This window comes from Crocodylus siamensis, chromosome 9, assembly GCF_052110815.1.
Source record: "Crocodylus siamensis isolate JL-2025a chromosome 9, ASM5211081v1, whole genome shotgun sequence".
In the NCBI taxonomy this organism is placed as follows: Eukaryota; Metazoa; Chordata; order Crocodylia; family Crocodylidae; genus Crocodylus; species Crocodylus siamensis.
The window spans coordinates 7,793,051-7,936,611 of NC_143403.1; the positions used below are offsets into that span (position 1 = coordinate 7,793,051).

General features: G+C 42.6%; 5 protein-coding genes across 11 annotated transcripts; 2 read left to right on the forward strand and 3 right to left on the reverse strand.

Annotated features, from left to right (window-relative positions):
• Window positions 1–7,434: 7,434 nt before the first annotated feature.
• On the reverse strand, window positions 7,435–16,066 carry LOC149857098 (protein phosphatase 1 regulatory subunit 3E-like). The gene has a single exon (XM_090063273.1). It carries the CDS (start codon window positions 15,964–15,966, stop codon window positions 14,869–14,871), a length of 1,098 nt encoding a protein of 365 aa, XP_089919399.1. The 5' UTR covers window positions 15,967–16,066; the 3' UTR covers window positions 7,435–14,868.
• Window positions 16,067–23,498: 7,432 nt separating this feature from the next.
• On the forward strand, window positions 23,499–28,090 carry C9H16orf46 (chromosome 9 C16orf46 homolog). Its single transcript, XM_090062274.1, has 2 exons — window positions 23,499–23,677; window positions 26,868–28,090. Exons 1-2 carry the CDS (start codon window positions 23,549–23,551, stop codon window positions 27,894–27,896), a joined length of 1,158 nt encoding a protein of 385 aa, XP_089918400.1. The 5' UTR covers window positions 23,499–23,548; the 3' UTR covers window positions 27,897–28,090.
• Window positions 28,091–34,658: 6,568 nt separating this feature from the next.
• On the reverse strand, window positions 34,659–52,540 carry ATMIN (ATM interactor). Of its 5 annotated transcripts, none has more exons than XM_090062273.1 (5): window positions 52,288–52,421; window positions 51,584–52,082; window positions 47,028–47,153; window positions 45,256–45,455; window positions 34,659–44,216 (listed from the first exon to the last, which is right to left on the reverse strand). In XM_090062273.1, the coding sequence occupies exons 3-5, from the start codon at window positions 47,142–47,144 to the stop codon at window positions 42,380–42,382; spliced, it is 2,154 nt and encodes a 717-aa protein (XP_089918399.1). In that variant the 5' UTR covers window positions 47,145–47,153; window positions 51,584–52,082; window positions 52,288–52,421; the 3' UTR covers window positions 34,659–42,379. The 5 variants fall into 5 exon arrangements, with proteins under 5 accessions (XP_089918399.1, XP_089918395.1, XP_089918396.1 ...); XM_090062269.1 differs by having other exon boundaries at window positions 50,035–52,082; XM_090062270.1 differs by having other exon boundaries at window positions 48,601–52,082.
• Window positions 52,541–54,085: 1,545 nt separating this feature from the next.
• Window positions 54,086–68,937, reverse strand: CENPN (centromere protein N). The gene is made up of 11 exons (XM_090062478.1): window positions 68,827–68,937; window positions 68,565–68,739; window positions 66,600–66,645; window positions 65,791–65,850; window positions 63,862–63,938; window positions 60,950–61,126; window positions 59,381–59,482; window positions 58,732–58,789; window positions 56,582–56,694; window positions 55,567–55,690; window positions 54,086–54,880 (listed from the first exon to the last, which is right to left on the reverse strand). Exons 1-11 carry the CDS (start codon window positions 68,865–68,867, stop codon window positions 54,765–54,767), a joined length of 1,089 nt encoding a protein of 362 aa, XP_089918604.1. The 5' UTR covers window positions 68,868–68,937; the 3' UTR covers window positions 54,086–54,764.
• CMC2 (C-X9-C motif containing 2) lies at window positions 68,936–102,726 on the forward strand. 3 transcript variants are annotated; one of them, XM_090062479.1, is made up of 4 exons: window positions 68,936–69,026; window positions 86,175–86,314; window positions 96,641–96,712; window positions 101,717–102,726. In XM_090062479.1, the coding sequence occupies exons 2-4, from the start codon at window positions 86,234–86,236 to the stop codon at window positions 101,798–101,800; spliced, it is 237 nt and encodes a 78-aa protein (XP_089918605.1). In that variant the 5' UTR covers window positions 68,936–69,026; window positions 86,175–86,233; the 3' UTR covers window positions 101,801–102,726. The 3 variants fall into 3 exon arrangements, with proteins under 3 accessions (XP_089918605.1, XP_089918607.1, XP_089918606.1); XM_090062481.1 differs by having other exon boundaries at window positions 69,002–69,021; XM_090062480.1 differs by lacking the exon at window positions 68,936–69,026 and adding an exon at window positions 69,250–69,399.
• Window positions 102,727–143,561: the final 40,835 nt, after the last annotated feature.

Here is a 143,561-nt window from a genome sequence, read left to right on the forward strand (position 1 = left end):
TGGAAGTTCGGCAGAGCTTTTAGGCAGGACTGATGTGGAAAGTTAAACGTGGGGTTTTACATTATAGATGGTTGGAGAGTATAGGCTTCAGGGCTGTCTTATGGTTGACTCCTCCTATTAGCATAGACAAGCTTTAACAAGCAGTATACAGCCTACCTATTTAACGTAGGGCTGGATGATGCCACCCTTGCTCCCGCTGAAGAGTCAAGTACAGTAAATTCAGTGATGTTCCAGTGGCATCAGTGGGCAGCACGTGTTGCTAAAATGACAGCTAAACCCCCCTCGGAATAGCATTTTTGTGGTGTTTTACCCCATGGTTGCCAAAAGGATGCAAAAGGATAAGAGTGAATAAGACATAAGGGTTCAATATGCATTGGCAAAAGGAAAAAATATGCCCTTGACAGAAAGAGATGGAGACAAACTGTGAGAATAGCCAGTGACCTCTTGGGTCTATCGAATGAGTGAGTCGCACTGAGCAATAGCACCTCACTGCACAAGTCGTTCCATCGAAGCATGTGTGTAGACACACGCAGCTCAGCATAGTGGTGGTGTGAGCTAGACCAGAGGCATTTCCCAGCAGTTAGGACAGTTAGTCCCAAATGCCGACTTGGGAATTTCCTGCCAGAATTTAATCATATTAAGATGGCAGCTTTGGCAGAGGGAGGGGTGGTATATCCTCCCATTTAGGAGAATAATCTCTTACATTTCTGTACGACACCAGATAACAGTGAAGGTCACTATGGGTGTATTAAAAAGTAGAACAGACAGACTGCTGCAAACAATGAGTTAATTATATTCCCAATTTTTTTTCTGACCTTTATTTAATCAAACAAAAGATGAACATAAGACATAAGATGCAAAATGCATGTACACGCACCATCCGAACATCTGAGCATGTAGCTGTTACCTGCTTTTCTTATGCTGCTGTTTATCACCCTCCCTTGGTTCTTCATATCTAAAATGCAGACTGTTTGCTTTCGGGGATGACGACTGCTCCTCTCTGAACGAAGCAACTCTCATGCTTCGGGAAGCTTGGAACATAACCTTCAAGTAATAATCGTCCCCAAGACAAACAGCTACAGTATGTAGCCTGCAGCTGAGACTACAATACTGCATAATGCACCAGAGACCATCATCAATCTCCAGCAATTGGATTTGTGCCTTTCCCAAAGAAAAAATCTTACCAACCTCCAACTTCAGCTTGGTGCATCAGTCTGAGAGTCTGTCCCTGCCTTGAGAGACTCTGAACTGTCATCTTTACCAGGGTCCTCTCCTCCGTGACCCCTGAGGAGCAGGTACTTGTCTGTTCCCGAAGCAGCTGTTGAACAGTCCTGGCTGCCGCATGTTTTGTAACATTGCCGAGCAGCTTTCCTTGAATGTCACCCACCACACACACGTGATCAGTGAATGTGCCTGACAGCAGAGCAGCTCTCAGATCAGACAGGAATATGACCTGATTCTGGCTTTTTCGGAGATCAGACTTAAGAGAAAATAATCAAATCCCCTCTACTCCATTTTTCTCCTAAGGTTCATTCCTTCTCTCAACTGCTACACTCAACATACACATATATACACTGAGCCCATCCTCTTTCCAGTGATATCTGGGCTAAATTATTTGGGGTTAGATTGCACCCTGTGCCCACAGCCATGTGCAAAGATGTTTTACGTGGGCAATCAGCCACAACCCAGCTCGGTCCACTTATAGCCTGTCACCCGCTGTCTGGGCAGAGGAGAGGGGAGCATTAAGTAAGCCAGATGTTGTGAGGAGTGAGAGATACAAACTCTTCCTTTTCTAGTGCTGCAGAACTTACCTAGGGAAGGAAATCATGCCTGGGGTCAAGCTGGCAAGGGGACAGTCTCTTTTAGCATGGCTGCTACCAAAGAGCTGTGGGAGGCCCCAGCGGTGCACTGAACAACAAAGTGGTCTTGTACTCCCAGTGCTGTGGCCAATGACACGACCATTGCTTGTGTAAGGAATAGAATAGGCTGAAAGGTAGATGTACAAAACAGAAGGCGATACACTTGGGAACTAATAACAGATACTTCTGCTATACGCTGGGAGCTCACGGTCAGGAAATGACCGAGAAGGAGAAGGGCCTGATCGCAGGAGGATTGTGAGAGGCCAATGAGATGTAACTATGAAAAAGCCACATGTGATCCACGCTGCTGCATGAGATGAAATACTGCCAGTAAAAACAAGGAAATACTAATGCCATTTTACCAGGCAGTGGTGAGAAAGGAACACTGTGAACATCGCTCTTGAGCATAGGTAACTGGAACTGACCTCAAACTGAAGGGATAGGGAGAATAATGGGTCTCTCATAAAAGAGGAGACTAGCATTTCTTGGCTGGTTTATTAAGGCAAAATGAAAGCTGAGAAGTGATATGATTGCTGTCTATAAATACAGAAAGGGAATAAGCACCAGGGAAAGTGATTTGAGCTAAAGGACAATGTTGGCACAGGAACAAATGGGTATACACTGACTGCAAATAAATTTAGACTGGAAATTAGAAGAGGGCTCCTAACCATTACAGCAGTGAGGTCCTGAAACAGCCTTCTACCCAGTGTACTCGTGTCAAAAAACCTATTTCCTTTTATGTCAGAGTCCAGTAAGTGATTCTTTGGCAAGAGGGGCAATTTTACCTGTGCATACAGCAGCGGGTGAGAGCAGTAATTGAATATGGCATCTAGTTCTGGGGCAGACCTTTACAAAGGATGTTGAAAATTTGGAAAATGTGAAGAACGTAGCTTCAAAAATTATTTGAAGGCTGGGGGGAAAAAACAGCGTTTCAGCATGAGACTTTAAAGCTGATGAGACTCTCAGCTTTACCAGCATGAGATTCATCTGTTTAGTTAACCAAAGAGATAACCAATAAATGACCAGCTCACAGTATATTAGCATCTCCGCGGGGAGAAATTATTGGGTACCAAAGGGCCCTTTAAGTTGCAATAAAACAAAATAAAAGAAAATAAAAGAAAGATACAGCAAACCGCTGGTTTCAGCTAAAAGCCAGACACATCTGAGTGCACACATTGTTAACTGGAAGGTGATGAACCTTTGGAACAGTTTCCTAAGGGAAGCAGGGGGCTCTCCATCTCAAATCCAGACTCCGTGCCCTTCTGGCAGATATGCTTTAGTCAAACAAGTCATTAAGGTCATTACAGCGTTAACTGGATAAGACCCAATGGCCTGTGTTACACAGAAGGTCAGACTAGATGATCTAATGGATCTTTCTGGTCTTAAACATCTATAAACAAACTAGCAGTCCCAAGGCAACAAAGGGCTATGCAACCAGTTTGATTAATTCTCAAGACATATTTATGCTCATGTGCCTTCACTTAATGTCCTTGTTCAGATCCAGTCCTCACATTGCTATTACTTGTCATTTCAAATGCAATTCCTTCCTGGCTGCCCCATCATATATACAAGATGTTTATTTTCCCCAACAGAGGCAACATTTTGTTCCTGCAGATGTACCTTATCTTTTGTTTGGCACGTGCTCCCCTACCCTGAAGGATCTGTCCTTGGTGGAAGAATTTAGTCGGTGGTATTTATCCAGGCTAGAATTTTGTTAGCAATATCACTGTCCTCTTTCTCTCCGCGAAAGCAGATTTGATCACTGCAGCTCCGATAGGGCTGGCTGTGTTCAGGCAGTACAAATTTCTGCCCCATCTGTTATCGGACCGTAGTGTCATACATTTGTTTACAGACTTTAAAGTATTCATGTCACAGAACGTGTTTTGCTTAAAAATATGTTTTTCGTGAAAGCATGGAGCTTGATGTAAATGTTCTTCTATCCAGCTCCAAAAAAAATTGCACAAGCGAAGACAAGGATTCTGCTTGACAAGAGTAGTTTGTGCCTGCACAAGAATTCACCACGTGCCAGAAGATCCTTGTGCATGACAGATTGCCACCTTTACAGAGACAGGGCCCTTGGCCTCAATCCCTTTTGCAAACCCCTGGCTTGCACCTTATGACTAGCCCAGCGCAGAGCAGCCTCAGGCTCCAGGCAGCTGGAGACTGGCTTGCTGTCACCTCGCTCAGCTCCTTCCCAGCTGCATCGGGTACTCTTCGGCTGCAGCTTAGAAACTGGGTACTACATCAATTGACTGAAAATGTTGTTGGATCTTCAAGATAACAACACTGAATACCATTGCTCCCAATCATGAGAAACCCAAATGCACAATCTCAAATTCTCTTCACTTGGTCAAGATACATTTCACCTTTCAAATACGAGGCCAAAGGATAAAAAACCCATTTCCAGCAGGTTTTCGCTGCTCTTGGTCTCACCACAGCACAAGAGGTTAGGAGACAGAGCAGCGCTCTGTGGCAGCTGGGAACTCTACAGGCCTCCCTAATGACTGTGCTGCCCTGGAGCGTTACTGATTTCAGATACACTTATGCTGTTTTCATGCAGAAGACGGTCTCATCTGTGCAGTACTGGAAAAGTCTTTTGCACGCTTAGTCTGAGCGATTCCTTTTGCTCCTTGTAGAACCGTATTGATAACTGGGATCTTTTGAAACAAACCAAAGCTACATCCGCCCTAATGTTACCCAAAAAATCAACCCAACGGTGAAAGACCAAGAAACTGGTAACGTGCCTATTGAACAGCAGGTTGACAGGAAAGAAAATGAATGCAGATGCAACTTCCAAGAGAATGCAGAGACTGTGGGTTCAGGACAGCGTGTGGTAATATCATTTAACTGGCAAAAGCTTAAAATCAAAGAGAAAAGAATCCAACCTTTTTTGTTTCCTGGGCAGAGCAAAAAGAATCCAGCTTTATAAACATTTGAATGTACCCAGACCCTGCTCAGACCAAGCAGCAGCCTGATTTCAAATAGGAATACTTGCTCCAGTAGCAAGTTCCAAAAAATGAACTTATGCCCAGAGGGCAGGATGCTATCCTTTTTTTTTTTTTTTCAAATCTGAATGCAAAACAAGATGGTATCCCTTAAAAAGTTAGTACTGTGAACTAAATGGACAATATGCTGTGTTGCAAGGATGACAGTTTTAGAATAATTAAAAATGCCAATTTTTTTTTAACTAAGGCATTGTTAGAATTAATTTTTATTTCCAGATGAATACTGGAAACATTTGGATTTCTCTAGTTCAGGGGTCAGCTACCTATGGCCTGTGGGCCGTCTGGCCTGCAGAGCCAGGATGCTAGTGGCAATTCAGTGACAGGGATGTGGAGGGGGAATTGCAGGCAGCCAGATTGCAAGCAGCAGTTTGCCTTTGGAATGAGCTCTGTTCATTCAGTCTTAAAGCAGATCCTTAATAGTGCTGCCTTAGCACCATTTATATACCCATGCCATTCTTTTGAGGTTGCAATAAGATTTCTATTGCAAATGTGCATTTACTTGCAAAAAAAAAAAATGACAGAATAAATACAAAACTGTGATGTGCCTTGTGTCCTATTAGTTCAGGTTTTATTTAACAGTTAGATTGAGCCAAGTGCTAGACAAAGTTGTTCAAATGATCATCTCTTCTGCAATATTCACTGCTATGTGCGCTTTGTGCTTTAAAGCAGAGACTTAAGACAGCAAATCTACATTCTTTGTAAAAAAGATTCTCCATACTATTTATAATGGTGGCCCTTTAGGAAAACGACTCAAGACTTCGAGAGCTATGCTAACAGTTTGCTTTAAATAGAAATATTAGATCAGAAGATATATCCACTGGAAAAAAGGACTGAGACTAGTGGCTATTGTTCATGTACTCTGCTGTCACAAAGAAACTGTGAAAAAATGATAATGTGAAGACAATTAAGCACCCATTCTTGTAGAAGGCAGAACTGAATCACATCCAACACACTGAAACAACTGCATACACTCACATAAGGGCAAAGTGCTGCAGGTTCTGCCTTCAGCAGGTGCTACTCTTTGAAAGGTGACCAGATGCAAGCTGCTTGCTGAGAGCACCTCTCTTCTTGACTTGTTTCCTGCGTAAAGGCCTGAAATGTTCTTCTTAGAGAGAGTTTCCCCTTTATTTTACCTTCGAAAGTCTCTGCAAGAACTACTGCAGTGACCACAGCACAAAAGACAAAAGCTGGGGGCTCAGTGCTTACAAGCAAAAGATTTGGAGGATTGTTTAAACCTAATTTTTTAGCACCCATAAAAACCCAACACTTAATGTAGAGAAACTGGAGAGGGAGTAGAGACAGAATGAAGTCAATAAGGGAGCTGGAATGCACAATACAGGAGGGAAGGCTGAGGGAACTCTGTTTAGCTTGGGAAAAAGGAGATTAAGGGTGGACACAATAGCAGTTTTCAAATGGTTGAAAGGCTGCCATAAAGACAAAGGAGAAGCATTGTTTTCCCTTGCCACAGGGGGCAGGACGTGTGCCAGTGAGCTTACACTGCTACAAAGAAGGCTTATTAGAAGAAATCTCAGGAAAGACTTCCTAAGTGCAAGAGCCAGAGAACAAAGGCATGAACTACTTAAGGAAGTTGTTCAGTCTCCTTCACTGGAGCTTGTCAAGAAGAAGCTGGAAAAGCACCTCTGTGACCTCTTAGAAATAGCCCGACCTGCACCTGTGTATGGGTTTGGACTACAACAGCCCTCAAAATTCCCTTTCCACTAATCCCTGGTGATTTTATGAACACCCTTGCAGGAAATAGTGTGCGTTAGTTAAACCATCAGTCCCTGTACCACTTCACAGATAGGGGTTATAAAATCAGTATATATAATTGTATAACCCAAGGGATACTACAAAGTCAGAGATTAGACTGGTTATTGAGTGAAACTAAACCACAGAATGCCTTTTACATGCCCTCCCATCTCCCAAGACAAAGTGTGCTTGCACTTCTTAAAAGCCAGAAGTGGCCTTTGGCAGACTGGTTTTGCACCATCATGAACCTCAGCATCAGTTGGAACAGATTCAGAGCCGCCTTCAATTACAAAATCCCCAGGATGAAAAAGCCAGAGACAATAAATTTGCTGCATCCCTTCCTGATCTATGCTCTGAGCTTCTCGAGTGCAGGTGAGAAAATCACTCGGACAGTGAGAGAACACTATATTCCCCACACATTTTACAGACATATGCAACACAAGGGTAGTCACAAAGATTTAGACCACCTGAGATTCTGACTCAAAATTTTCTTGCGCATGGTAGTACTTCCCATTGCTTACAGCAACTCCAAGGGGCAGATTTTCCAGGGCTCAGCATGCAACAGCTGTCAACGAGGATCTTCTTAATGTAAACTAGTCATCATCTCTTTTGAAAGCCTAGCATGGCCCCAAAAGGTATTTTTGAAAAGCTAGCCCAAAGATCACAGGTCTGCCTTAGATGTGCAAATATATTGCCCATTGTCTTAACATAGGTTGTCTGAACAAACCAAAGCACAAACTTAAATTCAGGATGATTTTCAGAAACCTGCAATGGCATGGTCTGTCAGCTAAACAAATATGTTTACAAGCATCACACATGCATAGTTTTGTACCATTCATCTTTAATGACAGCTACGAGTTACATGTATATAAATATAATTTTTCATCATAGTGACACAAGCAACTAGATATGATTTAGGTAGACAAAATAGGAAGTGTTGCTGTAAGGCTACATAAATTATATTTTTATTCACAGGCTCCAGAAGAGCAAAGGCATGAATATAAAGAAGTTGATGGTGAGCTTTTAATGACTTTGGAATTTTTACACAAATTAGAAATGAAGATCAACTTGAGGTACAAATACTGTAGAACAGACTATAATCAGAACTATTACTAGTTCATGTTCAAACTTACTCTTTAAAAGTGACTCAAAACATGATAACAACAAATCGTACAATCCCGTTTTACACAACGAATATCCTCTTTGTTAGTGATTAGTGAGACTGACAAGTAACAGTGTTCAGAGTGCAGCTTATTTGGTTTCAAAAACCGATGTCATTTTATAAAGAGGCTCCAATCCTGCCATTGGATCCATGCAGCCAAGCCTTCACAACCAAAGTGCACCCCATGGATATTAAGAAGTAAACACCCCAACTGAAGTGAATGAATTTCAATGTCTGCATTGAGCAAATTACAGGATCAATGCCAAATCTGTTGTGGTCCAGTTCAGCAAGGCATTTAGCATACATTTCATGTTTTATGCATGAGAAATCTCACTCACCTCAGTTTTGCTACTCATGCTTAACTTGAAGCATAAGTCAAAAAAGCCTTAATGCCATTCTGTTTATTTTTAAGGGTATAAAATTATAACAATCACAGCATCACTGACAACTTCTCTGGGGTAGAAGTATAAGCATTTTAACAGTATGCCAGAAGGCATTTTACTTCTGCCACTAACTGCAATAGGAACTGAATAAGGCCCAAAAAGAGCTAGTACTGTTTAAGACATAGGATTTTCTTTTTGAACCCTTTAACATCTAACTGTAGATAGCAGAGAAATGCAGGAGCTTCTATCAACCTTTCAAAATAGTCTAAAGAAGAAAAAAGGTGTACTACAATATTGCATAGAAAAAGTCCCTGGTACAGGTATGCTTACACTGGAAAAGGAAGCATTTTGCCTACATTTTACTAAAAACAAAGCACAACCATACGTAAGTTACATGATTCACCTATAATAACAGTGACTATGTTCTTTGGAATTGCTAATTTATTTCAAGCATATTTTTTATTCTGCATGCTACGGATAAATATTGAATGACTAGAGTTGAATGTGAAATTGTTGTGGGATGGGAAAAGAATTTTTGACTTGTCAACGTGTTTCCTGTTCTCCATCCTACTGAAACCCAAACTCCTCCACACCACCACAAGACCCCTGCACAGCCATGTGGTTTAGGCCATCGGTTTGGGATGAGAAGACCTACATTCAAGTCCTTGCTCAGCTACCTGTAGAACCGGTCACCCTCCCAACTACCCTATGGAAGGTCTCTCTTATTGGAGTTGCTGCACCTGGTGAAGAGAATTTAGTATTCACGGCAACCAGAGGATGACTTTGCAGTCTAGTGCTTGTGGAATTAAGGAGGGGTGTAAGAGACTCGCATTCAAGAGTCTACTCTAATGAATATTATTGACATGAAATGGAACAGCTCCAGCAGGCAAGACTGAGACAGGGAGTCTCATCTCAGAATAGTTAACCAGTAGTTAGTTAAATACATTCCTGGGTTGTGGCAGACCTAAGTTCAAGTCCCTGTTCTGAATCAAAGGTTGCTCTCTCCAATATTCTGGACCTAAGAAAGCTTCCACTTAAAGCTGCTATTTCCTTGAAAAGTTTTGGCTTTGTTGTTTTGACATTTTCCGCTGTTGATTCCCTGACCAGCTTTACATAAAAGGATGATTGTTCCAAACTTCTACTCCCAACACACACATTCTTTTCCGTTTCCTAAGTTAATTAAATCAATAATTTAATTTAATTAATCTGTAAAGTCTTAGGACAACTTCAGACCTCACTAGTTTTCACTTCACTATATAATTGGTGTTTTAACTAGTAATTTTTTCATATACATCACAAAGGCTGTATGTACCAGTTGCACATGAGATGCAATATTAATGTGTTAAAAAGCCATGCATGTTAATTTGAAGGGAGAAACAATTTAGTCAGAGATAACACATTCTTAACAGTGAGCACTTGAATCTCATGGTACAGACTGTGCAAACCAATTTGATCCATCTATAAATGTCATGATATACATTAGGCAGCATATAACACAACTAAGACACACATTTAAACACACAAATTGGCCTCATAAAAAACTAGAGTTTCTGGATTCCACAGAGAATATATACTTAGAAGTTTATCTGTGTAAAAGGTGCACATATTGAATAAATATACTTTGTCTTATAAAAATATGATCACGATTACTCTTTGATATAATAATAATACGGTTCTATACATGTACCAGGAGGACACATTTCTTATAATCCTTCCTATTATTACAATACTGGAGCGTAATATCAAACCCTTTTGGACGTTTCAGATACTGGACTTCTGGCACAGTCACATTTTGCTAGCAGTCAAAAATGTCAGGACATTAGTACCCATCATTGTGTTTACATTGTAAGTTACATTTTAATGGGAAAGCTTGAAGCAATTATTTTGGAAAAAAAATAAGGAACACATTAATTTTCTTACTAATGATCCTTGCAAGGCACCTAAACATTTTATGTTTCAGTATGTTATAAACCAAATTTGGAATATGACTGCAGATTAAATCTATATAATTCTAGATGAAATCAAACAGGTTTTTGTCTCTTGGCTCTACTGAACATGCTTCAAATATTTGATGAATATCAACATTATGCATGAACAAACATTTCTTCATTCGAGTGATTTAACTGTCTCTATACACAGAACAATTTTGCATTTGTTCTGTTGTTTATGAAGACTACGTATAAGTGCACACATCCATCCTGAACAGAGATGTATTTGCCAGCTCTAACTACAAAAGTAAAAGGTAGCTTATCTTAAATAATGTATCTATATTAAAAACTGACTGTGCCAGCATTTTAGTCATTGTTTTTTTTAAATACTATTGGGCAGTAATATATTTAGCAAATTGAGATTCATTTTACAGATACCTGAGTGTCATATTTCCTGGCATTTTGTTAAATATTTCTAATACTGAACAAAAAATTTGGAAAGATACGTGTATGAAGACAGAATCACATGCAACCAATCCATAGCTAAATGTGAAGCAGCAAACATCAGTGTGCATTGTTCATACAGTACAATTTGACTTACAGTACAAGATACCATTATATTGCACATTACATAACATGTCACATTTCATAAAGATACGGTTTTGCACTGCAAACAGGTACATTTTTACATCTGTGAAGACATAAATGATTTACAAATGAATTTAAAAGTAAAATACGTCATTGAAACATTATTGCCTTGGCAAGGTCATTCTAATACCAGCGGAAAAGGGTGACATTGCATGGATTGATCTCTATAAAGAAGAAAGCTTATACCTGACAACTTTGCCAGAAAATATTGCCTTAAAAAAAATTTAGGTTTTTTGGAAAAAAATATTAATACTTTTTCTTGGCAATGTTCTTGTTCATCTATATCCTGTACAGATTTGGTTAAAAAATGGCCCTCTTCCTGTTCCCATTAAACACCCTTGCAATTGCCTTCAAAATGAAACAGGTTTAGTTCATTCCCCACCCCCCATAAAGCTATGAAATGTACAATATCATTATTATATTTTTTTATTATTATATCATTGCCCACCATTCTTTAGCTAGTTTTTTTCAGCTTTATCTTCCTTTATCACAATGCTCTGGAGCAACCCAGTTGTGTCATCCTGAGCATGAAAACAGATGGCAGCTATACACAAATGCTGCCATTTGGAAAAATGTTCATAATCAGTGAAACTGAAAATCTTGTGTAAAAATTATTGTAACAGAAATTAAACTAATTCAGTGTTCCATTAAACAGTGTACCCTGAACTCATCACCAATATGCTACTGTTTAAATACTGAACGCATTATGAGCCTGTTCCTGCTCCCACCAAACTCAGTGGCTAACTTCTTCAGTGAAAACAGAACTGGGCCCAATACCAGCTTCCCAACATTTGGAAAAATATATACAGCGTAAGCAATTATACCCAACTAGGTTTTAATATATGGTTTTAAAACACTAACGTCTTTATTTGAAATTTGGAGTCCAATCCTGCAAACAGGCATAACCTTTCGGCACAAGTGGGACTGTGATCTACCACCAAGCCAATGTCCAGAAACTTAGAATGAAAGCGTATGCATAACCTAGCATAAGATCAGGGGCCCTATCTTACAACAACATTTCTTCTGGGTCTGCCAGACTTTTGAAAAGGTTTTCTTTCCCAATTTATTAAAACAGGGGAATGAAAACAGGCCAGTAATATAGGTATCTGGACATTATTATATAGCATACAAGAAATATGGCTCAATTCTGCAGGTAAACTTCAAATGGAAAGCAACAGCAGTTTTCCTTGAATATGGGCCGTATTATCAAGCCCCAAAGTCCTCAATATTGTGTGCTAATTGTTAAACAGGATGATACCATGACTTGCTAATGAATAAACAATATGCATCCTTCAGGTTTTCTGAATTAAAACAAAGACATACTTTCTACAAATATTTTTTGAAAACAAAAAGTTAACAGGTATTGCAACAGGTCTAAATGCATTTACAGATGCATTCCCTAAATAAGGCAAGAGTTCTTAATCTCTATAAAGCCATTCACAGCTGAAAATGATTTTACCACAGTTTCCACAGCTCTAAAGCTTTTTAAAAATTGTATTAGGGGAAACCTTTAAAAATATTTCTAAACAAAAACTATTCTAACACATGTAATTAATTACCTGACATTTTTTCCAAATAGCAGCATTAGGAAATTTTTGTGTGTTCAGTTTGAAGAACTGCATATTTTTCAACACATTTAAATGACAAGGGAAAAGACACTGGGAAGCTAACATGCACAAAGAGAAGTTTGACAAGATGTTTGTTTGGTTTTCAAAAAGTGATTTTAAAAGGAAAATGCTTGTGCTCTGTCTCAATTACAGATTTCATAAAAGCAGTGCATAAATTTAGGATGTCCTTATTAAGGAGATACCTCTCAACATACTAACAAAGGAGTTTAATGGATTTAAAAAGGAGCAACAACATGTGTGCCTGGCTTTGCACACAGTATGCAAGGCTAAGCACAAAGTTCAGTGTTTTCTATTAAAATACAGAGATGAGAAAATTGGTTTGAAATGTAAATGAACCCCTCCCCACCAACAAGCAAAGCCACCTTACACACATGACTGCAAAATAGGAAAGGTTATTTCTTGCTAATATTATTCTATATAATATTATAGAAACAACAGCAATTGTAACCAGGTAAGTAATTCTACTCTTGTGAAATGTGCAGCCTAGTCCTTCAGACTCAACAGATTTAGAATCTGTGATTGCTTACCGGAATCAAGCCAATACTGGAAAGCCTGGACATCATCTTACAAGACACCTAATGCCTCCTGAGATGCCTTGTGCTCTTGATTCCCTCTGAAGCTAACAAAACTTGAGAAAGATCAGCATCATATGGGATTAAGTTGCTTGGGAGATTTAACCTTATGATTAAAGAATGCCCAAATAGCATTGCTGTCAAGTACCAAAAGATCCAAAAAAATTGAAGGGCTGGACCTTACAGACCTTGCCATGAATAGTTTCACTGAAGTTAGTCTACCAACTCGTAACTACTATGTGCAGAATCCCTGCTTCCACAAACACGTAAGATGCAAGTATGTGAGAAGTTAAGGTCCAAACTTGCCCCCAAGTAATCTCTGTGCAGCGAACCATACATAAAAATGCATGAAAAAGGGGAAAGATGATGGCCTTATTCACATTTAACACAACATTAAAATCCTTTGCTAATATTTGCATTTTATCATTAAAAAAAAAAAGTAAGTCTGTATTTGGTTTTGTTTCGATGCAAGAGAAAACACATCTTGTCATAAAGAAGGAGAGTTAAGGGAATATAAAAATCAATGACTAACTGATTTTTACTGGTGCATTTTTACTCTTTCCAGCTTTTTTACTCTCTCCAGCATTTTCGGCAATATTTAAAAAGGCTAACTTCTGCACTGATACATCAGCCCAAGAAATTCAATTAAATGACTGATGACTTTAATCGATTACAAAGGAAAGTGACAATGCAGACAAGAACTGTGTGTACCACAACTCCAGTGTACTACAACTACAGCAGCAATTCTTGCAGCTGTTGTTCAGACAAACCCGATTTGCTTCAATGGGATTTAGTACCTCAGTCCTGCAAATGTGCATGCAGTAAACTGCTCGGGTGAGCAGCTCTACTGACACACACAACAGGGTTTGACATGAGAGACTGGAAAAATACATTACGCAGTTTTCAAAGCAAAAATAGTCGTGCATTTAAAAACACAGCCCTCGGCAGACTGCATTTTAAATCACAGATCATGTCACTAGGTTCATTACTTCTCCTGAACTATATAAAATGCAGGTTCAAAATAAAAATATATCTTTTTGTTCTAAATTTGGGACTTGGTTTTTGCTGCATGACAAATCCAAAAGGATTTGCTGGGCTCCCTCACTAAATGCTACTAGAGCTCTGTCTCAAGAATAAGACCCTGGTCCTGCAAGGTCATATTCAGGCATGCATCCTTGTGCCCACAAACCCCTGAGGCTCTAGCAGGACCAACCCACCTGAGCCGGCCACATCCCAGCTTTCCTTCAGCACCACTGATTGCAACAGATCTACCACTACTGCCTACTGGATCCACTGTAACACTTGTTCTCTCTGGCTAAAACAGACATTGGGTTGGGCTGGTTCTTGCCAGCTTTAACTCACACCAGTGGTTTACACAAGCCTTTGGACGCGCCATGGAGAACGTGTGCCAAAGCCCACCCAGCACAGCGACCAGCCCCTTAATATGGGGGGCACTAACGGCATATCAGTGATTGCTTGAGACAAATAAACCACTGTGCAAGGATGGGAGTGAAGGTCAGTGCCCACTGCCCTCCAGGAGCCAGTGACCGCTTGAACAGCGACAAAGTTGGATCAGCCTTGGTTGTCTGGCCAAGGAGCGTGCGTCTATAAGTGGATTGGACTTGGGTGTCCAGCCAAGGGTGGATTGGCCTTAGTTCTCTGGTGAAGGAGCATCTACAAGTGGATCAGACTCGGGTGTCCAGCCAAGGGTGGCTCGGCCTCGGCTGTCTGAAGGAGCATAGTTATCCAGCAAAGGAGCATCCACAAGCGGGTCGAATTCCGGTGGCTGGCCAAGGGTGAGTCGGCCTTGGTTGTTTGGCGAAAGGAGCATCTACAAGGGAATGTACTCGGGTGTCCGGCCAAGGGGGGCTTGGCCTCGGCTGTCCCACTGAGCGTCTGCAGGCAGCTGGGCCTCGGGCGCGGTGGAGGGGTGCTCAGAAGGGCCCGTCGGGCGGGCCCCGCGCGCGCAGGCAGTAGTTGCGGCCCTCGTTGTTGTCCCAGTACTCGGCGCCGGCCACGCGGTAGCGCAGCGCGAACTCGAGGCCGGCGCTGCCGAGGGCGCCGGGCCACAGCGGCAGGTGGAAGGCGAAGCGGTCGGTGAGCGCATCGCCGGGCGCCTGGTAGTCGGCGGGCAGCTCGGCGCAGCTGGCCCAGCGGTCCAGCGTGTAGCGCACCGACACCGCCTTCTCGTAGGCCACGTTGAGCACCCGCGCGGCGCCGCGCAGCCCGCCCGCCTCGGCGCGCGCCCACTCCAGCCGCACCTTGTGCCGCCGCACGCGCTCCGCGAAGCCGGGCCCGGCGCCGGGCTGTGGCGGGAAGAGCGGCTCGAGCGGCGGCGGCGGGCCCAGCTCGCCCAGCGCCGGCGGCCGCCGCGTCTTCAGCCCCGGGCCCGGCCCCAGCCCCAGCCCCAGCCCCGGCAGCTCGGCCTGGCGGAAGAGGCGCACGGCGGCCAGCTCCAGCCCCAGCGAGTCGGCGAAGCGCACGGTCTTGCGGCGGCCCGGGCTTTGCTGCGCGGCGGGCCGCAGGCCGCGCTCCCCGGGCGTCGGCAGCGACTTGGCGCGGCGGCGCAGCGTAGGGCTGGGCGGCACGGGCGGCAGCGCCGGCTCGCGGCCGCGCGGCGGGGCCGGGCCCGGGCCCGGGGCCGGACCCGGCGCCGGGGGGGACGGCGGCGAGCGCGGGAGGGCGGCCGCTGGCTCCGGCTCCGGCTCCGGGCTGCAGCCGCCCGGGCACGGTTCGGCCAGGCGGCCGTACAGGCAGGCGCCGCAGCTGAAGTTGCGCGGCAGGTAGAGCCGCGGCGCCGAGCCGGGCAGCGACCCCGCCTCCTCCATGGGGCTGCCGGCCGCAGCCGCCTGCGGAGCGCGGCACCCGACAGCCCGCCCGAGCCCAGCGCCGCCGCCGCCTCCCGCCCCGCCCCGCCTCCCGCTGTCACGTGCGGGGCCGCCGCCCCTCCTCCCCGCGCCTCGCGCCGGCCGCTCGGTGCGGGCCCTCCACGTCGCGCTCCTGCCGGCTGTCCTCAGCACGACCTCGTACATTTCCCCACTTCGTCAGCACGACCCCGCTTATGGCCACATTTCCTCAGCAGCATTTCCTCGTCCCTAGGCACAACCCCATTACTGTCAGTTTTCCTCAGCACGACCCCATACGTGTTCCCATTTCCTCAGCATAACCCCATTCACGCCGGTTTCCCCCAAGCAGGACCACATTTGGCTCCCAGTTCCTCAGCAGGACCCCATTTATGATCCCATTTTTGTCAGTTTTCCTCAGCACAACCCCATATATGTCCCCCTTTCCTCAGCAGGACCCCACATGTGTCAGTTTTCCTCAGCGGGTCCCATCCATCTTCCCATTTTCTCAGCAGGATGCTCTGTGGCCCTGTTTCCTCAGCACGGCCCCTCCCGGCCCGCAGACCCCAGCTGGGCGCCCCTGGGAACCCGCGGCCTAGAGGCTCCGTCTGCCCTCGGGACAAGGCTCGGCCCCCACGGGCCTGTTTGCGGGCTTGGGGTCCCTGTGGGCTCCCTCGGTTGTGAGGGAGCTGCAGGATACATGGCAGTTGATTTTGGGGATGACTCGAGAGAAAGCGGAGAGGGGAGTGGGGGCCACGGGCTCAAAAGGTGTGGGGGGCACCAGGGCAGCTCTGTTTTTTAAGCCATTGAGAAAGTGGGGCCCAGGCCCCCCAAGTAATGCTCTGAGCTTCCTTAAGGAGGCCACTGAGGAGGTAACGACTGATTCCTTGGGACAAATAAAATGGGGAAGGAGGGAGGGTCATCGGTTCTTCCAGAGTGCATGGAGGGGGGCAGCACTCACTGGCCCTCAGGAGACTGGCCAAGAAAGGCTGACAATCTGCTCTGACGGTCTTAGGATGGCTGTAATTTGAGGGGGTTGAAGCAGTCGCGATGATCTGGGACTGCAGTGGTGCGCGCACGAAGAGCCAAGCTGCAGCTGCCTCCTTTCCTGTTCTCCCTTGTATTTCAGAGAAAAGCCACGAACGGCTTTGATATGTGCTCAGTGCACTTTGATATCACCCCACTGATTCAACAAATCATTTTTAATGATGCATTTTATCTTCCAAACCAGTGGTTTGCAACCTGTGGTCCCCCAGGGGTCCACAGACTGTTGAAGGGGACTGCGAAAGATGACTACGATTAATCAAAAGTGTGTGAACACCCGCACACAATTCAAAGGGGTCCGCACCTTCATTCAAAATTTTTTAGGGGACTGCAAATGAAAAAAAGGTTGAAAACCACTGTTCTAAGCCAGGGGTCTAGGTTGTAGCTGTGTTGGTCTAACCTGACGAAGGGTTTTTGAACCCGAAAGCTTGCTTACTAATTGTTTTCCAACTATTTAAGTTGGTCTAATAAAAGATATCAGATTCACCCAAAGAACCTTGTCTGCCTATGTTCTAAGCCAAACATTTACTTATTTACTAATATTTGTGCGTCATTAAGGGCTGTGACTCCTGGCACTTTGCAAGACTTGCTGTTGGGGGTTGGGGGAACGAGCTGCATGTCTGCAGCTGCTCTGCCCTCCTTCCCTCACCAGCTCTGATGCGGTCTTCAGAATGGGAGGGAGGGAAGGGAGTGAGGGGAGTTGTCTGGGGTTTGGCCAGCCTGCACTGGGGCGGGTGGATTGGAGCCCCCTCCCCACTTTCTACGCACCCACCCCACCCTCCGGCACAGGCTGGGCAAACCCTAGCAGAACTCATTTCTCCCCCTCCCATTTGAAGACAGCATCAGGAGCCGTCAGGCACTGAGAAGTTAGTGAAGACGCTCTGCTTTGGAGTGCCTACATCCAAATCCTCACGTCGTGAGATTGTCCCATGATTGGGCACTTCGAAAGCACTCAGCAGCTGCACACTTCTGTAAGGGCACGGCTGTAGAGAGCTTTCGAGGGGCTGATTGCATGACAAATGTAACTTTTGTCTGCACCCAAAGAGAGTCTCTTCCAAGTCTTGCATTTTTCTAAGTATTTCAAATAGTTTTGCCTTTCAGTCACTTTAAGTTCAAGTGGAACATACTGCCTAGGGAAGTGGTGGACTCTCCATCACTGGAGGTGTTCAGGAAGAGGTTGGACAGGACAGACACTGGTTGGGGATGCTCTAAGCATAGGGATGGCTTTGTTCCACTATGGGGATTTCCCAGGCTTCTGAGCAATACTGCTTGCCCCCACCCCCCCTTTCTGCTGCATGTCAGAGAGTTTTTAAGTCTCTCCCAGCGGCACTGTGTTTTGGCCACAGCCCACTGGGGTGTGCCAATGCTTCTGGTGGGACCGAAGCTGGAGGTTCCTGGCTAGAGGGTCTTGCCCCGCCACTCAGGGTCAGACCAATTGCCATATTTGTCATCAGGAAGGACTTTTACCCCATGTTCAGATTGGTATGGATTGGGGGAGGTTTGCCACCCTCTGCAGTGGGGGACATGGCGACATTTCATAGAAGCAGGACATTGGCTGCTGTGGTTCCCCTGCTTTACCTGTGGCAGGTTAGGGTGTGTTAGGTCTGTGTTGTGTCAGGACTGACAGTAGTCTTTAATGTAGAGTTTAGATTATGGATCGTGTAGGGTGGTTTGGATAGAGATGATCCTGCCTCAGGCAGCGGGCTGGACTAGATGACCTCTGGAGGTCCTCTCCAGCCTGACTTTTCAATGATTCTCTGAATTATTTAATTTAATTATTAAAATACACTCATGAGAGTTGTTAAATACTTTGAAAAATAAATGGCCATGAAGTGTTCCTCTTGTTCACTACTTGCATGGGAAACCCAAAGGGAAAGGTGGAGGAAGCCCTGATTTAGCAAGCGCTCTTTTCTTTGAAACAGTCTCACTATGCTGTGAACTGTTTGACTTTTTTTCTGGGATGCTTTCAGGAGATGTGAAGGCTATGTGGCCATTTGGGGTTGTTAAAAATCCTGCAGTACTTTGCACAACAAGCGTGTATCTGAACTTCTCCCTTTTGGTAATTTGGTTGCCTAACTTCTCTTCTTGTCTTACCATTTTGTAATATTACTGCTCATGGCTGAACTCCCCAAGACCTGCATGTTGGTCCTTAACTGTCAGTGACGCTGCACAGAGCAAGCCACTCTCCTTCATTCCCTACTGTTGGTTGATTTTCACTCACAACTCTGGTCCATCCTTTGTTCAGGGGAAAGTGAAGACTTAAGTCAATAAAAGTCATGGAAAACTAGTGCTTCCAAAGAGAGCAGAAAAACAAAGATAAATACAAACAGCCTTCAGTCAACCAGGTCATAGCAATGTGAGATGCTAACAGACACTTACTGAAACAAAATCCTCTTAGTGGCAACACTGCCAAGGCAAAATGCCTTTAAAATCCTTAGCCCTTTACTTATCTTCAGGTGGAACCTCAGCTGGAACTTCATTTAGAGGGAGCAAAAAGGGCATTACCACTATGGCTATGCAGATGTGGGAGTTACAGCAGCAGAACAAAACACTTGGGATGGAGTGCCATTCTACCTCTTGCAGAAGAACATCAGATTCAGATTATATAGTGCACAGCACACAGGACACAAGCTAAGTCTACAGAAAGACTTAGGTGCCTAGGTCCCACATTGCTACAACCTCTGGTTCCTGTTCCCCTATTACCCTGCCCCCCACTGAATCCACTTTCTGTCTACTTCCTGTCCAGCTCACGTACAGTGCATTTTGTCATGCAACTCTCTGCCCCAACACTGCTTATGCTCAACATGGAGTCACTGCTAGCACAGGAGATATAGTTTCCATTTTCTAAGTTCTTGTTGCCAGGACCCCACAATGGGCTAAGGTTGCGATAGCAGAGAAAGTCCTCGGATCTAGGCTACAGCACGCTCCGTTTGGACAGAATTTTAAGAGACTGCAACTGCTAAAATACAAACTCCATTTTTCAAAGACATCAACTTACCAGAGGTGCAGCAAAATGCATAGCCTTCATTACATTTAAAAACCTTACTCCATGGCATGGGGGGGGGGTGTTAAAGAAAAGGGCATCACAATGTCCAGGTCCAGGGAGGTGATCCTCCCCCTCTATGCGGCACTGGTCAGGCCGCAGCTGGAGTACTGCGTCCAGTTCTGGGCGCCACACTTCAAGAGGGACGTGGACAATATGGAAAGAGTTCAGAGGAGGGCCACTCGTATGATCAGGGGTCAGCAGGGCAGGCCTTATGAGGATAGGCTACGGGACCTGAACCTGTTTAGCCTCCACAAGAGAAGGTTAAGGGGGGACCTTGTGGCCTGCTACAAACTGGTCAGGGGGGATCAGCAGGTATTGGGGGAGTCCCTGTTCCCCCGTGCGCTGCCAGGAGTGACCAGGAATAACGGTCACAAACTGGCGGAGGGTAAGTTTAGATTAGATATTAGGAGGCGCTACTTCACAGTCAGGGTGGCTAGGGCCTGAACCAGCTTCCAGGGGAAGTGGTGCAGGCTCCTAGCCTGGGGATTTTTAAAAGGAAGTTAGATGAGCACCTTGCCGGGGTCATCTGACCCCGGTGCTCTTTCCTGCTAAGGCAGGGGGTCGGACTAGATGATCTACCTAGGTCCCTTCCGACTCTAGCTACTATGAAACTATGAAACTATAATGTTTGTGCCAGCTGTATACCAGATTAATTTTGTTTTGGCCGAAACTTTGGCCCAGGGGGAGGGGAGATGTGTGGAAATCAGCTTGAGAGACACTCTAATGTGGAAAACATCACTCCATACAGGATTGATAAAGTTGTAAGCTACTGAAAATAGGGTTGGATAATGGGAAGTGTCAGGTAATTTTAACCTGAACAGGAAGTTCTGCAGTCTCGACTAGAATAAACATGTACACACAGATACACAATTTCTTTGAAGTGTGCAAGCTCTATTGCACTTACAGAAGCTGCACAATTGCATCCTGCTATAGACAGATTAGTTTGAGTCTGTAAGCATCCATATAGCTGTGTCATCTCTGACTTGTTCATGAACAGAACGGTTGGGTTTGAAAGTCTAACGTTTGTCTGGAGACGTTCGGTCTGTATTACTGTCTGAAGGATGTTATGAAGATCACCTACTGTTGAAAGCGTGGGGTTATTTTTTTTTTCTATGATATCTTTAGGATGTGAACCAGGACACTCTTCTAGGTGACAGTGTCAGCCAGCTCATTATGAAATCATTAGACTAGATCTTGACATCCGCCCCACACATCCCCAAGAGAAATATTCAGTACCTTTTTTATTGGAAAACATCATCTTAACAGAAAATCAATTTGAAAAGGGCTCGACTGAAAGAGGCCACTTGCAAAATTCTGAAAATGGTTTGTTAAGTTGTAGTCTATTTTAATCTATTGTGCTCACTAGGATTTCCAAGAGAACAGACATGTATCCAGTGCTGTGTCACTTTTCATTGGCATTAAAGTAACAATTAAAACCAAAACCCTCTCATTACTCCTTTTCTTGCATTATCTACTAGAGCATTCTCTTTAAAACCTGTTTTACTCTGTTGCTATATTACTGTGTAAATAAGAGGAGCTGAAGTACCTGGATTACTAGTAGGTCTCAGGGGGCTTTAATGTGGCGGCTTTAATGTGCAGTAACATATTCTACTGCGCATTAAAGCGTCATGGCAGAAACAGCGCTAATATACTAATGTACAGTAGAATTAGTCTACTGAGCATTAAGCATCACTGAAAAGGTGTTCACTTTTGCTCCAGTGCATTAAGGCAGCCTAATGTGCCTTTATGTAGTACCTCATATTAGAGGTATAAAACTTAATGTTCAGTAGTAAAAGTGCACTAATGAATGTGTAGATGTGCCTGGGGAGTTCCAGAATTGTAGATGAAACTGGGAGGAAAGTGAGACAGGGATGCCCCTATGCCGGTGCCTAAGAACTCTGTCTAGAACTGTAGGGGCCAAACTTTTTGGCAAGTGTGCCACGCATGCCACTCCAATACCCTTCCCCTGCTTAATCTGTTGCTTTGCTTGCTTCTCCGTGCTCCATGCTCCCTGCCCAATCTGTTGCTCTGCTTTCTAATCCGTGCCCTGCCTGTCCCCACATTCCTTGCTCCTTCCCCAGGCTGCTATTTGCCACGCAGGGGCTGCCTGTGTCAGCTGTGAGACATGTATCACAGGTTGGTCACTCCTGATCAACATGATAGACTTCACCTCTACACATTTCTAAAAATCACTAGATTATTGCAGTTGAAGCTCTTCATCAAATTAGTAAAAAAACCTGAATACCCAATTCAAGGACTGCAATGTCCATCCTTCTCATCCTACGGCATCCTGATCTCACCACTTCATGCAGTCCTATTGATCAACAGATACAGGCTGCATGAGTCATACTGCTGTAGTGAGGACATGTGATCTTAAATGTAGAAGAGTAAGTTTTCCCTGATAGGAGGGATACTATCCTCTAAACATAGATGAGACAGATTTTTTTTAAAAGATCCAAATAAGCCAAGAAGCTTTAGAATTGTCTTTTCTTGTTAGAGTTGACCTCAGCTCATGTCAAGTTGAATTTAACCTACTGCTTCTCATAATGCAGCCTGCACAGTTCAATTAAGCACCAACCATCTTTGTTGCTCTAAGTGATCAGCTTCAGAGTTCAGAAGAGAAAAACAAAAATACAACATTCGTCAAGGGGCCAACAGAGAAAAGAAAAACTGAGAACAAAAAGACTAGGTCCTGTTTTGTGTATCTTTATTCGTGCAAGCATTTCCACTGATTTCACAAGTGCTGTTTGCCTGAGGAAGGACCAAATTGTTTGAAAAAGTGTTAACGGCAGTGAGACCTTTACTGCAAACAGGTACACACAGAGTGAGGGAGCATAGGCAGTGGTGCATTGCAGCCTGCCTTTCCGCCTGCTCGGACACGGGCTTCACATCTGCGAGCGCCTGCACCGTCCTTCCAGCCGTCTTCTGGGAACCAGCCTTATCTCCCCATCTTCAGACCACAGAACAGCAGGGCCACCCAATGTGCCAGGCCTGCTGCAAATTAACCACCCCCTAATGTCACACCAATGCCCTCCCCTCGCCTGACCTGCTGCTCCGCCTTCTGCTCCACACTCCCTGCCCTTTCTGCTGCTCCGCTTCCCGCTCCGTTCCAACCGCTGCTCTGCTTTCCGGTTCCTGCTCAACCTGATGCTCTGCTTTCTGCTGCAATCCACTGGCCTACTTTCTGCTCCCCGCCTGATCCACAGCTCTGCTTTCTGCTCCCTGCCTGATCCACGGCTCTGCTGTCTGCTCCAATCCACTACCCTACTTTCTGCTCCCCGCCTGATCCATAGCTCTGCTTTCTGCTCCAATCCACTGATCTTTCTGTCCCCTGCCTGATCCACAGCTCTGCTGCCTGCTCCAATCCACTGCCTCGCTTTCTGCTCCCTGCCCGACTTGACGCTCTCTTTCCGCTCCAATCCACTGTCCTGCTTTTTCTTCCCCGCCTGATACACAGTTCTGCTTTCTGCTCCGTGCCCTACTCCACCCGTCCCCCAATCTCCCGCTTTTGCTTTCTGCACCCAACCTGCCACTCCGCTTTCCCCGCCCCCTTTCTCCTGGTCCCGCCCCACTTCGTTTGTGTCGCGCGCGCGCGCCGATCGCGCGTCACTTCCACTGCTTGCCCCGCCCCTGGCGGCGGCCCGTTGCCCGGGTGACGGGCCAGGCCGCCCGGGCCGGGCCATGGCGGGGGGCTGCGGCGGCAGCCGCGAGCGGGGCCACGTGCGGGCGCTGCTGGCCGACAGCGAGCGGCGGCGGCAGCAGGACGCGGCGGGCTGGGAGCGGGGGCTCGGCGCCGGCTGGGTCGCGGCGGTGAGTGGCCCCGGGGGGTGGGATCGGGTCCCCGACCCGTGTTACATTCATGGTGGCAACGACAGGGACATGCTGCCATGTCATGCGCCACGCCGTGGGGAACCAGCCACGACAACGTCTCACATGTAACGACCTGACATTCCATGCTGAACGCTGTTGTGGCTGGTTTGCATGCTGCACAGTGGAGCCTTAACTTTGCCCCTGGAAGCAAGGTTAAGGCCCTACAGTGCAGCTTCAAAAATTCCCCCCATTCCATACACACCACTTTTAAGATCCTGGGCACACAACACAGGCAGAGGACTTTTATCTCAGATCCCACAAACTGCAGATCCTGAACATGTGGCATGGCAGATGGTGTGGTTTTTGGGATCAGGGATAACGTTTTTCAAATCCCATTGCATTACCATCTGGCCTGGATGGCCCCTGGCAACAAAAGAAAGATAAAATTTAAGTAAGTGGATCAAGGATACTAATTAAGGGGAAAAGTTTCAGAGATGATGGTTATGATTTACCTTCAGAAAGGGGAGAACAAGAGGAAAACAAAGGACGACAAACCCTTTGTTGAACACTTTTGGTAGCAGAATGAAACATCAAGATCATTCTGTACAAAAGAACCAAAATCTACTAATCAGACAGTAGCTTTTACAATAGAATGACGTAGCAGGTGCTCCTCTGAACCCCTTAAGAATAAAAAGCTTTGGAGAACTGGCCATTTGCCATTTTTGTTTTCGGGACTGATCATTTTCCTTTACGTTTCCAGCTTTGGTAAGGGAGATCTACAGTTACCATTTTTACATTTACTAGTAGTGTAAGGGGTGGGAGGGAGGGGAAGTGGGTGGTGACTGGGGCAGCAGCCCTGGGTGCTGCATTTGTAGCGGGGGGCAAGGGCACAAAAATAGCCACTGCCCCAGCAGTGGCTGATCGCGCTGTCACAGTCAGCATAGCAGCCACCTGAGCTGCCCCAGGCACACGGCTTTCACCTGGCACTGCACCATGGCACAGGTCTGTGTAATACCAAAAATGTCATAAAACTTCAAGATATTTTCTCTCCTGCAGTAACAGTAAAAGCTGAATCAAACTGTACTAATAATAAATAACTAGCAGATATTACAGGGGTTCATGCCTTGCCATTATACAGTGATTTAGAAGCTTCTAAGACAACCATGGTAAATTATTTCTATACATTTTAAAATTGAAAGGCAGATATATTCAAGATTCCTAGTGCTAAATTGCTAGATTTTCTCAGCAGTGCAGTCTTCTAACTGGTGTTAACAGCTGCTTGTAGGATAGACCTTTCCAGATAGAAAAACCCATTTTCATAGTTAAAAACCACTAGGCAACCAGGTTTCACAGATGTTGGAACAAAACACTTTATAGCACAGTAAAGATATAAAATAATCTTTGTCATACAGAACATGTGTTCTTCTCAGTTGTGTTTGTTTTGATTACCTGATTTCAATAGACACCTGCAGTCTAAGTTCTTATGTACCTTGTGATAGTATTGGACACACGTGAGTTGTTGCTTACAAAATTTACGCACCTCTGAATTAGTCTAAGTTGCAACTCTCTGCCCTGCCTTATTCATGACTAACCCCATCTTTGATATAGTTGAGACTGAAATATTTTAAGTCTTTAAAGTGCATCTTTTTGAGTTTATTCTCTCGCCCATCCTTTCAGGATTTTAAACCTTAAGTTTTACTATAGCAATTTTTTCCCATTGGATTCCAGATAAAGCATATGTAGAGTTAACTATAAGAAGTTACCAGTCTGTACCACAGTAGAAATAACAAACTGACCACTTGAAAAATGAATACATTGATAATTATAGGAATAAAAGGCTTATATAGGCAGTAGTGTGAGAATGGGACCTTTATTTCTTCCAGAGGATTGAGGTGGACACAGGAGGGGGAAAAAATGGCATTTAACTGGGATTCATTTACGTTCAGAAATATATTTCCATATGCTTGGGTTTTAGTTCTGGCACAGAATTTTGTATTTAACATTCATTTTTAATAACCACCCCACAGTTCTTAGATTTATAATATAGAGGGAATTTATTCAGGTATAAAATACTGACATAACACACGGGACGCGGGGATCAGATTTTTGTTAGACACCGAGAGCAGGGCTTCGCTGTTGCCCATGGAACAATTTCTTGTGACCAGTTATTGCGATCTTCTATTCTGATGATTTAGTAGCATTTAACTGTATAACAGGACTTTATTTTCCCTCATTCCCTTCCAGTCATTGTTTTTTTGTTTTTGTTTTTAAATGTTTTCCCTTAATAAATGTGGGGAAATCGTTCCCTTTCTTGGGTTCTGGACTGTGGAACAAAGTAGCTTAACTTTTCTCTTCTCCCAGACTGGTTGCATAATCACTTATTTCTGCTGTATTCTGTCCTTTTTTTGTCTTAAGTTTACACCTGTGTTGTATGGTTATTCTTTCAATATTGGTATGAGTCAGTGTGAGTTGTATAAAATTCACTGTGGAGATGTAGGTTGCTTGTATAAAGTTCTGTAGAGAAATCTATTCCACTTAGTCACTTGCCAAATGAGGTTATTACCTTTAAGCATCATTCAGTACCAGGTGAGCAAATGCTCTTCTAGCCTGATGCTGCTGTGATCTACAAGAGATCTACATCCAAATAGATTTTACTTGGCTTTTGCTTTACTTGGTCAGCAGAGTCCATAATTTTTATTTTATTTTATTTTTTTTATAGTGGAGGCAATGCTTTCCATTTTAAACTGGTGTTTTAATTATTTCTCTTAGTTACATAAACTGGTATAGTTCAGTTTTCTTTCATACCTTTGGTTAGAGGAGTTAAGAAAAGGTGATACAACCCAAATCAAATCCACAGTGGAGGGAGAGGACTTTTCTCGTTTAGAGGTAACATAATTTGATTTGTTATTATCTTATGTTTTTTGCTGTCAGGCTTGCAGAGTCAGACTCTGGGTAGACTACCATTGCAAGCAAGACAGTCATGAAAACCTAGCCAATTTAAGACTTCTCGGAGTACAGCTTAAAAGGGACTTCCAAAACCACAAAATAACCTGGGGTTTTTTTTTGTTCTACTGTAAAAACTTGAATAGCTTGAGTGGTGCTACTTACTAGCAATGATTCTTACATCTTTCATTTCCTTTTTTGTGAAGTATCTAACTGCATTAGACTTAATGTACTTCTCTGTTGTCAGGTGCAAGGCTGGGGTAAAGCTGCTCCATTTGCCTGCCTACAGGTGCAAAAGAAAGTCAAGAAATCAAGGGCAAGTGAAGCTGTCAACAACAACTGCCTGATTTGCTCAGATATGATGCAAACCGCTGAAAAAAGTTTGGTCCTAGAAACCAAGCCCGCAAAAGAACAGTCAAAACCTAACAGCAAGTTCAGTACGTGTACTACAGAGGAGACTGCGTCAGAAAAGGAAGAGGTTCCAGTCCATCCAAGCGAGGCCATCTGCTGTTCTACCACAGATGGTGTTAAGAGAGAAGTTTGTAATGGCAAGTTTCACTCCCCTCAGGCCTTCCAAGGTGAAAAGAAAAGTTTGCCAATAAAGGAATTCAGCATATGGCATCTAGAAACATTGAAACATAAAGACAGGAAAAGCTATGAGCCTAGCGTGCCCAACACTGATAATGCCGAGTCTTTGTCAAAGCCATCGCTAGTTTTGCCACCAGTGAGAGATGCTGCTCCCAAGAATAACCCAGATGCTTCTTTAAAGAAGAATAAAGCAGTCTTCTCCCAGACAAAAATGCTCTATGGTACTTCAGAAGAGACTGCTTCTGACAGTCATGAATCTCAAACAGAGCAAAAGGGGGAAACAGGAATCGATGTTGTGAGTACTACAGTGAAGGAGAAAATGAAAATGAATGAATCATCCTATGTCCCAAGCCTGCCAAAGGCCTCCTTTCTGCAAGTGGACCCTGAGCCATTGCACTGGCATTGTGCTCTTTTGCCAGATAAAAAGACAGCAGTCACTTCTAATTCTGTCACTTTAAAAAAAAACTGTAATCTTGCCAGCATGCAATTTCTGCAAACAAGAGGATTACAGTACACAAAACAGGAGGCAATCAGGAGCCCTTTCACCAGTAACATCAGAAGCAGAAATCCAGAGGCCAAGCAAGGAAGTGAATCAAAGATACAGGAGCTCTCTCTGCTTTCTGGACTGTTGCCTTCCTTAACGGTCAGCCACGTTGCACTAACTCCACTGTCTTCTAAACTGACCTAACATTTTTTATATTGTAATTCCATGCCTTCTTTTTTTTTTTCTTTTTGTATTTGTTGGGCTCATTGTATGAGAAAAACAATTGAAGATACACACTAAATTCTGCTTCTGAGCACAACTATTCGTCAATTTTGTAGGTGTTATTGGTGTGTCAGTTTATAACACTATACTTTCAAATAGATTTACTTTTCAGTTAACAGATTAAAAAGTTCTGACTCCTTTGTTCTGGAGGTGGCTGAAATGCAGCTTCCTAATTCGGATGCAGCCCTTGCGCGGTATGATCGTGTGTGGAATTTTGGTACCCAATCCAGCTAAGCATCTAAGCTTAACTTCAAGTATATTCCTGATGCCATGTCTAGGAAGCAAGGCATTTAAGAGTGTTTTTAATTTAAGCACAGGATTAAGTGCTATTGAGTTCCATAGGCCTGAAGTGTTTGTACAAGCACTTTGCTGAGCTGAAGCTGAAAAAAATGCATTAGAAATAGTCCTTCACTGACCTGGAAAACAGCAGCTTTACTATAGGGCCATGACCAAATGATCAGTTATTTACCACTTTTTGTTTTCATTTGGTTTTAAGTATGATTTAAGATTTTCTCCTCATTTCTTTGCTTCCTTCCACATTTGACTAGCTTGTAACCCTTGACTTTTTTTAGTGAACAGGGATTTTTAGATAAAGTTTTGTCTGTCTGTTAAGTGAACAGTGTTTTAGTTTCACTTTAGTTTGCTGCTATAACTTAAAGTAACTTTGCATTCACAAAGTATGGCAGTTTAGATTAAATGCTTTTTCACATGCATACTACTACATCTTCCTCAGTCTACAAACCAGATTTTGTGCCACATAATTTTCTCCCTATTTTGATGCATTTGATACTACCTTAAAAGCAAACCGGGCGGTAGGGCAGCCCCAGGAGGGAGACAGCCAGCTCTGTCCCATTCCTGCTGCCATAGCTGCACCTAGCAAGGCGCTGCCCACACAGCAGGTACTGGGGCCTGCACCAGGGCAGGCCAGGCAGGATCCCCCATCAGGCCTGCCCACGGCTAGGAGTGGGGCCACGCAGGTGGGGAAATACCCACGTGGTGGCTCTGCTGCTTGCTCCCAAGGAAGGTAGTAAAGCCCCAGCTGAGTCCCCACAGGCCACCGCTTTTGTAGCCCCCTCCCCTGCGGTCCCAGTGTCTATGGTTGCAGTGCTCCAACCCACACCCAGGTACAAGTTTAAATATTTACAAATATACATATTTAAATAATTTGCAGTTTAAATATGCAGAGTTAGATTGTTTCTATACCCAGTCCACCAACATTCTTGAGCGAGTTTGCTGGTCCGTAGTATAAAAAAGGTTGGGAACCACTGATCTAATGCAGCTTAATGTCTTCACTCACCTTTATAGCCAGAGGAGAGTAAATAGTTTCAGAAGCCCTTAGTAAACAGAGAATGTGTTTTTTTTATTGCAACATGAAGAAAGCCATCACTGCTTTATAACATGGTTAGGCCTTCAGTTTGACCTCTCAAATCTGCAAGATAGCACTTGAAACAATAAAGCATTGTTAGTTTGGAGAGAAGAGTGCCGCCTACTGAAAGCCCATATTTTTAATCCCTGCTTTGGAGAATTCACTGTGCTACATTTCAGTGATAAGCACTCAGCTCTACCCTGAGATTAATTAATTTTCTTTCTCTGGTTACGTTTTACTCCAGTGATTATGGTAAATAAGCAGAACTGTTTAAAAACTTGGAGCAGTGACTGGTGGCAAATTGCATCCCTTGGTATAAATAAATAAATAGAGAGCGTAGAATTCTGCAGGTAATATTTTTGTATGAGTTCGGGATGGAGTAGTAGGATCACCCCCAAGTAATTGAGAAAGAAAGTGTCATTTCCGATTCAAATCTTGCAAACCTTACTGGGGAAAAAAAATGCATAGTCATGTCTGCTTACAGGATTTGCAAGTTACTTCACTAGGGCTTGCACTTAAACAATGATGATGGAATTTGCCTCATCTTTCCAGTAAAGGCTTCCCACAGTTCATTAAAATTTTAAGTTCTTTTTTATAGCAGTTAGTATCAGGTATTCCGCTGTGTGTGCTTATGACTAAGTGTGGGAATCTGAGAGCAACTGTGAGAGACATTTACATATAAGCCCAGACAGAAGTGTGAAAGTGAGCGCTGCTTTACCTACCTTCTGTTCTGTGAAATAATGGCTATTACAGCATGTCGTTGCATAGAATAACCAAATCATTTGAATTCTAAGGTTGGTTTACAAATACTATAATTTGAATCAGGAACATGGTGCCCATGATATTAGTGTAGGAAGAGGAGAAAAGAGTCATTTATAAAGATATCTGACTATAAGTTACCTCTGCTGTTGTAGAGGAAAGTCAGAGTTGACTGCAGCATTCAGCATTTTGCTCATTTAAATGCCCTTGCCTTTGGAAGTCTCAACCAGTAACCAGCTGAGGTCAGTAGCTCCATTTTATCTTAGTTGTTTCCAGGCATCAAGGCAGTAGAAAGTCAACAAGTCTGTCATAACAGTTTCATAGGCATGATAATATATTGACAGAATAGAGACCTTGGCAAAGTCTGTTTTCTTTTCCCCAGTGCTCATGCTAGAATTGTCCTTCAATCTTCCCAGGTTTGCACTGTTATCCTACATCTTTACTGCTTGGTGATTTAGAAACTTCCTAGATGGGAAGACAAAATGTGATCTGCCTTATTTTTATGGTTCTAATTAAAGCTTTAGGATGAAACTCACTACTGATACATACCATGGGCCACTGCATAAAATGAGGAGATGCGTTTTACTACAGAACAAGGTACCTCCCTGACCAGGAATCTGTCGGGGAACAATCTATCCAGGCATCATCAGCCACGGGCTGGATCTGGCTGCCTGCATGCATGCAGGGGGCTGATCTGAAGCGGCTGCTTTAAAGTGGTGACTTCAAGAAAGCCTCCTGCTCTGTGCCCTTGCCAACTTTGTTTCCAATTGGTGTTCACCATGGTTTTCAGTGGCACCTCTTAAGCAGAGGAGGGCAGAGAGATTGGCAATCCAGACCTCTGAAAGGTTGATGACCCCTGACCTAGGATGTTTCCGAAGCAGCGCTGCAGAGGGAAGTTTTCTCTCTCCTAGTCTCCAACACAATGTTCTAGTTTTAAAACAAAACAAAAAAGCCCTGTTCTGAGGCAAGCAGTAGAAATTAAGAGCAAATAAAATCCTTCACAAACAGTACAAAAGGCGAAACAGTTCAAACATCTGCTTCTGGTCCTCACACAATACTTTATTTGCTCTTCACTAGCTAGCAATATTGAAACGCATGTACAAGGCAGATGTAAATACTAACATTTCCAAGTTTTGAAAGGAAGGATGTTGTTTATTGTTCAGACAAGAGAAAATGCCATGCCCCAGTGAGAATACGGAAAAGTGACCTATTGTATTACTTATGAACTAAGAGGAAGCAAAGCCAAACATCCATGCTCATTAGAGTAATTAAATAAAATAGCATTCACTGGATGTCAAGATGTAACATAGGGTAAACAATTTGACATTAAAGGAAAGTTTGAGGGTAGAGTAAAAAAACAGGTTCGGTTCCAAGTTTTATGGGTGTATTAACAAGTTACTCTTAAAGATTTGTTTTAAAAGAGCCAAATGTCTTGGTTATTCTTTGTACTTTGTTTTCACTATGAGGACTCATTACTTTTCTAGGTCTAACTTGGTTAGGATTTAGGAACAAAAGACTTTTATTGGGCATTTTAAGAGCAGCTTTAGTAAAATGCAAGTAATATTAATGAATACAAGTATTTAAAAAAGTAAAGTAGTAGAAAGAGTAGAAAGGCAAATAGAATAGTAAAAGGAAATAATTATTCTCCAGTACCCAGAGAAAATGACCGTCATCTTTCAGTTTGTAAAGGGAAATGTGTTGCTTGTGTATCCATTGTGCAAATTCAAATGCAGGATAACACCGCAACTCAGTGGAGCTCTAATATACTCAATTACTCCCTTATATAATTATAAACAGCAACATTTTGCACTGTAGTAAGCCGTAGTGTCCCATAGCCCTCATGTTTCAAAGGCAGCAGGCCAGGGTCTGATATCAGTTGCTTCTCAGAAAATAGAAAATTTTGATTTTATAAGCATTATTACTGTCTGGCATCTCAGCACTCAAAACAATAATGAATCGAGGCTTACACTACTCATAAGATAGGGACATATCAATTTTACAGATGCAGAACTTGGGCCATACAGAGGGCAAGAGACTTGAACAAAGTCCCACACTGGAAGTCTGTGACGGGAGTCTAGAACAGAACCCAGATCCATAGTCTTGCACATCCTGTGCGCCAACAATAAGACCCCCCATTTCCTTCTGCCCACTTTCTTCAGTGGAACTGTTCTGGATGTAGGATGGTAAGGCTGAAATCAGAAATTGCCCTGACAAGCAGAATGTGTACATGCTTTATAGCTGCCTGGGTGAATTTGGACTGTCCTAAAGTGTGAGGAGTTACAAGAATCTTCCTCATAAGTGAGCTACAGCTTCCTACAGGTGAGGATTTTATGGTAAAAAAGGGGTGGTCATTGAAGCCTTTGTAAAACTGACAATGTCAAATTCATACAAGAGGTAGAAAGAGGTTTCTACTGGAGTAGGATAGGCATCAGGAGGTGACAGCCATGGAATAGTCATGCTTCTGGCTAACTGCTCCAAAAGACACAAATGAAGCGGGCTATATAACCTGTATTGCAAACTTGGACTCGTCAGAAGAACTGAGAAAAGGATTTTTTTTTAAATGAGGTAGAGAAGAACAAGCCGTCTACATCTGGGATGTTTCGATCCCAAAGAAGATTCAAAAGAATTGTACTCTTTTAATCTCAATACTATAACACACTTAGCAACTACCTGGATAATTATTTTACTATCAGTAATGGAGATTTAATATGCTTTTGTGTTCCAGGTAAAACGTTGGGGTAAAGGTGCTCCTGTCACTTGCCATGAAGTACACAGCAAGTCCAAAAAACCAATGGCAAGCAAAACAGTTACTTACCTATCATGCATAGATCTTGTGCCAGCTACTGACAGAGATGTGGCCCAGACAACTAAGTCTACAGAAACATCAAAAATTAATTTAAAATTGCCTACATGTGCTATAGGAGATACTGTTTTGGGAAGAGAAAAAGTTCCAGTGTGTTGCATTGAGCCTTTTAGTTGTGTTGCTATGACAAATGGCTCCAAGGGAGCAAGGCATATCAACAAATCATGTTCTAGTCAGACTTTCCAAGATGAAAAGAAAAATATGCTGAGAAAAGAACTCAATAAGAGCCAACCAGAAAAGCAAATAAACAAATGCCAGGAACATAAAGATACCAGTCTACTGCGCTTAAGCCTTCATTCTCCTTATGAAAGCCTGACATGTGCGACTCTAAAGACATTACTGGTCCTGTTACCGCAGACAACAGCAGCTCCCTTTTTGCCGCGGGACCCATCTAGACAGAAAAGCAGTGTGGTTTCCATTCAGGGTAATGATCTAAGTCTCAGTGCTGCTTCTACCGAAACAGATTCCTGTGTTCATGGTACTAAACCCAAGCAAACGGGTGAAAAGGAAACAGATGATGACATGAACAACATCATACAGAAAGTAAAACATCATACAGCACTTTTTGATCACTGGCTCTCAGAGGCCTCATTCTTGCATGTCAGCCCCAAGCACTTGCACTGGCTTTATGCTTTTTCATCAGACAAAAATACTGCACCTGTTTCTAGCTCGCTTGCTTGGACAGAGAACAGTCAGCTTGCCAGCATGCAGTTTCCGCAAATGGGGAATACAAAATACCAAACCTAGCTTTGTTAGGGCTGCTTTCAGTAATAGCAGAAGTCACCACACACGTGGTGAAACTAAAGGAAGCAGGTCAAAAATCTCTCTCAGGACAGCTGTTGCCACCCTTAACAGTCAGAGGTATCACAATGCCCATGGTGCCTTCTAGAGTTTCTGGCCCTTTTTGACCATTTTGTACCTGCCCTCTGGTTTAGTCTATGATTTCAGATCATTGGGTCAAATCTGCTCAGCTGGGCCAATATAAAATCTGGAGTAACTCCACCAGTCTAATTGACAGAATTCGACTGAAAGTGGTTCTGTGCAGTTTCTTTTTTGGACATATAGCATTCGAAAACAGCTTCAGATACCTTAACCTAAGACTCAATGCCCAGCTAACTGCTGAACGCCAACTGCCTATCTAAAAGCATTTGTGAAATCTGGTAACCTTCTCACTGCCATCAGGAAAGAGGGGGAACTGACAGACGAGACACTCTGAAGAAGTCTGTAAAACCCAATGCAACATTTCCATCTACACCCTGCATTAAATACAATTCATGTCAATATACACAAGTAACCAAGAGGCAGTCCTCCCAGGCTAGACACTAAACCAGATTGCAAAGCTGTGCATGCATCTATACACAATAAGGATTACTTCAACTTCAACATAATGCCCTCTGGTGATAAATTTAGCACTTGTTCAGTAAGATGCAGCACTCTCAGCACTTTGGTTGCACATTCTTGAGACCAGAGTGTTGTGTCCGTGTTCATAGGGGTGCTACACCTGGAAATGTATCAGTGCACAAGAAGCTGTACAAGTCAGTCTTGCCATGGTTAAAATGCAGCTGAGTTGGACAAATGCAGTACTAAAATGTCTCAGGTTTAATGCTGCTGGTCTTGCGCAGGTGCAAATCCATACTAGAGCACGTCTCTACCCCAGCGTGGCCTGACAATGTTTTGCATACAGCCCAAACATGGCAGACACCCAGTAACAAAACAGCTTCACTCAGTCACTTCTATTTGTTTCTATTCCCTTGAATACTGGGCACCTATGCAGGATATCAGTACAGTGGTACACTGGGGGCAACAAGGGTAAGCTAGTGTTTTGCACGCGGAAGCATCCAGTTTGTTGGGGGGCAGTATTAAGTGCGTGTTGGTAGTGGGAGGGAGAGAAGCAGGGGAGATGTTCAGAGAATGAATAAATGGTTCAAAAGCAGCACAAGCAAGTTACCTTGGCATGTCTTGGTTATAGGTTTTGCTTTGTTTATACCATAATCTCTAGTTCTACCTAAAATTTGGAGACGGGAGTAAAACTTGACTTCCACCTTACCAAATGACTAACATTAAATTTATGGATCTCATACAGCCATGACAAATCCACTTTCTATATGCATTTCAAAAGGTAATTTAGTTACATTTTTGTTCACGTTATCTTTTGCCAATCTGTGTTCCGTCACTGTACGATGCCATAGTGCAGGACTGGCAGTGAATTTGAGGTTTTTCTAGAAAGTTTTTTCTTTGTTTCCTTATTCCCTCTATTTTCTTTGCAATGTCCTGTGACAGTTTATCAGCTTTGTAGTAACTTGCAGCAGCCCAAACTGTAGTCAAGACCCTGCGCTTTACTGCAATCAACTAGCATCTGCATCTGACAGCCGTTTTAGAAACCAGCTGGTAAATCACTGGGAAACCAAACTAGGCATCTTATGTGGCACTGTTCTGTGTACAATATGGATTACTTCAATACCTTACCCAGTACCCTTTGTAGAGGAATGTAGCACTTCTTTATTAATATACCTCAATACTACACAGCAGGCAAGAGAAGGCTATATCCAACTGAAACCAGTAGGAAAAGGCAGGAAAGCAACATATTTTTTTCTATTTTTAGAGTCAATGATGATTAGAAGTTTCTACAGGTTTTTAAACAATAGGCCCTGAGAATTTTGCTGCTTTACACCATGGCTCCTCTAAGAGCACTGGGCTGCAGGCACAGACTGAGCGTTAGTTTGGCCCTGTACACTGCAACGGTTATCATGGAAGTGCCAGGTATAGCTCCATAGTTCCAAGTTTCATTTTGCATTGTGAGCAGCGGTCCAGCGACTTTATTGTATATGGACAACACAGTGCCACTCCTTCGCTGGTCTTCCCTACCCCAATTAAAACACTCTGTAGTGGCATCTTTGACATTCAACAGAGTATCCTTCTATATAGAACTCCAATGAAAAAAAATTCTCATTCAGAAATGATTTCTTATACAGCTAATACAAGTGATTATCTACCTTCCTTTGGAAATTCAAGCATGACCACAATGAAAAAAAAATACTACCAAGGCAAAACACAGATTGAAATAGTTTATTCCAAAATATGCATAATTTAAAGAAGTACTCAAGGACTTCATTGAACAAAAATGTTTCAACACTGTTGTGAAGAAGTTGTAGCTTTATGTAACACTCCAGCTTCCTTCAGAGAATAACGAGACATGAAAAAAAAATCTTTTGGCACAGGGTTCTCTTTGCATGCATTAGCATACGAAACATTTCACAACTATTACTAAGACAACACTCCTTCTTTGGATTGTCACTTGTAAGTTGTATATAAAACAAACAAACAAAAGCTTATTTCTGACTTTCAATGCAAGTTTACTGGCTAAAATAAAGACGACAAACAGAAAACCCCCTTGAAAACAGTCTGTCCATTAGAAGTTGAAGCGTCGTACTGTGATGGAATAAGACATTTCTGATGACATTTGCCAACTGTATTTGAAGCGTGCCTCAACATGCTGCAGGAAAGATGCACTTTTGGGATTTAGTACTTACCCATTTCAAATACTTAACTGGAACATTAATTAGGTGCTGAATTCTAGTAAATGCTCCATAACTAGAATACGCGCCATATTTTCCAGCAGGCTGAGCCCGTTTCCCATATGTGCACTTGCAAATACATGCGTTGAGTAGTCAGCTCTGTGAGTACTTGAAGCATCATGCATGCACTAAGTTGTCAAACTTCACCCACTCTGAAATGAAGGCCACTGCAGAAACGTTAACAACACATGGGAGTCATCTAGTGTTTTCGGTCAGTAGTTAGGCAGCAGATGCTGCCCAGAAGCCAGTATAAAAGGCAATTTTAGAAGACTGTGAATCAGAAGGAGCTAAAAAGCTTCTGATCTCTTAAAAGCAGAAGAAACTCATTTTAGGGATAGCTAGCATTTCAGACAGTCCAATTCAAATTTTCACGAAGCAGTAGTCATGCACGCAGACACCACCATGGTATTAACTTGATAGCAAGGCAATCCCCAGTTGAACCATCTGGCCTTACGATACTATTCATTGCACAGCAATGGCATTTAAATAAGAGTACTCAGTCTAGCTATCGGCTGGCAAATCGTTCCATTGACTTTTGTCACTCAAGCGTCTAAACTAATTCACATCAACTGATATAAAAGTCTTCAGAAGTTTGACAACGATTTACAAAACTCATGTAACTGCACCATGCACTGACAAAAAAATTCCAGATAAGCAAATATATATTAAAAAAAATCATTACCACATAGTGTTTAAAGAGTTCTCAGTAGAAGCCTATTTGCAGTAACTTTGTTGTACCTCAGAAACACAAGCATGGCTGCATTTTAAAACAAAAATCACAAAATGTGAAAAACAAGGCTCACTATCGTAAGTGAAATTTTTGGTGTAAAGTAATTTGGAACAACAAAAGCTGGTAAGTGAAGATTGTGTTGTCAAACACAGCAGCTCAAAACAGATTAAAAGCAAAGAGTAGAGAATGACTTTCCCCATTGTAACAGGCAATTTAAAACATGGTTACAGACTAGTGGTCAATTTTAATCAGATATTTGCTTTTACGCTGAGAACAACATAAACTGAACGAACGTGTAACTGTAGCAACCACAACACTTTATCCAGGTAGTAGGTACATTACCTTTTTAATCCTATTAAGCACCAAGTGGGGGGCCTCCGTCCTGGCAACAGTTCTGTATTTTTTGAAGTTGAAAATATGAACGATATTCTTCACATTCCTTATTTTAAACACAGGCATAAATGCCAGGAACTAGGTCTAAAATATTAAAGAGCTGTCAACTTTATTCCTTTAGAAATCTCCTCTGTTGTCTTTGCTTTTTTGACATACGTATGGTAACAGGACAGAATTTAGCCTTTTGCTTTTAAAGCGACATGGCAAAGGTATACCTGGGAGTAAGCTTCTCAGGGAAGTATGAAAAAAAAAGTGTTGGGAAATCATAGGTGTGGGTCCTGAGTTATTCATAGCTTGAACAGGTTCTCCACAACCAGTTTTACAGACCAAGTTTGTGCACTTCAGATAAATCTTTGTAGAAGTGTTTTTGCTTAAGGATTCAAACACCTGGGAAGAAAGTGTCCACGTTTTCTTCTTAGCCACTAACTGCTTTACTTTAGTGTACACTAATGCACACATAATAGTCTTTTATTCAAAGACACCCAATTTCTACTGGGTTGAACGAGGGGTGTACTTTCTTGCAATGAAAACGGTGCTTTTTATATACTAAAAACTCAAGTATTTACAAGAGTGGAAGTGAAACTGGATGTGGATGCCTGCATCTCTCTGTTTACACTGTGATCAGTACTTGGTATGGAAACATCAGCACTAACAAACACAAGACAGCTGGATGTTAAGTTTTTCACCTCTTCGTGCTTAACTTTTTTATGAACTATAAAATGAGGCTGTCCTCCAAACTTGCTTAGGTGCAGTTATTATTCAAAATGTTCTAGATGGATGTGGAATTTAACTTTTATAGGTGCCAGTATTCTCCCCCGGAAGCAGAGCCCAGGGTTTTGAATTAATGTATGCAATTGCCTGCATTATATTTGCATGCCAACAGCTAGTGTAGAGGCACATTAATCAGTGTGGCACTTCACTGGCTAGGTGTGGGGAAAAATGTCCAATTTTACAGCTTGTGGCTATTACAGATTTGGACACGTCCGTATCTAAGATACTTGGAATTGATTAAGGTTTGATCCACTGAAGTCAAGAGAAGACTCCTATAAATGTCACTGATTTTGATCAGGCTCTGGGAGCATTACAGGTTTTCCCCACTGTTCTCTGAAGGATCAGGCTATGACCGCTGCCAAGAGGCAGGGGCTAGATCCACCACGAGGCAAATCCTAATCCTACATTAACATTTTTCCCACATGGAAGCTGGTCCTGGAGTACAAGATTAGCGTTATCAAGCGAGTGTCCAGGAAAAGGAGAAATAAAAGCTAACACCTGCAGGGAACAAAAATGGGATCATAAAGGTCCAAGCATTAATGCCAAAGACCACTTGGAGAAAAAAAATCAAAAGTCTGTACCAAGACACTACAGGGAATCATTTGTTTTTGAAAATAAAGAAAACAAACAAAAGCCACTCCTATTTGCTTGTTGGCCCATTACTACCGTTTAAATTTCATGATAAAGCCGTGGCAAAGAGACACCACCAACCTGCAACTTGACACCTACAATATGTTGGGGTTGCCTTAAAAGCCAGCAACAAACTGGACCAAAGGACAGTTGTGGTCACTGTTCAAACTACTGGAAAAGTAATGCTAATTTTTTTTTTTTTTTTTAATATATTAAATCACATTGAAAATAGCACAGATTACCTGGGAAGGAAAATGGTAGTTTTATTATTTGAAAACAAGATGTTTAAAAAAAAAATTAGGAAGTATTGGTTATTAATGTTCAGCTCAACATTACAAACCAAGTTTTGATGAGCTTATTCAGTGCATAGTACAATAACCAATCTGGTTATCACCTGCACGTTTCTGCAATACAAATATATCTCTGACTGAATACCAAATGAAAGACACACGATGTGGGATCCACTGATTTAGTGTTCCCCAGCCTCATCTTCATAATTATTTCTGATGCAAGGTTCCTGCACCAGGTTTGAGGGATGTTTGGAACTAAAGCAAGCACTGTTCTTTAAATACAGGGCACATTTAATAAATATTGTAAAATTGCACTTAATTCATTTCACTTGACACCAGTGTATCAGATTTTAAGCCAGGGGAAATTAGAAAGAGGGGTATATATATTTTTTTCTGGTTTGCTGAACTCAGAGCTCCTACCGAAATATTGTGTTCTGCAACTACATATTTTAGAGAAATGCATCGGCTAGCTGTTCACAGTAACAGGCACAGTAAGCTTGTTTCTGCTGAAAAAGGGCGTTGGTTGTTTCCCAAAGGCCACAGTCATTTGTAATCGTGTACAATTCACTCCTTCGTGAAGAGTTTTACAGAGATTCATTCTGAGATCTAAACCAAAAGGTGAAAGCTATTCTGGTTAGGTGACTAGCACTGGACAACCCATTGGTAATGGGCCCACACTGCAAGTGGGCCCACACTGCAAATATGCTCTTTGAATACGTCTGACCGATTCCTACTCTTGGATTCTCAGCCCACAAAACAGCCTGAACTTTTAAAGCAAAGAGGTGCCAGGAATCAGCGCTCCCTCACAATACCCCAACTTCTAAGGTAGGTACATTCCACCTCTAGAAAACAACATAATTTGCCAACTGTAAGTACTTTGCAATAACTTGCACAAACCTAACTGCTTCCTTGGAGATGCCAGTATAGCCAGTTGGGGATAAAGATTCCTCGGGACAAAACAGCCAGCAAGAGGCACTCAATCACAAAGGCGGCCATCCTCAGCACTGCTGTTGATACTACAGGATGAACACCCATCTTGCACATTAGGAAGAGATGGGAAATAGAGATGCGTTTCAATCAACCCCTTACTTGGCACCCAGGTTGTTGGGGAACTGATCTTTAGTGTAAACATGGCAATGCTCAAATTCCCCTCAAACACACTAGATGTGCTACTCAAATACATTAAACCTTCCACTTTAAGCTGACCGAGCACCTTGGGATTCAGGCCCATGACTCGGACGCACGGGTGAAGAACACTGCAGCAATGCCCGAAGGTATTTTGTAAGACTTGTATCATATCAAACTCCAACAGTGCATCAAATTCTGACAGCTGGGATTAGAAATCACTTGCACTTCAATGCCAAGGTTATCCAGGCCCTGCTTTACAAACTCCACTGCGCAGAGCTCTACCACTACCATGGCAACAGATTCTGCCAGGGTATTGAGGCAAACTGATTTCCCAACTATTAGTGAGATCACTTGCATCTACATCCTACAGCTACACTGAACTCAAGCCACAGACCAGCAGCTCTAGAAGGTCCTACCAAAAGAGACAGGAGAATGACAGTTCACCTCTGAAGGTCAACAGCATAAATGACACAAACTGGAGATAGGTGGTGATGGACCAAGGAGGGGTTTTAAGGCAAAACATAGCTGGAATTAGCTTTTCAGACTGATCTCCAGGACAGAACGGGATGCTACCAAATACATTCATGACATCCAGGAAACATCAAAAGAAAATCAGTTCTGAAAAAGTTAGGGGAAAAAGGATGTACAAAATACTCCTGAGAACATGATTTCATTATCAACTGAATTTTCCAGTGAAAGCTGGGGCATACGGAGCTGTTGTGTCCAGTATAGGCAAAAGATTTGTTGCTAAATGGGGAAGCCAACGGACCCAAAAAACTCTTAGCTTTAGGAGCTACAGCTGGTCTTGCTCTAGGAGTACAGGACCCAAGGGTAGGAATCTAGTCCAAAAAGTATCTTTACAGGTTTTAATATTCTCAAGATTACCCAAGATTTTGGGAATGGTTAATGTTAGTCATCATAGGATAAGCACTGTATCTTTCTGCAAATAAGCAAAAAAAGGAGAAACTGGTAAATAAATTTCAGTGTAATTTTAGTGTTCTCATCTTTCACCCTGACATTTGAATGTTAGGCATTTCCTTGCTTTGTGTTTCTTACAAGGCTTATTACTAGTTCAAACAAATGCCTTCCTTTGGAATACCCAAAATACATATTGTTGCAGTAATACACAGCAAAATCATCATGTGGCAACTTTTTAAGTACATTTTCCTCTCCCCACCACATGCATAGCTAATGCCAATTTAGAGACAAAAAAACCCAAACATTCCTTACCCATATTTGTTGCTCTTTCTACAAGTATAGATCCAAAGGTGTACAGGCAACAAATTTGCTGAACAAAGTGCCTGGACAATACCAGCCTATACCAAAAAGGAGTAAATTTTTAAGAGTTTAAAAAGAGAGAGATGTTAGGGATCTGGTAGTGAGGATTGGTAAACCTTGCCAAACAAGTCTTTTTAAAAACAAAACCAAAAAATTATGCCAAAAACCATTTCCAAAAAGAGGTTGGGGTGCAGGGCAGTGTCAAAAATTAGCTTTTGGTCCAAGACTTTGGAAACCTACATTTAAGCCAGAAATAAAGCTGGTATAGACAGAAGTAAAGCCTAAGTTCAGGTTTAAAATGGAAATGGTGACAAAACTTTGTAACAGAGTTAGAGCAAAGGAAGGCACCATGACCAAGTTCATTTTAAAGGTCCAAACTTACATTAACAAGTTACAAACATATACACATTTATGCACACATAGTTTATACTGAAATTACATATACACAGTTAAAGTACCTTGCAAGAGGATGAAAAGGCTTTTAGGCCAACTGCATATGGTCAACTACATTCAGCAGTCTGATGTGGGTAACTTGGTCAGTCCCATCTCTCCTCAACACCCCTCACTCACCCCAATAACTTAAATTTCAAACCACAAGGAAAGGAATTTTAGTAAGTAGCACTCAATGGCTTGGTTTGTCAGACGTTTGAAAAAAGGAACACAATTCTGCACAAGTCTGTGTTTCTACAGAACTGAACTGTGACTCCATTGTATTCCATGCCAAGTCAGCCAGAAGAAAGTCATCCATAGCTGTCTGCGTCTCATTGCTGGTAAGGAATAAGTTCCCAAGAGTCTCAAAGGAGCTATCCATAGTCTGTGTTTCAGCACTATTCAGTTGGACTTTGGATTCTAGGTTTTGACCAGGTATATCTTTAGCAGCAGCAGGTACCTCTGTCTGGGTTTCTGTATCAGAGGAGTCGGTGCTCATGGAAAAGCTGGACTGTTTTAGTATACTTCCCAAAGGCAGATGTGTGCTATTGTCTAAAAAAAAATTTAAGTCCGTTTGTGTCTGTGTATCAAACATCTCCAAGCCTAAGAAGTTAGAATTTCCTCGGCAGCTGTAGGATTGAGTAGCACTATCTGCAAATAAGAAGTCAGTCTGGGTTTCAATATCCAGAGATTCCAAAACTGGCTCAGAATTCAGATTCCCAAGTTCACTCTCCTCAGTCTGAGTTTGGATATTGGATGCCGAAAAGAACTCTTCAATGTCGAAGTCTATCCCTGTGCTCTGTGTTGGGGCTGGTGGCAGGGGCGTGTCAGCGCTAGAACTAGAGTCAGACAACAGACCACGATTATCCAACGTTTGGCCAGACATGCTACCTGACAAGATGTTTTCCAGATCATTTAATAAGTCCATTGTCTGGGTTTGATTATCCATCATATTTTGCTGTGGAAGCATGTTAGCCTGCGTATTGAAGTTGATAATGGGTTCAGATTTTATTGCATCCTGACTCAGGCTCTTGCAGCTACTTCTTTGCAACAAGTTTTGATGTATTGTTGTAGGCATTAGATTGTTTTCCGAGAATCCAATCTGTGTGGAAACATCATACGATGAATGTACATTGTCAAAAATGTCGCTGCACATTACAGCCTGGTCTATATGCACTCTCCCATCAATACAGTCCTGTGTTGTACTGGTTTGAGTCTCTCTAGAAACACCACAGGATGGGAAACAAGCCTGCTCAAAGGCATCTGTCTGAGCAGCTATAGATGAAGTCAGTTTGGAGGTGGGTAGCAGCGTCTGAGTCTGAACGCTAATTGGTAACGAGACCTGGGAACCGAACGACAGGTCTGTCTGAGAGCAAGACGAGACAGAAGAATCAGAAGTCCAGGCTGCAGCTGGCACAAAGTTCTGCGAAATGTAAGATAAGTCTGTCTGCACATTTATTGAAGAGATTTTATTCTTTTGACAGACATTCCCCAGCTCTTGTCCTGAATTATTTGGTGTTACTTTACCCAAGTTGACTTGGACACCCGTGCTAACTGGTTCAACATCACCGGAATTTGCCACCTTCGAAACCGGCACGGCATCTTTAAACACAACCGTTTCTGCCTCCAGTGCCGGAATCAGAATCCCTATGGACTGAGGTAACAAGTGAACAGTGCTCAGAACCGAGCCTTGATTATCCACAGCCACCACAACAGGTTTGACAGAGGAGTCTGCTGCTGACACAAAGATAGGCAAGTGAGCCAGCTGCATTACTGGAAGTTTAACCAAAGCCACTTTGGGCTTTGGCAAAAGCATCTTCGGTGTACATTTTGGCTGGGATAGCGTCTGCTTATTTATATTAGAACTACAGGAGCCTTCAAAAGAAGCCACGGGTTTCACCTCAGACATCTCCAGTTCCGGAGTGCCATTACGACTGGTGTGAGCACTGATAAATGCTTCCTTTGCTTTCTCAGCTAAGTGCTGATTTTGTATTGTAGTTTCCATTTTTCTTTTCTTATTAGGCGGATCCCTGTAAACAGGACAGATCAAGAATTGAAAGTACAATGAAGTCCTCCCTCTCGACTTACTCAATAATGGCAACAGAATGCTGCTGGGGTGGAGGAATTAGTTCAGTTTACAGGCTGGGACACAGCTGTTCATACCAACTGACAGCTTCATTCTTTGCATTTTAAAAGCAGAGAATGAAGAATAAGAACTGCCCTTTCCTTCCCAAATAGTTGGCCAATGCTTATTTTAGGGAAAAAAGTGTCAAAATAAAACAACTGATTTAAACAGGTTTAGTTCATTTGAGAGGTCAGTTAATGGCAATCCTAATCTTTTAAATTATGGCAACAAAGCTCTATTTGTTCTAAAAATTTTCCAAAGCAAATTGCTATAGCCTTAGGGAAACTGTGGGCCTGGACTTTCTTACCAAAGCATACAAGAAAGCATGAAGTATCTTGCAGCAGCTCTGTTTGCAAAATAAAGTACCACAGGATTCAGTTAATAGATTTTGTGCATCGGCACTTTGAATTATATGTCCTTTTCAGAAGATATATTCTCTAATGGCAATTTTTAATAAAAAAAGCTGGCTAACTAAGAGAAAGCATTTATAGGGCTCTATCAGTTTTAAGAGTAAAAATGTAATTAACTCTGCTTATTTCACACTACAGAGCTATATTAACTCAGCACATTCCCAAGCGATCGCTATTATCATGGGATTGCAAGGACCAATTTTAATAAGAACCACTAATAATTATGCTAACAAATGAATACCAGTAGGCATTACCAGTGACATGAGCTCTGCTGGCAGAGCTTCTAGATGTTAAAGGGTAAAAGTCTACAACTGGTGGCAACGAGCAATCAATTACCCTTGCCTTTAGTGGGGCTAGGATCACAGTTAGCGACGATAGGAACTAGTTGCCAACTGTGTACTCATTAAGGGGAATTAATTATATGCAAGGAAGAGACTGGTTCAAGTCCCATCCACAGAAAAGCAGGTAAAGTGTGTAGGAAAACGATGCCCCAGGACTTTATGTTGTATCACCATCACCAAGTTTCACCTTTACCTGTGCTCTGCAGGGATCTCATGGCCAGTTCTGTAAATATGAGACAGTAATGCTGTTCTGCTGGCATAAGGGCACCCACAAGTACACTGGAAAGTCTTTCCACAGTCCTCTGCGTGTCGTTTCAAGTCCCATTCTGTGCCATAGCAGTTGCTACATTTATCACATTTGTGCTTCTTTTCAGCATGCATTTTCATAAAGTGCTAAAATATACAATGAGAATTAGAAGTCAGGCTGTCAAGGAATTGCATAAGAAGTCATGTATTTACAGAACAGACAATGTAAGCGCTCACAACACATTTTAGGTAATATGCAAGCACTGGAGTGGGAAACCCGAGCCTATTTAGAGACTTTTTAATACTCTACTAGAGATGTATTTAGGCCTTTAATTTTTTGCACTAAAATCTTAAAGAGGTTCATGCATTTTCGGGGCCTAACAATGCAGTACTATGCTAGAGACATGACAACTAGAAACTGATGAATGAGTCCAAATTAAGGAAGTGGAAAAAAGTAAACTGAAGTAATTTTTAAAAATCACTTTTGATCATCCAAGATGTGATTTGCACAAATAAAGAGTTAAATACACATTTTACACTGTCATCATCTTTCTAAACACTCTGGGAGGAAGTCTTCAGACAGTATCAGAAAGTGAACCTGCTGGAAATCTCACGATTGGCTACTGACTTATCAGTAGTTTCCACCGTTTTTACCTATACAGAACCCCTATGGGAACGAATCTCACGCTACTGAAATTCATGACAAGTCTGTCATGGACTTAGTGTACACAGAATCAAGTCCACAATGCTCCTCTTTCAAGGGCCTTGATGTTTGATAAATACTAATCTTCAAATCATCTATCCTGAAGAAGGCACCTCCTCTACAATAGAGAAAAAGCAAAGGCTGAGCAGCAGGTAGGCCCCACTGACATTCTTAAAACTGCTGCCAGTTAACTTTGGAGCCACCGCTACCAAGTACCGCAGCTCAGAAAGTTCTGAAGCAGGATTCTCAAAATAAGCATTCGCTTCCCTATCTCGCTTGCAGAGCCCCTTTCCTTCAGCACCCAGCCTCAGCCTTTTCCTCTGCATCTCTGAACTAGCAAGTAAGTCCTAGTGGATCTCCACTCAGTTGGTTTCTGAGGATCCCTTCCTTAAGGACTTAGCTTACCCGAGACGCTGCAGTCTAATTTGGGGCTGAGAATTCCACCAAGTGCCAAAGCTGATCATACAGCAGACTGCTGTTGAAGACAAGCAACTCATATTGGTGGGAGCTATATTGTCAACAGAATAATATTAATTATTCAGAGAAATGTAGAAATTCAGCACATTTTCTGACAAGACATAATGATGGCAAGTGTAAAAAAAAAAAGTCAACTGTGCAAAAGGCGAGTGTTGTTGGAGACAAAAGCTCATTTTAACTTGACCTTAACCCCTTAGAATGAATAATGCTGACTTTCATTATTACCAGACATTTATAGAAATGTTGCCAGACAAGTTTGCTAAGGGTTTTATAATGAATCTTTCTCCATGCTGTTCACTTTAATGCGTTTCCTGGACATGCCAATGTCTGTTTGACACAAAGGGCCAAGACCTCCTAAAGCAGCTATGGAAAAAGTAGTCTGTGTACAAAGTTGGGCGGCTGCCTGCACTGTCTCTAGAACTTACACATATAAAATGGGACTGTTTTGCACATTTGGGCACACTTTCCATGGATTGTTCTATACTACCTCCATATCTCTTATCCTATTATTTCAGATAAAAGGAGTTCAGATAAAATACCTGTTTTACAAGTGAAAACTGGGAAAATGGCCTGTTTGGTCCTCTAGGGCAGCCTTCAATAGGACAGCAGTAGAATTTCTGTGTAGTTTTCAAACCCTTTCTTATTGTTGCATTCATTTTTCCATCCTGAAAAGTACAGTTCTATTAAATTTTGTCAGAGACTTTATGCATCTGGGATACTAATACATTATTCAGAATACAGATTAAACTTCATACCACTTCAGTTTATCCATGTCGGTATTCACACTAGAAGGACCTTTTTAAGTTATTTAAAAGACTATTAAATGCGTTCATCCATTCAGCCACTATTTTATAACTGTACCACCACAAGTATTAAGTGAATCAAAAGAGATTCTGGAGTAGTTATACTACTATTTCAATTCTAAATATTAAATTATCTCAGCTATGACACCAAAAACTTTAAGCAAAGTAATTTACATCTGCATTTTAATAAAATCAAATGGTCTGGACAGCAGTACACCCAAAGCACTGTAAATATTCAGTCTCCCAATGCTGCTTTAATTTTCAATATAAGCTTGATTTATATTGAATGTTGTATTTTTTTATAATGACCACACTGATGTTAGAATCTGATTTTGCTAAAGAAAGCAAAAGTAGTAAAATACTAGATACCACGTCAACAATTTGCTTCGGAGAGAGATTTTTCCAGCGAAAATTAAGCAGATTAATCCCCTTCTTATACCACAAGGAAGACTCCCTTCCACCTCACCACTATTATTACAAGTTATCCAGTTTTCAGTCACATGCATGTGGGTAATTAGGGTAAACTGCAGGCTACTAGTTAAAAGAGGGATCCTGGGGCAAAATACTCAACTGCAGTAGAACAGGCCTGTGCATACTTTGCACAAGTGAAGGAAATTAGTATAGAAAGTCCCCCCCCCCCCAGACCTTACAACAAACTAGGAGCCAAACCAGTCCCCAGCATCAGTTATAGTAGCTTGTAACAATCCTCTTGAGGATACTATGGCAAGAATCAGTAAGTAGTCTGATCTGGCTCCACCCTTTGCACAAAGAGCTCTACCTCCCTACCTGTGCCCAGGGTGGAAAGCAACTGCTGGAAGATTTTCTGTCATGGCTCTATGCTAAAGAACTCCCCAGATATTCCCTTATGGCAGACTGCCAGCAGCTTTGTTTTGAGCAGTGCCAAGATAGCAGATCTGGCCCATTTTCTTGTAGTCTCAGTGGAAAAAAGCAGTTACTTGCTTTAAAAACTGTGGCTCCTTACATTAACTGCCTCCATAGTATTTTTGTTGTAGTAGAAATTTTCAGTAAAAGTTACTAACTAGCCCACCGGAGCTATTCAAGCTCATATTTGTGGTGCTGAACATTCATTGTTAAGATTATAACAGTCAAATGTATCTTCACTGCCACCTCCTACTAGAAACCTTGCCTAGAAGAGTGGACAAGAGTGTGACCACAACTACAGAAATAGTGGTGTAGCTCCTGCATTGACCATGGTGGGAAGAAACCATGACACTTCAGTAACAGCGCCATCAGCAAAACCAGTAAGATTTGTGGTACCAGTGGATCAGAACAGGAAATTCAAAAGCACCTCAGGGCGATGTTTCATCCTCTTTCAGAATGACATCAAGCACTCCTTTCTTGAAGGGCTCATCACTACTTTTCTTCCTGTACTTAGGTGATGCTGCTGCTTGCTGTTATGGACCTGCTTGAAACAAGAGATTAAGCCCTGATGCCCTTGTGCTGCAGCACTAAGGAAGTACCCTGCACTGGACCGTTGCAAGGTGGAAGCATCTCTGAGCACTGAAAGAGCCCCTAACACTAACACCAGTACACGTCTGGATAATGCCAGGTTTCATTAGAAAACATAAATTCCCAATGCAACTAAAGGACCCACAAAACTACAGATCCCCAAGAAGCCAAAGCCTGCCTTAACACTAATAACAAAAGGCCCCTACAGAATTAGACTCCAAAGCCAAAGAATCTTCTCTCTCCGGCACAAATTTCTTCATTGCCAGGATGGGATTGGACTTGCTTGGATGTAAGGCCGTCTCACTGGGCAGGTGGCTAAGATGTCATCATCTTGTTCCTGCCATCTGCCTCTCCCCAGCACTGCCCCCCACAACTCTCCTGTGCTTTCTGTATTCTAATTTCTCTCTCTTTCTTATACACTGCTTGTTGCATGTCTTTTTGCAGCATCTGATGAAATGAATAAATATTGTGTGTATATAGCACAAGCTTTCAAATCTAAGATGATATTCTCCCCATCTAGTACAAGGAAAAAAAGCCCTTCGTCTTGGATTCAAGTCCCAGGCCAAAGCTGCCACTGCTGCGTGACCAGAGCTCATGTGCTGTGTGCCGGGCGTGGAGGAATGGAGCCAGAGGGGTACCTGACAAAGAGCAACAGGGGAGCAGGCAGAGGCACAGCCTGGAGGTTGGGGGGCGTGCAGGAGGAAAGAAGGAAGAAGGTGGCAGCAAGTGCAGGCACTACTGGAGGAGGCAGGGAGGGGCAAAATTTAAGAGGACCCTACAATTATTTGATTGTATACATGGAAAATTAGAACAACCATAATTTTTCTATATCTAGAAAAATTACTGGGGGGGGGTGGATCTTAAATTTGAAGTCATCTTGGATTAGGGTAAATACAATATATCTACCTTCATTAGTGTATAAAGGCACAAATCTACCTTGCCATCTATCCAACTTCAGATTAACACTGCTAACATCTCTCATCACATCAGGAACTCAGACATGTAAAGCCTCCTTGGCAATGAAACACTACTCTGCTGCTTAGCAATAAAAGCTTTAGGTTAAGGTGGGAAGGTTAGATGCACAAAACAGCAATCTAAACAACAGAATTAGTGCCACAGGAAGAACAAATAGCTGCCATACCATGACGGGATAATCACATGTTCCTAAGATGTACCATGATGAAAAGAAAAGGATCTTGGTGTCATTACTGATTCCAAAATGAATATGGGCTGCCAATGTGGGGATGTGGTCAGGAAGGCCAACCGCACGCACCTTGTCATGCATCCGCAGATGCATCTCGAGCAGGTCCAAGGAGGTGATCCTCCCCCTCTATGCGACACTGGTCAGGCTGCAGCTGGAGTACTGTGTCCAGTACTGGGCGCCACACTTCAGGAGGCGCCACACTTCAGGAGGGATGTACACAGCATCAAGATGGTTCAGAGGAGGCCACTCGCATGATCAGGGGGCAACAGGGTAGGCCCTATGAGGAGAGGCTACGGGACCTGAACCTGTTCAGCCTACACCAAAGCAGCCTGAGGGGGGAGCTGGTGGCCATCTACAAACTGGCCAAGGGGGACCAGCAGGCTATGGGAGAGTCCCTGTTCCCCTGAGCACTACTGGGAGTATCAAGGAATAACGGCCATAAATTGACCAAGAGTAGATTCAGGCTAGGTATCAGGAGATACTACTTCAGTCAGGGTGGTTAGGATTTGGAACCAACTTCCAAGGGAAGTGGTGCTCGCTCCTACCCTGGAGGTCTTCAAAAGGAGGCTAGATAATACCTAGCTGGGTTCATTTGACCCCAGCACTCTTTCCTGCCCATGGCAGTGGGCTGGACTTGATGATCTGCTCAGGTCCCTTCCGACCCTACCTACTATGAAACTACTTTTTCTAATCAAAGCCCTGGATATGACATTTGCTGTGACCAAAGTTGTGGATCTAAACCCCAGAAACTACTCTATGCACCAAGTCAGAGATTAATGGACTGAGATAGATGTTATAAAAGCATTGTGCTGTCTCATCTGTTCCAAACACTGGGTGAAGCAAAAGGACATGCATCTGCTCCAGCATCGCTTTCCACAACATGCCTGACAGACAGCAGCAAGAGTAGAAATCCCACAAGTGAAGCCAGCAAAGGTCAGCTTCCGCGGGTCATTTTCATAAAACCCCCCCCCCCCAATCAAACAAAGCAGCTGCCAAACCAAGATAACTTGCATCTTCATTTAATGTATCGATTCTATAAAACGAGTTCCTCTGTCCACACATTCAAGCTTGGTTCTACTAGAAGGGACTGTTGCCAATTAGTTTCACGAAGTATTTTATTAATGTTGCTATGCCCCTGCAAAGATGATTGACTACCTCACCCCCCAAAATGCAAACATGTCTTTGCAAATGGAATATTTTTAACAACACTTTGTGGAGCTTTTACTTCCCCCCCTTTTCCTCCAAGGACTAAAATTCTTGCCATTCAGTCCTTCAAACCCCCAAAGTACACCTGCAAGCGAACTCGACCTACTGGCTTCAGATCTGAAGCACGTCTCCTGGACCTGCAGATCCAGCATTTACCAATGGTGACAAACAAACAAAAACCCTTTACAGTAACTGCTGTGCAAGGGTTTCATGAGCTCAATGACATGTTACAGCGTCTCTGCCCAGAAGAAAAACCCCAAAAGGATATAAAGATACAAAAGGAGTTTGACAGATACCTAATCGCTCCTACTCATTTTTCAGTGCTTATATCCGTTACAGCCATTACCAACAACAGCAGATCATCTGACAGATTACATATTTTGTGCCTTCCCCACCTAGGTGAAAGTATCACCTGTAAACTCCACGATGAGTAAACCAGAGCCGTTTTGCCTTTTAAAGCTCATTCTCTTGAAACACCTCGACCTCCCAACATCAACTGGGTAACTGCCAAATCTTTGAAAGGCGGAAACAGACTGTATTTTCAGCACTAAAATCTGCAGCTGCATTGACATGGTTGTGTTTTTCATCAAAAACAATAAAAGAGGGAAAACATTGCTCCAGTCGGTCAACATTTAAGGTCCCTCTGCCTGATGAACTCCAAACACGAAATAACGGCGTTGCGGCGCTCCAGCGTGCTCTCAGCAACCGCTGCACGTGCAAGAGCACTCCCACAAACACGCCGGGGGGCTCGTCCCTGACAAAACCTGCCATTATCGCAGCTGGCCGCGTTTCCCAACCACGCAGCGATGTACAGCGCGCACCGTGGACTCCGCTCCTTCTCGGGGCTGGGCGGATTGATGCTTGTGAGTAACAACCGCCTGCGCCCATCGGTCTCTGGAGGTCCTTAATTTCTATGAAAGGAAACAGAATATACCCAATGGGGGGGGGGGGGGGGGGGAGGAGAATACCACAAATTACAGCCCCCCCTTTGAGCTGCTACTCTGCTTTCTGCTCCCCTTCCCTAATCAACCTTGTCAGGGCCCAAATGGATCCCACCCTTTCTGTGGGTTATGGAAACCCACCCCCCGCGCTGAGGTGCGGGCGGCGCCGCGGTACCTGGAGGCGGTGCGCCTTGCTGAGGTGCATGCTGAGGGCCGGGCTGTTGGGCAGCACCTTGGCGCAGCCGGGCACGGTGCACAGGATGTTGGTGCGCGCGGCGCGGGACAGCTCGCTCACCGACGGCCGCACCAGCTCGCGGCCCGGCGCCGGCGCCGGCTCCTCAGCGCGGCCCGGGCCCGGCCCCGCGCCGCTCCCGCGCCGCCCGGCCGCCGCCATGTTGCGAACCCGCCCGGCCGCCACTTCCGGGTGCGGGGCGAGGCGGCTCGTGAATAGGCAAGCAAGGCCCCGCCCCCTCGCCGCCGGCGGGGCGGAGCGAGCGGCAGCGGCCGCTGCCCCACTGCCTGCGGGACGTCGGTGCCAGGGGTGCGCGCTGTCCCGCTGGCCCCCCTCGCGTGAGCCTCTGGCCCGGAAACCAGCTTGCTGTGGATGCGGGGAGAGGGCACGTGGGCGTCCGCCGGCCCCCGGCTGAGTGGGGGCGCCGTTACGTGCCCCGCCACGTCCTGGGTGGCTGCGGTTGAGCCGGCCGCGGGCGCATTGCTGCCCGAGCTGGGCAGGGAGAGTGGCTAGCCCCCGTAGGATGGGGCTGGCGCGAGGGTCGTGCCGCCCGGCGGCCCCTGGCACCAGCACCTCCGGGCTGTCTCTCGGTGGCTATCATAGGGGACAGTCCAGTTGTCCTCTACTGATGTGAAACCACATGTCCACTATTTTTCTCATCAAGAGAAAAATAGAGGACAAAAGGCAGCAGGCTTCGTATCAGTAGAGGACAGGCCAGTAGCAGAAAACTGCAATGTCTTCTATGCTGGCCACCCTAGGGAGGGCCTGCTGACTTCCCCTTTCCTTTCCCCATCAATGTTCCCAAAACACTGGGTGGGGGCTGTTCTGGGAGGCCGAGCTATTTAGCCCAGTGTCTGCTACAGATCTCAGATAGAGTGGGGCAAGAAAGATGTAAATGCAGGACCAACAAACTTTAGGGTACTTTACTATAACAGTGGTGGCCAACTTTTTTCAGGTGTGCCAAAAGATAAGCCCCACTTTCTCCTCAAGAGCTGTTCTGATCCCTGCCCCCCGTGGTCTACCTGGTAGTTGATTTATGCCCTGCAATGCTGGAAGGGAAGCAGAGGGCTTAAACCCACAGCTGCATGAAGCAGGGGTAGGAAGCTGCTGTGACAGGTGTCACTAATGTGCTAAGTGTCCCTACTACAGCATGACCTTTCCGGAGAAGTCCGTGTACAGAAATTATTTGATGCAAGTGAACACATTTTTTTACATGGATAAGGAATGTCTACTATTAAATTTTAATGTTTAGCAATTTTAAGACACATACTTTGTACAATGCATGTTAACTGCAAACCAAGTTCTTCAAATTGGTACCCTAAATAAAAAAATCATAAGAGAGTTGCATTAAAAAAGCCTGTACAGTTAAGAATGCTCAGAACTGCACTGGAAACCTATTATTTTCTTTAATTTGTGCTACCAGACTCTGCTTGAGATCTTTATGTCCACAAAGTCAGAAAGAAATGAATTACTCTAGAACACAAGGTGGGTCAGTCCCTAAAAAGGACACATTCAGAAACACCATTTCCTCCAAGTAAAGGTATGCTAACTGTATATTTGGGATCCATCTAATTTCAACTTATTTCAGAAGGCCATTAATAACAATTAGCAATAACATTCATCACAGATGCTTTCCACCAATATTTTGATAAGCAGCAATGCATGTACAATTCCAATGCACTTTGTTATAGCATATGAAAAGCAAATTATAAAACAATGATGCTCTAAAGTCTGACACAGGTTAAAAAGTTTTAGATTCATTTATTTACTAATCTGGGAGAAAACTTAAATACATCTCTGCTTCAATACCTTCTCAGTCACTTGGTAAAATAGAGATTAAAATACAGTGTACATAAAGCATTATATCTCTTTATTAGGTATTTACTAACACTATTTTAAGAACATGAAAAATGTCTGCCAACTGCTTGATACCACCTTTTACTAATAAGAAGCCCCAAACCTCTTTTAATATATAAAAGCATGTTACCATATGTATTACTATAAATGCAGTCATGACAACTGAATGGTGTCATAAGAATCTTCTGCTAGAATGCACCGTCAAGGCAAATTTGAAATGTTCATTTTCCCAGTAGCATAGGTTTGTCTCGTCTCAGAATGTTTCTCATATAGTGAATGACACATTATAGGTTTTTCCATTATATTAAATGATGCTACTACAGTAAGCAAATGCCAGACCTACCACACCATTACTTGACCTACTGTATTCTGATAAAGTCTGTTTTAAGTTGCGTCTTTCCATCACATACTTTATGAACTGTAGAGGAACTCTAATGAAATACCTGGTTTAACTGCCTAAATTCACTGTTTAACTGGCATAAGAATGGCCTGTCACAAGCAATCTCCTTGACTAACCCATATACATATGTACATTTCTGTATGGATCAGACTTTGCAGGAAAGTTAGGGGCTTACAAGGCTTGCTGCAAGTAAACCTTTTTTCTCTTTAATTTTAAAGTAGTTCCTGGCTTTGTGTGGTATACATGTAAGTAATGGTGAAAGTGGTACATCAGCCATACCTGCAGGAAACAAGAGTGAAGAATTACAGCTTGATTCATCCCCAATTTACTTAATAATGTAACTTGTTGTTACAATTGTTGTTACTCAATATATCTTTTAAACTATAAGTTGAGTAGCCAGGTACAATCATTATAATTCCACGAGCAAATTATATTCTTGTGGGGAAAAAAACCCATCCCAGATGCAAGATACATAAACCTTTATTATTATAATTATTTGCTATATTTCTATTCATATATACAGAGGCTCAAATTTACCATCCAAAACAAAACAAAACAGGCCACTTCTTGTTGTCAAGTGCATTAAGTCATCAACAAATCTGATTGTGGGCCAGTTCATTTGATGTGTTCAGGTTGATCTACAGAGGTGCTGCTCCAGTCATTATGGCACTGTGAACTGCCTCTGTGTCAGCTTTCTATTTTTTTTTTTTTTACTTGGGATTGTTTTAGGGAGGCTGTTAACATAATTTGGGATTTATCTGTTATAAAATGTACAGCTATTGATTATTATAACTGCTCCAGCTTCCCAGTTTTTAAAAATTCTACTGATAATTACTTTCAAGTACACAGGCTAAAAGCTGTTTAATTGACCCCAACCCATGTGGAAGCACGCTTAGTAGATTATAACAATGGTAAATTATTTTGCCTACCATTTTTTTGGTTTTTATCAAAGTTGAAATACTTACCTGCTGGTGCCAAGGATTTCAAAGCTTCTAGAAGATGTGGACTAGAGAATTTGACCAGACATCGGAATGATTCCCTTTCAGACACGTTCACCATTTTAGGATTGCTTTTAAACATTGTTTCAAGCTGTGAACAAAGAAAAAGAAGTCCTGGTTATTTGTAAAGAGTATGCCATGTGTTTTATTACAAAACAATGCAAAATGTAAACTAAAGCCTAGCTTTCTTTTGCTGGACACTGTCCTCTTTTCTTCCTACTGTATTAACACATAATAACTAATACTTTTTTGACAATATGCCATTTATTTTAACGGCATACAAAAGCAGTATCATCATGTTTGCATTTGCTGGTATTGTTAGATATGCCACAGAATATAGGTTAGTCAAGGTAGAGTCTGGCTCATAGTCTGTTTGCTAGTATTAAAATGATTTAGATGAAAAAATACTTTGTTAATGAAAATCAGAGACTGCCCCCATGTGGCAAACCATTCTCTATTGAAAGAGATGCAACATGTCTAATCCATGATAAATCATTAAAGGTTATTTCTTGGAATCCCTGATGTACAAAGAAATCTTTTTTCTTGTGAACAAATTCAAATCATACATAGCTATTGGCATTACCTAGCTTTAAAAATACTCTGTGCATCTCTGATGTCCCTGTACTTCAGATCATCACTACTTTAAGTCTCATTCTATGATAATAACAAAACATGCAAAATAATAAATTTGGACATTAGATATATTTCTACTCAAATAGACAAGGATTCAGATTAACCATTTAAATTATTCCTTATGATAAATATTTAAACCAGATGCTCAAATTTAAAGTCTCTACAACCTAAATTTGCATGCAAGAGACATGTGATCCACCATTAGCTACATTTGTATCCTTTTTATGAGGAATTCCACATTTTTGCAAAAACTGGAAGAAACACTGGAAAATTCTTTGTTAGTGTGATATAACATCTATTGTTTTGTTGCTTCAACAAGACTTGAATTTGGCTTAAAAGTCTCTACAACCTTGTATTGTGCAAATTCTAATTTTGGTTGGGGACCATCACCAAAGACTTCCTGATTCACTCGCTGGATTCTCTCTTTTTCACTCTTATCTTCTTGAATTATCCTAGGATCCACTGGGAGAAAAAAAACAAAACACAACAACTTGGTCAGTCAGTGTGGCACTGTTTAGCCATTACATGCACATTCTATTTCTTTGAGGAAGATTTTTGGAAGTGATACATACTCTGAAAACAAAGACAGATACTAATACTAGTGAAGGCACCAAACTGTTCAACAAGCAGTTAGAAGGTGAATATAAAGGCTATCTAGAAGTGCTATTAGATTATAACAGCTTGTATTGAGATCAAAGGCTGCCAGTGAGTCACATTTGTCAATGTCCCCAGTATTAAAGTTTGGCATTGTATACCTTTTAGGAAGACAGTGCAGATTTGCCTACCACCTGCTCCTTACTGCTGGGTCTATCAATCCATCTAAACTGCTCAAGTTTAAAGATCAAATCATTTTTTAACTGTAGAGAAAGCCGGCTTGCTAGGAATTACAATAAAGTATGTGTTATCTGCCATTTTAGTAACCACCACACTCTGCTAACTGAAATTTCCAGCTGACTGGCAGGCCCCAACGGGGGTGGAGGGGTTGGAAGCAGGGGCAGCTGCTGCCACCTACCATCCTGTGCTGCCGCTGCTCTACATCCAAACAAAATGCGCACCTGAGTTGCCGCTGCTCCACACGTGGCCGCTGCCACAGCCACCCTGCCCTACATCCAGTCAAAAACAGCCAGCCTCAGATAACTGGAATTTTTAGATACCCAGCACCCGCCATTCCTCCGTTTGGCTGGAAGCACAGAGCTAGCTTTAAAAGAGCAAGCAGTCAGCTGGAGGCAGGCAAGCTGGGGAAGACCAGCACTGGCAGTCATGCCTTCACACCAGAGAAGATTAATAACTGCCCGAGACCCAACAGGAGGGAAGTAGCTGGCAGAGAAGGCAAAGTTGGTTGGACACAGGCAGTGTACCCCAGAGAGGAGATAGTAGAGCAGTTTAAGTCTGGTCATTTGGAGAAGTGACCAGCAAGAGGTGTGCCGGAGTGAGACCCAGACTGAAGATTTCCTGGAAAGGGATCCATTACAAGGAGTGGAGGTCCTGTACGTGGGAACATCTAACTGTGAGTTCATCAATGATACGGTTTCCTTCCTAAATTGAGATAAAACCTTACTGAATTAACTGATCTATTACGAAGATTGACATCTGAACCTGTATAAAAAGACTTTGAGCTTATTCTGAACTGGTTGATGAAAAGATGGGGTTATAAGGGGAGGTAGAAGCCCCGAAAAAACAGCCATCAATCTCACCTGAAGATCCTAAATTGTGAGAAGCCTTCCAATCTAAATTAATTCAAATCAAGTTGTGGCGGGCGAGACCAAAGGTGCAGCATACAGGCGCAGATATTGAAATAAGCCTCGGCTGTCAAACTAGGCCCCAGAGGGCGAGACCTACATTCTGATGCACCTCATTACACACCACCAATTGGGCACCGTACACAGGTGATGTGAAATCCTATAGGAGGAAATAAAGCTTCGCTGAATTGGAACCTAGAAGGGCCCTTAATGATAGCTGGAATTGCTTGATCCTAGGGCCATTTAGATTGGAGGAGAGTGGGAAGGCAAAGGGAAAAAACAGGACAGGCAGAGAGCACAGGCACAAATCCAATACACCTTATTGACTGAAAGATTCTAAGTCTTCCACACGAGACTTATATGTACCATAAACAGGTTCCACACTCTTAAACAGCTAAAAGCAAACATCTAGAAGTACTGGCACTGAAACAAACTTTAACTCTGCATATATACAGATTCATACATACACATATACAGATTTATGAGGCATGGTCCTCATCCTTGGATCTCTTAAGCATGGAAGGAGGTTGACAGTGCCCTCAACCCCACAAACTAAAGGGTGTTTTTGATGTTTCAGGCATTATGCTTGGGTAGTTGTATGTGAGGACTGTTTCCCAGGTTCAGAAACAGGGTAGACAAACACTTATTTAAGATGGTTTAGATAGGGATGATCCTGTCTTGAATGGATGGTTGGACTAGACGACCTGATGAGGTCCCTTCCAGCCTACTTTTCTATGATTTTATGCCCACACATACATACCGTTTTCTGGAGCAACATTTCTTTCTTGCAGAGGTTTTGGATGATGCGTTTGGAAGGTCTAAGCAAAAAAAAAAGAAGTGATGAGAGGGTTAAACTGATGATAAAACACAACTGTTTATTTCTAGTTCTAGAAGACGTAGATGGAAACACTTCTTCAGACTCCTCTATGCTGCTGTCTGAAAGTCAGTTTTCTCCCTGTTTTTGCCAACGATAAGAAATTAAGCATCCCAAATTGTATTCCGGGATGTTATTCCTCCCATCTCTGATGATACTCAAGAGACAAATACTTATTTGAAAGGACTATTTAGATGAACAAAAGACATACTCAGTTTAAGTTTCCAAGTCAGTACTTTTGGCACAATGAAGCTGTAATACTACAAAATCACAAGATTCAAATCAGTGTAGTTTTAGTCTGGAAAAATATAACCAATTAGAAATGCCTCTAAGAAGCATTAGGTGGGAAACTAAATTTTAGATCACCACTTTAATGTTACCTTATTGAAAGGCTGTCCACCTCAGCACTGCAATACTACTGTAAAATGATGATCTCTTGGAGGAGGTGAATTTTCCCACCTTCTAAGAAGTTTAGAGCTAGGTCTGAAACAAAGAACCAAGACTTATTTTAGAATGAACTTTCAAAGGGGCTCACCTGGCTATACCTCTTAAACACAATATCTTTAAGGGAGTCTAAACAATGGCTTCGTAGCTCCATTTCACGGATGTCACCATAATTGGAAGCAACAATCAGTGCCTTTAAATAAAAATTAAAATATTTTTTATCAGCAGCTCTCAGCTATTTACAACATGATAAAGCTGGCAAGCTTTTTGGGCAAATGCAACATTTTTAGTAAACTGTTAAGCACAACTACTGTCGCTCACCTAGAATGATTTTTGTATCTGAAAGACAATATGAATGGAGAGTCAATGTTTAAAAAACATAAGTGGAACTATTCAGATAATTACAGGCTTCTTAGATTGACAAAATAATGGAATGGCTGATACAGGATAAGAATCTATTAACATTAATCAACGTAAGAGAAAATTTATCATCAAACTTACTCAACGTCTTATTTCTATTAGATTACAAGTATTGGCAATGAAGAGTACACCAATACAAACACTGACATCTAGAACACATCTGACTTGACGCCACAGTGTTCTGATTAAAATAATATAGAGAAATAACAATATTAGCAAACACACAATAAAAAGATTTGAAAAAAATGGTTAACTAAGATCTTTAGATACAATTATATGTGGATTTACTACCAAATATGTTTTTAAGGACGAACATTTAGAGTGCTTCAGAAAAAAGGGGAATTAAGCCACCATAAAAATGGAAGCAAAGCATAAGTTCAGTATTGTGCATATTTAGGAACACCTTGATTGTTGTTACGGTATGACCTTCTAATGAATTATTCAAACGTGGAGATTATGTTATCGGAAAGGTAAGTTTTCAACCTTCCAAGGTCTCAAACTCTCCTAGTGATCTTAACATCCATGTGATTTAGATACACAAAGGTCTATCCATCACCAAAACATTTCAGTTTACAAAACCCCTGATGCTCAGCAGTTGCATCACTGAGAACGGTATAAAATGGTATTTGCAGGTTGCTTTTACCATTTGAAATGTTATGTGTATCCAGAGTAAATCACTGCCACTCTTCAAAAGTCACAGATGTACAGCACAGGTCTTGGGTGAGCTGTCCTAAAATAAGTGATACAAATAGACTCTAATGCTATGATCCTATATTTGTCAGTTACCATCCACCTTCTGCTCTAAATGTTTTGAAGCTATTGACCTGTCTCATGCCTACTAGCAGCAATTCAAGTTCAATATTCAAAACAATAGCAATCTGCAACCATGTACATTCTTCACACTTGCATGTCCGTTTCAGATTTATCAGTAACATAGTGCTATTTTGGTAAAAGCAGATTTTATGAAATAAATGTTCTGTGTAAAGAAACAGCTCAAAGGCAGTTACTGTATATGGTATTTACTAATGTCCAAATGTTGACATTTACTTTCATGTGGTAATGAGATAGTCACCTATGAAAACACTGACAGTAGGAATTTAACCTAAAGATTGTTTCTAAACCAGTTACACTTCCTGTTATGGTATTTCTTCATACCTTTAAATTGCCCATTTTGATAACTACACTATTTAAAAAAGATCAGTAACATGGTCACAGTAACATGGTCAAATTTGCTCCTTACCTGACAAAGCAGAGGCAAGTTGCTCCTATTAACAGATTTTGAAATGAAGGCATAGGGTGTCTGAGAATGATATACAACATAGGTGGCTTTGTATTGGTTTGGTTTTGTATATGAGGTCCCCCAAGCAATTCGAATCCAAATTGCATTATCTTCAAATTCTTTGAAGTTAACAGTCACCTTACAAAAAAAGCAAATTTAGTTTGTCACAAAGTTAGGCACTCAAAAATAACAGGGCATGCCAGTTAAGACATGCATTAACACATCCCCATGACCATCTGATATACCATTGCAGATGAAAGAAAAACAGATCCTGCTGACCTGTCAAGGTTGCACTTATACTCTCAATAAATAGAGTTAAGAGGGTTATCTTCCAAACTGTAGCATCCACCTTTTATTAACACAAGTAAACACCCTTATCAGTAGGACCTACTTAATTTGCAGTTTCGTGGATTTCAGGGAAACCACGAAATCCAGGGTTGTTCCTGAAAAATCAACAACAACAAAAACTTAATAAAAATAAAATGCTGGCTCCACAATGGGAACCGTGGTCTTCACTGCAAAGAAGGGAAAGGACCGACTGGCGTGGTTGCACAAAGGGCAGTAGACAAGATGGCAGCATCCCCCTCATACTTGCTCCTTCTCCTCTCCCCGGGCCTGTCTGCACTGAGGAGTGGGGCTGCATCATCAGCATCCAGCAATTAATGGCAGCCAACAATCAAAACTGAGGGGTAAGACTGCATGAACAGCAGCCAGCAATGAAAATGCTAACCAGCAACCCCTTTACTGCACCCCGCTGCCAGGGCCACTACAAAATGACCTTGGAATTAGAACTTTACGCTATGATCAACCTGTGAAAACTGGTAAATCTGACTGTGATTTAGGTAGACCCTTACTTATCAGAAACATAAGCAGCTCATTACAAAATTCTTGATTCAGAGATAACAGGAAAGGCAACGCCTCCTTCAAATACTGATTAAAGGAGTATCATTTCATAGTTCTGAAAACCACATCTGCCCTTGTTGGCCACAAGTGTCTCCTATATGAGGTTTGGCTACTAAACAGTATGCAGCTTAAGGACCGTCACTTTCTGCTAGGCAATGTATAAGTTGCTTTCAACATACTAGAGAACTTATTAATATAAAGTCACACAGAATCCAAATAGAATTTGGAGTAGATATTTGGTCAGAGGCATGTTTGCTCATGTCTTATTGCTCAACTGATTAGAACATGATAATTAGTGTGTAGGCCACATGCTAATCCTGAAACACTGCACTCTCCTAGTCAAGCAAGGTTCTTTGGGTTGATGTGATTCCTTTTATTAGACCAGCTAAACTAGTTGGAAAAAAGTTCTTTGCAAGCTTTCAGGCACAAACACCCTGCTTCAAATGTCAGGAGACTCTGCTGCTATTATGAGTTCTCCAAGGTAGACAAGAAGCTAAAGTGTAACAAGAAATCTGTGAAAACATAAATGAGTGGAAGTTTGGAAGACAATGGGTAGAGATGGCATGGGAGGGAGGGAGATGTGTGAAGGAATGTAAGTGGTCAGGCAGGTTACCTGGTGATTTAGATATCGAGCAGGTTATATAATGTGTCATAAATCAAATGTCTATATAAAGTCCATTGTCTTCCAAACTTCCACTCATTTACACAGATTTCTTGTTACTTTAGCTTCTTTTCTACCTTGGAGAACTCATAACAGCAGCAGAGTCTCCCAATGTCTGAAGAAGGGTATTTGTGCCTGAAAACTTGAAAAGAACTTTTTTTCCAACTATTTTAGTTGGTCAAATAAAAGATCGCATCTACCCAAAGACCTTTGCTTGCCTATATGCTTAGATCAACAAGGCTACAAGCAACAACTCTCCTAATCTACACAAACAACTTTCCTATTTTGGACCAAGCAAAACTTCTGATGTTTTTGGTTTTTTGAAGTACAGCATAACCTGTAGACAGTGTCACTCTATAGAGAAAACATAAAAAGACTAGAAATGCAATTACAATTCCAAGAACCCTGAAAAGGACAAGGCCCTACCTTAAGGCAGAACCTAGGCACTTTTCACTCACCCAGGACAAGTAAAGGTTACACCTTGGAGAATTATGCAACTATGTGTCCACACAATTTTGCACATAAAACGTATGGCCATGCATAATTGCATAATTTTACCTGGGTGGTGGTGCATGACTGGACAGCTTGTAAGTGGGGAGGGGAATTCCAGCCTCTGGGGTGGGGAGTCCCTCCATCACATGCTCCTCCTCTTCCCCCCCACCCCCCAGTGATGCACAGGAGCCCTCATGGCTGTGGCGGGCGTGCAGCTCCAGCTGCTGAGTCCCAGAAGCCGCACGTAGCTGCACAGAGTTGGCTCGGCCGGCTTGCCGGTGCGTGCCATTGACTCAGACTGAGCTGTCTTCATGTTACTCTATAGAGAACACATAAAAAGACCAGCAATTACAATTCCAAGGATTCTGAAAAGGGCATTCCAGCAGGAAGCTGCATGTGGAGGCATGGAGCCCGCCTGGCTGATGATACATGATTCTGTGCCATGATGTGCGGCTTCCCACTAGTGCTGGAAGCCCCATGTGGAGGCATGGAGCCCACCTGGCCCGATGGTACGTGGCTTCTGCCTGCAGTGCCGTGAGCCACACATGCTGGTCTGGTTCAAAGGTGTGTGCCACCAGGCCAGACTGGGCAGGCTCTGTGCCACCACGTGCAGCACATAATTTTGAATTTTTCTGCACATAATTCCCTGGGGTGTGAAAAGTAAACACCATTATAGAAGCAGACACAAACATAATTTTATTGCATTTCAAACATAGCCACTTGAGAAATCCATAACTTGACCTCAATTTTTGTTTCAGTGATAGGACAAAATAGGAAATACCTTCCCACGTCATATATGGAATTGATGTATTCTTACATTTATCAGAGCTGACTGAATTCTTCTCTTAAATTTGCGTTTGAAAGCTGAGAAGTCAAAAATGTCAGTTTCTCCTCCTATAATGCAAACAAGACACCACTTTTTGTAAGCATAGTATTTTGTATTTAGTATTTAGTATCCTGCGCTAAAGCAAAATGGCATTACAATGATATAGCTTTTAAAGCAAAATTAAAAGCTACATGGCTGTTAGGCAGATCAAAATACATATCATAACAAGTTTTACTTCTAGGTAGAGGTGCACTGAAAAAGATTTTTCTGGCTGATACTGATGGCCGATTATTAACCAGCCATATTGGCTGATACCAATCCAATTGCCAATATCCAGCCCGGCGGCTTAAAGCAGTGCCCAGCTGGTAAGTCTGTGCGGAGAAAAATTGAGGCTGCCATGGTGAGGGAGGGAGTGGGGCTGGGGCAGGGTTACGCACTGCCCAGTCAGAGCGGAGCCGTGCGCAGTCTGTCCCAGGCGTGTGGCTCCCCATGCTGCATGCACCCCCAGGAGTGGCATATGTGCCCCCCAGACTTGTGTGCAGGGTGAGGGCAGGCTGCCTGCTGTGGGCTTGGGGCCAGGGGCTGTGCTTGGGAAGGGCAGCAGATTTTGGTAGGAGCTGCCTCTGTGGCCCAGTGAACAGGACCCAGAACTAGAGGGACCATCATACTGCCATGGCTGCCAAGGTGAGGCACAGCAGTGGCATAAAGTTGTGCTCTATGCTACTGCCAGGTAGGCAGGGGGTGCCTCAACCCTGCTGGCATGGTGCTCCCTGCTGCGCTAGGTCCCACCTGCTGAGCCATAAAGGCAGCTCCTGCCTGGAGTTAGTCTGTCCTGGCTGCAGCCCTACACCCTGCTGTGTGCTTAGAAATCTGGGGTGGGGGGGCCTTGTGCCACCCCCCCCCCCCGACTTTCCTGGTGGGAGCTGCTCTCCACCCCACTGCCTGGCTGTGTTGTTTTAATTTAAGATAATAATATTAAAACAAACAAGTATGACTGGTCATAAACTTTAAATAAGCTTACTAATGGTTAGCCTTGGTGTATCTTTACCACTTTCTGATGCTTTTGTTTCAGACTAGCCTATACTGGTTTCTTGCACTGAAAATATCACCTCAAGGGAAGTCTACTAGTTGATACAAAAAATGCTCCAAAAGTATCATAAAATCCTAGACTGACCAATGAAGGGTAATTGGAACATTCAAAAGCCTACAAAAAGTTAGATTTTGTAGCAGCCTTTCAAAAAACCAAAGTAATCCAACATTCTCATTCTATGCTTCAATTACAAAGACAGAAAAAGTCTGTAAAGCTCAAAACTTCCAGAAGTCACAGTTTCCATTGGCTATGTTGGGAAATTCCTCAATCTCTTGGCACTGTCCTGCCTTAGACCTCTCTCATCCAATGAGGCAGAACTGTTAGCTAATTAGAAAAACATATATAGGCTGGTAGGAAATCACACTTGGCAGACCATAGCGCTGCACTGGTGGTGATGGCTAACATTTCTGCAGTTAACCCTTTCCACTGAATCTGGCAGAAAGGTTTGGGTTGTGTATGCATGGAGAGTGGCGGCCCTTTGTCCTAGTGCTTGGCAGCCTTGCTCACTCAGGGCTGACCGTTCAAGTCCCCTCTTCCATCCCCCAAGGTCTACTCTAGAAGTAAAAATAGAACACTTCAGTGGAGGGCTAGAGGTGCCTTTGACAAATTCCTTAAGCTTATGTTTAACGATACATCATGTATCTCCATGTAGAGCAGCTGACTAGAGGCAGATTATGTAATAAATACTGAGTGACCTTCCTGACACTTTTTTGGAAAAAGTGGTATCTACACACTGAGGGATGAACCTCTTTGGACTGCTATAGATTACTAAGACCTAGAAGAATGAGAATCCTGTAGAGGTAGTTATCATTGAGAAAAATCTTACATACCTGCTGCTTTGGTCATTTGGTAAACTGTCCAAATCCTTTTGTTCTGAAAAGTATGGTTGTCTGGGGAAATAAAAGTTGCCCAATAGAGTGATGGATAAAGACATTTTTTTTGATGAAACTATTCCCACACATTATTTAAAATCAGATTCCTTTCAAAATTTCCCTAACACCAAATATATTCTAATTTAGAAGTAAAAATAGAGATTTTTTTTTATATAAGAGGCATGAAATCCTCTTGTAATTTGACTAAGCAATTAAGGGGAAGATAAACTTCTTCTAATTCACCAAATTGCAGCAAGTGCAACGTATAAATTACTGTAACTCATTCTTAAATCAAATTAAAAATTCAGGATTTGGAAAAGCTTGACAATCCTGGACTATACAGAGCTCTCAAAGTAGTTGAGAATGCAGTTGAAGCCATACACAACAAAATGTGATAAGAGAAATCCCTGGACCAGCTATTATCTACATAAAATTAATATTAAAGTTTGTAGTTCCATGTAAATTATTAGGCAATGATGATTGTTCCAGATGTCACTGTCCAAATTAAACTTCAAAAACCACCACTGGGGAGAATTTGAAATACATTTTATTTGACCCATGACCTTGATGTTCTACATGATTTGTCACTTCTGTTTAGAAAACACATGACATATTCAATCTAGAAATGACAAGATAAGAACAACCAGCTTTGTTGTACAAAAAATACTTTTAAAACACTAAATGCACTTAAAAGACAAACCAACTGCTTATACAACAACCATAAAATAACTTGAAGCAAAATAAAAAGAAACAATACTTTTACTTACAAATAATGTCTAGAGCTCCTGCTTCCTTCATACTCGCAGGCTTTTCCTGAAAAAATGTTGATAGTACAAGGTAAATCATAGGGCCGTAAGTTCTCATAGAGCCTGCATTAAAATTGCAATTCAAAGAAACTTACAATTTAGTCCCAGGAGTAGATAGCATTTAAAAGAAAACATAAATTAAAGTCCACAGCATGCAAGGCCTTTTCCAAAGTAAAACGGCAAGATCCCAGTCTCAGATAGCATCCAGAATAACGATACCTTAAGCTAACACTCTCCTACCAAAACAAGGTATTAAATACATATTTAAAAAAAAGAAAAACAGTGAGGTGCAGTCTATTTGGGATTAAATAACTCAGCAACAGAAGTGTCTTTCTAGAGATACAGAGGTATAAGTTAAAATCTCCCTTTTGATTTGCACCAGATGCTGCCCTCAAGACAGCCAGCAGTAATAGGATACCCAATGACAGCCTAGGAGTCAAATTCTGCTGGACGTGATGCTAGACGAGGGGTGGGCAAAATGTGGCCTGTGGGCCAGATGCGGCCTGCCAGGCTATTCTATCCGGCCCGCAGGTTCCCTAAAAATTTAGAAAATTAATGTTTATCTGCCCCTGGCTGCCTGTCATGTAAGCTTTCAATGGCTTGCCAAGACTCAGTAAGTAGCCCTCCGCCCAAAATAATTGCCCACCCCTGTACTAGACTCCATGTGCCACCACCTACAAAATCTGGCGTGCCTTAACCCTAGCCTGAGGGGTCACGCAGGGTCAGTGGATCTTTAACTTAAGTACTCCTTCTGGAGAGACTGCAATTTAAGTATTTCAGATCCGTGTTAATGTTTAATACAGTAATTCTCAGCCACGCTGAAACCAGCAGGTAGTTAAGTTTAAAATGAACAAAAGGAAATTCTTTTTCACCCAGTGCATTGTTAGCATGAGACTTGTTGCCACCAGACGTGGTGGAAACTGGCAGTTCACAGCCAGATGCAAAATGGGCTTGAATGTGTTCTTAGAGCAGTGGTTGTCAACCAGGGGTACTTTGAAGGCCCCGGGGGGTATGTGGTAACTGCTGTGCACTGTACAGCTGCTGAGGACTCCCTGTTTTTCAACTAGTTGCTGGGGGTACACCCACCAAAAAAAAGGTTGAAGACCCCCGTCTTAGATGAAAGGGGTATCAGCAGCTATTAAGCATGGGATTTAGGGGCATGGCCTCTGACTCAGAGCTTCCTAGACCAGGCAGGCTGCAAGTACAAGAGGAGCAGTGGGAGAAACACACCTCCCTCTCCCTTCCTGCATCTGCTCCCTGCCGCTGCATGACACCTGAAACTGGACCTAGGTATGACCCAACAGCTGGCACCGCACAAGGCTGGCACTGTTGCGGTGCAAACATGACCTGCAAGATACACCTGGAGATTTCCAATAGGAGTCCACAGCCGCAGCTTTGGTTCGATGCAAGAGCAACAACCGCTCTATGATCTTTCTGAGGCCAGAAAAGTGAAGAGCTGGCATTTCCCAGGGCGGGACCAGGCAGGCTGAGAAGGGCCGGGTTCAGTACTGGGTTTCTACGGGAGGCAGCGCTGCCAGGTGTACGATAGCGATTGTATCGATATCACGATTTCAACCTCCGCCCAATCGTTAATGTAAGAGGGTTTGAAATGTAGGATCAATCTTTGAGGCAGCTCCTTGCTGCAGCAGATGCAAAACCCAAGTCGCTCTCAGGGAGTCAGTCGTAACCCACCTGCTCGCCTCCAACAAAAGAAATGTCCCGCTTGGCAATATTGAGGACAGGCTGCAAGTGATACCAAGGAAGCAAGACTTATTTTCATACTTTTCCAGCAGCCGATGGTTTTTCACCTTGTTTGGATGCTTCCCATACAACGGTGTCGTACTTAAGGAGGGCGGGTTTGGAGAGGATGGAGCCCGCCCAACCCAATAAACAGATCCTCCCAATAAGGCCCAGTATCGCGCTCACCTGGCAGAGTTGCACCACGGCGTCGGCGATCGTCTCCTTCAGCGGCCGCATGTCCAGCGCCTGCAGCCGCGCGGCGGGCAGGAAGCCCCAGGCCTGCAGCAGCGCCGGGATGTGCGGGCGTGGCATCTTCAGCACGGTCCGGCGTATGAACTCGGCCACCGTCTCGTCCATAGCGCTGCGGAGCCAACGGACACGCCGTTATCGCGGAGCCGGAGCCCCGGCTCCCGCCCCGCCTCACTCACTCACTCACTCACTCACTCACCCGCCCGCCGAGCCCCAGCAGCGCCGCCCGCGCGCCGCCATCTTCCTCGCGCCAACCGCTGCCGCTCGAACCAGCCAATCCGACGCCCCGGGGTGTTGGAACCGCCCAATCAGCGCGTGGTCCGGCCCCGTTCAGCCATGACCCGTGACGCAAGTTCCGGGCCGCCTGCTGCATCCGGGTTACGTCCCCTGCCCGGTGAGGTGAGAAGGTGTAGTCGTTGGGGGGTGGGTGATGGTATTTTTTTCCCCACCGGGTACTGGGCCCAATCCAGTCCGTCGTGCCATGCGGCTGATCCAGTGCATGGGGGTGGGTACAGCTGCGGCCCTGTCACTGCCTTATTTGGCTGCCTGGCAAAGCCGCGGCCCCAGCCCGGAGCCGATGCTGATGTGTAGTAATAGTCCAGGTTAGCAAATTCAGTAGCTAAGAGCGATAGCAGTGTTAATTTCCTGGACCGTGAGGACCCCTGCGGGCTGGATGCCGTCCACAGGCTGGGGGCTGAGCACCCCTGAGTGAAACTGCTAGCAAGAAAAATCACATCTGTTCTATGTATGCTCTGATGCTAAAGAATTACTAGTGAGTACATACAAAAGCACTAGAACTCTTGGTTCCAAAATGATACCTTTTATCAGACCAATTGGGAAATCACAAGAAAATTGTCCTTTTCTGCAAGCTTTTGGGGTCAAAGTCCTTTTGTCTGGCTTTGGGAAAAGTACAGATGGTACAAGACGATAAAGAGTTCCCATCAGTAGGAAATAAACTTCATTTTTGTACGGAGGGAGCTGAAGATGGAAGGCTGTCCCTCCGGGTCCACGAGAGTGTCTTTGTGAGGTGTGCAGAGTAACTCTTTGATGTGTAGATCAGGTAGGATTACTCCCCTGAAGGTGTCAGATAGCAGGCACAGAAGTAGAAAATCTTCCTTGTTGTTCTGCAGTAATGTTTAAAATCCCAAATGGGCTAAAATGTGGCATCTTCAATGTTTCCACGTAGTGAATAATTAAAACTTGCAAGGAGCATCCACATATAAAATCTGTGATATGCTGGAAGTTGGAGCATGTGCATAGCCTCTGACATGCATGTATCAAACCTATTTCTCTTCCTGTTTCCCGCCAAATTTCAGTACAGAGGAGTTGGGGCCAAACTCTTCCACCTTGACTCCTGTTAAAATCTGATTTTTTTTTTTTTTTACTGTGGAATTAAGGCTGAACTGCAGGATCCTGTGGCTAACTTATCCAAGATTCAGCCTGATTTCCATGGAAACTAGCACAAACAAACTGCTAGGGCTTCTGAATTGGTTACAAAATAGAAATTGAATTGTCATTTTATTTTATGAGCTTTTAAGAAGCATTTCTTTCTATTTTTTTAAAAAAAGAACTATAAATGTAAAGTCAGTAGTGAATGAGGTCCTGCAGTGGGATACTACTGAGACCTGTTGACATGCTAGTATGTGGAGGGAAAAATGTGTGTGTGTGTGTGTGTGTGTGTATGTATATATGTATATGGATCTGCTTAAATTGAAGTGAGACAGAATTTTTCACGGCATGCAGAGCTGCTTTTACAGATGTCTTGCGGTTTCCCCACCCCTCAGCGGTGATTGTGGAGGGGTGTTGGTGAAAGGGAGGACAGGCAAGGGGGCAGCCACCATCTTGTCTGCTGCTGTTCATGCTGATCCGTCAGCCAGCGCCTTCTCTTCCTGGGAGTTGAGGCTAAAATTTTTTTCTTAATCAACTATAACATTCATATTTTTGGGGAAGTTTCCAGGATGGAAATGATTTATTTTGGTGATATCCTGTTCTGCTGCTTCTAGACATATAGTATTTAAGAAGATTGGCTCCTTCTGTGCATCTAGATTGCAGTCTTCTCTGCAGAAACTTATCTCTCATCTCAGCGCTAGCATTTTCTTCTTTGGCCTTGGTTGTGCTGCTGGAACGGACTTTGCAGAAAAAATGTTAGAATTATCTTCCCGGTTGCTTATTCTCTCCATGTCTTTCATGAAGTAACTGCTGGAGAGCCAGCATTTTATTAAGTTTTTTTTGTTGATTTTTGCATACAATCCCAGATTGTGTAGTTTCTGTGAAAGCACAAATTAAGTAGATTCCTATTTGTATAGGGTGGGATAGGAGTGGTACTGAATATAGACTGCTGGTCAAGACCAATTAGCAAGGATGCAGAATTGAGAGACATTTAGCTAACATGAATAGTGTAGGTTCAGAATAGTGTAGGTTCAGAATATAATTCTTCTTGTGTCAGACTTTTGTATAACATAATATAATCATTTAAAAGCACATTTAATTTTGTTTCGTGTTTAAAGAAAAATTTTTCAGTAATAAATGTGACAGGACTGTTATTGGAGAATTTCAAAAAACAACTGATGGTACAAATGATAAACTATATCAGTGGAGAAAGTAAAAACAGGGTATAGTTATTTCTCTAGTGTTGACAGTAATTCTTGCTTCTCATGGTTACTATGCCACCTTGTGGACATCCTTATTCTTTTTTGCAGCTTACTATAAATCAGTCTAAGATCATTTTATGAAATGTGAACATTTAATACCGTGAAATAGTACCATTCTCTAGTTTAGATTTTACATTTACTGATTTATGCTTTATAAAATACACAATAATTTTATAAAAATAAAAATGTGGGTTTCTGTTTTGATTCCTGTTTGGCTATGGATTGACATATAGGACTCATCTTTCATACAGATGTACCAGGAAAAGTGTTGCTAAGATCATGAATCTATGAATCACTTAATTGTTCTTGTGTTGTGCTAACAAGTGTCATAAGTGAATCGGTAAGTGAGACAAGTTCTTCTTCCAGTCTAACCTGGAGTACACTGTGTTGAAAAAAGCAAGTAGATGAACTCGGGTATTTTCTATTTCTAGCATAAAAGTCTTTCTGCAAAGATTCTTTCTTGTCTCTGCTGCTATTCAACAAATAGCATTCACCCCTTTAGCATTTTAGCATCGTATATCTTCCATACATACTCAGGCAGACGGAATATTCCTCTTCCTCTGTAATACTTATTTGAAAAAAAAAAAGTACTCATGAATGGTGCCAAATTAATAGTCCTGACTTTGTGAAATTGTTCAGAGAACACACATTGCAATGTCAGCTGTGCCTCCTCCTTGCTGCATAGTCAGCATGCCTCAGTTAACTGTGCAAGTTCCTCTACCAGTGAGATGCATGCCTTTATCACAACAACTGGACTGAGGTAACTAATTCACTTTACACAGGGTGCTTATACACAAGCAGCAAGGCTGCTCCAACACGCTGGAATTTCAGTGTGTTAACTGCTGGAGCTTGGCAATTGCTGCATCCCCACAGTCTCCTGCACCTTGTGTATCAGCATCCCTGCGCTTAAAAACAGCGGCAAGGGTGCTTAAACTAAAGTTTGTTTGACAAGCTTTAGTTCAAGTGCCCCTGCTTCCATTTTTAAGCACAGGGATATTGATACATGAGGCATGGCAGCACCTTAATTAGATTGGCTCTCGGAGCTGCCCTAATTAAAGTGCCGTTTCGGAGCATGTGTAAAAGTGCCCACAGACCTCTGAAGAGGTGCCCTGCACTAATGACTTCTGGTTGCTAGTGGATTTGATGTGGCAACTTCAGGTGAGAGACTGTTTCCTCTTATTAGTTCCCTACTGTGAGATCTTTATTCTACTCTTTAGGTGACCCACCTGTGAATGAGTGTTGGGAATGTTAGAAGATGCATGTTGGAGAAGTAGTTACCACAAATAAAAAATGTATTGGAGGCATGCTCCCAGTAATACATATAGCAGCATGGCAGTCTCATAGAAACAAAGTAGCTGTTATTTGTGGCTTTGATAGGTGAAATCCTTTCCATGATACAATTATAATTAGGTCTTTTTTTAATCTTTGTTACTTATTCTTTGCTATCATGTCTTGATTATACTTTCAAGTCAAGTCCTATAATGGAAAAAAATCTTGTTTTAAAAAGGATTAATTACCTCTTGTGTTGAAAGGGAGAAGTCACTGGCAAAAATGTTCTAGCCTTGTGGAAGTGTGTGTAGACTGTCTCTCTAGGATAGTATAAAAAAGCTTAAACTGTGGCCTTACAAAGGGCCACAGCTGTGAGGGCCACTGGCAAAGGCAGGGAGTGGAGACAGCTTCCTTTTCTGTGGTAGAAAAAGTCTTTCTGCATTTGGCCTTCAGATACCATGAGGATGTGTCCTATATAAGAGTAGAGTGTTTGGGTTTTTTAGCCCCTTTCCTTATCTCTAAGTACTTAATTACTTTATGGGGTATGCCAACTAGGGGAAGGTATTGTCAATTCTTCTATTTAGTATTCAGCTAAGTTCTCTCTGTTTAGGTTTCCTTATTTTTTATCAGTTTGGATCATGTTTTGTAATCACTACCTCATAACTCTAAACCCTAACGGTTTGCAGCTTGGGGAAAAACGGCCAAAGTAATGAAGCTAAAGTAATTATAATTAATATTAAAGTACAAGCCACTGTAGAATGAATGGTTTCTTGTTATTTAATACGACTTTATTAATAGTTCTTCCCAGGCACTTTGTTTTTCTGAAACAGCTAGAGCTAAAACAGTATCTTTTTTCTTAATTAAGTATAAAGATTCATATTCTTTTGGAAGTTTCCAGGTTGGAAATAAATTATTTCAGTGATATCACATTCTGTTGCTTCTAGCTATATAGCATTTAAAAAGATTGGCTCCTTCTCTGTATCTAGATTGCAGTCTTCTCTGCAGACACTTATCTTTCATCTCGGTGCTAGCAGTTTCTTCTTTGGCCTTGACGGTAGTTGTGCTGCTGCAATGGACTTTGCTGAAAAATGCAAGAATCCTCTTCCTGGTTGCTTATTCTCTCCATGTCTTTCATGAAGTACCTTTACAGGCAAGGTCAGTCCCCAGACTGCTACACTTGGCATCACAGTTTAGGGAGGAGGTAAGCAGCCAACAGTGTGGGGAGTAAGGGTATGTGTGTGGGGGGGACAGGTTAGGGACTATTTGGATGTATACAAGTCCATACAGCCAGATGTGATGCACTCAAGGATGCTGAGGGAGTTGGCCGATGTGATTGCAGAGCTGCTGGCCATTATTTTTGAAAACTTGTGGTGATTGGAAAAGGGCAAATGTAGTGCCCATCTTTAAGAAAGAGAAGAAGGAGGATCTGGGGAACTACGGACTGGTCAGCCTCACTTCAGTCCCTGAAAAAATTATGGAGCAGATCCTCAAGGATTTCATTTGTAAACACTTGGGGGAGGAGAATGATTAGGTCCAGTCAGCGCAGATTCACCAGGGGCAAGTCATGCCTGACCAACCAGATTGCCTTCTATGATGAGATGGCTGGCTCTGTGGATGCGGGAAAAGCAGTCGGCATGATATATCTTGACTTTAGCAAGCCTTTTGATATGGTCTCCACAATAGTCTCTCAAGCAAGCTGAGGAAGTATGGGTTGGATGAATGGACTGTAAGGTACATAGAACACTGGCTAGGGTCATCAGGCACAAAGGGTAGTTATCAGTGGCTCAATGTCTAGTCGGCAGCTGGTATCAAGTGGAGCGTCCCAGGGGTCGGTCCTGGGGCCAGTTTTGTTCAATATTTTCATTGGTGACATGGAATATGGGATGGGAGTGCAAACTATAATTTGCAGATGATACCAAGCTGTGGGGAGTAGTTGTTGCACTGGAGAGTAGGGCTTGAATTTAGAGACCTAGAAAAAAATGGAGGATTGGATCAAAAGAAATCTCAAATATCATGGGGTTCAAAAAGGACAAGTACAAAGTCCTGCATTTAGGATGGAACAGTCCCATACACTGGTGCAGGCTGGGAGCTGACTGGCTGGGCTGCAGCTCTGCAAAAAAGGACCTGGGGGTTACAGTGGACAATAAGATGAATATGAGCTAGCAGTATGCCCAGGTTGCCAAGAAGTCTAACAGCAGACTGGGCTGCATCAGTAGGAGTCAGCAAAGCAAGAGAAGTGATGGTTCCTCTTTATTCAGCACTGGTGAGGCCACATTTGGAGTCCTGTCTCCAGTTTTGCACTCCCCACCCTTACTACAGAAAAGATGTGGAAAAGTTGGAGAGAGTCCAATGGAGGCAACTAAAATTGTGAGGGGGCTGGGGAACATGACTTCTGAGGAGAGGCTGAGGAAATTGGGCTTACTTAATTTAGAGAAGAGAAGGCTGAGAGGGGATTTAATAGCGGCCTTCAACTATCTGAAGCGAGGTTTGAAAGAGGATGGAACTGGACTGTTTTCAGTGATGGCAGATGCCAGAATAAGGAGCAATGGTTTCAAGTTGCAGCAAGGGAAGTTTAGGTTAGATATTGGGAAAAACTTCCTCATGAGGAAGACAGTAAAGCACTAGAACAGGTTAACCCTGGAGGTTGTGGAGTCTTCTTGCTCGGAGGTTCTTAGGACCTGGTTAGACAGAGTCTTGGCTGGGATAATCTAATTGGGCGTGGTCCTTGTTTGAGCAGGGGTTTGGACTAGATGACCTCCTGAGATGCATTCCAAAGGATTCATCATTTCCTCTTGCTTCCACTGCAACAAATGAAATGTTGGAAGTGCCTTTGCTTTTAATACATTTCAACTTTTTGCCCAGTTAATCAACTTCAGGTTTTCACCATTGCTCTGCTGACATTTGTGGCCTTGTGTACTCACTTGCCTGCTGCTCTCAATGCAAGGGAAAAGCAACGTGACAATCTACAGAGCCATCACCTTGTGCTTTTGTAAATCCTTCCTTAAAATCTTTCTGCTGTGATGCTTGCAAATTACTGCTTCCTGGCATTGGATAGGCAAGTGATGAATTGAAACTTCTAGTTTGCTTTCAGATTCTCGTCTCAATATTACCTCCTATCCATGCTTTTATTCTCTTTCCATTTAGTCTACCGGTCTCATCTTTTTCTGACACAGATTTTTAAGATTTTGAAGGCAGGGCATGTCTGCATGTGTCTGACAGCACTCCAAGCAAGGGGCCTTGCACCTTGCTTGAGATTCCTGGGAACTGCTATTATACAGGCAATCTTTTTAAAAATATTAATATTTCATAACCCTTTTTTCCTGTAAATAGTCTGTTTCTAATGACAGTAGAAGCTGGCTCATTTGTATTCAGGTTCTCAGCCTACTTAGTTTTCAGTGAGTTGCCAAATTAAGGGTGAGCCATTCAGCTATTTGTTGCGGGTTTTGCTTCAAAGGGCACCACTTCTTCACTCAGATGGAGCTCATCATCAGTGGTCCCGCCTAGCTGACTCGGGAAGTGGCGCCCTTTGTAATAAAAGTCCTGCACAGTGGCTTGCTGCAGCTCTTTCTACCCCCGGTTACTTCTTGAAGCCTAATCTTTGTAGGGGAGGAGGAACCTGATCCTGTAAAGCAGTGGGGGGCCAGCCTGTTTGGCAGGCTTGTGACATATTAGCCTCACATGCAAGTGCTACTCTGATCGCCTTCCCCTTCCCCTTCCCCTGCTCTGTTTTCTGCTCCCTGCCCTATCTGCTGCTGTGTTCTCTTATCCCTCCCTGATCTGCCTCTTGTCACACACACAGACTGCCTGTGCTACAGGTTGGCCATCCCTGCTGCAGAGTATATGGGGATGCTGTAATCTGCCATATGGGTCTGGAAAGCTGTGTGTGTATTTTCCTTTTTTGTAGCAGTCCTTGTCTTCCTGACAATCAGAAGCTACAGCTTTTGATGCTCAGTCTTGTTTGCCTTTGCTTTTTTCATTATTTCTGTTCAGTAACTGCTCAGCTGAGCCATCATCCTGAATGAGTTCTTTTCATGTGATACTGAATGTGCTGGAAAACACATGGATTCATAGATGTTAGGGTCGGAAGGGACCTCTGTAGATCATTGAGTCTGACCCCCTGCATAGGCAGGAAAGAGTGCTGGGTTCAGATGACCCCACCCAGATGCCTATCCAATCTCCGCTTGAAGACCCCCAGGGTAGGGGAGAACACCACCTCCCTTGGGAGCCCATTCCAGATTTTGGCCACCCTAACTGTGAAGAAGTTAATGTCCAGTCTAAATCTGCTCTCTGCTAGCTTATGGCCATTATTTCTTGTGGCCCCCAGGGGCGCCTTGTTGAGTAGGGCCTTACCAATTCCCTTCTGCGCCCCCGTGATGAATTTATAGGCAGCCACAAGGTTGCACCTCAACCACCCACATGTATGGATGCGTATGGTGTAGAATTGCGTAGGCATGTTTAGGATATGCTTTTACTTTGTAGAGCTAAGCTTGTGTATTAGGGATGTGCTTCTTAATTGGTGCTATGGATGGGCTCTGAGGGCACACATGGGGAGGGTGTGAGGAATTAGACTGACTACATCTTTCCTTCCTCTTCTCCCAAAGTTGCCATTGTGTCAGGCTGCCACATGCTAAAGTGCCATACTACTCTACATGGGAAGGAAGCATCTTTGTGCAGCACTCTGGGGGAGCTAATTGTCTGCTAGAGGCAATGGTAAGGAGTTAGCCCAAGGTGCCATGCTATCCTGATTTCAGTTGGACAGGTGGAGCTGTCCACAGTGCACTACAGCAAGCAGGCCACACTAGATAACAACACAGCCTCCACCACCAGAAGTTCACTTTGCAGGTATTAAGCTGGCTTCAGGATCAGTAAGGCTGAGAACTGCAGTTCTGGGGCAAAAGTAGTTTTTAGAAAAAGGCTTGCAACCTAATTTAGTTGGGTGTTTCCCTTGCTTCCTGGGCGATCCTGTTTCTTAATTGAGACTTGTGTTTTCCCTTCTCCTCCCTCCATCCCTTCAAGTCCTCTTGTCATTAAGTCCAAATGTTTTTTCTCTAAACCCCTTGGACAATGTGCAGCGCTAAAATTTAATATCCTAAATGCTCAAATCTGATTCCATCCTTTCACTTGGTTCCTCTTGGTAGGTCCATATTAGTAGTATTTGCTTGAAACCCGTTTTCCAATTTGGTAAGTGAAGGCAAAAAAAGACACTGTAGGCCAGGGGTCAGCAACCCCCCGCACATGTGCCAAGCACAGCACACAGGGCCATTTTGCTTGGCACACCACCACCAGCCTGGGCTCTAAGCAGCTGCTGCCTGCCACGGAGTCTGTGCTGCTCCCAGCAGGCAGCTGGGAGGCTGCAAGCAGACCAGGCTCCATAGGCTGTCTGCAACCTGGAGACTGCAAACAGCTGCTCCAGGCATGTCGGCACTCTGGCACCTTCCAAGTTAGACATTGTGGTTTTTTCAGCACTCCAGCCAAAAAACGTTGCCTACCCTTGCTGTAGGCCTTAGTAAAATTACAGTTCAGATTCTGGAGATGCCCTTCATCTTGGATGCTGGACAGTAGTCAACATGGGTTAAAGGTGATAGTTTCTCTGCATACCTGCTCTGGCTTTGAAGTTCCTAATAGGCAAGATGTCTCTTCTACTTGTTTCACTTTAATTAACAGAGCACACAGGAAACGATGTTCCTGCCTGCATGGTGCTCAGTTTTGATTTGGTCTGTTCAGAGTTGTATAGGACTGGAAACTGGTTCAAGAAGTCAGAAATAAAATGTTCTCCTTCTCTCTGCTTTGTGTTACAGTGAAACGCCTAGTGTATATTTTTAGCTTCGGTTGATATTTTCAACCAAATTTGTCACATGCCTGTAACGTGCATTGTGCTTTGCCAAATGTGTAGAGGAAAAATATGCAAAATTAACATCTTTTAGATAAGATTGTTTAAAAAGAGATCTCAGGAGCTGCCTGTGTGTTCTGCCTCCTCAGCAGTTAGCACAGTCCCTTGAAATATACCAGCGCCTTTAAATAAATATGGGGAGTTAATCTTTAATACTTCTCTCCAAATAATCACTTCATATATTAATGGTGTTTGCCTAGCATTTTACAGCCCATTTTTCTCCCAGAGCAATTGCTCTACTTTCCTAATATTATTCTTGTACTCTAGTACTAATATTTCTTTCAAAGCAATTGCTTGTTTCCCTTGGTATTCTTTATCCAGTATTTGTTAATAGTTCTCTTAAAGCAGTTTATATTCCAGAAATTGCTTTCCAAATATTTACAGCTAACTTTTTTGAAGATTATTTCAATTTTGATATCCTTATAAGCTACCATCTATGTTAGAAGTTTTTCTACATGGATTTGTTAAATACTAGTAAGATGCTTACTATGTGAGAACTTAAACATTCCTGACAACACAGACCCTTTTCCCAGTTTTCGTTCTTGACATTTCACCTGTCATAGTACTCACTTTTTCTTTCTTTTTTAAATAGTATGTGTTGTCTTTATCTACTTTTGGGTCACAAAGTTAATACTGCGTACTTAATACAACTTTTAGTCATGGATGTCATAGTATTTTACAGACCTTCAGCCCTTCACCATCTGGGGTAAGTGACTTATAATATCCATCTAGTAAAGAAGCCAACTGAGACGCACAGCCCATAGTGTGTTTTAAGATTGACTAAGCTTTGAAGACTATAATAATAAATTGTAGTATTTTTCTTTAATTCAGTAGGATTTTATTTTCTGTAGTTGAGGATTATATAATAAGTTATTGCAAGAGCACTGTTGCCATGAAATTAATTGTTTTTAAAGTATTTTATAATTTGGGGGGGAGGGGGCTATATAAATCACAGGTACAGTCCTGTAACGGATGTCAGTTGGAAAGCTCACTTGAGTAAGAGTGATCCATGAAAAGATTCCTAATTGGTGAAACGTATGGTTGATCATATGTGTTTAAACCATCAGTATCTTTTCATATAAAGTGAAAACAGAAAACGGAAATAAGTTTCTTTATATGACTCACACCAGTGAACCATTTTAAATGAGGCAGGGCTGTGGCTTTTCTATTGTCAAACTTCTCCCATATCTTTTGCTTTACTGGAGCATGTCAGTGCTTTATACTTTTGAGAGAACCAATTAAAATGACATTTTTTAGCAGTGGAGGATTTGAGACTGGAATGCCTGTAAAAGTAGCTGGTGATATGGCTAGCAGTCTATCATTGATTTAATAATCAGCTGGCGAAGGTCATTGACTGGCTAGCCTCTCAAAAGACTGTCTGTGCTTATGCTATAAGGAAAATCTACAGAGAAATTAAACATAGATTTGCTGAACTGCTCAAGCAAAAGTTCTTACTGAATCATTCAACTTGTTGCTCAAACTAGGGCTGCCCTTTGCTCATTATTTTGCCAAGTGGAACATTTATCAGCTTGCATCGTTTGTAGGTTTTGCTTTGCTCTGATTTATAATGCAGTATTAGACTTCCACATAGTGACTTGGGGGACAAACCTGAAAGAAAATGCCACAACAATTATGTTTATGTAGGTGTGAGTTTAGAACATGCCAGTGAGAGTGCATTTTTACTGGCAACTAGGAGACAGCTGAGCTGAAAGTGAGCATTGATTTAAGAGGCTTTCATGTCTGCTTGGATTTCTCTATTTAAATCACTTTTCTTCTGTGAGTATCAGACTCTTGTAAGACAGTGCATTGCTTGATTGAGGAGGTGCATACATTTAATTATTTGCTCAAAATTTCCCGTCCCCATTTTATCTGTACCATTGATAATGAGTGGTGCATTAGCGTAGCCAGAGCTTTAGTTTGAATGTTGGCATCTTAAGCATTACTGTCTGACCTAACCAGTGTTTTGTCTGTACAGGAGGGATCTTGTTGACAAAAAGGGCGGGGGTGTAGCTCTCTATGTGAAGGAAAGCTACATGTCCCTGCAAGCTGATGTTGGTGACCAGCATGGACAGCTAGAGACCCTCTGGGTAAAAATTCGTGGGGAATACGGCACGGGACACAACGGCGGGAGTCTACTACAGACCTCCCACTCAAAGTCCTGAGCTTGACCAGGAGTTCGCCCGGGAACTGACTGAGGCCGCTTGCTCCAGGACCTTGGTTGTCATGGGGGACTTCAATTACCCGGACATCTCGTGGGAAGATCACTCAGCAAAATCCGAGCAGTCGCAAAGCTTTCTCTTGTGCGTGGATGACCTCTACCTGACTCAAGAAGTCTATGGGCCAACGAGAGGCAAAGCGCTGCTCGACCTGGTACTGGCTACGGGGGACGACCTAATCGGCGACCTAGTGATCAATGGGAAGCTGGGTGACAGCGACCACGAGCTGATCACCTTCACCATCCGCCGTAAAGCTGGCAAGTCAGTCAGCAACACAGAAGTCCTTGATTCAGAAAAGCCGACTTTGACAAGCTCAAGAGGCTTGTCGGTCAGGCCCTTAGGGACCGTGACCCCAGGGAGATGGGAGTTCAAGAAGAGTGGTTGCTTCTCAAGGAAGTGATCCTCAATGCACAAGCTAAATCTATTCCAGCACGGAGGAAAGGCAGCAAGAAGGCACAGCAGCCCCCCTGGCTCTCCAGGGACCTAGCGGACCTCCTGCGGCTAAAAAGGAAAGCCTACAAAGGATGGAGGATGGGATTCACCTCCAAGGAGGATTACTCTGCACTGGTCGGGTCCTGCAGGGAGCAAACCAGGAAAGCCAAGGCTGCAACTGAACTCCAACTAGCTTCAGGCATCAAGGACAACAAAAAGTCCTTTTTCAGATATGTGGGGAGCCGGAGGAAAAGCAAGGGCAACGTTGGACCCCTGCAAAACCAGATGGGGCAGCTGGCAACTGACGCCAAGGAAAAAGCCGACCTATTAAATAGGTACTTTGCGTCAGTCTTTCATCAGTCCCATGGGATGCCCATGCCTGCTATGGGACAGGGAGATCCGAGTGATGAGGATCCCCTACCCTCCATAAACGCTGACCTCGTGAAGGAACACCTTGAGAAGCTGGATACCTTCAAGTCAGCCGGCCCTGACAATCTGCACCCCAGGGTACTCAAGGAGCTGGCGAGCGTCATAGCCCAGCCCCTGGCACAGATCTTTGAAAACTCCTGGCACTCTGGTGTAGTGCCCGAAGACTGGAAGAAGGCCAATGTGGTGCCGATCTTCAAGAAAGGGAGGAGAGTGGATCCGGCTCACTACAGGCCCATTAGCCTGACTTCTATCCTGGTGAAGCTCCTAGAAAAGTTTATTAAGGAGGCTATCCTTGATGGACTGGCCCAGGCTAACATCCTAAGGGATAGCCAGCACGGGTTTGTTGCGGGTAGGTCTTGCTTGACGAATCTCATTTCCTTCCATGACCAGGTGACCTATCACCTGGACGAGGGAGAAGAGATTGATGTCATATATCTTGACTTCAAAAAAGCTTTTGATCTGGTATCCCATGATCACCTCTTGGCCAAACTGGCCAGTTGTGGCCTTGGCTCCGCCACGATCCACTGGCTGGGAAACTGGCTCTGTGGTCGGACCCAGAGGGTTGTAATTGATGGCAGTCACTCATCGTGGTGCCCTGTGACCAGTGGAGTCCCTCAAGGCTCTGTCCTGGGACCCATACTGTTCAACATCTTCATTAATGATGTGGACGTTGGAGTCAGGAGTGGACTGGCCAAGTTCGCAGATAACACCCAACTTTGGGGCAAAGCATCCACGCCAGAAGATAGGCGGGTGATCCAGGCTGACCTGGACAAGCTCAGCAAATGGGCAGACGAGAACCTGATGGTGTTTAACACCAAAAAATGCAAGGTTCTCCACCTTGGGAGGAAAAACCTGCAGCATCCTTATAGGCTCGGCAGTGCTACGTTGGATAGCACTACAGAAGAAAGAGACTTGGGGGTCATCATTGACCACAAGATGAACATGAGCCTGCAATGCGATGCTGCGGCTATTAAAGCGACCAAAACGCTGGCTTGCATCCATAGATGCTTCTCGAGCAAATCCCGGGACGTCATTCTCCCCTTGTACTCGGCCTTGGTGAGGCCGCAGCTGGAGTACTGGGTCCAGTTTTGGGCTCCACAATTCAAAAGGGATGTGGAGAAGCTTGAGAGAGTCCAGAGGAGAGCCACGCGCATGATCAGAGGTCAGGAAAACAGATCTTACGATGACAGGCTGAGAGCCATGGGACTCTTTAGCCTGGAAAAGCGTAGGCTCAGGGGTGATCTGATGGCCACCTAATAAGTTTATCGGGGTGACCACTGGGATCTGGGGGAATGTCTGTTCACCAGAGCGCCCCAAGGGATGATGAGGTCAAACAGTTACAAACTCCTGCAAGACCGTTTCAGGCTGGACATAAGGAAGAATTTCTTTACTGTCCGAGCCCCCAAGGTCTGGAACAGTCTGCCAGCAGAGGTGGTTCAAGCACCTACATTGAACACCTTCAAGAGTAAATTGGATGCTTATCTTGCTGGGATCCTATGACCCCAGCTGACTTCCTGCCCTTTGGGCAGGGGGCTGGACTCGATGATCTCCCGAGGTCCCTTCCAGCCCTAATGTCTATGAAATAGTGATCAAAATGTCAGCCTTGATGGACAGTTCTTTTTAAGGTAGTGGTGGCTGTGTAAAACATAGTCTTCATTAGTAATCTGCTGTAGGTAGTCTTTGGAACTAAAAGGGTAGTATGAATGGTGGGACTTGGAATCATAGAAGATGAGGGTTGGAAGGACCACAGGAGGTCACATCTAGTCCAGCTCCGTGCTCAAACCAGGACCATCCCCAACTAGATCATCCCAGCCAAGGCTTTGTGTAACCAGGTATTAAAAACCTCCAAGGATGGAGCTTCTACCACCTCTCTGGGTGACCTGTTCCAGTGTTTTACTGATCTCCTAGTGAGATGGTTCTTCCTAATATCTAACCTAAACTTTCCTTGCTGCAGCTTGAGACATTGCTCCTTGTTCTGTCATCTGCCACCACTGAGAACAGTCTAGCTCCATCCTCTTTCAAACCACTCTTTAGGTAGTTGAAGGCTGCTGTTAAATCCCCTCTCAGTCTTCTCTTCTCTAGATTAAATAAGCCCAGTTTCCTCAGTCTCTCCACAGAAGTCATGTGTCCCAGCCCCTGAAACCATTTTTGTTGCCCTCGGCTGGACTTTCTCCAACTTGGCCACATCCTTTGGTGGTAGGTCCCTTGGTGGCTGCAGCACTGACAACAGCTCCACCTAGAAGCTGCATGCTGGCTGGGCTGGGCACTTCTGCCCAAGAGGGTGGGAGCGAGGCACGCAGGCTGGGCAGGGTATAATTAGTTGGTGAGCAGCTGTGGGACAGATGAAAGTGCGTGCCTGGTGGGCCGGATCCAGCCTGCAGGCTGTATTTTGCCTGCCCCTGGCTTATATAATGATTGTAAGAGGTGCTGGACTGATCTCATCATAGCTAATTTGTTTCTCACATTTTGTTTCTACTTCTTGAATTTTTTACAACTCTGCTTAGTCCTGTCCCATTTATTACCTCACATTTCTCCACCCCCCACCATCCTCTTTCTTACAGTGTTTTTTATTTCTTTGAACAATTCTTTTCCTCCAGGAGGGTTCCAGCATCTTTAATCTCTGAGACAGTATTGATAGTTAGTCAACTGTTTACTAGTCAATGCTTCTAGCCCTTTATTTAACATACACTTTTCCTATCACGTTTATTTAACTCTGAAAGGTTCTGGTGTCCCAGGGTGTAATTTCTTTGCAGAAGTAAGACAAGGTAAAAAAAATCCATAATCCTTTGGCAACAACACGAACTTGGTGCGCTGAGCACTTCTAAATGAAATAGATGGTGTAGTGTTGGCACTGCTTACACATGAGCCAGTATCATAGGTGTCACCCACTTTGGAGTTAAATGGAAGGAGATCCTAGGGTTTTTGCATATGTTGAAAATAGTAATTTTATTCTGTTGCAGATACCTGAAACAATGGGAAAACCATAAATGACTGTACAAAAAACCGTCTTTTTCTTAGATAATGGTCCCTCTCCCCCTGTAGCGTAGCTCTGGTGTGCTAAAGGAAAACTGCCAACATTTGATATATTTGGCCTAGAGCTAAGTAAATATTTACTAAATACAAATAATTGCATTTCCCAAAGGAGCTTTTATGAAATACCTGCCACTTTATCATTATCATTCAGGGAATGGAGTGGGTGTCTCTTGATGAGAACTTCCATTTTAATCATACTGCATTGTAGTTCTTAGTGGGAGGTTTAGCTTAATGAGTCAGATTAAGATGGAGAAAATCTGCAAGTAGACAGTTCCAAAGTGTTCTTAAGGTACACTCCTAAACTTCTACAAGCTGTTTTCTTTAATGCATTAGTTGGAGTAAAATTAACCTTTTACAGGCCTCTGTTCTTTTTTTAATTGTTTCCTCACCAGAGCCAATTATTTTTCCTATTCTTATCTGCTTCATGAGTTGGTGATGGGGTATCTTTACATATTTAAAAAAAATGTCTAGTGTATTAATTGTAATTATAGTCTCTGTATTTTAATTAGATTTGGTTATTACTTTGCAAGTTTCCTTTAAGCCTTCCCCCCCCCCCTTTTTTTTATAAAGGATTTAAGGAACTAAGACAGAGACACTGATATAATTTACATTCAGCTAGGTAAAGGGTATTATGGAGAATCTAGCAAACTTGCATAAGTCGGGGATATCATCATTAATAATGAAACTATTATTAATGGGCTCCAATATTCCTAGCTATAGTGAATTGGATTAGAGATACTACATGCACCCAAAAGAGCCAGTAAAGCAGTGATTATTGAGAGTGGCTACACAGCCTTCACTTTTTTCTGCTCTTCTGGGTTTGTCAGGCCCTTGGGGTAAACTGAAAAAGCATTACATGAAGATTTTCTTTGTGGTTCCTGTTAGAGCCAGGACTGTTTCATAACTCAAATTCTGAGTGGGGCTTAGGGAAAATGCTATTTTCATAGCATTCCTGATGGATTAGATGTGTTTTATACACATATATAGAGAGCAGCCAGTGGTCTGGAGTAGTGGGAGACACCAGAGTACTAGTGACACTGTTGTACCCATATGGCAAACAGAGGTAGAGTGAAAAAGTACTTTTCTTGGGTTAAAAAAAACAAAGTCCTAATTTTAATTCTTTCCATTTATTATCAAGCTAGACAGTGGAAGAAGAAAAGAACTCCAGCATCAAGGAGAAAGATACTTAAAAGCTTAAAGAAAAATGTCATAACATTTCAAAATTTTTCAAGATAAGGTTGGAAAAGAAGGGGAAGGGTGTGTGTGTGTGTGTGTGTGTGTGTGTGTGTGTGTGTGTGTGTGTGTGTGTGAGACTTTGGTGGATCATAGCCATATATATAATAATTTTTCAATTTTTATATATATAAAAATAAAAAATATGGCTATGACCCATCAAAGTGCTTAAGCATGTAAGCAATCTGTAGTTATAGGACAGAAAAAGCCATATGTTGGGTTTTCATTTTTAATTACTCATTTTTTATGTGGTTGTTTAACATAAATTAAAATAGATTGGGCTATACTCCAGGTTTGGTGACAATTACTTCTATTCAGACAGTAAAGAACAAGTATCTCCTAGGTGGCACTGTGGTAGACTCTAAAATGCAATTTCCAATTTTAATATTGGCAGGTGGAAAGTTTCTCACATTTTTATGTGCTTGAGCTACACAAATTACCCTCAACTTCAAGATGCATCCAGACTTGTCTCCTCATAAGCACACGGAAGAATGTAACCTCATTATCAGTCTGCTCAGAAAGTGTCACAAAGAGGTAAGAGTTCTGAAAAATGAAATGAGTGGGTGGGTTGGGGAAATGAGCGTCAGATGAATTAGCAGGAATATTATGTGATCATAGAGTGAGAGATCTCCCTCAGGCGAATCAGCCCTGGAATACAGATGGTGCTCGAGAGTGAATGGAGTTAGCAGATTCTGCTGCATGCAAAACTGCTGGTGATTCCATTAGTAAATTAAGCATGCTGTAAAACTTCCTGTATTAAGTCATGACAAAATTTGGAGCTAAATCTAAAATTAAAATGTCTTCTGTATTTTTCAGTGTGGTCTTCCCCTTTTATCAAGCCCCCTCCCTTTTGCTGGTTTTTTCTTCTTCATATATCACCACATTTCCATATCCCCACTGTCCAAAGGGAAGATGCTTCAACCTGTTCATAAGTAGGTACTCCAGGTGTATAGAAAAGGATCAGAACATGCAGTGTCAGACAGTGCACATGTGCTTTTTGTGCAGAGTTGAACAGTTTAAACCGTTGTTGGGTTCTCAATGAGTTCTGTTATTTGAAGTCTGTATTTTAATAGGTGCTAATCAGCACCACCAAAAGATGTAAAAATATCAAAGTACCTTCAAGTGCCTTGGGGGTTCTTCATTGCTTCAAGTAGGTGGTAATTTGATATTGCCCACTTGAAAAAGCTCTTTATTTTTATTGGCTCTGCAGTAAATCTTAATTCTCAAAAGGTTGTCCTCTGCATTAAAACCCTAAATAATCCTTCTACTGTATGTTATATCATTGCTACCTTTTTTTCTGATTAGATAATTTATTCTACATTAGTGTTCTTTGTAGAATCATTTTTATATCGGTGCATAAAAAGTCCATTTAATTTTAATTGTTTTCTCTGGAACAAAGAATAAATTATTTAAGTATTGAGGGTTAATGAACAGAATAGTGGTTTGCCCTATTGCGTGTTGTCTCAAATACCTCTCTTTTAGATTGTTCAGACATGATGGTATTTAAATTTTTGCATGAAATGTATTGCTTTGGAATTTACAGAAACTAATAAATGCATTCATCTCCTTGCCTTTAATATTCCCAGTCGGCTATTGAAATGGCTTTAGGGAAAAAATTAAAAAACCTGAAGGGAAATTGTAAAACTGTATAAAATAAGAAAAAATAATGTCAAATATGGGAAGTAAACATTTACTAAACAAACAACATTTGTAGTCTGTAGTCAGCAGGGCAGGCCTTATGAGGAGAGGCTACGGGACCTGAACCTGTTCAGCCTCCACAAGAGAAGGTTAAGGGGGGATCTTGTGGCCTGCTACAAACTGGTCAGGGGGGATCAGCAGGTATTGAGGGAGTCCCTGTTCCCCCGTGCGCTGCCAGGAGTGACCAGGAATAACGGTCACAAGCTGGCGGAGGGTAAGTTTAGATTAGATATTAGGAGGCGCTACTTCACAGTCAGGGCGGCTAGGGCCTGGAACCAGCTTCCAGGGGAAGTGGTGCAGGCTCCTAGCCTGGGGATTTTTAAAAGGCAGTTAGATGAGCACCTTGCCGGGGTCATCTGACCCCGGTGCTCTTTCCTGCCAAGGCAGGGGGTTGGACTAGATGATCTACCTAGGTCCCTTCCGACTCTAGCTACTATGAAACTATGTTAAGCATAGAGTTGCCACTTTAAGCCAGAAGATCATCCGTAGTGTTGCTGTGTCTACATCCACACTTCATGAGCCCATTGTATTGCTTATGCCCTGCAAAACCTGTTTGCACATCATTACTTGAATTAAAATGGTGTGAAGAGGCATAAAAGATTTCAAGTATTCATGTATTTCCACTGCACTTACATGGTTGAGGACCACTTCTATAAAGTGGTATCGTGAAGCTATAGCCATGAGTGAAATATTCAAACAATTTGACAATCACATTGGATCTTTTTGTCCTTTAGGCTATCACTTCTGATGCCTAGTGCAGTCTCAATAGAAGTCAGTGGAACTCTTTTTAGAAGTATTGTTTGGGTGCCATAAAATCATTATGACAGTGGTGACAGTTAAAATTAAGGAGCTAAAATCCTTGCTAAGTTTCAGAGATAATTCTATTATAAATCTGTTATAATTTACAGATTTTTTTTTTTTTGAGAGAGGTAACAAGCTTCTCTTTTTTCTGTTTCCAACATAGTAAAAGGCACAAGTCCTCAGGAAAAGCCCCAGTATTTAAGGATTTTAATGCATATTTTTACTTAAATGAATAATCGTAATAATAACGAAATAGTGTGATTCCATCCAGAAAATGAATTAGATGTAGGAATGATGAAGAGCTGTAGAGGTTGGACGCAGTTATCCATGGCTTTTCTTCATCCCCAGTATCTGGTTAAGTGAAGGATCAAGAACTTTTTCAGGTAGGCCTCTGGTCTTATTTTTGGTAAGCAGTGCCTATTGTCTAATATAAGCCCTAGTAGCATTGTGGGTCATTCTGTTCGACTTTCTCTCTAGTTTTGTATGATAGTTCTTATTATTTATTTGCCTGTACACATCACACACAGATGATGGAAAACTGATATGAGAATTTTCCAAAAAACATGAATGGGATTTGCCAAAGTGGGGGCAAACATGGCTGTATAGATTGAGTGCACTGGTTGCCTAATAGGGTATCGTACACCATGAGTGAGACAGCAGAATTCTGCCTTTTGAGAGTGCTACGGTTTTATGTTTACCAACTGTTTAAGTCAAAAGTATATTACATTGTGAGGCGTGTATGGATTTGAATTGTGAAAATTAGAACTTTAATTTTTTTGGCCAGTTTATAAAATTTACCCTCTCGCCACTTAATCTTGTACGAATGCACAAGTGTCCATTGTGCCAAGCTATGAATTAGGATTTGATTAATGTACTTTTTGCTGTCAAGGCTACTGTTATACCAGAGGCAGGCAAAATACAGCCCATGGGCCGGATCTGGCCTGCCAGGCACTTTCATCTGGCTTGTGGGCGCCTGCCAGCTAATTGTACCTGACCCATCCCGCGCACCTTGCTCCCACCCTCATGGGTGGAAGGGCCTAACCCCAGCCAGCACGCAATTTCCAGGCAAGGCTGCTGCAGCTGCTGGGACACCTGCTTAGCTTCCCTGGGATCCCACTTGCTCCGGGCACCAGGTAGGGAAGCGGTGGGGGTGGGTGCAGCGGCAGGGGTTGAGCTACAGCTGGGCAGAAGTATAGAGGGCTTGGGCTGGTGGCAGTGCGAAGCCCATGCTGAGGGGCACGGTGGGAGTATGGAGCTCAGGTAGGCATGGTGTGGGTGTGAGGGAGTTTGGGGGGGGAGTGGGGATCCCCCATGCACTACCTGTCCCCCTCACCCCCATGGCACACAGCCCCCATCACCAGCATCAGCAGGGGGCTGATGCTCGGGGCCGGCACAGGTTCAGTTCCAGTCAGTGCTGCACATGGTGGCAAGGAATGCAGCCTAGCTGGCCCACCTCTATTGCCAGGGGCTCCCTGTGGCGCACATGCAGCTCCCAGCACTCGCATGCCACCAGGGGAAGCCTCATGCAATGGAGCTGGGTGCTGTGCAGGTCCTGGGACTCTGCTGGAAGTGGAGGGGAGCCAGTTGCCCAAAAACTAAAACAACTTGGTAAGTTTTCCTCCCATTGGACTCTGGTGACATTGAAGAGGGTTGCCAGTAGCAGGATAGCTGCTTATCTTCAGCAAAAAAAGGAAAATGTATACATCTTCTTTAGAATGCTAATGGTGTTTAGTCTTTTTATAATAACTTTACAATTATTGAAAATGTGTTTAGGTCAGAGAAGGTAGGGATGACATTTTCTTGCTCTTAAACTTCTGCTGCCTTGTGGAATATAGCTTACTTGGTTGGTTATTGAGTTCTGGCTAGGGAGTCCTGTCGTGTATCTTTCACTGTTGGAAAGCAGATAAAGCAATCATTCCTTATGATTTTGTAAATGTTACCGTATAATGACTGTATTGGCCTACCTGAAGCAGACTACCCAGGAGTTTTAAGGAGGAGTGGAACTGAAAGATGCTATTCTCAAATTTGGTAACACTGACCTCAAGTGGTCCATTGCCAATTTAAATTACCAAATGAGTAGTAATAGTAATAGTAAATTAATGCAAGGGATTGTATTTTTCTCAATTTTTCTTTTCTTCTTTTGGCCAAAAGTCAACTAAAGTAGTTTTTTCAGCTTTGTGCTTCTCTGTTCAGAAGGGGATAGTCACATTCTCCCTCAAATTTATGCTATGAAAAGTAAGTTTCTGTAAGAGTTGGTCATAAAGCAACACTATTTTTTTAATTTAAACTTTCAGAAGAACCTATTGAAATGTCTGGATTTTAAATGTTAAGATTTCACTCCCTTCCTACTTAGCCATGGAGTGAATTGCTGATGTCTCTGGAAGATATTTCCTGAATTGTCACAAGTGCAAGGGTGGGGAATGCCTGGACGTGACTGAAATTGGCATTTGCAAATTCAGAGGCTAAGAGTATTAACTTGACATGGATGTGGCAATGTGAGCGTCTTCCCATGGCTCAGTTTAATTTTGTTCCTAATCTGAAATGTGTCCCCAGTATGAAGTTTTTCGTCTGAACAGAAGTTGTTACGACTGCTGCTTTGTGTCATGTTATTTTAGAAAACTTTTGAAAAAAAGATTTGCAGTGAGAACTTTTAAGCAGGTTGCTCTTTCTTGAAGTTGCCATCTATAAAACAGGTGGCTTTACAAACATTTCATTATTATAAGATTAATACCCATCTGGGAAAACAATTTTCCATAATTTGCATCACAAAGAGCTGATGTATTACTGTAGTTACCAGGGGTTCTGAAACCAGATTAAAATTAGTAAAAAAAAAAAAAAAAAAAAAAAAATTCGTTTTCAGTTTGGAAATTTAATTTTACTCTTGCAGTGGCCATTGCTAACAATCTGTCTGCTAATTTATGTATTTTTTTTACTTTCAAGAAGCACAAACGCAGGAGCTCTTGCTCAACCTCTCATCTGTTGGCTTCATTTAGAAAGTGAACCCCAAAACTTCTCAGAGCACTGCCTTAAGAAAGCTGAGGCAAATGTAATCAGTTTCCAGAGACAATATAATATTTGGTGGTGTACCAATGATGATCATATGAAAGTTTGATTCAGAGCCATCTTAGGTCATCCAGAGAGGCAGATTCCTTTCAGGTGATTTTTGCTTAGTTTTGGTTTTTAAAATAATCTTAAACAGATATAAAAGATATTTTTCATTGTGGAAAGAGTGCAGGAGAGAGTACCTTTTAAAATAACTTCAGAAGAAAAAATATTCTGGTTCTCCGCTGCATCACTTGTTTGCTACTTTCCCTTTATTTGATAACAGAAACTTGGTTCTTTTAACTTTATAATATAAAGACAGGATTTTGGATTCACTTCAGTCCTTCTTCTCATCTACAAAAATGAATGAATTCAAATTTACTTTAAACTTGCTAACTAAAAGTGATTTGTTATCCTAGGTCTTATCTGATGCTTTTGGGTTAGCCGGAAGCATTCTAAATTCTTTTACCTTTCTACAAATGATTGGCTCCAAGTTGCTGAAATAATCTGTCTTCGGAGGTGTTTTTCCATCTTATCAGGTCTCTTTATGTTGTTCTTTCATGTTTGTCACTTTCCTCTGCTGTTTTGCAAACTGTTTTTGCAGTTAGTATGCTGATAAGTCTCAAGTAAGATTCATTACTGTTTGCCTAAAATCCAAATGAAATTACATGGAAGATGCTGCTTGGAAAAAAAATTGTCATAAGTAGCAGGCATAATATCATGAAACTGGAAGGGTTGCTTTCTCTCCCACCCTGTGAAAAAATGATTTTATCTCTTTACCTTCTAATTATGCAACAGAAGGCAAATAATTAGCTTTATTTTGATGATACTCATATGCAGCTGTATCTGCTTCTCTGTCTTTCTGGCTATATTGCAACTATTCCTTCACTCTGAATTAATATTTATGTATAAACACAGTCTTTCCATGAAGCTGAAACTCTACACAAAATTGGAAATCACCAATCACGTCCTATTATCTGTCTTAATAGATGAGTAAATCTGATCCCCTTTGGAAGCAGGGTGAAAAAATTACCTGCTTTTTTGCTTGCTGCCAGCAATAAGTATCCATTTTATGCATCTTATATAAGTTGGAAAAAAATAATATTATGTATTTATCTGGGTACTGAAGGTACAGTACAGCGAAATAAATCTGTGTAAGACGTATACGTTAGGTATTGCTCGTCTTGCTGGGGAGCCATACAAAGCAATGTGTGTTTATCCAATAACTTCTTTTTACTAGTTCAGTGGTTCTCAACCTTTTTAGACGTGAGGCACCCCTCAGACCCCTCCACAACTTGTCAGTATTTTGCAGCACCCCACTTAAGACACTACTATGAATAGTATAAGATAATCATAATTACAGTGTTAATGATCTAGTTTGTAATTTATTTCTTCCTTATATCGTACTTGCCACACTGTCACTGGTGCTGTGGCTAGGTGGATCTGCACCATGTACTTCCTGCAGAACCAGGCTGGGAAGCAGCTGTGGTGGGGGCATTCACTGTTGTGCAGCCCTTGCCAGTCTGACCCTGCATGACATCTGGAAACAGAGGCCTGTGAAGTGATGGTAACTGTCCCACATGCCTCTTTTCAGGAGGCATGGCAGAGTTGAACTGAGAAGCAGGTAGAGTTGAAATGTATGCTTGCCAGCATTACGTTATACAGGCAGGTGCACTGTTTCTGTTGCAGCTCTTTCCAGTTTGGCTCCAATGTGCCTCCTGAACATAGAGATGTATGGGGCAGTGCTACCTGGTGGCAGTGGCATGTCCCTCCAAGCTGCTGCCACTTTGGGATGTAATTGCCTTGCATGCCTGGATTTTCAGGGGGCACGTGGAGCCCCACTGAGAAGGAACTGTAGCAGAAGCCGCGTGCCTGCCTGTATAAAGATAGATGTAGGGGAGATGGATCTGCAAGCACAGGAAGTGGGTCTTGGAGAGAGTGCTTCGAGACAATTTTATGGCCATTCCTTTCCTGATTCACTTTTCTTTCTTTCTTCCTGCTCCCAGTTTTAAGGGCTGATACTATTCATAGCCTCCAAACTCCTTCTGGTTTTGTATTTATTCTCTCCCTTGAATTACATTTTGCTAATTGGATTTCTTCTTCTCTGATTCTTTGGTGTTCCCTTTCTTTCTGAATCCACTCCCTTTCTTTCATCTGGCTCTTGCCTTTTACATAGATAAATGCCTGATTCAGCTAATAGAGTGTTTACATGTTGCTATGTCAGCTCTTCCACCCTGCAAGTATCGCCAGCTTCCCTGCCTTTTTTTGTCATATAACTTTCTCTGTTTTTTCTTCCGTGTACTTTCTTCTCCATAAATAGAGAATCAACTTCCTGAGTTAGTCCACAAAACCTCACTATTTGCACTTCTTGAACATGCCTTCTGAAGGCCCACTGCTTTTATGGTGCCAAAAAGAAGCAAGCACACAAACAAACAAACAAACAGGAAACCCTTTTATTTGTTTATATAAATAATAAACATTATTTTTATAAAATTATATTAAAATGTTTGGTATTCTGTCATATGTTAGCCTTGGGCAAGTACAACTACATGGTTTTATTGATGTCTTCCCCTACTGCCTTGTGACTCTGATCTTTGCATCTGAAATTAATCTGTAAGGCCCTTGGGACAGATCATGTTTTATGTCTGTTGCAAGGCACTTATTCATCTTGTACAAGGTGCAAAAATAATAATATACACCGAGGTGGCATAATCCATTGATTTTTATTTTGGGATTACCTTGATTTAAGACTGTTTATATGGAAAGTATACATATCCTTTCATATTATATATTTGCTAGAATTTTTAACTAGTGTGGACACTTGCCATGTATACTGCAGAAGTCAGCTCATCCAATCCACGATTTTTTTAAATGAAGTTTTTCCTGTTTCATACCACCTTAAATGTAGTAACTGCAAAATATAACTCTTTATTACTAAATCGACAGATTTCCTAGAATAGAAATTGTTGAATCTGACTACTTGTGTCTGCACAGGAGTATTTCTGTGCTATTTGATTAAAAATACTTTGGCTGCTTCCTAAAGCAGAAAAAAATGATTAAAACTGTGATTCTAGACATGCAATGCTTTAAGTAATAAAAAAAAGTAATAGGAGAGGGCTGTTTTTGTTGGTTTTTATTTGTTGAAATTGTTAATTCAGCAAGGCCAAAGCCTATGCAAGGTAATCTGTAGCGTTCTAACCTGCTAATTGTGTGTCCAGACAGCAGGGGTGGCCAAACCATGGTTCACAAGCCTTGTGCTGTTCCTAGGCAATTTTAAATTTGGCTGCTGAAAAAAGTCATTTAATGACAAATTATTTGAGCTGGGGTCCTGTCGGGGATGCACATCTTAAATTTATTGTGTTCTGCAGCTCTTAGCCACACTCGCCGTTCATGGTGTCTGCTGTTGTTAAATTTAACAAGTCAGGCAGGTTGTAATACTTAGCCTTATACAGACTTTGGGGATCTGATTCAGGGCTATTACACCTGCAGTTGTGATGCATGATTGATTTTTTTCTGGACGTTTGTTTGGGGTTATTTTGTTTTTTGTTCCCCCTTCTTTTGTAGAGAAGTTTACAGTCAATGTTTTCTTAAACTATTTGAGAGGAGTCAGGGTTGACTAATGATATTTTTGTGATTCCTAATTAATCTAATCCTGTAACAGCATGAATGACCAGTGTACTGCAGCGCAGCTAACCACATATTTACCAAATATACAAGCATTTTTGTTCCCTTGAATGGTACCCTTCCAGTTCTAGTGAATTAACTCTGACTTTCAAGTGAGTTTCTTATCTAGAAACACTGTGAACTATATAAGAACTGCCTTTAGGGAGACGGTGTGAGTGAATGACAGCATCTTAAATGCTCTGCATGAAGATCTGTTCTATTCAGGTTGAGGAGAGTTAGCTTGCTGCAGCTCTTTTTTAGAAGAACAGAGTAGGGCTGTGGTGAGAGTTCACACCAAAATTAATATGCAAGTAGAGGAGGCTGCTATTATATTAAGAAATGACTGCTAGCTCAAATGGAAATGTTTTCAAACAAGGCTGACTTGCGTAGCGTACAACTGGGGAGAGTGACCGCTTATTGCATGCAATTGCCGCAGTGTGTGTTGTCATCTGATGCCCTTTATAAAGTGAAGTTATAAACAAGCTAATAATAGGACCACTACAGTTAAGTATCTGTCAGCATCTTCATTAAGCCAGTCCTATTTTCAGGAGTTTGTAACTGTGCCATAAAAATGTTCTATTGGCCCAAATTCTCTCTTGCCTAGAGACGCTTCCAGCCCTTATTTGTATAAATCCATGCGTCTGCTTATAAGGTAGAGGAGTATAAATAAGTTTGCCTCTGATGAAAGTAGAAATAAGAGAGTTTTCAATAGCTTAGAGTTCTTCAGTCAAAACTACTTTTTGTAAAATGAACGATCAACCTGATATATTGAAAACAATAAAACAAAATATATGTTGAAAATTGGAATTGAAATTGGAAAGCTTTACCTCAGCATAGCAGAGAAGCTAAATGAATTACTTACATTGGTGTTTACTGCAGAATACTGGCCTAGATGGATCATTGGGCTGACCCAGCATAGCACTTCTCATGTCCTTATCTGCTGACCAGAGTAGATTCATCTGATTCACCAAGTCCAGGATTTGAAAAATTAGGGCTGACCTAGACTGTAGTCAGGGAGTCTGTACTCCCTGATTTGGGCTGACTTCATCTGTGTAATACCAATCTGTCAATATAGCCACTTCACACATTTTGGACACTGAGTGCATTCTTTGTGCCACTTGGAGGTGCATGCAATTTGATCTGAAATTGTAGTGCCGTGTCTGTGTTGAAGAAAGGGAAGTACAAGCTGCTGCTGTCCTGGAGATATGAGCACATTGCCTCCAGGATGGTGCAGGCCTCTCTGGAGTCTGAGAATCAGAGGAGTTCCCTTACCCACGTGAGCAGCTCCACTGAAGATAGATGTACTGTTTGTGTATGTCAGTATTGTAGGGTTGGCCCCCAGGTTAATGAATGTGTGAGCTCTTAAGTTTGGGTCTGTCCTCAGTTTGCATATCTAAAGTCTGATTCTACTGTTCAACACCTTCATCTCCAGCAAAGTTAATAGTGGTTGAATGGGCAGCAAAACATCTGAAGAAGTAGCTCTGGCTTTCTGATTTTTTTCAGCATTTTTTTTTTAAGGTGGTAGGGAGAGGAGAAAGGGAAGGAAGATTTAGAATACATTAGAAAACAGGAATCATGTCTAATAAATTAATGCTTTGCAAACAAACTTTTGAATGATGGTAAATTGTTTTTCTCTCCCTTCCTCTACATTCCTAGCACAACATTCTGAAATTTTTTGGCCATTGCAACGACATTGACCGGGAGATGCGGAAATGTTTAAAGAAAGAGGTAAGTTGTTAATTTAAAAGGCAAGTCTAAAAAGTTGAAGTTTTCTAAGGTTATATTAGAGTGAGTAGTGACAGGACAGATTCTTTAGTCTAGTGCAATAAAAACATATAATTAGCTTGTAATGTTGCTTCCATCCTGAATTGGACATGGGTGAGACTCAAGCCTACATTCCTTGTGAGAGAGGCCTGTTATAGGTGTGTGTAGTGAGAGATGGGGTTGAGACCCAGGTGCATAGGTAAGGTAGAGGAGAGGCCTCTCTGGCCACCTTGTTCTGGTAATTAATTGTACGGGCCAGGTCCTGGAAATGAGTAATTGTAGGCAGGTCCCTGAGCCCCAAAGAAACTTGCTGAAGTCAACATAGCTCTTTAAGGTTATAGGTGTCTGCCTGTGCTGATCTGTTGCTCCATAAGTGGTCTCACTTTTATACTTTTTTAGAGCGATCCAGTTCAAGCACTTGTCAAAACTAGAAAATACATTTTTAGAAAATCTTGTACAAAACAAGGGAACAATCTGTCCTTTTTACCACCTTTCACTTGGGTGTAGCACAAAGGAATTGCTTGGAAACATTACCTCTGAATCAAAAATACAGAAATATTTCGTCCTTTTCTGTATAATCCCCCTGGTCTTTTAGTACTGATTGGCGATCTTGCAGTTGCTTAAGTGTTTTGCATTCTGTTGGTCCCTCTTCAGCAGAAATGTTAATATAGCCTGAGTGCACATAAAGACAAAAACTACTTGGCGTGATACGTTAATAAGAACTGGTGCCATTCCACTCCTTGTGTGTGTTGGTTTTTAAACATTGGCCGAAGATTTCCTGTGAACCCAAAGGTAGGCAGGTATCTAAAAACCTGTTTTCTTGCACAGTACAGTACTGACAAAATCAAATGCAAAATAAGATTTTGAACTCTCAGTAACAAATTCATATTCTGCTGTTGTGTTTTTTTTTTAAACAAAATAGTAGTAAAGTGCCTCTTTTCTTTTTCTTAGGACCACGGTATTTGTACATTGCCTAACATAAAATGACAATGGTTTAGTTCTGTTGGAATAGCACTTGATGTGGAAGTCTCTCTAACTGCAGTGAAACTATGTAGTGAGTTGCTGAATTGAACCCAAAGATGATCCTCTAGATAGAATGTTCCTGCTCAGGACTCTGCTTATTTGCAGCCTTGCCTTGCAGATGCAAGAAAATGATCCACTTGACTAAACAATTAGAAGATTTAAAATATGGGGCAAATTGTCAAATGGGCTATAAACTGATCTTTAAGCCTGTAAGTGTCATTCATGTGATACAATTGATGCATGCAGCATTTGTGTGGAGTGATAGTGTCTGTTTACATGGTGTATTGCACACACAGTTGCAGGTGCCACATTGGCAGCCAGAACCTGAAAATAAGACTCTGAATTCCTAATGTTGGACAAATAATGTTTGGTTTTCATTATCGGTCGAGTTGCACTTAATCAGCTTTGACTCGAATAGCTTTATACTACAGCTTGAAAAAGTGGGAGAGGACCAGGGCTGGGGAGTGTAAAATGTTGAACGTAAAAATCTTTGAAAATGGTATGCTGATCGCCTTCCAGTATAGTTATGATTATTTTTCTTTCATTGGAATATTCACATATTAATTTTCCTGGAAGTTTGTGTATTATCTACTTCTTCGAACTATGGCTACAGTGATATAAAGGCATCATTGTAAAATCCCTGGAAGGACTAAAGGCTTACTGGGGTAGTTGGGCAACAATTTTAACATATTTTTTCAAAACAGAGTATGTGCTACAGTTTCAGGTGGTGAATATAAATGGACAGCAGGAGGGCATAGAAAACCAGCTGGCTGAAGCAGCAGACTTTAAAGACTATACCAGAGATGATGGGTTTTCTTTTTTGTTCCATATTATTGACGTTTGGCAGTTGTGGTTTTGTGGGCTTTTTGGTGCGCAAACCATTTATGAATTCTGTATTGACTTCTTTCTCACTTTAACTTGTACTCTGTCATCGCATCCAAAGCAAACAATTTTTGCTCCAGAAAGTGTGAGAATCAGAAGCCTATACTAATAGGGGAAAATGTAACCTTTCATCAGGTTTTGCTTTTTAAGGAAAAATACAAATACAAAGTGGCAGGCAACCAAATATAGGCAGTGTGCTATGTAAAAAGCCAACACTGAATAAAGTATTTGCCATAATATTCTGCAATATGGGAAAAGTACAAAGGTTCAGTTGATTTTCAAGTGCGGTATGGATTCACCATAGCTGGTTATAATAATTGCATATAAAATTTGAACAGAGATCTGAAGTAGGCTTCAGTTAATTTTTCAAAATAGCTTTCAACTGTATCCTATTTAATAACCTGCCATTGGCTTTTCAAAATGTAACTTATTTGGTACCGGTCTTCCTTCACTTAGGAAGCTGTGTCCCTTCAGACCCTCTCACATTTTATAGAAGAGGGAAAGTACATCTTGTGTACATGAGTAAAGTGGGATTTATCTGCTCAAATACCACTTGCATGTAATAGTCTCTCAGATAGCATCAGTCTAACATTTTGTAGATATAAATGCACTTTGCTTTAACCATTTCACTCAGTCTTATTTTTGGGAAGCTAAATACTTTTTCTAGTAAGAGGTATTGTAGCATTACCTCTGAAGCTAGGTTCTGGGAGAATCCTTCTTAGGACAGCGTCCAGAGAGAACTGTACACTTTTGCCCTTGATGCTTTGGTGTGTGGTTAAATCACATGCACATGCTTTCCTTCAGGTCAAGAGTTACTCTCATTTGAAATCTAGAGCAAAATGTACCTTGACTTTAAATCCTTTTGAGATCTAAAGAAATTTATGTTAGGAAAAGTACTAATATCAAGCCTAGCCGGAGCTGAGAGAGATGCACAATTCAGAATATGGGGCCCCAAGGTAAGATCTTTACACGTTAACTAAACAAAATTGTTTTGAAGTCTGCCTGACAAGATAACTGTAGACTTAGATGATCTGTGTAATGATTTCTACTGTGTAATCTTCATTGTATAGAGGAGCTAAAAAGTAAAGCTTAGGCTAATTTGCACTCCTGTTGATCCAATTTTAAAAATATATTGGAAATATGTAAATATCTGTAAGCTACTGTAGCCATAAACTAATTGTTGCTCTTTGGATGTTAGAAAAGCTTGTGAGAGCAAGTAGTCATTCAAACGGTTAGTGTTTCCCTCTTTTCCCCATCCCTACCTCTTACTTCCCACAAAACCCTTAATAAAAAAAAAAAATGGCGTAGGTCCAGTGATTAAAAAAAACCCAGAGGTAGAAGAGAGCTATTAGGTCAACTAGTCCAGACTTGCGCTCATGCAGGACTGAAGCCGGAAGTGCATCTTTAAGGCCATTGTCTGGTCTAGTTCTAAATGTCTCATGGGCGAGAATTTTGACAGTCTCCTTGGGAGACATTGCACAGTAGTCTGTCTCCTGTTAGGTAACTTCCTGCTATGAAGACATTTGTTTTTGTTCAGGTCAAGATTTCCATTCAAAATTTTGATTCTGTTATGCTCCTCTAGTCGCCCTAAACATTCTCCCCCAAAAGTGCTGTGGTTCTGTTTTTTTTTTGTTTTTTGTTTTTTGTTGTGTTTTTTTTTTTTTTTTTTTTTTTTAAATCCTCGGCGCTACCAGATGCGGCCTTATGACTTTGCTACGTCACGCTTCAGTTCTAATTTGTTTTCCGTCAATCAGTTCTTGAGTTTTCCATCCCCAATTCTTTAATTTGAGAAAGCCTTTCTCTTTCTCTTTTAGGGTACAGGGTATTTTAGGAGTGTTGTGTGAGTAGCTGTGCATGGGGTTCACTTAATGTGAATGAGCCCTAGAATACAACAGACTTGAGGATGCGGTTGTGTATTAACTTAAATTGTTAGTTACCTGATTTTTACTGTGTCTTGTCTGCTTTGGAGTTAGTCTTTAAGACTTCCTGTTCTGGACAGCCTCTGTATCTGGGTTGAATGTGCCTTTTGTGTATGTATTCCAGATTGCCCAACTGTGTAGTGGTTATTTCTGGCTCTGTCCAGGCCAGTGGACAGTTCCCTAGATGAGGCTTCTGGCAGGGTCACTGTAGGCTAAACACAAGGTTTTTACTATCAGGTTGATGAGATTCTGTTATAATAAGGCCCATCTTGGGAGGAAGGTGGCTCGCCTTTAACTTTCAGAATGATCTGAGTTCAGCCCATGAGCCACTAATGGCACATTTATAAGCTATGGATGTCTATAGCAAAATGCAACAGCTTTGTTCTTTCATGTTCTCTTTTCAGATGGGAGATCAATCTACATGGACCATAAATGTACATAAGTTTCATTAAGAAGGCAGGGCAGGGTGGCACTTTAGGAACTGACTGGTTCAAAGGTGTAGATTTTGTAGGTGACAGGCTACCTTGTCAGATGCTGAGACTGGAGTTGCAGAAAGCAGGTGTTCTCAGTAAAAGGGAATTTAAAAACGGAGGATAGTGGGAGGAGGCACTGATGTGAGAGACAAAGGTGGATTAAATAGTTCAGTAGATGTACACAAAGCAATTAACTCACTGAGGGGATATAAGCTGTAGGTTATGAGGAGGACAGCTTTGTGATCCAGATGCATGCCATCCCAGACTGACCATTTAAATTAGACTGGCCCAGTGCCCCAGAACTGGGCTCAGATGCTACACATGAACCCACCTGTGTGTTTTAAGGAGATGTGAACCAATTACAACTTTATTTATTGTATGCAGGATGGTTGGGTAGTTAGCTTCCTCCAGGAGCCTCATATCCTCAAGTCTCTCTACAATTATGTTGTTGTTAAGTCTCAGCATTCATGCCAGCCTGCAAAAATAGCCTTTTTATTATGAAACAAATGTTAATTTCAAAGTATATTGAGATGATAAAACAAAAAGAGACGGTTCTTTTGTCAGTGCAAATATAACGTCTGTCAAGCAAAGACATTGATTCCCTTCTTGAGTGATAAACCTACTCTGCATTTTAAGTGTAATGACATTTTATTTCCCTGTCTGTCTTGCAGTTTGAAGCAAACAGAGCCAAGAGCAAGGCACATGCTGAAGCATTGCGACAGAGGCTTATTAATGCAAAAGACTCTGAGAGTTGAACTGTATGGTAGCTGGACAACTATACATCGTATGGACACTTGGCTGAAAGCTGAAGGAGTGTTTTATTTTCTGGGCACTTGGATATAGAAAGCTATTCATTCAACTGCTAATGTTTATAATAAAAAATTGCTAAAGTTTACACTTGCCACTTTCAAGATATTAATTGTTTAGTAAGAGATTTAGTACAATGCAGTTAACATTTCTGATGTTTGTAGTATAAATAAATGTGTCATGATTTAAAAGGGAAGCAAGGTTCCTGGAAAATAAGTGTGCATTCTGTTGTTGGACACTGACAGCAGGCTGAGCAATAACCTGGGATACTTTAGTCAAATAAAGTGCCTCCAAAATCTTCCTATCTGGGGCTTATCTCTGTCTTGCTGTCATTCAATACACTGTATAAGTTCTATTTCTTTTTTTTTCCTCAACCCTCCAGCAAGGAAAAGCTCATATTCTTCCAGTTCTGTGGTTGTAATTTTGTAGTTTCAAGGTTCTCTGGACTGGTGTCCAATCCCGCCAAGAACAGCTTGAAAAGTTAGGGCATGTCTATATGAGCAAGCTATTGTGGAGTTAAAACAGGTGTGAATTTTCAGAGCACAAGCTGCTTCTCAGTAACACCCCATGGGATCTCTGTTGGTATGAAGAGTGCTTTTGTGCAGTGTAGCTTGCTTCAGTTAGGACATGTAGTTAAGTTATCAGAGATGCTTCTCATGGTAGTTGTAGACTGAGTTGCTTTGTGGTGACCTGAGCATTCAGGATCAATAATTAATAACACACAAGGTTATTCATTCCCTTTCCCATTTAAAAGAAAAGCTTCATCCATGGTGCTTTGACTAGGCTGAGCGCTATTGTGTTGGGAACTTAAAATATTTTTAAGCATCCCCAGTATAACTGAGCTCACCGTAACTGTAGCTTTTAGGCACAAGAGCATACAGGAGAAATTATGCAACATATACTGGAGCACCATTGCAATAGAAATGTTGCCTGTTGGACACATTCCCTGTCTGCTCTCCCCCAAGTTGCTCTACCACATTTGACTAAGCATCTTTGTCTGGGATGGCGGAGCTGCAACATGAGGACCTGGATTTGCTTGAATTGGTTCTGTTCTGTGCCCAAACTGTATAATTCTATGAAGCTCTTTTCAGCAGAAGTCTGCCTGAAATCCAACAGATGTACTCTTCTTTTTTTGGGCAGTTTGGGTAACTGTATACACACATACGCATAATGCATAACTGGAAATGAGTTCTTGAGTCTATAGTTGTGTGCCCAACTTGAAAATCAGATGCATTCAAAATAATTATATATATCAAATATTTAGCATTATTAGGGGACACCCTCCCAGAGATGATGAAAGGAATATGAATATGTGCTAAAATATGCAGCAGGAAGGTTAAAAATTATGCATTCTGTAATTGCGAATCACTGTAACATAAGTGTTTCTGATGTGTTATTTATAGCCTGCGGTATAACTACACCACGTTAATGAAGTGCATCCAATAAGTGAGCATTATTTAATACTTGCACCTCTGTGGTAAAGAGGATGCTTGATGGTGCATCTGAAATTCCATATTCATTTAAAATCCTGTAGAATATATAAAATAGACGGGAAGAAAGGAAAGCTGGGATAAGAGACCTGAAGAGTTTCATTAAAAATGGTTATTAACGTTTATGTTTAAGTGAGGGGGAGTCTCTAATTAGACAGTTAATGGATTTCAGGATTGTAAATCATAAATCATGTGCTCTATTTTACTGATATTCGCTGAAAATAAACTGCGTAGCAAATTATTTCTGGCAGTTTCATTAAAATTGCTGAGTATTTGTAACTAATATGGAGACTTTCACTTGTAATTTGCTAATTTAAATACTGTTCAGGAAGATAGCCGAAGTACAGTAAAAGTACCTGACAGCTAGCTGTCTGGGGGCCTGTCTGGTTCCTAGAAGGTAGATGTTCACATAGCTGAAGTCACTCACCACAGCTTTTAATGGGGATGCTTGTAAGTCGAGCTTGACTTATTACTCTAACCAACATGTGCGTACATGCCCAACATGCGCATACATCAGGCACTTCAGCAGGGCTTTTTTTGGCACTTTTATCTAATAGCTGATTGCATCAGCTATTAGATAAAAGTGCCAAAAAGCCCCACTAAAGTGCCCAATGTATACAGATGCCACAGGCCTAACATTTTCAAAAAATAAATAAAGCATTTTACATTTCAGGGAACTAACTGTGCAGAAAGCTCTTTTGGAAGACTCATTATGTAGAAAAGATCACACTTATGTCTTCACAAATTTCATCCCCAGTATGGTACTTAACCACCTCTAATCTGATGATTTGTTTTGGCTGGGGAAGGACTAGGGGGAGGCTGAATACATCAAAGGGAAAGTGTTGTATGTATTAGTTGCTAACAAAGTAATAATGCTATTAAAGGCTTCCTCTTCAAGGAGCTAAATAAAAGCCACCCTGCTTCTCACCTTCCCTCTTGCACCAGACAACAAGCTACTACCCCAAGTGATCAGAACATGGTGTTGAGAGAACAGATTAGAGAAAAAAAATCTTCTGGTGGCATGAAATCCATAGCTTAACCATCTCCTTGAATTTAAAAGAAATTCATTTGCTGTGGAGGCATGATTGCATTTTTATACAAGCTTGCTGAAAATTTAGCCTCGACCTTCACCCTTGACAACTTGGAGCAAGATCATTTTGGTTGTGATTAAACATGCAAAACACAAAGCTAATTACTCCTCCGAAGCCAGCTTGATACGGTTGTTTCCCACATTTTGATCACTAAGCTCATTTTTGTTTTCCTTACACAGTTATTTCCTTTCAAATGGCTGTTTTGAAATGCAAACCTTAAGTGGTAATTGGACTACTTTCTAAACGCAATTTGTTACATAGTGCATTACCATTAGAAAATTATTCTCTGAGCTCCCGGACATCTCTTGGTTTTTTGCTAGTTTTTGGAGGCTGCAAGTCGGTACTCTCCATTTGATTTGGAACTTTATAGTTTCCTTAGTGACAATACTTCTATTTAAAAGGTCACTGCATTTTTTTGTCAAAGAAACCCAGTAGAAATATCCTTTTGGCCTTGCAACGATCATCTTTTTAAAAGGTGTGTGCATACACAAACCCTGAGTGATTGTAACTAAGCTTGAAGAAACTGAATCTGTATCTTCCAAAATGCTTTTCAGAGATGGTGGATTGCTTTAGCCATTTAAATATCTAACTTGAGTTATGTTAAAAAAAATTAGTTATGAACCTGTTGAATTTCAGAGCTGTAGGTAGGCTTTGAGAGACATTGCCCACTAATAACATTATGAGTGTTTGAGTGACTGATTATCCAGACTAGGTGTATAATCTTATTCCATATTGGCTTTTACCTGGCAACTGCCATGACTGACAGAGCTTTCCACATGTAATGGGTGAAGAAGGAAAACAAAACAGTGGGAAGTGCCACATTCTGCTGTTCTTAGGCTGGGGAATTCATGTTGCTGTGGGAATGGACTTTCTCTGTCTATAATGCTGATGCCTACATGAATGTGGGTTCATGAGCCTTCAGGTGCTGTTGCAGCACACATAATTAACCTTAAGAGGTATGGTAAGTAACTCTAACGTCTTAAATACCCCTTTCCTGTTTTTGGCTATGAGGTTCAAATACTGAACCTATGGTACTTTTAGGAACGGTAGTTATATGTATGCTATGGGGATATTTTGGAAATAGCAGTACTATGTACAGAATACAGGTGTCCAGTTTGATTGCTGTATTTTTGAAAGTTTAATAGGCTGTTAGAAGTGGTTGCTGTAGTTGCAAGGCCAGTCCAGACAGAGAAGGTTATTCAACAGGTCACCTGCCTTCCTGTAATATTTTATTTTTATTAATGATTTATGCTAGTGAAAGAAATATGGGTTAGCCTGGGACTGGCAAAAATGTAGAAAATAGCACTGTAACAATTTATATCAACTATGCACAATGGCTTGACAGTTGGAAGTATGCTGTATAAACAACTGAGCTATCTCTATGAACTGAAAAGTTATTCAGGTTTCCAGGTTTTACAGCTTTTTTTTTTTTAGCCCTTGGAGCTAAAGCTCATATAGAATATCTCACTGTATTTCAGTCTAATGCGTCTAGTTTTAATACCACTGGTAATATACAAGTCAAAACATAGTTGTGCACAAGCTGTGTTTAATATTAAGGTAGATCAAATCTTGCAAAAAAGGGCAGATAAAATCTCCATATCATGGGTCAGGGTCTTGACACTTACTTACTGTTCGGTACCAACGAGAGAGGAGTATGAACAAAAGCACCCCCATCTAAACATAATTTCCAGTACACTCACAGAATATTTTTTTAAAACAATTTTTTCTCCACCATTGACCTGGGATATATTTGTTTAGATGGAAATATTATCTAATTGTACAACATAGTGTATGGGCTTTTTTGAGAGGGAACTGTTTTTATCTGATAAGGGTTTTGTGCTATTTTAGCTAGGGAAACCAACTAGCCCCTTGCCCATGTTCTTATCCACAACCGTGGTGCAGTTGGGCCAAGAATAAATAACATAAAGGCTAAAGAGTGGCAGCAACAAGGAAATCTGAAACTCCCGGCTTGGGTCTTGTTGATACTTGGAAAGAAGACTCGTATCATCTGCTGGATATGAGCAATGCATCCTCTCCTAAATTGTCATATGTTGGTAGCTATGTTCAAGGCTGGGGGCATAAGGTATAATCATGGCAGGTCTGTAATGGGGTAGTTGTGCACTTGCAAACACTGGTGCACTGAAGCCATAGACAAAATTATAGCTTGTGGGATTTGCGTATCACAGGCACTGGGAACAGGGTCTGCACTCATTAATGAATCAAAACACCTCCTGTTAAGCAAAATAATAAGGGGGAACCCATTGCCAGGTGAGATGTATACTTTTTAATGACCTGCATGTTGCCAACCTGTGAAGAAATGTGGGCATTAACTTTAGAGTGTTTCATTAAAGGCAGACAGTGACGGAGAATTGGTTGTGTCATGACAATCAGTTAACACACCTATTTCAAAGCATCTTTCCATGGTTGAGCTGCTGCTTGCCTGAGTCCCCACCACCAGGATGGTGCTGCTGTTTGGAACGTTACAGTCCTCTAATGGAATGGTAGCATTGGTTTTTTAATGTGTCCCTGAAGCCTTTGTATTGGCTGACACTTTGCTTTCCATTAATGCACCATTTTCACCAGTGGGATCCTGGAGGGCACATGGGAGCGAAAAGTTGCCAGCCTCAGAGCTGATCTGGTGGGGAAGAGGATGATGGGACAAGGTACCAGATCCTACCTTTGGCCAGGGTGCCCCTTGTATAATATTTTCCATACTTCATTAGTATTGGTACCCTGGCTGGGAAGTAGCAGAAAAAGGGACAGGCCCCTATATTCTGTTTCATTACAGTCTATGTGCAGTTAACATAAAGGTGGGGCTGATGGTATAAAATGCATTTCTCACTGCTGCTGATTTATTTTAGCTGATCTGGAGCTGAGTGCTTCATAAGCTAGTGCGTTTTTGCTGTCTCAAAGGGGAATGCCAGGATGAACACATTGTGATTTCCTTGCTATTCCTTTGGTGTACACTGCCTTATTACATATAGCGACCTGAGTTTAAATGCAGTTGTAGATTGCAAATAGGGGTTGGATGAAGATCAGAATCAACTATATAATTGTTAAGCTTTACAGAATAACGCTGCAAACTGAGAATGATATTAAATCCATTAGTTAACATTTGTGCATCATCTGTAATATATACAGTGCCATTATGTAAATACTAAGTATTATTTCTTAATACTATTGCACTGGAGGGTTGTATTTAACTCTGATATTGAGGGCTGTAATATACAGTGCTCTTACTATTTTAATATTTCTGTTGGGACTAAGTAGTGGCACATAACTTCCAATGATTCCCTAAAGTTAGATCATTGTGCTCTTGTCTTCATTTCAGCTTACGAATGTGGAGATGGTTGAACAGGTTTTATGGAGATGGAGATGAGATATATAGCTTCTTGGTGCATGTGGCATCATAAGAGAGTGCCAGAGGTCAATGGTAAGACTACTATCTACTTGGATTTTTATTACAGAGAGAGAATTTTTAGTTAACAATGGACTCAAACCATCTTTTGATTTTTTGTGGCTCCCCCTTATCTCTACAAGCTGAACCAAAATCCTGGGTTTGTGTACTTATCCTTGGGATGAGGCTTGTGTATTTGAAACAAGAGCTAAATTCTGTGGTTGAGGTTCACTGTTTAGTGTAATCAGTTCTTCATCAAAAAACCCCACAAACACCACTTGAAACAGCTGTCTGTGGAAAGGGTAATTTCACCATAGCTCAATTAGAACTATTAGCTGATGAGCAAGTTTAGTATGCATGAACAGGAAGCACACATGATGCTGGCTTGCGCCAGCCATGCTGTTGGCAAGTTTATGCTAGCTTTTCTTGCATAACTGCCGTTCTCCTTACTCCTCTGTCATTACGGTTGCACAGTTGTCTTGATCAAATGTTGCTAATTGCATCAAGGTGTGTGATGATGCATGGCGATGTCCATGTAGATGTAATTCAGGAAGGGATCAGACTCGCCAGGCAAGCTAGAGGCTGCCTGTTATACGCAGGCATATGTTGTGGCGCGTTGACAGGCCTGTGGACAGCAGGGAGCTCGACGCTACAGTTGACGTGTTCTGTAGGATCTGTTGTATTGCATTTATTTTTCCCTGTAATAGGGAAGTCAGGGATACTTTGTTCAATTGGCAAACTGTGTTCCTGATTGTTTAAAGTGCAGCATCGGGGCCAGCCTCTTGGTTGTGTTTGGAATTGTTGCGGGAGCCTGGGTGGTTCTCCATCCTGAGCTGTTTTGCTCTGGATCGGCAACTAGAAACATGAAGTAAAAATAAAATGACTATTTTTAGTGTGGCTACATAATGTCCTATTTATAATGTTTAAGTCTTGGCTTGTACCTCGCCTCTTTCAGTTCACTCAACCATTTCTTCTCCGTTGTCCTGGCTGTACCTTTCTTTACCTCTGGCCTGCCTGACTCTTTTGAGTAGTTAGCAGAAGAAGCAGAGAGGAGGGTATCAGCATCGAGTAAAATTCTGCTCTCAAGTCAGCGGCAGGTGAGGGCATGCAGCATCTAGCCAGAGGTACTCAGAACCAGACAGGATCAAGCTTGAGCATTCAGCACTGTACAGTGAAAAATGTAATGAAAAATCTGGATTTGGAACAACATGTTGATGCAGCCAACAGCCAAATAACTGTTTTGCTTTGGTGTCTGATGCCTCCTGTCTGACAATATGCATTGTTTAGCAACATTTTCCCTCATACCTATTTATATGGGTAGCTTTTCTTCCTCTTTTATATGAATTTCAGTATGGCTGACACACACCCAGCTACAGAGCAGAGAGGGGACTATATGATGACAGGGTGGACAAGAAGCCCCTGTAAACTAAAATTGGGTGGCCAGGGCTACCTGGATCTGGGTGGAGGGCTGGATAGCTAGAGAAATGTGTAGAAAGCCTGAGGTTCTAGTAAAAAACCTAAGTTTAGGCAGGTAGACATTAGCAATGGCTTCACTCTGTTTATGTTTGGATACTAGGCAAAGACCATTTATGGCAGAGACGGTTGTTGCTAAGGTTTATGCTTTTAAAGATAAGACATTCATTGTAATTGTATGAGTAGTTCCACAATACAATAGCTGGCTCTGAATACTTGAGCGGCGACAAGGAAATGTGGAAGTGGTACTAGGCATTGTTCTGCTGTCATAATAGAACAGGCTGCAAAAGCAGAGCGGTGTCTGGCTAAGCCAAAGTTCCCAGCAATACAACTGATGTAGTAAAATTCCCGGTGAGGATCTATCTGGTCTCATAAGCTTCCTCTCTAATCCACTGGGGAGCAGGCACCAAAAATAACAGCCGTAAAATCTCTTAACAATGTTTTATTTATTTCCTTCCTGTGATGTATCCCACTTAAAAGTAACAAAATGAATAGTAAAGCTACTGGCTTTCAGTTGGGCTGAGTCATACAACGCAACACCAGGGAGGCTGGAGGAGAGAGTGCGTGATACGAGAGATGTCAGGAGCCTTGACGTGTTGCAGAGTTGGATTTTTTTTTTTCTTTAAGAGTCATGATCACGATGCAGAGATTAATTCTTGTGCATAGAGACAGCACATGATGCCAAATGTAGTGTGCTGAGGCTGCAGACGGCTGGAAACTGCAAAGCTTGAGGAGGTAGTTTGCCAGGCTTTGTAGATTGATTCTAGCAAACAGGTAGAAAACCCTGACTCATGCATGGCTGAAAACAGTCATTCTGCAGTGAATCAGATTGCTGCTTTTGAAAAAGGAAAAACCTCCACAGAGGTTAGTGGTAGAGGCTAGGGCAATGTTAAGTAATCCAATTGTGCACATAAATGGCTATTTCGTGATCTGTTGCAACTGAGTTTCAGAAGAAAATATGCTTTATTACCCCAAGTAGGATTTCCCTCACCAATGCCTGATTTCACTGCCTTGTGCTATTTTCATTTAGAGAGAGCTTTTCCATCTAACTTGTCCTTGACACTACTTTTCTTTTTGATCTTATTATTTTGTTTTGTTACTAATATCACCGCTTTATCAAAAACGCAAAATAAAAAAGCAGTGAGGTATAAATAAGGAAAATCTATGTGTTACCATTTGGTAGACAAATCTTAGATGCACCATGCTGGTATTTTAATTAATATAGCCCTATGCCTTTTAAATCACCAGTGAAACGTTAAGTCTTTGGAGAACTGTGTGGGGCTGGAAAAGGACGTAGAAGAAAAAACAAGAAGTTCTGTTGTCACATTTAGTTAAAGAAATCAGTGGGGCAGAGGAGATGAAATGGGATCCAGGCCATATGTCCAGAATAACAGCTGTTAAATCTTTTAAAAATATTTTATTTCCTTCATGTGATGTACCCCACTTAAAAGTAATTAAATGAATTGTGAAGCAACTAGGAGAAAGATGGATAGGTTTGAAGGTTATCAGCATATGCTTGTTAAGAATATGGGAGCAGATGAGGTCAAGAAAGAGGCAAGTGTACAGAAAGGGGAAAAGGAAGGCAAGGACAGACCTCTGGGAAAAGCTCATGGAGAGCGAGAAGGAAGAGGCGTAGAATCCACATCATATTACCCTGGAGAAGCAAAGCTGGGTAAAACCCAGTGGGTGTAGGCCCTGACAGCCAACAGAGAATGGGTTTCAAGGACATGTGAACAATTAATGTTGACAAAGGCAACAGAAACCAATGAGAATGAACTTGAAGAAGATATCCTGAGACTGGGCAAGGAAGAGGCAGTGCCACGGTGCTTATTTGTCGTGTGAGTTGGAGAAGATTGTTCAGGAGAGTAGACTGAGGATGTAGTAACATCCATCTGTTTCTTGGGCAAGGCCATTTCTCAGTCTTTGTCCCTATGTGCCTTTAGCACAAGATACAGTCGTGAGTCCACCGATAAGAAGCACCGTCCTGTTACTATTGTGTGTAATTGTAGGTCTTGCATTTAGTACTTTTTAGGATGCAGCCTTCCTTGCAGAGCTTTAAACTCTGTCCTGTGAAGCAGTATACCTGTATTTCATAGAAGTCTGGGGAATTGGGAGATTAATATTAAATCATTTTCCGAATATGTGCTGTGTTTACCACAATATACTAAATTGCCAGTATGTTTCACTGTCTCACAAAATGAAATCTCATTAAAAAGAAAAACCCTTTTATTTTGTCTGAGCAGAATCCTTTTGAAAGCCAACAACTAGCACTGGCCCACGTACAGATATGTTAAATTATGCCATTGTTCTTTTGTTTTCCTGAAATTGTTTTCTTGTTTAATGCAAATCCATTTGATGGCGTCGTCTTAGTGTTCTGATATACCCTGTATAAATATTAGTATGGCCTTCCAATTATTTTTGCAAGTTTAATTTCACTGTCCTTTTTTTGGCTTATTTTTGTCAAACTCTGGCATGTTTTGAAGTTATTTTCAAGAAATGCCATTTGCAATTCTCCTTCTTAAACTCTTCCAGTTTTCTTCATGTCTCTAGTGACTTACTCTGTTCTGCCTTCCCTTATGATTTCCTTTCTAATATTTCCACTACTGATTTTTCTGGTTGCTCATTGCAATAGTTGAGTTTTCCTCATATACAGATAAATGTCAGTCTGTCAAAACCCAAACGTGGAGCTAAGACTGATTTGCAGAAGGAGTTCTCTGTATTGCATGTTAAAGCAAACTTCTCTGTTAGAAGATGGCCTTTAAAACCCACCAACACTGCTACTATGTTATGTTATATCCTATTTTCATAGTCCTTTAATAACAAATCACCGGGCAGTGTTTACAGTGGCAATTATGGGTCCAGTTTTCAAATCTAGAATGGCCAAATAACATATAACATTGGCCACCTGCTTGAAAGCTGACTTTACAAAAACAGTCATCAGTTTGTCAGCAGTCCAGCAGCGGGGTTCAGTGTCGGTCTTGGGGTTTTTTTTTAAGGTCTTTTGCCCGAAGCACATTTGAGCACTTGTTCTATATAACTTAATCAGCAGCCCCATCTAAAGACCTGCATTTGAGGACTAGGTGAAGGCAGGGAAAACAGGTTGGCATTAATGCAAGTTTTGGCTCAGCAACAGTGCAGTCAGCTCCTCAATTTGTGTGCACAGAGGCTGCTTCATGCAGTTTGTTGCAATGAAAGTTTTTTCCCCCTGAATTAAAATGATTTGTTCTAGGTGAAGTAAAACAAATGTTCTCCCATTTTCATAGATTCATAGATGCTAGGGTCGGAAGGGACCTCAATAGATCATCGAGTCCGACCCCCTGCATAAGCAGGAAAGAGTGCTGGGCCTACATTACCCCAGCTAGATACACATCCAACCTTCTCTTGAATACCCCCAGGGTAGGGGAGAGCACCACCTCCCTTGGGAGCCCGTTCCAGACCTTGGCCACTCGAACTGTGAAGAAGTTCCTCCTAATATCCAATCTAAATCTGCTGTCCTCTAGCTTGTGGCCATTATTTCTTGTAACCCCCGGGGGCGCCTTGGTGAATAAATACTCACCAATTCCCTTCTGTGCCCCCCTGACGAACTTATAGGCAGCCACCAGGTCGCCTCTCAACCTTCTCTTGCGGAGGCTGAAAAGGTCCAGTTTCTCTAATCTCTCCTCGTAGGGCCTGGCCTGCAGGCCCTTAACCATACGAGTGGCCCTTCTCTGGACCCTCTCCAGGTTATCCGCATCCTTCTTGAAGTGCGGCGCCCAGAATTGCACGCAGTACTCCAGCTGCGGTCTGACCAGCGCCCGACAGAGGGGAAGTATCACCTCCTTGGACCTATTTGTCATGCATCTGCTGATACACGATAAAGTGCCATTGGCTTTTCTGATGGTTTCGTCACACTGCCGACTCATGTTCATCTTGGAGTCCACTAGGACTCCAAGATCCCTTTCCACTTCCGTGCCACCCAGCAGGTCATTTCCTAGGCTGTAGGTGTGCTGGACATTTTTCCTCCCTAGATGCAGCACTTTGCATTTCTCCTTGTTGAACTGCATTCTGTTGTTTTCTGCCCACTTGTCTAACCTGTCCAGGTCTGCTTGCAGCTGCTCCCTGCCCTCCGGCGTGTCCACTTCGCCCCATAGCTTAGTGTCATCTGCAAACTTGGACAGAGTACATTTCACCCCCTCGTCCAAGTCGCTGATGAAGACATTAAAGAGTATCGGTCCAAGCACCGAGCCCTGCGGGACCCCACTGCCCACACTCTTCCAGGTCGAAACCGACCCATCCACCACAACTCTCTGGGTTTTATTTTATTGCAACAATGTATGTGCTAGTCTTGCACCTGCCTAGTATCTGCTCTGGATGTGATTCACAGAGGATTAGATGCATTTGGGATCTGTTCTTTACATCAGCAGCTTTCAACCTTTGTGGACCCCTAAACATTTTTGCATAGAGGTGCGGGACCCCTTTGGAAATTTCATACGGAGGTGTGAATCCCTTTGAATTGTAAGACTGGAAATTCACATACTTTTGACTGATCGTAGACTCCATAATTTTTGCAGACTCCATAGACATAGTTTGTGGACCCCTAGGGGTTCACGGACCACAGGTTGAAAAACCACTGTTTTAGACTCTTCAGATATTTATCAACTGGTATTTTTTTTATCCCTTAAACACTGTAGAAAGGAACTTGAGTATACATAACTCCTTGCCTTCAGCTACTTATAACAGTATGATTAGTTTATTTGTGCTCAAATGTGGTTCAGGCAAACGATACTTATAAGATACCATAGGTTGTATCCTTGTTTAAAAAAAAGTGTATTGATAATTGTTGGGTTTCATTAGCCAATGGGTCACATTAATCCCAAGAAAGTCCAGCAGGAATGTGTTTGGTCCAGTGTGGCTTGTGTTTATAGTAGAATATGATGTGAGCAAAGATGATTTTTTTTTTTTTATGTACTAGTGTCCCCCCCGCAAAAAAAAAATCGATAAGGTACAAGAAAGATAATAAAGTTAAAAAAAAAAAAATCTTTGGAGTCTGAGCCTGTGTGACAAAGTCAGTCAATCATCTTAGTGAGTCAGTTGCACGTGAGAGAGAGTCATAGTCGTAGGAATTGGGACCAGAGTCAAGAGAGCAATTTAAAATCAAGTTGCCACGAATAAAAAAGAGATTGCATAGTATTGTGTGCACATGCACACACATGTGCATAAATGCAACCCTGCCACTTAAAATAACATGATGTTCTATATTTTGTACTGAAGCAGAGATGCTGTTGCATTCAGTTAAAACAGAAATTTGAGTTACTTTTATTTTGAGGATAAAATTGAATGGTAGCTTCAAGGTGTAGAGGTCTTTCATTCCCAAATTTTAAAGCAGAAGTCCTGCTATCTGGAGTTAGTATTCAGGATACTCATGCTTCCTTAATTCCTGGAATGGAATAAAAGATCAACTATCAACTGAATTGAAAGAGGGAGTTAAAGGTTTTGAAGATTAGAAAAAATCAGACTGATTTGAAAACTTCCAACAGGTTATGGCTGAGACCATGGTCAGAGGAGTTGTCCATTTTCTTCACTGTCTTACTGTAACAAACCTTCTGTAACGAGTCTACCTTCTTTAACCCTGCAGTGAGCTTGGCAAGTATACCAACTACTGTTTGGGCCATGGTTCATAGTAGTTTAGCGCCCACTGCTGAACTACACTTGAGGTGTGTGAAAGGCGCTGAGACTTAAAAGCAGGAACTTTATAGTAATGTAAATAACAGTACGTGTGGTGCTAAATACAGGATTTTGCACAAGAGGTGAGGAATAGTCTGGAAGCAGAACTATGTAGCTGCCTCCAGCATATGGATAAGATCCACAAGGCTGTAGAGGTTAGGCAGGCCTTTTCATGGACCTGCAGTCCATTTTCAGAAGAGAAGTTAGGCAAATAAATGGAGTTAAGAGAGGGTTTTTTGCAGGGTGGGGTTTGGTGGGTTTTTAAAGGTAATGCTGATTTCAAAGGCAACGTGAATTTGCTGTCAGCCAAATCAGTACCGCTTTTCTTCAGTCAGAATTTACTGGTACAAAATAATAGAATTTGGCTCAACTACCTGTTTCATTAAATAAAAAACCTTTTAAATAAGGTGTCTAGGTAGTCATAAATTAAGAAAATGTATTGGGTAAAAGCTTCAACAAAGTCTCTAAAAGATTGAAGAGAGCTCAGGGGAGCATAAATATTGTCTGCTTTGTCAACTGATAAACGAGGAGCTAGATCAACAAAAAGGACTTAAGGACTTAACGGCTGCTAGAGGTGTCTCTTCTAAGTCTAGAATTTAGATCGTTATGCCACTGCTGCTCTTCCAAATCCTAGAGGCCCTTAAAATCCCTGGGCACTTATGCAACTTTGCTGCTGGAAATGTTGAGTGCCTAAATGTCTGCTTCCTAGATCTTGACAATACTGAGCTAACAGGCACATACAATATGCATACGCTTGTTGGGATCCGCAGACAAGGCATCCCTATGCCTGTCTTGTCTGATAGGCGGCACGATCTCAGAGTGCAGTTACTGGACTGGGCAAAACACAGCTGTGAGAGGCGGTCGTGGTAATGTGGCCCCAGGGCTTCACTCAATAACTCAGTAGCCACTGCTTGTACTAATATGTAGAGATCTACTTAATTCCCAGTTTTGTCCATGAAATCCACAGAATCAACCATAACAAATTAATAAAAAATAAAATAGCTCCCCAGTGGGACCTAGTGGTCATCACTGCCAGGAGCGGAAGATGTTGGTTGGCAGGGTGTCACGAAGGTAGCTGCTCCCTCATTCCTTCTCCCCCAGTTTGGGTCTCTCTGCCAATCAGTGCCAGGGGGCAGGGCTTCTCAACCAATCAGAACTGAGGGGTGGAGCTGCCACAAAATGCCTACGAAATTGGCTCTGCATGCTATGAGCAAGCCATGAAAACACCCTCTGTCTCACTGTGATTTAAGTAGTTCCCTACTAATATGTGGGTGACTTAGGTTAGATAGGGCACGTGCTTGGATGTGGGGGTTTCCTGAGTTTTCAGTTCCTGCTCCCAATCAATTTTTTAAGTATCAAGCATTAATCCAAGGCCTGGAGGGACTCAGAAGCTTGATAATGGCAAATGGGTGCCTCTCCATATAGGCTTAGCCTGAAGTATAAATGCTGTGCCTTAATCTATGACAAAAATATGTGTGGTGAGAGTATGACCTCTTTTTCTTGCCCCCTGCCATCCTAAATGGCCAATAAAAGGCTACTAGCTAGGAGCTTACTGGGCAGTGTGGGTGTCTGTTTTGAAGGAAGTGAACACAAATGACTGTCTTAAAATTCATCTGGCCCTGTATAAATGCAGCATAAGGTGAAGGTAGCCAAACTTGAGATTATTGTGGTGTTGTGATGTGCCCCGACCCCAGATTGGCCAGGGGCACCTGAGATGGTCTCACAATTTCAGAGTGACCTTCAGCTCCTAACCCCTCTTCCAGCTCCTGTGTGACCACTGAGAACAGGCCGAGATGCTCCAGTGATCACTTCCTTGATTCCTGGAGCCTCGGCTTCACTTGCCTCACCTGTGTTTTACCAGCTCTCGGTAGAGGGGATTTTGCCAGCTGAAGAATCGCACCCTTGTCCAGTCATGCACTCAGAAAAAGGTGGGTCTTCTCCTGGAGAAGAGTCCTGTCTATATGGTCAAATACTTTCACATCACATTTACTTCGTGAATAAGTAAGGTCAAAAGATGACAAAAAGTCTTGTTATAATTACAAGAACAGGAAATCAGTAACCATATGTTGGGATACAGACACAGATATAAGAGAGAATCAAATGAAATATCAGAATAATAATATGTTTTTAGCCTGCATTTTAAATCCAAGAATGCAGTATCTACTCAACCCACTAACTGAGGGACTCTAATGTTTTCCTATGGCCAGGAAAAAACTCTAGACCCCTTCTGCCCTGAGGGCCAAGCTTAACTTTACTTGTCCTTATCTAGCCAATTCTATCCCTCTCTAGAATTCTTGGAGATCAAATAGTATGCATATATTCCCCTGTCCCCTAATTCATATCCCTTTGACCAGTCATGCATCTTTACTGACCTATCTGTGACTAGAGGAACATTTAGCATATTTACTTGAATCTAAGATGAGGTTTTTTTCCCTTAAGCAGCATTGAGGGAAAAGCCCCTTGTCTTAGATTCACAAACGAAATGGAGGGGAGGGCGAGTGACTGCTGTGGCTCTGACTTTGTGGCAGGGGGGAAGAAATGGGTGGCAGAGGGTGAAGGGGCCACCTGCCCTCCCCCCCGCCCCAACCACTCAGTTCTCCTAGCCACTGCTTTGCCTGTTGTAGCCTGGGGGGAGGAGGGGATGCAAATTCAAAATAATCCTTCAATACTTAGATTCTGTACGTGGAAAATTATACCAAAGTTAAAAATATTATACAGAATCTGATTATTAGGGGTCATCTTAGAGTTGAGTAAATACGGTACACCCTTTCAGTCATAAAGATTATAAATCCCATTTCCAGTAATTATTATTTGGATAGAAGATTATTTCCCTTAAAAAGCCATTTCCCTGCCTGAGTTCTTACTTCTGCACCCAATATGCATAGCTATGCAAATGTAAATGTTCAGTGTCATTATTTACTTCCCCATACCGTTTGGGCTTTGAGCCTTCAAGTGCGAATAGCCTTTGTCCCTCCACAAGTCTCATCTTTCCTCTTGGACTGGTTATCATACAAGGGTGAAGAACTACGTTCATACCAATCTTAACTCATGCAGACAAACAAACGCCACATTTAGACACTGCTTATCTTTAGTTGTTTATAGACACCAAACACTGTATATCAGTAAATCTAATTCGGGGAAACACACATGACATTCCACAAACTCTTCAAATATAGTCGGTTCATGAAGGGTACAAATCTAAGAGACCTCACTGACTTTCGAAAATAATCTTCTTGATTTTACACTGGTGTCACTGAGGCTTTATGGCATCTGTTCATCAGCGAGTGTTGGTGGATATTACACCTATTCTGCTGACTGGTGGTGCGTTTTCCCTTGCAACTGTAAAGACCACTTTTAGCTTTGCAGGTCCTGCCACTGGTCATACTTGTACGTGGCATTATGAGCTACTGTACTGACTGTTTCCTTTGGTCAAGTTTCTGTTGTAATTCGAGTGACTATTTCTTGTCGTGAGGTTGGACTCCATGATTAAGAAGTGAGTGCCACTTTGTCCTGTCTCCTGCTAAGGCCTCCCAAAGGTTTGGGTCGATTCCAAAAGCCTTCATATCCTTCTTGCAGACATTTTTGAAGAGCAGTTTTGGGAGCCCTACTCTTCTTTCCCCATCTGCAGTGTGCCCATATGTGATATCCTTTGGGATGCGTCCATCTTCCAACCTGCCGAGATGGCCAAGCCAGCATAGGCACTGTTGTTTGAGTAGTGCAGTGATGGTTGGCAGGTTGGCTTTGCTGATGACCTCTGTATTGGCGATTCTGTCTTGCCACTTGATGTCAAGGATGTGCTGTAAACAGTGTAGGTGGAAGCTATTCAGCTTCTTTTATTGATATACATATGTTGACCATGTCTCACTGCTATACATAAGGACACTGAGGCTACAGGCTTTGTACGCAAGCAGCTTAGTTTTAATTGTGAGTTTTGTATTATTCCAAGGTTGTTTGGAGAGTTTACTGAAAGTAGTAGCTGCTTTTCCAATGTGCACATTTAGCTCTCCATGCAGTGATATGTTGTTACTCACTGTGGATCCAAGGTAGCAGAACTTGTTCACTGTCTCAAGAGGTGTGTTGTCAAGGCTGATAGATGGTGACGGGTGAACACCCTGTATTAGAACCACAGTTTTCTCAGTGCTGATTGTCAGGGCAAACATCTTGCAAGCATGGGAGAGGTGTTTCATGAGTATATGTGGTTGGCCTTCTTCATGGGCGGTGAGTGCAGCATTATCAGCAAAAAAGAGCTCTCTAATAAGTATGTACCTCATTGTAGTTTGCCATCTGCTCTTGTGTGAAGGTATATGCCTTCCTCCAAGCCGTCAAGACTGTAGTGCAGCAGCATAGAAAATAAGATCCCAAAGAGGGTGCCAGAACACAGCTCTGCTTCGCTCTTCATCTCAAACCTATCAGAGGTTGATCCATCAAACTGAACTATGGCCTGCATGTTTTCATGGAAAGAGTGTATCATGCTAAGTAAAGCATCCCATCTTTACCAGGACCTTGAGCAACCTGCTCTGCTGACAGTGTCGAAGGTCATTTTTCTTGTAGCTAGGATAAGGAGAATATCATGTCCATTGTTCATCTCCCTGCTCTGAATCCACGTTGTGATTCTGGGTAGATGCGGTCAGCAAGTTATTGCAAGCATTTCAAGATTACTCTGGCAAAAGCCTTGCCTGTGACGGTGAAGAGAGAGATGTCCCCATAGTTGCTGCAGTCCCCTTTGTCTCCCTTGTTCTTATAGAAAGTGATGATGTTAACATTATGCATGTCCTGGGGTACTTGACCTTCCTTCCAGCAGCACACTAGGAGTCGATGAAGAGGCGATAGCAGGCTAGCTTTCCTGCACTTGAGAACCTCAGCTGGGCTGCCATCCCTCCCCAGTGCTTTTCTGCTTGTGAGAAAGTCTATGGCCTTGCTAAGTTTTTCAGCTGTAGGTTCTTTGTCTAGCTGCGCCAGTGTACCTGGAGTTGGACGCTGGCCCAGTGCCTCTTCTGAAGTGTCTGTTTTATAGGAATAAAGCTCTAAGTAATGTTTGACCCAGTGTGACATCTGCTTCTTTGTGTTGTCTACACACGCCCCTTGTCAGTGATTTTTACTTTGCCATCTCGAGAGTTGAGGGTGGCGACTTTCATGACAGTTGGGCCAAAAGCTTTCTTCAGGCTGTCATACATAACTCACAGGTTTCCTGTGTCTGAAGCTAGCTGCCTCTCTCTTGACACAGGTCAGTCCAGTACTGGTTTGCTCAGCACATGGCTGTTTTCTGTACCATCGCCCTGGCGTGCTTCACCTTAGTCTTCTGTTGGATTCTGGTTGTGTTTTAGGTAGACTGTGTTCTTGGTTTCAACAAGTAGTAGCATTTCTTCTGAGTTTGCCTCAAACCACAATTTATTTGACAATTTCTTTTTCCCAAATATTTCTGTGGCTGTTTCCTGGATGACTAAGGCAGTTCAGGCTATATACTCTTCAATAATTTTATACAAATGAGGTGGTCTGGAGGCATGAAGCTTACACTGGGATGATAATAATGATATGCTAAGGACTGACACACAATTTACACAAAGTTTAGATAACTGTAAGCAGATCCTAGGAGGATTTCACCTACATGGGCAGTGTCTAAACCACATTACATCCATGGATGTACCTGATAGCCAAAGCAGTCATAAAAGCCTGGTAGTACCAAAGGCTAACCTGAAACAAAATGCAGATCACTCATGGGATGTACTGAAAAGAGACCGATTGGCAGTGATAGGCACATAATCGAACTAATAGGTGCATGTGTATATATATAATAAACTGGGTGCTGCAAGGATCAAATCAAAATGCCTTGGAGTAAAGGAAATGCAGATTAGGAATATTGAAGAAAGGTTTAAGGGAATGAATAACTTTTAAAGTGTAATTTCCTGATTTGTTTAATCCATCCTGTACTAGAACTATAAATCAATGCATACATCTGTGGCAGAAGCCTTAGGCCTTTATATATACTCTGTAGTCCTTGCTCGATGGTAGTAGCCTCTCTCTCTCTCGACTTTCCAACAGATATTTGCTCAAACAGCTATGGGCTAGGCAAGGGTCCTCAACCCCTGGCCCATGGGCCAAGTCTGGTAGTGAGGCAGCAGTTGCCACTTCCCTGCTGCCAAATGCCAGACCCATGAAGAGCCCTGTGGGCTGGACACTGTAGCCTCACATGGTAGATCGGGTGCACTGGGTGGTATGGGGCCTGATCCCAGCCTGCAGAGCCAGGCGAGGATGTCACAGTGTCTGATCCTCGTGCGTGGGGCTGATCTGGCCTATGGCCCAGCCCCATGCCACTCATCTGGCCAAAAGGTTGAGTGTCATTGGGCTAGATCCATAAAAGGACTTAAGCTCATATAAGTGCCTAAGATCCTAAATACAAATTTGAGATCTTAAAACTTCGGTTAGCTGCTGCCTCACCCTCATCTACATCCATAGCTGCCTCTCTTGCATTCAAGTTTGCAGGGACCTAAAGTCCCACTTCTGTGCAGATGGAAAGCGCCTTGTTCAGCCCACCACGCTGAACAGCCCATGCCCATCTTACACTCTCTGCCTGTTTCCCTGGAGGGTCTCACTCTAGTAGGCTTTCTCAAAGCATACCTGCCCCCTTGCCAACTGGATTGGACCCCACACAGTGTAGAGGATCTCGCCCTTTGGCATGTAGAGGAAGAAGTATTTAGAAGATCCTTTCTTCATGGCCATAAGGGGATGGGAGGTTTACTGGTGGTTTACTGCTCGTCTGTCGTTCCATGCTTCACATACAGAAGAATGCCTGTTCTACCACTGACTACACTAGGTCAGGGGCGGGCAATTATTTTGGGCAGCGGTCTGCTTACTGAGTTTTGGCAAGTCATCGAGGGCCGCATGACAGGCAGACCAGGGCAGATTAATATTAATTTTCTAAATTGTTTAGGGGCCCCGTGGACCAAATAGAATGGCTTAGTGGGTCGTATCTGGCCCGTGGGCCGCATTTTGCCCACCCCTGCATTTGGTCCACATTGTCTCTCGGTTTCAGTAGACTGTTTAATAGAAATTAACACTACAATACGGTGAAAAGCCAACGGTGAAAATAATTGGTACTCACACCTACTCTTTAAGTTAGCAATGGAAAACTCCACATGCCCTGTCTCCTGGGGGAATAAGCTGTAACGGTGGACAAGTAAAATATTCTTTGAATTTTTTTTCTATTGTTTTCCTCACCGTTAAAGGGCAGGAACATGGATACTGTGCTGGAAATTTTCACAGCATTGTTGGAGGACAGTTTGTGTCTTATTTTTTAAATTAGCTCATCATCTTCTGAAAGATGCCTACGGTTTTGTGCCAGTTCAGTAAACGATTGAAATGGGTTGGCTGTTATGGAGATAGCTGTTAGTATTTGTGTTTCTCTTGGAGTTTCTATGAGGGGTGCCAAAGGCTTTTAATAAGTGCTGTGTTCATAATTAGAAATAATATGGAAATTCTGGCTTCTTCACATACTCTAAACTTAATTTCATGAGCGTTTGGGGTGAAAAGAGGACTTGATTGTGTTCTCCAAATCTGCTTTTCTCATGTATAATCCAGTTTAACTTCAGCATTTTTAAATGAAAAATTTAATTAACAACCAAATGGAAGAAAACTCCAGCACTTTGCATCTGACATTTTATTTCTTTATTTAATGGCTGTATATCAACAAGAAAGGAAATGTAGCATAAGCTATGGATTCAGAAGTACTGACCAGGAGCAACTGTGTAGTCCTAAGGGAAAAAAGAGTGAAGTTTTCCTGTAGCCATAAGAATTCTGTAACCCTTCCCTTTCCCTTGGGACGTCTTGATTTTTATATGTTATACAGTGTCACTCTCCTGACTCTCTCGTTTGCTTTCCTGGACTGCTTCAGGTCTCTGCTTCTGGATATTTTCAATTTCTGCTTACCTGTAGTGTCAGCATATCAAATGCTACCTCTTAATTGCAGGATTCCAGACAGCTCATCTAACATGTAGTTTATAGGCAGCCATAGAAACACTTGTGAAGCTTTAAAAATATAAAAAAAGGCAAGAAGTGACTGCTGATGAGGCTGGGATGCGCAGGGAGGGTGGTCTAGAGACCTTGATGCCTCAGTGGATGATTAGCAGTTTCTGTTTCCCTATTGCATCCCTTCATGAAATTGCAAGATGTGAAGGACGGGAGCCTTCATAGGCATCAGCATGCTGCCTGTTTTCCCATGCAGGCAGTTAGCAGCCTTCACTAGGATGGGCTTGTCCCTCAGTCTCATCGATCTTTACAATAAGTGGCGTTTAGAATAGCATTTTGTAATGCTGTTAAAAAAGAAAGAACAGAAAAGGCCTCTTCCTTCGTTAGTTGAAGGAGATGACCTCTAAATACCTGATTTCTAATCTGTACAAACCTGCTTCTCGGCTTAATGATTAAAGATCCTATGGCTCTTTTCCGGGTTTTTGGTCTTCAGGGGCTGGTTTCCCTCGGTGCCGCGCTCTACCCCAGCGCGGCCGCTGTACAGAGTGCACTTAGCTGTTGAGGCACGTCGAGTTGAAAGCCACCGTTCCCATGTGCTGTCGGTAGTTGCGGAGGCGCAATGTGCTTTGCTCGCTCTCTCCCCCTCCAGTTGCTTTCAGTCACATGTGAGGGACATGCAGACTCAGCCGGAGGGTCTGAATGACGCCAAATTGTCTCTTTCTCCTCCCCAGGCTGCGGTGGCTTCGGAGGCAAGGAGGCCGACTGCCTGTCAGTCGTCCAGGAAGAATTGTTTTGTTTTCTTTATTAAACTGTGAACCTTGAAGGCAAAGCCTGGTTTTAGTAAATGAGAAGAGCCTAGAGGGCTTTACACTCCAGAGTAGCAATATCCCGCGTACCAATGGCAGCCTGCCTACTACAGCGTAAGTCATTGGGTAGCTCAGCGTACCTTTTATTTAGCTGCATATAAATAAACAGCAGGATACTTGAAAGAAATAACACTCCAGAGAAAACACAATCCTAGTGCAATTAGAGCATTTCTTTTTAGATAATTGCTCAGTGAAATTGTAAGCTTGGATCTAATCCTCAAAGGATCCAGAAAATTGGCTGTTCCAGGGAAGGTCTGTTATCCTTTTCTAACGCCGAATATTCCGGTTACGCAAACCCCAGATGCAGGTATGTCAGGGTTGCTTTGCCTTTTGTTGCAGCAAGTGCTGGGCTGGAAATGAGGAGACAGCAAAGGACGCTGGGGTGCTAATCTCATGTTTTGAGGGAGTTGAGGAGGGGAGTGAGAGCAAACGCGGTAATTTAGTGCCGTTTCGCAGGGGAAAAAAAAAGCATGACCTCATGCAGTCGCAGAAGGGTTTGCCCTAATTATGGGTGCTGACAGGGCGGTCACTAGGGTGTTCAGTGAGACGGAGCAATCTCTGAAAACAAGTATTTACCTCAATTAAAGACTCCTCTCTCACACTCTCTCCAATATGCATGTACTACTTCTGTGTGCACCTGATTTTTTTTTTTTTCTTTTAATCTAGTAGGGTATGGCCCTGCTCTAAACAGGGGTTGTTGGAAGTGAAATTATTTCCCTATTTCTGCTGCTGACTCAGGCAATGATCATGAGGAAAACGCTCCTCTTTTTGTGCATCTTTTTCCTCATCTCTACAGTTCACATGGGAAAATCCTCCAAGAACTTCGGTGTAAAAAGGTGCTGGATGAGTGCAAAGTATTATTATTTTCAGTCCACTAAGTGTCTCTATCTCTCCATCCCTGCCCTCTTTGTAAATGTGCCAGAACAACATATCTTCACAGATCTGACTTAAATTGAAACCCACAAAAAAGGCAGGAAATTCTGAGTTCAAATAGCACGGTCACCATGCTACTCAGCACAAGGCTCTGAAAACTCACAGCACTTCTGGTCAGAAAGAAACTGTTTCTAAACGCTATCCAGTAACAGATCTGCACTATAATCCATGTTACTGCTTTGCTTTATCAGGTTTCCTTGAGCAGAAAAGGAAATAGAGATATGCTTAACACCCCATTGTGCCTGGACATCTCAGCACTTGGGGTATATAAGCTCATACTGCCTTGGGTGCCTGCCAAAGAAGAGATTTAAGGATAGAATAAGAATTGGGAACTTGGAAATTCCTGGGGCTTGTGGAATTAAGTCAGATGTTTTAATCATATTTTAACCCCAATTTGTTAAATTCTTTTAAAAATTATTCAGTTAATCGACAGAATAAACCATAAAGCCCACAAGCTATGTGCAATGCTCTTAGCTGTAATCTAGTGTATTGAAAATTGGGTCTGTTATCCAGGAAGATGGATTCCAGCTGAGAAAAATGAAATGTTACCCTCACCTGACACTGAAATTCTTATGATGGAAGGAATATTTACTTGTAAAGAGGTGACTCTTATTAGCATGTGCACTTTTTGGTTTAAACTTTGGTTTATTGTTGCAGCCACATGTCTAACTACCTAACTTAAATACATGTGCAATTTAAGTGTATACACCTGGACATGTCTAGCAAAAAAATGAATAAAATCAAGGGGCAAAATTCCATGTGCCATTTCAGAAGTCACTTCTGAAACTGTATAATGGCATCATTCTGGTCTTGCAAACTATTGCTTTGAACCAGTATTCACTGCTTAGCCCTGCCCTTGCACAGTTGTTAAGCATCTAATCTCTTCTCAGCTAGATCTTCATGTAATCCCTTTTACCAAAGGATAACATTTCATAGCCCAAGAAAGGAGTAGCACAGAGCTGCAAACACATGGCCTGGACCCTATGGTCCAGCTGAGCTGTGGTCTGAATAAGTCTGCAAGTGGAAGGGGGAAAAGCATATTTTCAGCTATCTGATTCTGGGGTGGGCAAATATCCATGCCTGTCCCTGATGCATGATCCAGTAGGCAAAGGGCTATTTTTAATTATACCAGCTGCATAAGGCCTCATGGGGCTGCTTTATCAGCTTGGAATTAGAAGGATGAAGTGATTCTGTCCACTTACAGCCACATTCATGGCTGCTCCCCACTTGAGTGCCTTTTTGCCTAACTTTAAGGTCCAGGGCCTGTGGACTAGAGTTGAAAGCCTCAAATAGGCTTGACTTTCTACACAGCTTGTGGGGAGAGTTAGGCCCCTTAGAAGAGTGATCTCAAAAGCCAGGATATAAAATAGGGAGCTGCCCAGTGCTAGTTATCAGGAAACACTGAGCATATTAGCATATCTGGGTTTCTGATCCTCTCCAGAGCTTCAGTGCCTGAGTCAGGGCTGCATGAGGGGAAAGTGTTTCTGTCCAGTTGGTATCCAGAGCCTGGATCCTACTCTTGAATGAAGGTGCCTATAAGGATTGTTTGAAAGAACTGAGTAGGGCTATAGGCTAAGCTGGGGAAGGTTACCTCCCAGTGAACACTGGTCATCATACAGAAGGAAATGCAAGTCATGGGGTTAGAAGGAGCAAACAAGAGGGAGCAAACTCTGTAGGGGTGGGATGGTTGGTAGGGAGGGGAGAGTTGGTCCAGAATCCCAGTCCTCACTCTCAGAAGTATTTCTGTTGTTTTTTTTCAAATCCAAGATCTGCGTAATGTAAAATGCAGAAGCAAGGACCAGAATTCAAGACTCCTTCCTTCCAGAGCAGCCAGTAGACGGGTGTTTAGAGCATCTCCTGGGAGGCAGGAGACATAAGATTAAATCCCTCAGGCACAGGAGGGCCTACCATCAAGTTTCCCCCTTCCTGTGTATGACCACTAGGCCATTGCATAAAAGGCATGACCTTCACCATGACCACCTCCTCCACTGGCTGCCTGTTTGAATAGGAACAGCTGCTGCTGCTGTATTTTTGTGTTCAGCTTGATCCTATCCATTTGTGTGAGGTGTCCTCTGAGCATATCTACCAGATCAGGGTACTCTGAGAACTTAGGCGCCCTCCTACCTGGTTTCCGGGTCCCTTTGGGACCTAGATAAGAGCCAGGCACCAAGGGTGTTTATACATGTGCTCCAGGGGGTGTGTGTGTGGGGTGTTTTAATTAGAGCAGCTCCTGGACAGCTGCTCTAAATAAAACGCTGTAGCGTCGCGTGTAGTCAGCACCCTGTGTTTCAAAATGGCTGCGAGCGCGCTTTAATTAAAGCTTGTTCAGTGAGTTTTAGTTCAAGTGCCCCCACTGCCATTTTGCAATGTGGGACGCTGAATACGTGTGATGCTGGAGCAGTTTAGTAAGAACACTTTGGCAGACTCCATTAAGCAAGTCTGCTCCGATGTGGGCCCAGGTAGAGGCACCCCAGATAGGTTTGGACAAAAGACAGAGCCAAAGGAACTCCTGGGTCACGAAGGGAGGTTTGCCTGGTGAATTTAGATGCCTCCAGGGTCAGGCAGGAGTGTTTTGGATATTAAATTTGAATTTAGACACCTGAAGAATGGTCCTTTTTGGTGCTAGCCCTTGGGGTTTTTTTTTTTTACTGCCGTGCCTTCTGAGGCAGTGCCAGCAGGGAAGACCGTATAAAAGCAACTGTGCCAAATACGTGAGGGTTCCTTTAACCGGAGGGAAAGACTTGCTAGCTGATTTCCCCCAGTAGACTACTGTATTGTGTTGCAAGATCAGTGCAAAGTGGATTTGGTAGGACTGAATTTGGCTTCATTCCTTTTTGGTGAATGCTGTCTTGTATTGTTGCAGAAGACGAGCTTGGGATGTTAGCGTGGAGGCATCAAAAGCATGCCTTTTTAGCTTGTGTTTTTTATTCACCTGGAAGAGCCATTTATTAGGGAATATCTTTTTCTGAAAAGAACATTATCGCTTCTTCTGTATAGCCTGGGACATAAACTACAGAGATAGTGATGGAAGCTAGTGAGTCAAAATGCAGGGCTGATTCCGTTCACTTACAATTGCTTTACGGTAGCGTAACCTGGTTAACTTCCATAGTCGTTTCTGATTTACCCCAACTCAAATACGAAGAAATTTAGGCCCGTGCAGCTGCAATACATTTATGATGCATTTTGCCACCAAACTGTTTGTTTTTATTATGACAGGAATAAAAGTCATAAAATTCACTACTCCTAATGTATGTGAACTTGAGGGCTTTTATAGAGAGGAAACTGAAGATTAATTCTCCAGACTGATTTATGTTTGTTTTCCAGAAAAGGTAAGCTAAACATTTTTAATACAAATAGATTTATGTTATCATAATGGAACACAGTTGGTGGAATATTGCAATTTTTTCTTAATGTTAACATGACACTCTTCATTAGTAACATGGTGATTTCCACCGAGGGAAAGGACAGCGGAATTGACTCTAAGTCGGAGGGAAATTTGGTCTATTCTTATTAACATATTTTAAATATTACATTTGTGTTCCTGCAGCTTTTCCAGTAATACTTTAAAAATAATTTCATTGTCAGGCTGACTTTAGGTTGTAAGATTTCTGAACGTCTGTTGGGAATATATCACAGATGAAGCCGACTTTCTCAGGGGGGATTATACTTCATTACATGTGAAAGTTAATTGGTAGTGGAAACCCCATGGAAGCATCTACTTCATCTGCAGAGACAAGATACCTGCATTATCCGCAATGACCTCATTTTCTAGTTTTTAAGAGAAGAAAAGCTACTGTACATTTAAAAATATGAATTCAGCTATGCCATTTGCATGCCTCTGAAGACTGGCTCCTGCATCATGGAGGTCAAATGACATTGCTGGGTCTAAGATTAGGCTCTAGCTGAGTAAATAGATGATCATGTTGTTATGCCTGCTGTCTCCTTCCCCACTCTGTCATCCCTTGTGTCATGTGACATGTAGCTGCAAATTGTTCCACACCCTGTAAGACCCTGGCAGAAGGACGGCGCGTTCCCACAGCAGGACTGTGGTTTGTTGGCATGGAGCAATTTGCAACGTATTTATACCACGAGACGTAGAGGGCTGCATGAAACCTCTGGTAGGATGCACAATGCATTCCTATCTGCATGGCCTGCTGCTGACTGCAGTCTGAACTTTCCTTTTTGAGACCCCTGTACGATGTATTTTGGTATTCTCAGTAAGGAGGAATATCAGCCTCTCTCATTCCCTTGTTTCAGTGGGCAACAGGGCTGAAAGTAAAGCTATTGCTGACAGTGTCATGTCATCAGCACTGCATCAGAAGAGAGCTGGCGTTTAGTGCCATTCATGGGTATTTACTATGATGCTGCAACTAAGAGGTCATAAAACTAGCAGTACAGCAGGGCCGGGGAATATTTGGGCTGCAAGTAAAAGAGAGACTGTCTGAAAATAAACTAGAGCATGTGCAAGGTGACCAGAGACTAGTTTCAGCCCTCGCTGCTGCAGCAACCCCTGGTTCTGGCCTGTAGATGGATGATTGCATCTCCCAAGCCTGTACTGTTCTTTTGGTTTCGTTCTTACTCATTCTTCCTGCAACTGTTCTGACACAACTTTTCTCATTATAACTTGTCCAACTTGAAAAATAACCATGCTGATTCATATACTGCAAGGCAGATTTCACTTTGCAGAGGAATTGCTTTTGTGACTAGTCCGTTTCGAGAAATGTTAAACCGTGAGCTTGAGTCATGCAGCCAGGGGCGTTCACTGAGGTTGTTAGTTGCCCTTATCCAAAAGCACAGGGCCCGATCCTCCTGACTCTTAGGAAGTTTATACTTGTGATAGTGGGCATAAATGCTCCCTGAATCAAAAGGGCTGCATTTCTGACCCCGCTGTGCTGAGGTAGAAGGTGACGATTCTCCTTGTAAACTGGTGTGGCCTGAGAATTGAGCCTGTAAATGCAAGGGGGTGGAAGACTTGGCCTTAGTCTACAGGCATATGTTCTTTCATGCCTGTTTCTCTTCTTCGGTACCCTTCTCCTAAATTAGAGTCTCACTTCACTTCTGTTCGCCACAGCTAGGAACCGAAACTGGTATAAGCAATCAGATACCGATTCAAATCTGTAACACAGCAAAAGTTTAGTGCACATAAAGCGCTTTCAAAATGGCTGAAACTGGTTTAAGATAAACTGGTTGGATGTAGTATCAGGCTCGACTGATTTGGGTTAAATTGGTTTATTGAACTTTTGCCCCAGGTCGATAAGATGATCTCCTTAGGTTCCTTCCAACCCTCATGTACTATGATGCTATAAGCAGCTGCTCCCAGGGATGCCCTGCAGAACGTCTGCAGAGATTTCCAGCTTGAACATCTGCAAATACAGTATCAGGTATTAAGAGCTGGTGATCAGTTCAAAGTTTGGAGTGCTGGGACAAAGCTTTAAATTTATATTATGGCTCTGCGTTTGTTATGCTGTTTTCGGGAGCATGGTTTTTAGCCAGAATCCTTAATAAATTGAAAGTGAATGTTGAACGAACGTTGGCTGGGGGGAAGCCAAACTGTGCTTTAGATCGGCATAAATCAAGAGTTACTCCTTTACAACTGAGAGTAGACTCTGTCCCAATGTCTGCAATTATCCTTTGGTGGCAACTAGCCAGAAAGGCAGTTCCCCAAGGGGAGACGGGATAGTTTGTTCTGTAGGACTACGAACAAGCCAGCAGCATCCCAAGGCATGGAGACCAGCTTATATCGAGCTACTGAACTGACATGTTTTCACAGCCAGACCCAAATTAGATTTTCTTTCTTGTTTCATTTTATTGCTGTTATGTATTGATCACAGACCATGCTTGCTGTTGTACCGACACTGAGGTCTTGTTCCTACCATATTAGGAACTGAACCATGTACAGACAAAGTCATGGACACACCAGTTTTAGCAGATGCCTTTTCCGGACTTGAGGAGGCACAGACAAAGTGACCAAGAAAAGCTGTCCAGAAGCAGCATTGCTGTTCCGGGTAGAAAAAGAGAAGGGGATATTCTACATCTGAGAGGAGGCTTGGAAAAAGCCCAAGGTACTAAAGAAAGTAAGTGAGAGGAGCAAAGAGAGTGAGAGGAGAAACAAGAGGATCATGAGCGGGTGGAGATGTAGCTAAATTCATGAACGGCATCAAGGAGGATGACCTTGATAGTAAAAGGTCTGCAGAAGCTAGAGCAGGGGTGGGCAAAATACAGCCCGCAGGCCGGATCTGGCCCACGGCGGGTCTTTATCCATGGTGAGTCCCTCGGTTCCCTGGCTCAGGCACAGTCCAGCTATATGGATTCTCCAACCTGATTTCAAAGTATAGGGATGGAGTAATATGGGAGAGAACGCTCTCTCTGGGGTGGCATGGGATAGCCCCCACTGACAACTGGCAACATTGGGACGGGGTGGAGAAGATTGGTTTTCCTAGGCCACAGGCAAGAGCTTGTCTTTTATGATCTCAGCTGAAGGTTGGTCCTGCCACCATTCCCATTTTATGATGTGGTTGGGTTCTGTGTTGGTGTAAACTAGGTGGCTAGGCTGGCACAGTTTGTACCGGCTGAGGACTGGCCCTCATTCATCTCCCTCACTGATGTGGGGCCATCTCCCTGTCTGGACAAGCCTGGGTTAAATATGTCCAACCTGATACTTGCACCATTACAAGGCCCACAATTTAGGGCTTTACAAGAACAGGATTATCAGTACATGCTGGGCTTGTTTTGTGTGGGGGAGTCTTTGCTGGAACGGGTTAAATGCTTCATCATGCGACTTCTCCAGAATCCATTAATGCGTTTATTAATGCTAGGAACAAAGGTTGATTTCCACTCAGCTGCGATTGTTATCCAAGCAGCAGGCAAGAGGAAATTGAAGAGCTCTGAAGGTTTCAGTCCGAGCTTGTTGTCATTGTATTGCACAAGTGCAGTTGCCATAGTTGGGGCTTAATCAGCTTTTTGGATTCCACTACTGTGGGGTTTTGAACTAGCTTCCCCACAATCTGCACAGGCTTTCCTTTCCTTCACTCACAATATATTAAAAAATAAAAAACAAAGCTGGAGCACAGGCAGAGTATTGAGCAGGGGACAAATGCCATGGATATCATAGGCACAGCTCAGGCAATAAGTATAAGTTTGAACCTTGACAGTATTATCTGCTGTACTCGAAAGCTGAGAAACTACATCTTTTATACACTGACAGAAGCCACAGTAAAACTTAAAACCTCATTTCTGGGTTTGGTAAAGCAAACTGATTGATATGCTGTCTGCAGAAATGCTGAAATATATGTGGCTCCACAATTCATGCTGCTACTGGGGTTTTTTTTTGTATGTCTAAACTTTAGTGATGTGTCTTTCTTCTGGACAGAAACAAAGGAGACAGAGGGCGAGAGATCTTTGTATCTTCCTATAATAAAGATTTCTTTTTTTTTTTTTTTTAAATTCTGCTTTTCAGAAACGTTTCTGATAAAACCCATGCCATTTCTCATCAGGTTAGTAGGATTAGCCTCGTCCCTTCCTCTAACTCTTTTATTGTGTGGTATGAGAAGTGTTATTTTATCTCAAAGAGACATACCCAGCTGAGGTAGCTCAGCCTGCATCACTCACTCCTTGCACAGCTGTATCAGGCACCATCAGTCTCATGTCCATCAAGGATTTACATGAGAAATTTAATAAAAGAGACTCAACATATTAAATGCGTATGTGCCAAGTCTTGGGTACTTGCTGGTAAAAACTGCATGTACAGCTGGAGAAGTTATTTCTGGAGCATTTTCACTTTGAAACAGCTAATATCATCATGCGTTTATACATGTTGCACATGGAAAGATCAGTTTGCCTGAAATGCATGAGAGTGCTGGATTTCTAACTTACAGTGAAGGGCATAGGCGAAGTGCTATTTTTGCAAGCAGAGTACAGTGTTTTGGAAACATGGCAAGTTATGTTTCCTCTTCCCCCGTTAGCCGTGTGACCGTTTTTCTTAGGCCCTCCCCTCTACTCTAAGGGAAACTGAAGCTGCCCATGGGGAAGCCAAAAGGGCAGTATCAAAACCCTTGAGTCCGATCCTGAAAAATCTTGAGTGTGGTGAAGTCCCCCCGACTCGTTAAAAGATAACAGCACTTGGGTTCTTTTTTTTCGCCTTCTGCATTTGGAGCCTTAAGTGTTCATTTGCTACGGGGGAGTAAATGCCAGGGAGGGAGAAGAGCTCCTTCAATGCAGAAGACACTGTGGGCTCAAGACAGAATGGGTATCAATTAGCCAGGAATACATTTAGGCTGGGCATCAGAAGGCAGTTTCTAAATCACCTGTGACCTGAAATTCTGGTGCATCCTTCCGGTAGCAGGGGGGAAAGAAACCAAACCAGATTGACCACAGGGCTCAATCAGTTTGAAAGCGTGATAGGGTTGCCTGCGAGCAGGAGGACTGGAGGCAGTGTCCAGGAGAGGTCCCTTCCTGCCCTGCATTACTTGGGCTTGGCTCTGAATTGCTGAGGCTGGGGAAACTTCATCGACAGTGGCAGCCAACCTCATGACTCCAGAAGCTGGAGGCTTCAGAAAAAGCCAGCCTGCACAAGGCTTCCCGGGCAGCGTGCAAGGGAATTTCTCACAAGTAGCTGTGGGAGGCACCCCGGAAGCAGCGTAATCATCTCGTTTCTGGGTGCGCTCAGGAGCAAGGCTTTGCCTCAGGAGTGCTGGGACCACGGTGTAGACCTGGATTTCATAGAAAATGATTGGAATGGAAAATTCTTGGCCAGATCTCCGAGTCGGAACAAGCCTGGAAGTTGTGTGTGCTGCCAAAACCAAATCTGTGCAGGGTTGGCTTGTCACAGGCGACCCTGCCCCTGTTACTAGGACAGCAAGTAGTAGCTGGCAGGTGGACTGAGCTGAGGACAAAACAGGCCAGGCAGTTAATGATGCAATTAGCTGCACCTGGGCCCTGGGTGCAGGCGATCTGGTCACAGGGCTGGAAGAGGTCTGGTCTTGGTCCCTGGCCATGTGCAGGGCAGTCTGGCCCTGGCTGCAGGAGGACAGAGAGCCCCTAGGAGACAGCTGGCTGTAGCAAGGAGCTAAGCCAGGGTGAGAGAGGTACTTGGGGGCTGGAGGGATGAAAGCAAGCCAGCTTGAGAGGCAGGGCTTCAGCCCCTGAGGGGTTTATGTTTAAGTTAGGACTGTTTAGGTCACTGTTTTGTGTTGGAGATTTTTCTGCTGGAGGACCTGTTTGTGGCTATAGAGCTGAGGTCTAGACAGTGGCTCAAGGCTGAGGGTGTAGCCAGAGAAATAGGAGGCCAAGGCTGGGATGGCTGAAGCCCCAGCAGGTGCTTGGAAGCTGGCAGGGGCACACTTTTAAAGGGGGATCTCTTGTGAGGCAGAGCACAGACCCCCAGTGGGGTGGATCCAGTTGCAAAGGCAGAGTTGGCTGTTGAGGAGCAAGGCTCCTCCTGGCCCCAGGGGCTGCCTCCCCAACACCCCAAAACATCAGCTGTGGTGGGTGAAAAACTGGAAGTAAGGTCAGGCTGGGAAAGAGCCAGCAGGCAGATCAGACAACAGTGGTGCAACAGGTGCCCCTGTGGTGGACCCCCGAGGCCCAGTCTAATGCCCTTATTTACTCTCTGTGGCTATGCCATAGCTCTTCTTTGGGTCAGTTTCTGCCACTTAGAATTGGCATGTCCCAAACCCTGAGCCATTTCCTATGGCCAGAAGACACTTAAAACATGCATGCGAGCTGTGCAGGAGGTAACAGCAGCATAACTTCAGAAAGGGACTCCCCAACCTCTTGCCTCTTCTGAAGATCTCTATAGCGGGTGCCTGTAGCTCCTTGTAGCTATACTTTGCCACCACGGTGGTTGGTGAGCTGCATGCGTAGCCTGGTCAGGTCCAGGACACTTCCACACCGAGCAAAGTCCTTCACTCCACTTTCTGAGAGCTGTTCCAGGACTTTCAAGGGCAGTCAATGGAGTGTGTGCTCTCATCTGCCACCAGCTGTAACAATGTAAGAGATACTTCTTAAACTTTGAATTCCTGTTCCTCTAGGGAAACAAACCAGTGGCATAATCTTTTATGAAAGCACCTGCTATTGGTAAAGTGTCATTAGAAGAGTTCAGTACACACAGCACAAAATAGGCACTTCAGGCCATGTAAAGTGCTAATCCAGGCTTTGTAACTGAAGACTAATACAAAACAGGTGAAAGATTCACATGAAAGATTGTATTAGATCATCTCTTTATCTTTCTCTTTTCCACCCCCCGCCCCTATAAAACACTGTAAAGTGCCAACAGCATGGGGTTTAGAAATTAACACTTTACACTAGATAAATGATTTTCGAGTAGAGCAAAAACCAATGCATCCAAAAATAAAAGGATGATACAGAAAAAATATTGTGTACTAAAATCAATCTTCTTGCATAGGTCACCCCAGTTGGGGTTGTGTTGATTTTTTTTTTTGGGGGGGGGGGGGTTGGGTTTTGGAGATTTTTCTTGCCAGCCTTTTTTAGGATGAGTTGATGTGTTATGATTGGAGATTAGTGTAGCTATTAAATCTGATAAAAAATATCAGTTACATGTTGTGAAATTAACTACATGATTTCTTTTGGCTTTGCTATTTTGTCAGGGTTCAGTAACTTCTGCAATGTTGCACACACTAGAGCCATCTGTGAAATGAAAACATCTTAGATTAGTAGTTGTATCACACCCTGGATAAAAAAAAAGTCGTTTTAATACTAGTAGATAATTAGCAAGATCCTCAGCGGATGTTAATTGTCAGTCCCATTCAGTAGCTGACTTGATCCAAGCTGAGGATATGGCCCTAAATGTCTCCGCCTTAATAATTATGATGCTAGCAATGATAAATTAGGGAAGTAATATATTTCTTGAATTTTTAATATATTTCTGGCAATACAAAAAATATAATTTGAGCAGCCTGTGAAAGTTATAATAGAAAATTCAGGTGTCACATTTGATCTTTGTGTATTATACTTGCTATGAAAACCACATAGGATCTATCCCAAATCATGTATCCCATTTTAAAATGGAGAGACCCAGTTTGCGTCATTGATGTGTTCTCAGCTTCCTGCTGTGTTCAGTCACGGCTGGAAATGAATATTGACTCTCAACATGCATGGGTAGGTTAGCACTGTTTATGGTGGCTGATACAGACTGGTAAAAATCTAGCAGTTTTCCATAAATCAGCAAGGAACAAGGAAATTGCCTTAGAAGGATTTATTTCATTTATACTTTTGGAAATAAGTTGTGTGTGTGTCTTTTCCCTTCTTATTAAAAGACATTGGCTAGACTGTCTGATATCAAAGGAGTTATTTTCAAGTGAGTGATCTTTTCAAATATCCTAATTTTTTTTTTTAATACTGATGTAAAAAGAAAGTATGGTACAAAACGTGCCTATCGAGTTGAATTACTGCAGCTCAGTATTACATAAATATTGCCAGCTACATCTGGGTCCTTTTCAGTGAGTGCATCTACACAAGAGACTAATTCCTACTGTGCATTAACATGTCACAGCAAAAATGTGCAGTAGAATCAGTCTACTGAGTATTGGTGTCAGTAAAACACTGTGCGGCGCTACTGTGCATTGAGTTAGTTACTAACTGTAATGTGCAGTAACAACGGCACATTAATGCACATATAGATGGACCCTGTTCCCAGAGTCATCCCTAGGAGTGTGCGGGGCTGGGGGTGGCAATCGCCCGCAGAAGCTGGTGGCAGTGTCTACAGCAGGGAGGGGGCACAGGTGGTGAATGGCCGGAGGCGGTGGCAGAGCCAGTGGCACTCGGCAGCGGTGACATGTGGCGCCCACAGCGAGGCCTGTACAGCACTGCCTGCAGGGTCACCCGAAGCACAGGGCCCGGGGTGGTCACCCCAATTCTGCACCCCCTAGGGACGGCTCTGCCTGTTCCAGACACATTAATGCATTTTGGTGCACTTGATGCATTGTGATTAACTATAGCAAGTGGCATTAGGTTAAATTCTGATGCTGTAATAGTGACCTTGGGAACAGAATACAGGAAGTCTTGTGTGTTGGCACAAGAGAAAGAGTGAAACCTTTACTTTGGATGAGCACTGAGGAGTGTAAACAGGCAAACACCAAAAATTCAGCTGGATTTCACTTGCAGTTACAGGCAGTGCTATAGTAAGTTCTGTGCACATGTACATAAGTACAGGCATTCAGAACTTCTGCTTTTATTGTACATATGCATGCATGCACACACATCCTCTTTCCCTTGTACATTGAACTCTTTATTCCTCCCTTCAGCAGAATGGCAAAAAGTGCTGGCATTGCTGGTTCTACTCATGCCGCCAAGCCCTGTGTGCATATTTAGGCATCTCTGGCTTTGAGAGTCAATTGGCTTCTTCCTGAGCTAGTATTGTGGCTTGATAAGTGGGTGACCTTTAGTGTGAGCTTATTAAAAGACCATTGTTGAGGTTTCAGTGGTGTTTTTTAATGGAACATCAGCTTTTTTCGTAGTTCAGTCCCTTTTCTGGGTCACTTTTCACCCTATATATGGCTGAATGAAATGACAATGAAAGAAGCTATTCTCCTAAAGACTTGGATAAGTGCACATCAAGAGAAGGGGAAAGGGTGCTGCCAAGATATCAAAATGTTCAGCGTCCTCTTTGTAATGTGTGGCAAAGTTTCTTCCCCTTGGCTCCTGCCACACCTTGCATAAAAGCCACGAATAACCACTTAATTATGTCTTAAGTTGTAACCTGGCTGCATGTTCAATCCATTAATGGTGTGATAAGATGAGGAATAAGCCAAAAAGTTATTACACGGAAGATGCATAATAAGTTGGTAGCTGATTCCTATAACACCATTAATTGACTGTGGCCAGGTGAGCCCCATCAGCTGAGGGGGCTTCCAGCCGCCGGAGCTTGCTACTTGCTGGTGCAGGGGGAGCTCCCGACAATAAGGTGTGATGGGATCAGAAGGAGATCTAAAAGAGAAAGAAAGGTAGACAGCAGTACATCAGCGAGGTCCCACTTCTGGCCTTCTGTCACTTGGGCCCTTTTAGAGCAGAAGTCATAATGTATCGGTTGGATACCTCTCTAGAAAGAGTGGGCGAAGGTGAGAGATATGGCTTCAAAATATAATTGCTTTAGGACATTCCCCTGTAAGATGGTGAGCTCTACTAGCTCTCAATAGATCCTGTGTGTTCTCGGCACCTCTCAGAATTTGGCTTTAAAATTGGAAAGGGTTTTCAGTACTAAATAATCAACTATTCTAAATTTGTCCTCATGTGGCAATGGCCTACCTGGCTCTGGATCCGTGTGTTTTCTGTTGTAGAAGGCGTGTGACTGATGCAATATGGAAAAGGGGGTTAACCACAAAAGTTTAATCTTGCCAAACACAGCTGCAAGTTTGACTTAAAGCCTGGGCTGTAGTTTAGTTAAACCTCTAAGAGGATGTCTCTACCTTCCTGGTCCTGCCCTAGGGAAAAACGTTCAACTGTTGCCACAGGAGGACCTCAGTACTTGTAATGCTTATATGCATGGCATGCACAAGTTGGGAATGTTTTACACCTGACAGGGAGGCAATCGCTGCAGGTTTTGGATTTCAAAGGCAGCTGAAGTGAACTTGCTAGCCATTCAAGGATCACATTATTTCCAGGAACTTAAATACATGGGGTGGTTTATTTAGAGTTGGTATTGATACCAGTACACTGTTTTTATAGAGATGTTGAGGATAAGAACCTACCTTAGTTTGTATTAAAACAAATTCATATGATGCTGCTAATACATCTCATTTCGTGGACCTTCTAGTATTTGCATTCGATACACAGAGAGGCGACAGTGTATGAATGGATGCTTTCACAGGGTCCTAATCCAAAGGCAACGATGTGTATTTGGGGGAGAGGGTAGCATGGGCCATTGCTTGTTACTTAAAAAGGATCCCAGAGTGCCAAAAAACTGGAGGCACAGGAATGTGAGTCAAGTAAGTGTCTGTTAGATGTGACCTGATCCAACTTGTATCCCCGTGCCCGGTGCTTTTGCTTATGGTGTATTAACCTCAACGCTCAGGCTATTTACAAGCATTAGATTTAGATTGACCTAACCAAGGTTAGGCTGATCTAAATGCCCAGGTGTGCAGGCATTCACAGAAAAAAATGGTGCACGCTATCTAAATTTAGTTTACCTCTAAAAGGGCCCGCCAATGCCTTTTCCCCCGTTCCCATGTTGGTTAACTTGGGTTGCTCATGCCACTTCTGGCAGCAGCAAACGCCTACATGCACTGCTCTCAATTTAGGTTTAGGTGGCTTAACGCAAGGCCTGTGAGCACTTACTTGTACTGTCATCTTTGTATTGCATTTCTGGGGCAAATGTCCAGCTACGGTCTTCGCCTGTGCCCTTGGAAATGATAGTTTCACAGTTGTTAGGGAATGGAAGTGGCTTTACAGATCATCAGGTCCAGCCCCCTTGCACTTGGGCAAGAAAGACCGCTGGGGTCAGATGACCCCGGCAACATGTGCGTCAAGGCATTTTTTGAGGATCATTAGGGTGGGGAGTCTGTTCCAGGCCCTCGGCACTCAACTTGTAAAGAAATTTTTCTTTATGTCCAGTCTGAAGTGATCTTCAATCAGTCTGTGCTCGTTGTTTCTTATCCTCCCCTGGGGGGCCTTGGTGAACAGAGGCTCCCACAGACACTGATGTTACACCCCCAATATATATGTAGGCCACCACCAAGTCCCCTCTGAGTCTTCTTTTCTCCAGGCTGAACAGTCCCAAGTTTTTCAGCCTCTGCTCCTTTGACCTGTGCAATCACAATCAAACTTTTCCTTCCAGGGCCTTTTTGTGCCTACAGGCTAAGAGCTGAACGCTCGCAATAGTTGGTTTGCAGTCACAGTTGTGCGGGTTTGCAAGCACAAGTGCTTTTGCTGGCATCTTTTTACAAGTGTCAGAGTCCAAGGATAACTTCAAGTTGGTGAAAAAAAAATTCTTGTAAATGCAGAAATTTCTGAAGCTTCCCTTTCCCCCGGTAAACTGCATATTGGAGCAAAAGAGCCAGTGTATAGTGGGATGAATGAATACTGGAATAAACTGTTGTCTCTCTTCCCTCTGCTCACCAGCTCATGTAAATTTCATAGATTTCATAGACATCAGGGCTGGAAGGGACCTCGGGAGATCATCGAGTCCAGCCCCCTGCCCAAAGGGGAGGAAGTCAGCTGGGGTCATAGGATCCCAGCAAGATAAGCATCCAATTTACTCTTGAAGGTGTTCAATGTAGGTGCTTGAACCACCTCCGCTGGCAGACTGTTCCAGACCCTGGGGCCTCGGACAGTAAAGAAATTCTTCCTTATGTCCAGCCTGAAACGGTCTCGCAGGAGTTTGTGGCCGTTCGACCTCGTCATCCCTTGGGGCGCTCTGGTGAACAGACGTTCCCCCAGATCCTGGTGGTCACCCCTGATAAACTTATAGGTGGCCATCAGATCACCCCTGAGCCTGCGCTTTTCCAGGCTAAAGAGTCCCATGTCATCGTAAGGTCTGTTTTCCTGACCTCTGATCATGCGCGTGGCTCTCCTCTGGACTCTCTCAAGCTTCTCCACATCCTTTTTGAATTGTGGAGCCCAAAACTGGACGCAGTACTCAAGCTGCAGCCTCACCAAGGCCGAGTACAAGGGGAGAATGACGTCCCGGGATTTGCTCGAGAAGCATCTATGGATGCAAGCCAACGTTTTGGTCGCTTTACTAGCCGCAGCATCGCATTGCAGGCTCAAATCTTAGTTAAGGATTGTTCACAGTGATTTTGGTGAAATGCCAGACAAGCTTTGAACTTCATACTGTTACAGATGCTTGCCCTTGCTAAGCCAGCCCGGTGAACTTTCACTCGCTGAATATCCCAATAGCACTCATGGAGGGGTGGGAGGGAGTAACTGTTCTTCTATGTGCAAAGTGCAAATATGGAAGAGAAACAATCATCTTTACCTGAGCATTGTAAGCTGTTTTAGAGTGTAACATTTTCAAGTATCTTCTGCTTAAGTGCTTCTTTGATGGTAGGTCATGTCAGATGGACGCAAGCTTTTCAGTGCGGCAGTTAAAACAGCACGATGTAGAATAGAGGCAAGCACTTTTGAGTCTCCAAACCATGGTTTAGAACTAAGGAGTCTTTTTTTAAAATTTATTTTAAAGTAACTTTTTCATGGTGTAATTTGCCCTAGAGTTTGCCTGGTAATGAATGCCACAGTTATTATTGCATGAAGACCTGCTTCACATAAACTAAGGAATCTTTTCACACCTGGCTGTTTTGTTGTCTTTTTCAGTTTGGAAGAGTCTATGTGTATAATTTTTGAGCAAAATCTGTTCACCTTTTAGCAGTTATGCAAGGCTTCTTATCTACCTTGAATCCAATTAACTGTTGTCAAATGCTTTTTATACTCAACAGCGACTCATGCCGAAGTATATGTCGCCAATCTCTTCTGCTGCTCCCTCCACAAACCTCCCCATCTCTTTTGTGATATACCGTACATGCATTTTGTAAGTTAATAGATGTAAGAACAAATACAGATTTGAAGTGCACCCATTAATATTGTTAGCAATTAATATTTTATAAACATGACTTTGTGATTAATTTCTTGTTAACATTTTCCAATTTCCTGGTCTTCTAGAATCCTGCTTACAGGATATTGATTTCGTTTACAAAATAAAAATCAGTTTATTAATATTAAACTGGGATTGAAAATATGCACTTTGGGGTGGGTGGATAGCTCCCTGCCTTATATTAGCATTAAATAAGAGGATTTTTGCCAACATCCCACAAATAGTGTCTGGTCTGATTACTCCCAGGAGACCATGTAGAACATCTTTTAATTTTTAAGTTGATATTTCTTTTTACAGGCATTTGGATCAAATGTGTTGTCTGGAGTCAAGGGTGGATATATCCCTTCCTTTGAATGTGCCATGCATGTGCAGTGAGCTGCGTACTGCTGGTATTCACCCTCCTCCCTTCCCTCACCTCAAATTCAGCAGCAGGGGAAAGAGTTGGATGAGAAGCGGTGGCACTCGCTTGCTGGGTGTAAGAACTGTGAGAAAGCAGTGCCTCCAGCCAGAGCTTGCACCAATCAGCTGGTGAGCTCAATGAGTTTGCCGTGTATGTACAGCACAGCTCCTGGATCCGCTGCTACCTGCAGTCAAGTGTGAAACGTTACTTTCCTGCTCATTTCAACACTGTGAAATGTTCATTCAACACTGCAAAATGGCACCTTGTATATCTCGCTGTTCACCCGCTTTGCAGCCATTCAGCGACTCGGCCAGGCCCTTGGGTAACTTCAATCGACGAGCTTCATTCAGTTCAGTGGAACTTACCTGATTTGTGTCATCTGAGTATCTGGACCAACAGTTTTCAGCTTGTCAAGGTCTAAAAACGATAGCTTTGTCACTAGTCCCAGTGGTATATATATGTCTGTGGTAGATCAGTGCTCTTATCCCCAACATAGAGATGAGGATCTGAAACACAGAGATGCTAAGATCCAGATCCCAATAGGAGTTTTAGGTGTCTGTAGTAAGGTGCCTAATTTGCAATGTTGAGGTGGGACTTAGACAACTACCTTGGAATTAGGCCCAGATCCACAAAAGGCCATTTTATGACTTGTCAGATGTCACATGAGGCATACGTGGTAGAGCGGGGAACTGAACTTGAGTTTCCTACAACTAAGGCTAGTGCACTAATCACTGAATCGTTCTTTCTGTCTGTGCAGTGGCATCCAGATACTGGGGAGCCGGTGTGTTAGAAATGTGTATACGCTAATAAAGAAAATAAAATTAATATCAGCTGCACCTATCTCACTTCAAGAAAAAGCAGGAGAGCAGATGGCCTCTGCTGTGACATGGCTGATTTCAGCTAGATCGTTTGGGGGGGGAAATTGCTTTCCTATATATATATGATTTAAAAAATGAAATGGAGCTTCTGCTGTTGTTCTGCTAAATGACTGGTAACGTGCCAAAAGTTCTCAATCATTTCACCACTGCAAACCGTTCTGGATTCCATCAATCCTTGAGGTTTTTAAATTACCTCTTGTATTTCTACCCAGAGGTCACCTGCCGACCTCTCAGTGGAATGGAACTGAATTTGGATGGACTCTTTGGCTCTCAATTTCTAATCGCGTTTGCCTTGACGTCAGTCACAATGCAGCCGTCTTACATTTTTTCCATACCGAGTGCTGTTTACAGCCTCAGACCTGCTGATCTATATCGTTTTGTTTTGACACCCACCGAATGTTTCTTTTCTTGTTAATCTCATCATTCATTCAGTAGTTCACTTTCTTAGTTTATCTACATCCCAGCTGTTACATTGGTCATTTGCTGTTCTGAATTCAGGAAGTTCTGCAAGAGATTTGGTGTGTTACACAGCTCCTTATGTGAGGGCAAATCCAGCACCCCTTTGAACTTCTGACAATGCTTTACGTGGGCTTAACATTTTAGCACCAGGCCTGAATAAATCCCCACTTTCAGGGAATTCCTTTTACTCTGATTTTGAGGCAAACGTTTTATTTCCTACCAGAACATTAGAGAAAAAAGTGCGGTCTTGGGTCATCTGCTTTGCGGATTGCGGAGCCCCTCTAGATTCATTTGCTGGATCCCTCTGTTTCATCTCACAAGATTGATAATTCTGTTGGAGCGGTGACAAGTCGCACCAGCTGAGGATCTATCTACATGCCCTCTTTCCTGTGTGTTGCTCTTACCTGTGTCCTTTTAGCCTGTTTACAGCTTCTCTCATAAACACTTCATGCCTTTCTGCTCCTTATTGGGTGCATCTACACATGCATTAATGCACTTTTCCTAATGCACATTAAAT

What these genes read in the sequence shown, in the direction of transcription:
- CMC2 (XM_090062479.1), top strand. Translation starts at nt 86,234, where the DNA reads ATGCATCCAGACTTGTCTCCTCATAAGCACACGGAAGAATGTAACCTC. An exon ending in TCAGAAAGTGTCACAAAGAG is followed by an intron (nt 86,315 to 96,640) that starts GTAAGAGTTCTG and finishes CTACATTCCTAG; the next exon opens with CACAACATTCTGAAATTTTT. An exon ending in GGAAATGTTTAAAGAAAGAG is followed by an intron (nt 96,713 to 101,716) that starts GTAAGTTGTTAA and finishes TCTGTCTTGCAG; the next exon opens with TTTGAAGCAAACAGAGCCAA.
- ATMIN (XM_090062268.1), bottom strand. Translation starts at nt 52,506, where the DNA reads ATGGCGGCGGCCGGGCGGCGCGGGAGCGGCGCGGGGCCGGGCCCGGGC. An exon ending in GCAAGGCGCACCGCCTCCAG is followed by an intron (nt 47,154 to 52,287) that starts GTACCGCGGCGC and finishes TGTACTTTTCAG; the next exon opens with GATGGAAAAATGAATGCAAC. An exon ending in GAGATCCCTGCAGAGCACAG is followed by an intron (nt 44,217 to 45,255) that starts GTAAAGGTGAAA and finishes TCCTGTTTACAG; the next exon opens with GGATCCGCCTAATAAGAAAA.
- CENPN (XM_090062478.1), bottom strand. Translation starts at nt 68,867, where the DNA reads ATGGCGGCGCGCGGGCGGCGCTGCTGGGGCTCGGCGGGCGG. An exon ending in ACTTGCCTCTGCTTTGTCAG is followed by an intron (nt 59,483 to 60,949) that starts GTAAGGAGCAAA and finishes TTTTATTTAAAG; the next exon opens with GCACTGATTGTTGCTTCCAA. An exon ending in GAAATCCTTGGCACCAGCAG is followed by an intron (nt 54,881 to 55,566) that starts GTAAGTATTTCA and finishes TGTTTCCTGCAG; the next exon opens with GTATGGCTGATGTACCACTT.
- C9H16orf46 (XM_090062274.1), top strand. Translation starts at nt 23,549, where the DNA reads ATGGCGGGGGGCTGCGGCGGCAGCCGCGAGCGGGGCCACGTGCGGGCG. An exon ending in GCGCCGGCTGGGTCGCGGCG is followed by an intron (nt 23,678 to 26,867) that starts GTGAGTGGCCCC and finishes CTCTGTTGTCAG; the next exon opens with GTGCAAGGCTGGGGTAAAGC.
- LOC149857098 (XM_090063273.1), bottom strand. Translation starts at nt 15,966, where the DNA reads ATGTACGAGGTCGTGCTGAGGACAGCCGGCAGGAGCGCGACGTGGAGG.